Source organism: Mesoplodon bidens, assembly GCF_964165515.1.
Source record: "Mesoplodon bidens genome assembly, chromosome: 3".
Lineage (NCBI taxonomy): Eukaryota > Metazoa > Chordata > Mammalia > Artiodactyla > Ziphiidae > Mesoplodon > Mesoplodon bidens.
The window spans coordinates 92,295,510-92,400,924 of record NC_138178.1 but is presented as its reverse complement, the minus strand read 5'-3'; the positions used below and the strand labels follow the sequence as shown (position 1 = coordinate 92,400,924).

General features: G+C 42.1%; 3 protein-coding genes across 9 annotated transcripts; 2 read left to right on the top strand and 1 right to left on the bottom strand.

Moving 5' to 3' along the window:
* The first annotated feature begins 20,334 nt into the window (after positions 1–20,334).
* TMEM62 (transmembrane protein 62) lies at positions 20,335–70,550 on the top strand. Of its 7 annotated transcripts, XM_081226844.1 has the most exons (15): positions 36,553–36,744; positions 37,014–37,125; positions 38,290–38,427; positions 40,665–40,710; positions 44,428–44,569; positions 47,279–47,403; positions 47,551–47,673; positions 50,848–51,003; positions 53,243–53,281; positions 54,290–54,449; positions 58,993–59,106; positions 61,777–61,861; positions 64,852–64,956; positions 67,002–67,120; positions 69,476–70,550. In XM_081226844.1, the coding sequence occupies exons 1-15, from the start codon at positions 36,565–36,567 to the stop codon at positions 69,800–69,802; spliced, it is 1,971 nt and encodes a 656-aa protein (XP_081082970.1). In that variant the 5' UTR covers positions 36,553–36,564; the 3' UTR covers positions 69,803–70,550. The 7 variants fall into 7 exon arrangements, with proteins under 7 accessions (XP_081082972.1, XP_081082973.1, XP_081082976.1 ...); XM_081226850.1 differs by lacking the exon at positions 37,014–37,125 and having other exon boundaries at positions 36,468–36,744; XM_081226845.1 differs by lacking the exon at positions 53,243–53,281.
* A 139-nt stretch (positions 70,551–70,689) lies between these two features.
* On the top strand, positions 70,690–80,862 carry CCNDBP1 (cyclin D1 binding protein 1). Its single transcript, XM_081229913.1, has 11 exons — positions 70,690–70,881; positions 71,050–71,109; positions 71,407–71,486; positions 74,147–74,228; positions 75,685–75,781; positions 75,958–76,025; positions 76,608–76,684; positions 77,029–77,309; positions 78,450–78,510; positions 80,079–80,125; positions 80,381–80,862. The coding sequence occupies exons 1-11, from the start codon at positions 70,773–70,775 to the stop codon at positions 80,493–80,495; spliced, it is 1,077 nt and encodes a 358-aa protein (XP_081086039.1). The 5' UTR covers positions 70,690–70,772; the 3' UTR covers positions 80,496–80,862.
* Positions 80,863–83,060: 2,198 nt separating this feature from the next.
* EPB42 (erythrocyte membrane protein band 4.2) lies at positions 83,061–100,698 on the bottom strand (the record flags this gene model as incomplete). Its single annotated transcript, XM_081227868.1, has 13 exons — positions 100,569–100,698; positions 99,093–99,278; positions 97,677–97,907; positions 94,708–94,826; positions 93,678–93,782; positions 92,611–92,788; positions 91,901–92,039; positions 91,511–91,614; positions 90,494–90,736; positions 89,168–89,467; positions 86,273–86,427; positions 85,008–85,141; positions 83,061–83,223 (listed from the first exon to the last, which is right to left on the bottom strand). The coding sequence occupies exons 1-13, from the start codon at positions 100,576–100,578 to the stop codon at positions 83,061–83,063; spliced, it is 2,067 nt and encodes a 688-aa protein (XP_081083994.1). The 5' UTR covers positions 100,579–100,698.
* Between the last annotated feature and the right edge of the window lie 4,717 nt (positions 100,699–105,415).

Below are 105,415 nucleotides of genomic sequence, written 5' to 3'. Positions count from 1 at the left end.
AGAAGGCTTTTTAAAGCATGACAGAAAAGGCAGAAAATATAAAATATAGAAAATATTAAATGTCAGAAATATAGACAGATAATATAAAAAGACTGATAGGTAATTTCATCAAAATTAAAAACTTACATATAAAAATAAGTTACACAAAGTTAAAAAGTAAACAAAAGCTGGGTAGAAATTTCTGCAACACTCACTCATGACAGACCAAAGGATAAAATCCCAAAGAAGACTCTTCCAATTTTAAAAATGGACAAAATACATAAATACTCATCAATTTGGGGGACTTCCCTGGTGGCACAGTGGCTAAGAATCCTCCTGCCAATGCAGGGACACGGGTTTGAGCCCTGGTCCAGGATGATCCCACATGCCGTGGAGCAACTAAGCCCGTGAGCCACAACTACTGAGCCCGCGAGCCATAACTACTGAAGCCTGCGTGCCTAGAGCCCATGCTCCGCAACAAGAGAAGCCACCACAATGAGAAGCCTGCACATCGCAACAAGCAGGAGCCCCCCACTAACCGCAACTAGAGAAAGCCCACGCTCAGTAACAAAGACCCAACACAGCCAAAAATAAAAAATAAATAAATTTATTAAAAAACAACACTCATCAATTTTTATAAATATATGAAAAAAACCTAAATAGTAAGCAAATAAATGCAAATTAAAGAAAAATGGATTCCATTTATTGCCTGTAAATTTGGTGAGGTTTTTTTTGTTTTCTTAAGTATAATCACCATTGTTGATAAGCTGGAAGGATACTCATATATTGTTACGTAAAATGCAAGTGTAAATTGGTAAACCTGCAGGAAAGCAATGTGGCAACCTTCCGGATTCTTTTTGTTTTTGTTGTTGTTGTACGCGGGCCTCTCACTGTTGTGGCCAACCCGTTGCGGAACACAGGCTCCGGACGCGCAGGCTCAGCGGCCATGGCTCACGGGCCCAGCCGCTCCACGGCATGTGGGATCCTCCCGGACCGGGGCACGAACCCGTGTCCTCTGCATTGGCAGGCGGACTCTCAACCACTGTGCCACCAGGGAAGCCCCCCCCTTTTTTTTTAATGCATACTCTTTGGCCTAGCAATTCCATTTTTAAGACTGTATCCTAGAGAAATAATTCAGGGTGCAAGTGAAGTTTTAACTACATCATTACTGGCAATGGAGAAAAATTAGAAACAACTCAAATGCCCTCAATAAAGGACACTGGCTAAATAAACTGTGGTCACACATACAATGTAGTACTCTGTAGCCTTTAAAAATATTTTAGAACATTGGTTCTTAAAGTGTGGTCCACAGACCCCATGAGAGTTCCCAAGATTCCGAAAGTTTGTGAGGTACAAACTTTTTATGGTAATGGCAAAGAAGTTATGTGTCTTTTTTAAACAACCATGTTGGTATTTGTAATTACTGTTGCAGAGGCAACGGTGGATGAAACTGCTGGCTGCAGCACAAAATAAAGGCAGTGGCACCAAAAACAACTAGGCACCAGAGTCACTAGTACTTTCTTCACCACCATTCCCTTGCACTTGAAAAAGGCAGGGGGCCGGGGCGGGGGGCCTGTTTCTCTTAACAATGTTCTTGATGAAACAGTAAAAATTATTAATTTTATTAAATCTCAACCTGTGAGTCTTTTAAATATTCTGTATGATGAAATGGGAAGCACACATAAAGCTTTTCTGCTGTATCCAAAGTATGATGGTTGACTTGAAGAGAAACATTTCTGTGATGGAGTTGCTAGCTGAACCAGCCACCATTTTCATGGAACACCATATTTACTTAAAACAACTGACAGATATTCTAGGGTTATGAGATTCTGGAGCAAGTAAAAGATAGAATGAGAAGGCAGGCATTTTCCCAAATATGAACAAATAAGCCATTCTCATCAAGGAAAACAACAGTTTTTGTCTGCAGTAAAATTCAAGCTTTCAAGTGAATGTTTTGTGGAGAACTTGTATCTGCCACTGTGAGTTTGACAAAGTCCCAGTGAATTTGGTGGGATATGAAAACATGTGCTTTGGGGGGGTATTATGTAATGAAAAGTATTGACATTTGGAAGATCTGTATAAGTCAATGAACCAATATTTTCCAAATGACAAATGCAGGATGTTATGAAATCCAGCATGGGTGAAAGATCTGTTCACATTGCTAAATAGACCAGTAGAGTTTAATGTTATGGAGTACAAAAATTTCAGATTCCATACTGAATTGATCTTTAAGATTTTACTATTGGCCTAGTTCTGATGTGGATTCAAAGAATAATATCCACAATTATCTGAAAACACTATTAAAATACTCCTCCCTTTTCCAACTATGTATCTGTGTGAGGCCAGAGTTTCTTTATATACTTGAACCAAAACAACATATCACAGTAGATGGAATGAAGAGACATGAGAACCCAGCTGTATTAAAGAGATTTGCAAAAATGTAAAACATTGCCACACTTTTTGTTTTGGATAATCTATTTTTCATTTACAATTTTATTATTTTAACATGTATTGGGTTGGTAATTGTTATTTTAGACAAATTGATACTTTAAAATTTTTCCTGTTTTAGTTTCTAATACAATAAATATCAATAGATATAACCCACATAAACAGAAGAACTTGGAGTTCCCTAATTTTCTTCTTCTTTTTAAAAATTTATTTATTTGGGTGTGTCGAGCCTTAGTTGCAGCATGCGGGATCTTTTGTTGTGGTGCACAGGCTCTTCGTTGTGGCGTGCACACTCCAGAACACTGGCTCAGTAGTTGCTGCACGCAGGCTCCAGAGAGCGTGGGCTCAGTAGTTGTGGCACACGGACTTAGCTGCCCCTGTGGCATGTGGGATCTTAGATCCCCCCACGACGTGTGGGATCTTAGTTCCCCGACTAGGGATCAAACCCACGTCCCCTGCATTGGAAGGCAGATTCTTAACCACTGGATCACCAGGGAAGTCCCAAGAAAAATGGCTTTAATCTTTGCCTGGCAAAGGGGAAAACACAGCAGGCTAGCACCTCAAGAATCAAGTTCCCTAATTTTTAAGAGTGTAAAAGGACCTTGGACTTCCCTGGCGGTCCAGTGGTTCAGACTCTGCGCTTCCACTGCAGGGGGCGTGGGTTCAATCCCTTGTTGGGGAACTAAGATCTGGCGTGCTACGTGACTCAGCCCCCCAAAAAAAAAGGTATAAAAGGATCTCGAGACGACAATTTGAGAGCTACTGTCGTAGAGGCATTCTTATTGACTTGGGAAGATTTTTTTTTCCGGTATTTATTTATTTATTTACTTGGCCATGCCAGGTCTCAGTTGCGGTAGGCAGGCTCCTTAGTTGTGGCATGTGAACTCTTAGTTGTGGCATGCATGTGGGATCTAGTTCTCTGACCAGGGATCGAACCCGGGCCCCCTGCATTGGGAGCGCATCTTAACCACTGCACCACGAGGGAAGTCCCAGAAATTTTTATTTTCTACTTTGTGTATTTTCTAGTTTTTCTTACAATTAATATTTCTTACTTGTTAAAAAATTTTTTAATCTACCTCTTTTTTAAGATAGAAAAAAACCGGAATACCCAGCTAGATAGATAGTAGATAGATACCCAATCTATCCAGATCAAAAAGCTTCCTTGATAATGTCTTCCCTGATCTAGCCAGTTGTGGTGGGATCTTTCCCTCCCCTTGGAGGAACTAGTAGATATACAGCTCTAATATGTTAGTTCCTTAAGTGCAGGAACCAAGACATATACATAGAAATGTCAACTACTGTGTGAAAGGTTTTAGATGCATGTTAAAGTACGTTAAAATAACTCTCAAAACAATCCCACGATGTTGTTCTCATTATCACCATTGTACAGACAAGGAAATTAAAGCTTGAACAAGTGAGGTTGCTTGTTCAAACCTGCAATTACTAAGTAATAAAACCTGGATTCAAAACCTAGTTCTGACTAGGCTCAAAATTTGTGCCTTTAGCCTCTGCACTCTCCTACCTCCTATTTTTTTTTAAAAAAAGAAATTTAAGTCTCTTTTACCATTTTATATAATATAAATGTCTTCATCAGGTATCTGGCACACATTTAACATCCTAGCACATTTATATTAGACATTTTACAGGGCATGAACCAGATAAAATAGATACAAACTTATGATTTATCATTGCTCTTTTCTTATCTAGACCAAGGTGTGGTTTGGCCTAGTTTAGAATAAGATTATGAATTTCTTTGATTCTTATGCAAAGACACACTTTTTTCAATTAACATCAGTTCACAGTAACTTTTGTGAGTAAATAAGCTACAAGGCCATTTTTCAGGTGCCATTTTACTGTTTGATGCATTAACAGCTGACACTTTCTGGATGCCCCAGGATGACACAGTCAGCTGGGACAGCCATGGTCAGAACTGTTTTCCTTAGAATCCTCATATATGGGTTATGCTGTAGGCTTTCAACCCTGGTTACACATTAGGATCACCTGGGATCTTTTTAAAACTTCCAATGCCAGGCCTCATTCTAGTGATTCTGATTTAATTAGAAAGGGGTGGAACCCGAATTTTCAGTTTTTTAAACCTCCCCCACGTGATCCTAATGAGCAATCAGAGTTAAGAACCCCTGGGTGATTCCATTTTAACTGATCTCATTCTCTGGGATTATTTTCTTATATAGGATGATAGTAGGGCCTACATAATTCCTCCTGCCTGGTACAAACCCTTGATATTCCTCATCGAGATTAGGGAAGAGCATCCTTCCTAGTTGGTCTCCTTATTTCCTCTCTCTTGCTCATATCATCCTCTGTCCTCCTGCCAGAATTATTCTTAAGGATAAATCTGGTCATGTGACTCTTACCTAAATGTATTAGACAACTGCTCTAGGATAAAACTTAACCCTTAAGCATGGCATTCAAAGCCCTTCTCAACCTAGCTTGAAATGATTTTTGCTAGTCTTATCTCCCTTGCCACCCCTCTTCTTAAACTATCCACACTGTGTTTTCCACACACCATGCCGTCTCATAGTTCTGTGCTTTCACATAGGTTAGTCCCTTGGCCTAGAGTGCCCACCTCCTTCACCACAACTCTTTCTATAAAGAGATTTTGACTGATTCTTTAGGGATCAACTTATATATGACTCCCTCTGAGTTTTCTGATTCTCTCATTCTCCAACAGGTGGAATTTTTTTGTGTTTTCATGGCACTTTACATGCCTCTGGCCCAGCACTTATCATGTGATGGAGTTATTTAGATGCCTGTTAACCCTGCTAGGCAGTGAGCTTCTTGAGAGCAGGAAGTCTGTCTCAGCTTTGTATATGTAGCACACAGTGGCTGCCTGCCACATCATGGACGCTTAAAATTTATGGAAAAAACTCAGAAAAGACTAAAATACTACACGATACAAATTATTGTAGTTGAAATTTATAAATGGTTCTTAAAACACAATCTTAAAAAATCAACTCACAAAATATTCATTTGTCCCACAATAATTTACAAATCCAGGTTAGAAACTAGCACTTATATTTGTTTCATCATCAGAGGCTTCTTTCTAGGGATCTTAGAGTTTTAAGCCTGAGGCCTTCTTAAAATGCAAGTTATATTTGAGGAGGATAACTTCCTATCAGATTACCTTGTAGTAGGGATTAGTTTAACAGATGCCTGAAATCCAAGTTCTATGAATTGTACATGGTGTTAGAGGTTGGCTTTCAAAAGAAACTGACTGAAGCAGAGTTTAGCATACAGGTTTATTAGGGAGATTTCTTGGGATCAATACCTGTAGGAAGGGGAAAGAATGGGAAAGAAACATCACTAGGCTGAGGGAGAAGCTGAGCTGCAATGCAATCTGAATGAAGGACTCAGCCAACTCCCTGGGGATTTCTGAAGCTGGACTCGCTCTTCAGAATTGGGACCAGGGTGGGTAGGCCTTTATATCCTCACATTGATCAGTCATTAGATGTGGCAGCCATGGCAAGTGGGGTCACCTTGAGCAAGGCAGGCCTCTTCAGCAGAGGCAATTATTCCCTTCCAGCTGAGGCAATGCAACCAGCAGCACTGCCAGCAGCTAGGGAAGTGAGTCCTTCATTCCTGAAGGGGGATTTGGGCTGCACATCATGGTTTCCAACACAGATAGGAATGGTGAGAAACAAAGGGCTGGAAAAAGGCAGCTAAAAAAGCCCAAAGACAAATCTTATCTTCTTCAGTTTAGCCTATGCTCTTGGGAGGCTGTGTGACATGTGGAGACTATGGAACTCCAAATGCCAGCAATTTGAATCCTGATTTCACCACTTCCTACCTGCAAAGAATTAGGTAAGTCTCATAGAGTCTCTCCGCCTCAATTTTCTCATCTATAACTGTGATGAAAAAATTTCCCTGCTTATGTAGTTGCAGGAATTAAACAAGAAAATATATGTGAAACTACTTTGTCGATTATCAAGTGCCACACAAATACATGGTGTTGTTACAAATATTTGATTTATTGATTAAGTTAACTAGTTCAAAAACTAAGTATCTGTTTAAGTTCTCTGTTCAAAAACTAGCAGGTAACAGAGAGGGAGTACAACTCTTTTGTATTGTTTCCTCTTTAGCTCTTGTGGTATGCTCCATTGATCCAAGAGGCTGCCAAGATGCCTACCTTAAAATTTCTTTTACTCTTTAAAAAAATATTTATTTATTTATTTATTTATTTATGGCTGCATTGGGTCTTCCTTGCTGTGTGCAGGCTTTCTCTAGTTGCGACTAGCAGGAGCTAGTCTTAGTTGCGGTGCGCGGGCTTCTCATTGTGCTGGCTTCTCTTGTTGCAGAGCATGGGCTCTAGGTGCACGGGCTTCAGTATTTGTTTCACATGGGCTCAGTAGTTGTGGCTCACGGGCTCTAGTACGCAGGCTCAGTAGTTGTGGCACAGGGGCTTAGTTGCTCCGCAGCATGTGGGACCTTCCTGGACCAGGGCTTGAACCCGTGTCCCCTGCATTGGTAGGCGGATTCTTAACCACTGCGCCACCAGGGAAGCCCTACTATTTTTTTTAACTTTTTAAAAACTATATTTCAATGGAATAAATTCCTTACTTAACAATGCATGTGGATTTGGTAGTATTGTCTTGGGCCAGAGAAATTGTAATGTAATTGAATTATATGTGAACTATTTCTATATTAACATGTTCCAAGGATATAATTTATGGCCTTTATACATGAGGCTCTAAAGGTGGGGACTGATGATCTCAGAACAGAAGGCAGCTCAGGAACTCAGGAGGAGAATGGCAGAGGATAGAGATACAGAGGAGCTTAAGCTTTTGAGAGATGTGGGGAATGACAAAGCTGAGCTGCTGATGGTTGAAGGGGCTTAGGCAGTGAGCCCATGAGAAAATCCATTAACCCCAAATGTATTATCTCACTTACTCCTTAAAACAGTTTTGTGAAGCAAAGACTGCTATAGTCCTCATTTTAGAGGTAAGATAACAGTGGGTCAAAGAGGTTACAAGATTTGCCTAGTCACACAGCTAAAAAGTGACAGAGCTGGCTTCAACACAGATATGTCTGAGGTTCTTAGCCGCAACAGTATATTGCCTGAAAAGTGTGGTTTCATCCTGAAACCAACGGGTACTCCTGGAGAAGAGATAATGACAAAGGGAGGGTAGTAGAAGTGGGAAAATAACTCTGTGAATAAAGTAATAAAAGAAAGAACAGTGACCTAAAAGACCTGGCTAGGTGGGGATAATCATGTGGATAAAAAACCAGGGAGACCCAAAAAAGGCTGCGTGGGATTAAATGGATGTGCTATCTTTACCTAAAATTTCCAAAACTGCCTTATTGTTTCATTAAGGCCACAACTGAAGGTAGAGAGTGAAAAAGAGGAGAACACAATAATTGTTACTTTGGGGGAAGAAAAAAGAAGAAAGGGAGAATTGAGTGAAAGAAATGGAGACAAGGCATGAAGAAAGCAAGGACTTGTGACCTCTGTGGAAGGGCAAGTGGAGCTGGGTTATAGAAGAGTCTAATGACCTTCCAGGCACGAGATGAAATAAGAAGAAGGGGAAATGAGCAGACAAGAGTGAAAGGAAGAAGGGGATGAAGGAAAATTAGTGGAAATAGAGAACATAAGCTCTTAACATGATGAGGAAGAAAAAAGGAATATTACATTAATTTATTTTCAGAGTGATAAAAGGGTGACAGAATTGAGTAAATTTACTGAAAGGCCCTGTTCTTGTCATAAATACACACATGCATACACTTTTTGTCACACTAATAAAAAGGCAGCAAAACTAAAACAAATTAAGTGACATAGTTTAACAATCCCAGGAACTACTTTAACCAGAACCTATAGTAATCATAAAGGCAAGGATATTGTAATAATTTATCTTACACCATGTCACTTAAGTTATACAAGCTTTTCCTAGGCATCCAATTTCCCAAGAAAACAACATATATGAAAATCTTTCTTTGAGGGTACAAAGATGCTTTAAAATTAAAGATAATTTGTCTTGAATGTAATGCTCTCATTCCATATCTTATTAACATATATCAGGGTTGTTTTGTGGGATTTTTTGTTGTTATTGTATTTGTATTAGTTGGCTATGTCAAAATTTTCAGTAACTATTAAGGGTAAACTGTTAAGTTTGTGTGTGTGTGTGTGTTGTTGTGCTGTTTTTTTTTTTCTATTTTCACTGTATGTTTTTCCTGAATGGATCTAGTAGTGTTTGAATAATTAGGTCCCAAAATATTGCATTTCAGATATGGGCTTTATGTTTTGAAGTTCAAAATAATTTATCTTTGAATATAACCACCTCCATGTAATGAACGATACTTTTTTGTTCATAGAGATTCACAGTAATTTGATGAGATAAAGGGATCTAAGGCAATAATCTGCTAATAGCTTTTACTAGTAGTCAGCAAACTATGGTTGTCCCAGTGCTTGTTTGTATCACTCTGACCTAAGAATGGTTTTTACATTTTTAAGTGGTCATAAAAATCAAGAATAATAATATTTTGTGACATGTGAAAGTTATTTGAAATTAATATTTCAGTGTCCATAAAGTTTTATTGGAACGTTGCCACTTGTCTCTGGCTGCTTTCATGTTGCCACAGCAGAGCTGAGTACTTGCTACAGAGACCAGATGGCCCACAAAACCTGAAACATATATTATCTGGTCCTTTACAGAAAGTGTGTCTACCCCTGTCCTAGAAAATGATACAGCTCTGCTCTGAGTAGAAATTACATAGTTACACTGAGGTCAACCCTGAATACTGACTTAACCAAAATTGTGATACAACTCTTTTGGGAGGAGGGGTCTGGGTATGAATTAAGGTAGTCCTTGTGGTGGCTGTGAAAGAGGGTTTGTTCCTAGGTGGGAGTCAGTAGGATATCACTTAATCCTGAGAGCCCAAAACTATCATGATTGGCATGTCAAGAGAGATATGGAGGTTGATTAAAAAAGAGTGAGCTCCAGAATTCAAAGTCTCCTCTGGAATTGTGAATGGGGAACACTTGGGACCCAACATTTTCTTGGTAGTAAATGCCATTTTCTTAGTCACAAATTTGTTGAAATATTGCTTCCTTAAACTGAGAGCATGTATAATTTTGAGTAAAATAAAAATTATATTAGAAAATAGTGCCATGAAGGGAATCAGGATATAACACCCCAAAATATGCCATTTTAGCATAAGGATTATTTTGAGCTAAAGGCAATTCATAATCAACAGATATAGGAAGGGTTCTCTGCCTTTATCTCTCCAAAATCACAGCATATATTTCCTTTTGTGAAGGTGACATACATTTCCTCCCTCCCTCTCCTGGACCAGGACGAGGAGAGTGACCTTATCACCAGAGACAGAGCCAGCACCAAGATGAGCCTGCATAAACAAATATTACTAAAAAAAAAATAGCCCCTTATCTTCTGTTAGTTCCCCCATATATTTCCTAGTTACTTCCCCACAAATGATCTCCCTTGAAGCCCAAGCCCTTTCTTTGTTAAGAAAGGTATATAAACTCCCAAGCCTAATGGCTTCTGTGAGTTACCTCTTTTCTGTGAACTCCTATGCATGCAAAAAATATTAATAAACTTGTATTCCTTTTCTCCTGTCAATCTGCCTTTTTTCAGTTGAATTCACAGGCTCCCAAATATCAAACTTAAGATGGTAGATGAAGTTTTCCTCCCAGTCCCTCCACACCAGGTGGCTTAGTCCCATTAACAGTATTCCTGACAGGAGAGCTCAGGTGTTTCTTCACATACCTCCAAAGCCTCGGTTGGGCAGGAAGGGCTATTATTATTTTTTAAATTTATTTTATTTATTTATTTATTTTTGGCTGTGTTGGGTCTTCGTTGCTGCACGCGGGCCCTCTGTAGTTGCAGTGAGTGGGGGCCACTCTTCGTTGCAGCGCACGGGCTTCTCACCGTGGTGACCTCTCTCGTTGTGGAGCACCGGCTCCAGGCACACGGGTCTCGGCAGTTGCGGCACGCAGGCTCACGGGCTCTAGAGCACAGGCTCAGCACTTGTGGTGCACGAGCCTAGTTGCTCCACGCATGTGGGATCTTCCCAGACCAGGGCTCGAACCCGTGTCTCCTGCATGGTCAGGCGGATTCTTAACCAGTGCGCCACCAGGGAAGCCCAGGAAGGGCTATTATTTTTATCCAGAGCTCCCAAAGTACCTAAATAGAGAAACTATGAAGAAGTTTGGCCTCTACTGCGTCCCCCCAGGTCCTTGGTCTTCCCCTAGTCCTGACCCTGTCCCGTCTGCCCTACTCAACTCCCAACTCTTTCCCTAAGTATTAGTGTTTAACCCCCAACAGTCCTTGGCGCCCGGGGAATTTGGCTTGAGATCCTTTAATTTAGAACTCCACCTCTCTTTGGGCAGGCCACCCAGGACCACTCCCACCCCAGACACCGACTTCGGACCCCATTGCTCGAACTCCGGCTCACCAGCACTGGCTCCTCACACTCTGGTTTCCAATGCTCAGGGGATATCATCATATCATGGGTATGAGACGGGTAACTGAAGTGACAGGGGAGAAAACTTGGCGCTGTTTACCGTCCCCACGGAAACCGCAGCCTCCCACCACCGACTGGGCGGGGCTCTTAAGGGGCGTGGCCAGCGGCAGAGGGGCGGGTTCCACTCGGAACGCCCCGCTCCGCCCCCATAACGTCACTGAAGGGCTGGAGCTTTTGCCAGGAAGCGCTCCCCTAGGAGGCAGAGCAAATTGGTTAATACTGCCTAGTGTCCCTCTTGTGGCTCAAACTCCTGATCAACGTGGGCAGGTCGTGTTGAATGAGGGCTATCCCCTGGCTCCACATTCAGGGCTTGACTACACTGTCAAGATTTGAACGTACCTAAAGGAGAATCATGGCCAGGTTCCAAATTCTTGGGTAATAAGATGAATTGTCCTAGATTATGGGAAAAATATATTTTGTGTTTTAAGAAAAGACTACTTCTGGGACTTCCCTGGTGGTCTAGTGGTTAGGACTGTGCGCTTCCACTGCAGGGGGCATGGGTTCGATCCGGATCCCTGGTTCCGGAACAAAGACCCTGCATGCCACGCGGCGGGGTGCGGTGGGGGGAACCTGGGGGGATTCAGTAGAGGCCAAACTTCATATTTTCTCTTTTCAGGTACGTTGGGAGCTCTGGATAAAAATAATAGCCCTCCCTTCCCAGCCGAGGCTTTGGAGGTATGTGAAGAGACACCTGAGCTCTCCTGTCAGGAATACTGTTAATGGAACTAAGCCACCTGGTGTGGAGGGAGTGTGTGTGTGGTGGGGGGGAGCAACTTCAGAAAGTTGGGAAAACAAAAAAATCATGTGCAGGCAGAACTTGAATAAATATAAAGGATATAAAGCTAATATACATGTTTATGTATGTACAAATTAAGCATCTACATTGAATTGAATGTTTCCATTTGTAAAAGTTGTCAAATTATTTTTACTATTCTAGTAAGATTATCCCAGCTTCCTGTTAGTCTGTAATTTACATGAGTGGTTATTCTTAGCCTTTTATTTGTCTTGTTCATTGACTAGAGTTCCTGGATTGTCTCAGTTGGGTCAGCATGTTCCTTGTCAAGAAATATTTCCTTACTTTTTAACATTAGGGACTGTTTTTCTTTTTCTTTTTTTTCTTTTTGGCTGCACCTCGCGGCATGTGGGATCTTAGTTTCCAGACAAGGGATCAAACCCCTGTCCCCTGCAGTGGAAGCAAAGAGTCTTAACTACTGGACCACCAGGGAAATCTGGGACCAGGCATGATTTATTAACTGCCAGCAATTTGAATGTTGCAGGGTTGGAACACAGGTGTAAAAATGAAACGTGTAGGGAAGCAAATCCAGCATAACCTCTGCAAATTTGAAAAGGCATTTATTTACCTATGGTGAATGCTTAGTGGTTTGAATGATGATTGTTTGCTCTGGGGTGGAAAAGTTAGCCTGTCTTCAGAGAGGGGGACTCCTCTTATCTCATGATTGGTTTAGAAAACAAAACAATATAAACCTAAGCTGAGTCTTGTGCTTACTAAAGGAAATATAAATTTTAAAGAAAAAGCAAAGAAAGAAAGAAAATTATAGAATGGTACCACTGTCCTCATTTTCTGATTCAGTTTCTTCACAGCTTCTACTCCTGCTACTTGTCCCAAGAGTGCTGATTTCTGAGCTGAGAAAAGTGGGGTGGGGGAGGGGGGATGGCTATCTGTCCTCTCAGGGAGCCTGTGGACCATAGCAAACCGATTTGGGGGCAGATTCACTTGAAGAAAGAGGTTCACATATTAAGCTAAGAAGCAGGGGTCATTGAGGTCAATAGGGTCAAAGGATGTGGAGAGGGTAGTCCACTTTAGTCTTTAGTCTTGGACTAAGATCATTCCCACAGCTGGGATCAACCCTCTGTTAGAACCAGGAAAGTCCTGAGAATGTGGTGAAGTAATCAGGGTTGGAGACATCAGCACCAATTTTGGAAGAAACAGTCCTCAGATCAGAAATTTCATTTCTGAGTTTGGCTTGGTTTGTCGGGGTTAGCTTCATTTTAGAGATAAGGATTTACACACTCAGGGAATCATTTCTGGAGTGAAACTCAGATTGCTGGTTTAAACTGAGTCAGACATAGGTTAGGGGGCATAAATAGACCTGGATCTTGGTTTTACTCTCAGCCCTGGATCTAAGCCCTGGATCATTTAGGGCACTGCTGGTCAGAGGATCCTGGCCCTGCAGGTGATGAAACACAAGAGCATTTCAGCCATAGTGGAGGGGAAAGGGTGTGGAAAAAGAGGATCAGACAAATAAAGAATTTGCCAAAGGTAACACAACTAGGAAGAAATAGAGTCAGGATGTGAATCAAGATCCATAAGACTCGAGGGAATATGCTCTTCACAGAGGCTCCTGGGCATGGGGATGTGGAAGTGATTGGGAAGGAATGAGACTAAATGCTCAATGGAAAGAACTTTGGTAAGGCATGCAGGAAATAGCTCAGTCTACCAGGAGAATAAAGTCTAGTTTGGAGGACTTCCCTGGTGGCGCAGTGGTTAAGAATCTGCCTGCCAAGTCAGGGGACATGTGTCCAAGCCCGGGTCCAGGAAGATCCCACATGCCTTGGAGCAACGAAGCCCGTGAGCCACAACTACTGAGCCTGCACTCTAGAGCCCACAAACCACAACTACTGAGCCCTCATGCCACAACTACTGAAGCCCGTGTACCTGAAGCCCGTGCTACGCAACAAGAGAAGCCACCGCGATGAGAAGCCCTCACGCTGCAGCTAGAGAAAGCCCGCGCATAGCAATGAAGACCCAACACAGCCAAAAATAAAATATAAATTTTTTTAAAAATCTAGTTTTTTGAAAGGAGTTATATGCCCTAGTTTGCAGACGACTACTTCAATCCTGGGGTTCAAGTGGTTTGGTGAACACATTAAATAGACATGAGCAAATTTCTTTGTCCAGGATCTGAGTAAATTCTAGGAAGAGGACCCACATGGGACCCATGATGGACCCAAGATGGTTTGAGAACCTGTCGATGCAGCTTGCCAACCAACTATATATTCTATACAGGCATCTTTTCCCTTAAAATGTGGCAGTGTTCCAATAAAACTTTATGTGTGGTAGGACTTCCCGGGTGGTCCAGTGGTAAAGAATCCACCTTCCAATTCAGGGGATGCGGGTTCAATCGCTAGTCAGGGAAGTAAGATCCCACGTGCCATGGGGCAACTAAGTTCGTGTCAAAGCTACTGAGCCCGCACGCCTCAACTAGAGAGCCCGCATACAGCAAACTGCAGAGCCCATGTGCCCTGGAGCCTGCACGCCACAACTAGAGAGAAGCCCGCGCGCCCCATTGAAGATCCTGTGCACAGCAACGAAAGATCCTGCCTGCCGCAACTAAGACATGATGCAGCCAAAAAATAATTAATTAATTAATTTAATTTAATTTAAAAAACTTTCTATGTGGACACTGAATCTTGAAAAAATGGAAGTGAGCTGAGTATAAGCAATACATGGAAACTGTATGACTAACAGAGATAAAAGGCAAAAGAAATCCCTAGGCACAGAGTGAAAGCAGATACCCAGACAACAGCTGTGCACCAGACATGGTGAACAAACAGGCCAGGTTAGAAGTTAGAAAGCTCTGGGAAGACGCTGCTTCTGAAAAATCAGAATGACACAATACTTGAAGTGTTTAAAAATGCCAAGTAGAAGTTCAGACAATTAGTGATAAGAACTTGAAAAGCAAAACATATAGAAAAACCAAGATAATTCATCACTGTAGGAAAAGGAGTTGTGCAAGATAAGAATAGTTGTCCTAGAGCAGGGGTTAGCAAAATGTGGCCCCCAATCCACCTGCTGCCTGTTTTTGTACAGCCTTCAGGCTAACAATAGTTTTTACATTTCAGATGGTTGAAAAATAAATCAAAAGAAGAATATTTCGGGGCCTCCCTGGTGGCGCAGTGGTTGAGAGTCCGCCTGCCGATGCAGGGGATACGGGTTCGTGCCCCGGTCTGGGGGGATCCCATGTGCCGCGGAGCGGCTGGGCCCGTGAGCCGTGGCCGCTGGGCCTGCGCATCCGGAGCCTGTGCTCCGCGGCGGGAGAGGCCACAGCAGTGAGAGGCCCGCGTACCGCAAAAAAAAAAAAAAAAAAAAAAAAAGAAGAATATTTCATAATACATGAAAAATACATGAACTTCAAGTTTCAGTGACCATATGTAAAGTTTTATTGGAACGCTGCCACTTCATTCATTTATGTATTGACTCTGGCTTCTTTTGGGTAGAGTTGAATAATTGCAAAAGAGACAATCTGGTCCATTAAACCTGAAACATTTACTATCAGGTCCTTTATGGAAAAAATTTGCTAACCCAAAACAAAATAAAATTTTTTTTCTCTTTACATGGTCATTGTTAACAACTCAGAAAATATGTATAAGCAAAGAGAAGAAAATAGAAATAACCTATAATTTCATAAAATCTCACTATCCCAATATAAGCATTATTGACAGTTTGCTTTACATGTTCCAGGCTTTTTTCTGTGTATGTGTGTGTGTGTGTGTGTGTGTATGTGTGTAAAATGACATTATACTATACAGCTTTATAAAATACTCATTATCATGTTATTAACATATTTTCATAACATTAATATTTTTCTTCAAAATTGTTTTAAGATTATTGCATGTAATTCCCTTATATGGCTGTGACATTTTATTTTTAAGACTCTTATTGTGGAACTTTTACTGTAGTTTATTTCTAGTTTTCTCCTATTATAAATTTTGCTTTATTTAAAAATTTTTAATATTAGTTATTTATTTATTTTTTTGGCCACGCAACTTCCAGGGATCTTAGTTCCCTGACCAGGGGTTGAACACTGCTCCCAGCAGTGAGAGTGCCAAGTTCTAACCACTGGACCACCAGGGAATTCCCAAATTTTGCTTTAATAAACATACTTACTGGGAAATTTCTATAAACATCCATATTTTTCCTTAGGATAAGTTGTAAGTAGAAATACTTAGGTTAAGTTGTAAGTTGAATGTACATTTTAATATTTTTATACTTTGATGGATAAAGTATGAATTTATTATATTTTTATTAAATATATCTCATAAGAATTTTGTGTTAAATATTTTATACTACTAAAGATTACATGTAACATGTGTACAAGTTAAAGAATAACAGTAGAGGGCTTCCCTGGTGGCGCAGTGGTTGAGAGTCCTCCTGCCAATGCAGGGGACACGGGTTCATGCCCTGGTCCGGGAAGATCCCACATGCCGTGGAGTGGCTGGGCCTGTGAGCCACGGCCACTGAGCCTGCGCGTCCGGAGCCTGTGCTCCGCAACGGGAGAGGCCTCAACAGTGAAAGGTCCATGTACCACAAAAAAAAAAAAAAAAGAAAAAAAAGAATAACGGTAGAATGAATACCAGTGTATCCACCACCAGCTTAAGAAATAAAGGCTAATTTTAAAAAATATTTATTTATTTACTTATTTATTTGGCAGCACTGGGTCTCAGTTGCAGCACATGGCATCTTCATTGTGGCATGCGGGCTCTTTAGTTGCAGCATGTGGGATCTTTCACTGCAGCATGTGAATTCTTAGTTGCGGCATGTAGGAGCTAGTTCCCTGACCAGGGATTGAGCCCGGGCCCCCTGCATTGGGAGCTCGGAGTGTTAGCCACTGGACCACCAGGGAAGTCCCAAAGGCTAATTTTTAAATATTAAAAATAAATAATAATAATGTGACCAAAATATTTTTCTGGTAGTTTTTAGTTTTAATGACTGATTTTGGTGCTTTTTCTGACTTTTGATGAAGCCATTAGTCCTCTGCATTTATTTTTTTAATTTAAAGCTTGTGGATTCATGCTTCATTGCAGGGATGGCACAGTGGCATTTGTATCACAGGAAAGTGAAAGCTGACAATCTTATGATTGTTTGTAAAACTGTTTCATACATTTAAATAGATGTAAAGAATGGATTTGAAGTTAACCAAACTTGCCTTGATTGACTCATTCCAAAGTGGCTATCTGGTCATTGTCTCTTTTACTCAACCTTAAAATGACTTATGAATGGTGATCATTTTAATAGTGACCTAGGTTCAAGCCTCCCACCTTTATTTTTTTTTAGTTTACTACTTATTCTTATTTTAGAAATTGTGGGGGCTTCCCTGGTGGCGCAGTGGTTGAGAGTCCGCCTGCCGATGCAGGGGACACGGGTTCGTGCCCCGGTCTGGGAGGATCCCACATGCCGCAGAGCGGCTGGGCCCGTGAGCCATGGCTGTTGAGCCTGCGCGTCCGGAGCCTGTGCTCCGCAACGGGAGAGGCCACAACAGTGAGAGGCCCTCATACCGCAAAAAAAATAAAAATAAAAATAAAAAATACAAATTGTGGTAATATATACATAACACAAAATTTACTATTTTAATTTTTAAAGTGTACGTTGTGTACATTTTTGTTGTCGACCCCAAGTCTGTGCACCTGACAAATGGTGATACCAAACAAACAGAAATGTCAGAGTTCTGAGGAGAGAAAGGTTTATCGCAAGGGCCAAGCAAGAAGTAAAGGTGGCTCATACTCAAGAGACCTGAACTCCCTGATGGTCTTCAGAGAAGGGTTTTTAAAGGCAAATTTTGGGGGGAGGGCTGCAGGATGCATGAATTTCTTCTGATTGGTTGGTGGTGAGGTAACAGGGTGGTGTTTCAGGAATCACAATCCTCAGTCTTTTGGTTTCAGCCAGTCTGGGCTCTATGTGCTTGTGCTTGGCATGTAGTCACCATCCTCCACCTAGGTGGGGGCCTTAGTTCATGTAGAAGAGCTCAAAGATATGTATCAGATTGTTATCTATATCCCTTCAGGAGAAATGAGGACTGCTTTATCACCTCACTATTGTTTCTTGACTGCTTTTCCTTTGTTTCTTCATCCTCTCACTTCCTTAATTAGTAACTGTTTGAATATGCCCTTTGGAGCTCAGGGAAGGTCTAGGAAGGCCTGCAGGGACCTACTTAGTTTTAATACCCCCTTTTCTTTGATACTCCTCAATCTTTTTTTCTTTTTTTTCCTGTTACTTTATTTTTATTTCTTTTAACATTTTTATTAGAGTATAATTGCTTTACAATGTTTTGTTAGGTTCTGCTGTATAACAAAGTGAATCAGCTATACATATATATATACCCACATATCTCCCCCCTCTTGCATCTCCCTCCCAACTTCCATATCCCACTCCTCTAGGTGGTCACAAAGCACGGAGCTGATCTCCCTGTTCTATGGAGCTGCTTCCTACTAGCTATCTATTTCACATTTGGTAGTGTATATATGTTCCTGCCACTCACTCACTTTGTCCCAGCTAACCCTTCCCCCTCCCTGTGTCCTCAGTCCATTCTCTACGTCTGGGTCTTTATTCCTGTCCTGCCCCTAGGTTCTTCAGAACCATTTTTATTTTTTTAGATTCCATATATATGTGTTAGCGTATGGTACTTGTCTATTTCTGACTTACTTCACTCTGTATGACAGTCTCTAGGTCCATCCACCTCACTACAAATAACTCAATTTCATTTCTTTTTATGGGTGAGTAATATTCCATTGTATGTATGTGCCACATCTTTATCCATTCATCTGTCGATGGACACTTAGGTTGCTTCCATGTCCTGGCTATTGTAAATAGACCTACAATGAACATTGTGGTACATGACTCTTTGAATTATGGTTTTTCTCAGGGTATATGCCCAGTAGTGGGTTTGCTGGGTTGTATGGTAGTTCTATTTTTAGTTTTTTAATGAACCTCCATACTGTTCTCCATAGTGGCTGTATCAATTTACATTCCCACCAACAGTGCAAGAGGGTTCCCTTTTCTCCACATCCTCTCCAGCATTTATTGTTTGTAGATTTTCTGATAATGGCCATTCTGACCGGTGTGAGGTGATACTTCATTGTAGTTTTGATTTGAATTTCTCTGATAATTAGTGCTGTTGAGCATCTTTTCATGTCCCTATTGGCCATCTGTATGTCTTCTTTGCTGAAATGTTTATTTAGATCTTCTGCCCATTTTTTGATTGGGTTGTTTGTTTTTTTGATATTGAGCTGCATGAGCTGTTTGTATATTTTGGAGATTAATCCATTGTCTGTTGCTTCATTTGCAAATATTTTCTCCCATTCTGAGAGTTACCTTTTATCTTGTTTATGGTTTCCCTTGCTCTGTAAAAGCTCTTAAGTTTCACTGGGTCCCATTTGTTTATTTTTGTTTTTATTTCCATTTCTCTAGGAAGTGGGTCAAAAAGGATCTTGCTGTGATTTATGTCATAGTGTGTTCTGCCTACGTTTTCTTCTAAGCATTTTATATTGTCTGGCCTTACATCTAGGTCTTTAATCCATTTTGAGTTAGTTTAGTGTATGGTGTTAGGGAGTGTTCTAATTTCATTCTTTTACATGTAACTGTTCAGTTTTCCCAGCACCACTTATTGAAGAGACTGTCTTTTCTCCACTGTATATTCTTGCCTCCTTTATCAAAGATAAGGTGACCATATGTGCGTGGGTTTATCTCTGGGCTTTCTATCCTGTTCCATTGATCTATCTTTCTGTTTTTGTGCCAGTACCATATTGTCTTGATTACTGTAGCTTTGTAGTATAGCCTGAAGTCAGGGAGCCTGATGCCTCCAGCTCCGTTTTTCTTTCTAAAGATTGCTTTGACTATTCGGGGTCTTTTGTGTTTCCACACAAATTGTGAAATTCTTTGTTCTAGTTCTGTGAAAAATGCCACTGGTATCTATGCCAATAGATTGCTTTGGGTAGTATAGTAATTTTCACAATGTTGATTCTTCCAATCGAAGTACATGGTATATCTCTCCATCTGTTAGTATCATCTTTAATTTTTTTCATCAGTGTCTTATAGTTTTCTGCATACAAATTTTTCGTCTCCTTAGGTAGGTTTATTCCTAGGTACTGTATCTTTTTGTTGCAATGGTAAATGGGAGTGTTTCCTTAATTTCTCTTTCAGATTTTCATCATTAGTATAAAGGAATACAAGAGATTTCTGGGGCTTCCCTGGTGGCACAGTGGTTGAGAGTCCACCTGCCGAAGCAGGGGACATGGGTTCGTTGCCTGGTCTGGGAAGATCCCACATGCTGTGGAGTGGCTGGGCCCGTGAGCCATGGCCACTGAGCCTGCGCATCTGGAGCCTGTGCTCCGCAACAGGAGAGGCCACAACAGTGAGAGGCCCGTGTACCACAAAAAAAAAAAAAAAAAAAAAATTTGTATCCTGCAACTTTACCAAATTCATTGATTAGCTCTAGTAGTTCTCTGGTAGCATCTTTAGGATTCTCTATCTATGGTATCATGTCATCTGCAAACAGTGACAATTTTACTTCTTCTTTTCCAATTTGTATCCTTTTATTTCTTTTTCTTCTTAGATTGCTGTGGCTACGACTTCCAAAACTATGTTGAATAATGGTGGCGAGAGTGGACATCCTCGTCTTGTTCTTGATCTTAGAGGAAATGCTTTCAGTTTTTCACCATTGAGAATGATGTTTGCTGTGGGTTTCTCATATATGGCCTTTATTATGTTGAGGTAAGTATCCTCTATGCCTACTTTCTGGTGGGTTTTTATCATAAATCGGTGTTGAATTTTGTCAAAAGCTTTTTCTGCATCTATTGAGATAATCATATGGTTTTTATTCTTCAGTTTGTTAATATGGTATATCACATTGATTGATTTGCGTATATTGAAGAATACTTGCATTCCTGGGTTAAACCCCAGTTGATAATGGTCTATGGTCCTTTTAATGCACTGTTGGATTCTGTTTGCTAGTATTTTGTTGAGGATTTTTGCATCTATGTTCATCAGTGATATTGGCCTGTAGTTTTCTTTCTTTGTGACATCTTTGTCTGGTTTTGGTATCAGGGTGATGGTTGCCTTATAGAATGAGTTTGGGAGTGTTCCTCCTTCTGCTATATTTTGGAAGAGTTTGAGAAGAATAGGTGTTAGCTCTTCTCTAAATGTTTGATAGAATTCACCTGTGAAGCCATCAGTTCCTGGGTTTTTGTTTATTGGAAGATTTTTAATCACAGTCTCAATTTCAGTGCTTGTGAATGGTCTGTTTATATTTTCTATTTCTTCCTCGTTCAGTCTCGGAATGTTGTGCTTTTCTAAGAATTTGTCCATTTCTTCCAGGTTGTCCATTTTATTGGTATATAGTTGCTTGTAGTAATCTCTCATGATCCTTTGTATTTCTGCAGTGTCAGTTGTTACTTCTCCTTTTTCATTTCTAATTCTATTGATCTGAGTCTTCACCCTTTTTTTCTTGATGAGTCTGGCTAATGGTTTATCAATTTTGTTTATCTTCTCAAAGAACCAGGTTTTAGTTTTATTGTTCTTTGCTATCGTTTCCTTCTTTTTCATTTCTTTCTAATCTGATCTTCATGATTTCTTTCCTTCTGCTAACTTTGGGGGTTTTTTGTTCTTCTTTCAATTGCTTTAAGTGTAATGTTAGGTTGTCTGAGATATTTCTTGTTTCTTGAGGTAGGATTGTATTGCTATAAAGTTCCCTCTTAGAACTGCTTTTGCTGCATCCCATAGGTTTTGGATTGTCGTGTTTTCATTGTCATTTGTCTCTAGGTATTTTTTGATTTCCTCTTTGATTTCTTCAGTGATCTCTTGGTTATTTGGCAGTGTTGTTTAACCTCCATGTGTTTGTATTTTTTACAGATTTTTTTCCCTGTAATTGCCATCTAGTCTCATGGCATTGTAGTCAGAAAAGATACTCGATACAATTTCAATTTTCTTAAATTTACCAAGGCTTGATTTGTGACCAAGATATGTTCTAGCCTGGAGAATGTTCCATGAGCACTTGAGAAGAAAGTGTATTCTGCTGTTTTGGGATGGAATGTCCTATAAATATCAATTAAGTCTATCTTGTTTAATGTATCATTTAAAGGTTGTATTTCCTTAATTTTCATTTTGGGTGATCTGTCCACTGGTGAAAGTGGGGTGTTAAAGTCCCCTACTATGATTGTGTTACTCTCGATTTCCCCTCTTATGGCTGTTAGCATTTGCCTTATGTATGCAGGTGCTCCTATGTTGGGTGCATAAATATTTACAATTGTTATATCTTCTTCTTGGATTGATCCCTTGATCATTATGTAGTGTCCTTCTTTGTCTCTTATAATAGTCTTTATTTTAAAGTCTATTTTGTCTGATATGAGAATTGCTACTCCAGCTTTCTTTTGATTTCCGTTTGCATGGAATATCTTTTCCCATCCCCTCACTTTCGGTCTGTATGTGTCCCTAGGTCTGAAGTGGGTCTCTTGTAGACAGCATATATATGGGTCTTGTTTTTTTAATCCATTAGGCTAGTCTATGTCTTTTGGTTGGAGCATTTAATCCATTTACATTTAAGGTAGTTATCAATATGTATGTTCCTATTAGCATTTTCTTAATTGTTTTGTGTTTGTTATTGTAGATCTTTTCCTTCTCTTGTGTTTCCTGCCTAAAGAATTTCCTTTAGCATTTGTTATAAAGCTGGTTTGGTGGTGCTGAATTCTCTTAGCTTTTGCTTGTCTGTAAAGTTTTTAATTTCTCCATTGAATCTGAATGAGATCCTTGCTGCATAGAGTAATCTTGGTGGTAGGTTTTTCCCTTTCATCACTTTAAATATGTCCTGTCACTCCCTTCAGGCTTGCAGAATTTCTGCTGAAAGATCAGCTGTTAACCTTATGGGGGGATTCCCTTGTATGTTATTTGTTGGTTTTCCCTTGCTGCTTTTAATAATTTTTCTTTCTATTTAATTTTTGATAGTTTGATTAATATGTGTCTTGTTGTGTTTCTCCTTGGATTTATCCTGTATGGGACTCTCTGCTCTTCCTGGATTTGATTGACTCTTTCCTCTCCCATATTCGGGAAGTCTTCAACTATAATCTTTTCCCAATATTTTCTCAGTCGCTTCTTTTTCTCTTCTTCTTCTGGGACCCCTATAATTCGAATGTTTGTGCATTTAATGTTATCCCAGAGGTCTCTGAGACTGTCCTCAATTGTTTTCATTCTTTTTTCTTTATTCTTCTCTGCAGTAGTTATTTCCACTATTTTATCTTCCAGGTCACTTATCCATTCTTCTGCCTCAGTTATTCTGCTATTGATTCCTTCTAGAGAATTTTTAATTTCACTTATTGTGTTGTTCATCATTGTTTGTTTGCTGTTTAGTTCTTTTAGGTCCTTGTTAAACGTTTCTTGTATTTTCTCCATTCTCTTTCCAAGATTTTGGATCATCTTTACTATCATTACTCTGAATTCTTTTTCAGGTAGACTGCCTATTTCCTCTTTATTTGTCTGGTCTGGTTGGTTTTTACCTTGCTCCTTCATCTGCTGTGTATTTCTCTGTCTTCTCATTTTGCTTAAGTTACTGTGTTTGGGGTCTCTTTTTCACAGGCTGCAGGTTTATAGTTCCCGTTGTTTTTGGTGTCTTCTCCCAGTGGCTAAGGTTGGTTAAGTGGGTTGTGTAGGCTTCCTGGTGGAGGGGACTGGTGCCTGTGTTCTGGTGGATGAGGCTGGATCTTGTCTTTCTGGTGGGTAGGACCACGTCTGGTGGTGTGTTTTGGCGTGTCTGTGAACTTATTATGATTTTAGGCTGCCTCTCTGTTAATGGGTGGGGTTGTGTTCCTGTCTTGCTAATTGTTTGACATAGGGTGTCCAGTCCTATAGATTGCTGGTCGTTGGGTGGAACTGGGTCTTAGCATTGAGATGGAGATCTCTGGGAGAGCTTTTGTCATTTGATATTACGTGGAGCCAGGAGGTCTCTCGTGGACCCATGTCCTGAACTCAGCCCTCCCACCTCGGAGGCTCAGGCCTGACACCCAGCTAGAGCACCAAGACTGTGTCAGCCACATGGCTCAGAATAAAAGGGAGAAAAAAGAAAGAAAGAGAAATAAAATAAATTTATTAAAATAAAAAAATTATTTAAAATAAAAAATTAAAAGGTAATAAAAAAGAAAGAAAGAGAGCAACCAAACCAACAAACAAATCCACTAGTGATAACAAGTGCTAAAAACTATACTAAAAAAAAAAGCAAAAAACGGACAGACAGAATCCTAGGACAAATGGCAAAAGGAAAGCTGTACAGACAAAATCACACAAAGAAGCATACACATACACACACACAAAAACAGAAAAGGGAAAAATATATATATATATGTATAAGAAAAGGAAGAGAGCCACCAAATCAATAAACAAAACTACCAATGATAATAAGCTGTAAATACTAAACTAAGATAAACATAAAACCAGAAACAAATTAGATGCAGAAAGCAAACCCCAGGTCTACAGTTGCTCCCAAAGTCCACCACCTCAATTTTGGGATGATTCATTGTCTGTTCAGGTATTCCACAGATGCAGGGTACATGAAGTTGACTGTGGAGATTTAATCCGCTGCTCCTGATGCTGCACAGAGAGATTTTACTTTCTCTTCTTTGTTCGTGCAGCTCCTGGGGTTCAGCTTTGGATTTGGCCCCGCCTCTACATGTAGGTTGCCCTCTGGCATCTGTTCTTCGCCCAGACAGGAGGGGGTTAAAGGAGCGGCTGATTAGGGGGCTCTGGCTCACTCAGGCTGGGGGAAGGGAGGGGTACAGAATGCGGGGCGAACCTGCGGTGGCAGCGGCCGACGTGACGTTGCACCAGCCTGAGGTGTGCCGTGTGATCTCCCGGGGAAGTTGTCCCTGGATCACGGGACCCTGGCAGTGGCGGGCTGCACAGGCTTCCAAGAGAGGAGTTGTGGATAGTGACCTGTGCTTGCACACAGGCTTCTTGGTGGCTGCAGCAGCAGCCTTAGCATTTCCTGCCCGTGCCACGGTTCACGCCCATCTCTGGAGCTCATTTAGGTGGTGCTGTGAATCCCCTCTCCTCATGCACCCCGAAACAATGGTCTCTTGCTTCTTAGGCAGTTCCAGACTTTTCCCCGGACTCCCTCCCGGCTAGCTGTGGCGCACCAGACCCCTTCACGCTGTGTTTGTGCAGCCAACCCCAGTCCTCTCCCTGGGATCTGACCTCCAAAGCCCGAGCCTCAGCTCCCAACCCCCACCCTCCCTGTCGGGTGAGCAGACAAGCCTCTCAGGCTGGTGAGTGCTGGTTGGACGTGATCCTGTGTGCGGGCATGTCTCCACTTTGCCCTCTGCACCCCGTTGCTGTGCTCTCCTCTGTGGCTCTGAAGCTTCCCCCACTGCCACTCCCCGTCTCCTCCAGTGAAGGGGCTTCCTAGTGTGTGGAAACTTTTTCTCCTTCACAGCTCCCTCCCAGAGGTGCAGGTCCCGTCCCTATATCTTGTCTCTGTTTTTTATTTTTTCTTTTGCTCTACCCATGTACACGGGGAGTTTTTTGCCTTTTGGGAAGTCTGAGGTCTTCTACCAGCGTTCAGTAGGTGTTCTGTAGGAGTTGTTCCACATGTAGATATAGTTTTGATGCATTTGTGGGGAGGAAGGTGATCTCCACATCTCACTCCTCCGCCATCTTGAAGGCGCCTCTCCTGATACTCCTCAATTTTGAGGGAGAACAAGTGTGGGACAAGACAGGGCATAAAGTTTTGGATAGAGAGGTTAATTATAAACTCTGCAGAAGAACTTAGCTTTAGGGGCACTCAGTTTGATTTTTTTTTTTTAGTTTGATTTTTAAGTGTACATTGTGGGCATGCACATTTTAAGTGTACAATGGCATTAAGTACATTCACATTGTTTTGCAACCATCACTATACTATGCATCTCAAAGACAAAATTTTTCATCTTGCAAAACTGAAAATCTGTACCTCTTAAACATTTCTTCCTCATTTCCCCCTCTCCCCAGCCCCTGGCAACCACCATTCTACTTTCTGTCTCTGTGAATTTTAGTAGTCTTGGTGCCTCACATAATTGAATTGCAACCTGGACCTGTAGGGCCCTCCTGGGCACAAAAGTCTTTCTGTGTCCCTATTTCTTTCTTTTTTTGGTTTTTAATTGAATTTTAAATACACCCACTTCAATCTGCTCATTTAACACTTACATTTTTAAAAATTAATTAATTAGTTAATTTATTTTTGGCTCTGTTGGGTTTTCATTGCTGTGCGTAGACTTACTCTAGCTGCCGCAAGCAGGGGCTGCTCTTTGTTGTGGTGCATGGGCTTCTCATTGCAGTGGCTTCTCTTGTTGCGGAGCACAGGCTCTAGGTTCACGGGTTTCAGTAGTTGTGGCTCCCGGGCTCTAGAGCGCAGGCTCAGTAGTTGTGGTGCACAGGCTTAGTTGCTCCACGGCATGTGGGATGTTCCCGGACCAGGGCTTGAACCCGTGTCCCCTGCATTGGCAGGCAGATTCTTAACCACTGCACCACCGGGAAGTCCCTTCCCTGTTTCTTGCTTGTAGGAAATAGGCTTCATTTAGCCTCCTTGACCTTCCCTGAATTCCAAAGGGCAGATTCAAACAGTTGCTAATCAGGGAATAGAGGGGATGCAGAAACAAGGGAGGAGCAGTCAGGAAACAATAGTTCAGTCTTGGGGCAGGGTCCTGGTTCCTCCTGAGGAAGTATACATAACAATATCTTTGAGTTCTCCTGCAGGAACTAAGGCCCCCCCCCCCCACCAAGGTGGAGGATGGTAACTTCAGGCAGAGCACCAGATTTCTGGAGCACCACCGTGTTATGTCACCACTAACCAATCAGGAGAAGTCACATACTCTGCAGCCCTTACCCCAAATTCTTCCTATAAAAACTTCTCCCCTAAAACCACTGGGGAGTTTGGGCTTTTGGGGCATGAGCCACCTATTCTCCTTGCTTGGCCCTGCAATAAACCTTTCTCTACTACAAATTCCAATGTTTCGGTTTGTTTGGCTTCACTGTGAGTCAGGGACACGAACTTGTGTTTGGTAACAGAATCATTCAGTATTTGTCTTTTGTGACCGGCTTAATTTACTGGCATAATGTCCTCAAGGTTCATCCATGTTGTAGTATGCATCAGAATTTCTTTGCTCTCTGACTTATTACTTTTGCAGGTGTTTCAGGTTCCTTATATAGAGCCTTAACTACCTACATAAAATTCCTCTCAAATTTCTGTTTCCTAAGGAGTTAAAGGAGTGCTCCTTGTGCATCTGTCAATCCCAATTTATTCTCCCCACCATGCACACTATCATATATAAAATAGATAAGCAACAAGGACTTACTGTACAGCACAGGGAATTAAATTTAATATCTTGTAATAAACTTGTGAAATAAAATTCATATTTTATGGCAAGATAAGAAAAATTTAAACATAAAAAATTTTCTATGTCCTTTGGCCTCCTCTTTCCCTGCACTATGCATTGTTTAACTGCATTATGCATCGACCAAACCTCCCCCATCAGAAATACTTGCTCGATCATCAAGAGCAACATTCTCCTACCATCAATAAGATGACTCCTTAAAGATAATATTCCTTCTTGATAAGGGGTCCCATGGCACTTAGATCTGGATTGTGTAAACTGTCAAAAATATGTAATTTAATGTACAGCCCTCTTTCTCAAAAAACTTACATAACTGTGCCTTAACTTCTAATGGGCGGAACAGTTCTCAGAGCTTTTGGAGATGCTTTCCCAGGTTATTATCCTCAAATTTGGCTTGAATAAAAATTTCTGTTTCTTTCTTAGATGAACTGATTAATTTTTTGTCAACAGTATAATGGAAAAGAATTAGAAATAGAATATATATGTTCATATGTGTGTGTGTGTAACCGAATCACTTTGCTGTACACCTGAAACTAATACAATATTGTAAATCGACTAGACTTCAATTTTTTTAAAAAAGGAGTGTTCCTTAAAAAGCTTTAAAAATATCCAGTACAGAACTTCCCTGGTGGCGCAGTGGTTAAGAATCTGCCTGCCAATGCAGGAGACACGGGTTCAAGCCCTGGGCTGGGAAGATCCCACATGCCGCGGAGCAGCTAAGCCCGTGCGCCACAACTACTGAGCCTGTGTGCTGCAACTACTGAAGACTGTGCACCTAGAACCCGTGCTCCGCAACAAGAGAAGCCACTGCAATGAGAAGCCCGCGCACCGCAAAAAAGAGTAGCCTCCAGTCGCCCCAACTAGAGAAAGCCCGCGCGGAGCAATGAAGACCCAAAGCAGCCAAAAATAAATAAATAAATAAATTTATATTTAAAAAAAAATCCAGTACATAATGATGTTTAGCAGCATTATTCACAATAGCCCAAAGGTGGAAAGAATCCACATGTCCGTTGACAGATGGATAATTAAAGAAAATGTGCTATATTCACATAATGAAATATTATTCATCCTTAAAAAGAAAGGAAATTCTGACATATGCCACAACATGGATGAACCTTGAAAACATTATGTTAAATGAAATAAGCCAGACACAAAATGACAAATATTGTATGATTCCACTAATATGAGGTACCTAAAATAATCAAATTCATAAAGACATAAAGTAGAATAGTGGTTACTAGTGGCTCAGGGGTAGGGAGGGAAGAATGGGGAATTAAGGTTTAATGGTTACACATTTCAGTTTGGAATGCTGAAGAGTTCTGGAGATGGAAAGAGATGATGGTTGCACAACAAAGTGACTGTATTTAATGCCACTGAATTGTACACTTAAACATTGTTAAGATGTGTAAAACAAGGAATGTTGCCATCCATTCCAGTTCTTCAAGGATTAAGATGCAACCCACTGCAGTCACCCACCCTGCAGGAAATTCAGGATGGAACAAGAAACATTCTGTGCTTTGGATATAAGGGCACCTAGATAGTTAAGATGCATATCTAAGGAAAAATTTCTATGACCCCAGATTCTTGCATCTTCCCATATAGAGAAAAGTGCTAAAATCATTCACTTGAAATATCTGTTCTTTGTGATTAGCAGTAATCTTTTTATGCCCGACTACATGTTTTTCCCAGCAAAACATTCACATATATCCTGGCTCCTTCCCTGCCTCTTCACAGCAGTTCCTTATAGCTATCTGAGAGGCTATCTCCTGGGCTATAGTTCTCAGTAAGGTCTGTGAATAAAACTGAAACATACTGCTCTTAGGTTGTGCAGGTTTTTCAGTTAATAGATATATAACATGTTATATGTATTTTATCATGATTTTGAAAACTAATTTTTAAAAACATTTATATACACGAAAAACTCTTTTGATTATACTACTTTAGCTCTCTATGGAAATTGAAGCCATGCTCCATAGCGTTAACAGAAGCTGGTAACTAATGAAAATTCTTGAGCTTGTCTTACAGAACAACAGGTGTGGGAACAGCTTGTTAAAACCCCTCTGCCTGTAAATGGCCTTCATTGATTAAGGTTTTCTTCCTTCCTTCCTTCCCTTCCTTCCTTCCTTCCTTCCTTCCTTTCTTTCTTTCTTTCTTTCTCTTTCTCTCTCTCTCTTTCTTTCTTTCTCTCTCTCTCTCTCTCTCTCTCTCTCTTTCTCTTTCTCTTTCTCTCTCTCTCTCTCTCTCTCTCTCTCTCTCTCTCTCTCTCTTTCTCTTTCCACACCTTCCCAGCTTCACACAGCCCAGTTGTTTCACAGAAACTTGCAGTTAGCTCTTGCCCAGTGCAACCTGGCTGGGGCTGGTTGGGGCCACTGACCTTTAAAACTGGGCCAGGGCAGGTGTCTGATGAATAGCCTCTTGATGTGAGACAGCCGGAAAACTCCACCCTCTAATCATGCTAAGCAGTTCCATTTTCAATATGCAGAAACATGTAACCCACATGCACCTGCACAGAACACCGATTACCTCAGCTTTTCCCCTACCTCCAATCACCTTTCCCCATGCCTAAGACCACCCTGTTTATCCCATAAATATCCCACCCCCCCCTCGCTTTTGGGGAGGCAGATCTGAGACTTGTTCTCTCATTTCCTCGTCTGGCTACCTTGTGAATAAGCTCTTTCTCAGCCATAATCCTCAGAGTCTCAGCGTTTGGCTTACTGTGTGTCAAGCAAATGGACCTCACGGGGTAACAAAATGACTTCACAGAACAATGATTTAATAATACAGTTTCAGATTTTAAAATAACGTTAGTATAGAAATAGGATCTGATGGCAATTGCTATCATAAAGATAGCAAGCAGCAGTTCACCATGAAAGCAAACTTTCCAAGAATTAAAGTCAAGGGAGGGGCTTCCCTGGTGATGCAGTAGTTAGGAATCTGGCTGCCAATGCAGGGGATACGGGTTCAAGCCCTGGTCCGGGAAGATCCCACATGCCGCAGAGCAACTAAGCCTGTGTGCCACAACTACTGAGCCCACATGTCATAACTGCTGAAGCCTGCGTGCCTAAAGCCCATGCTCTGCCACAAGAGAAGCCTCCGCAATGAGAAGCCCACGCGCTGCAATGAAGAGTAGCCCCAACTCGCCGCAACTAGAGAAAGTCCGTGTGCAGCAACAAAGACTCAACACAGCCAAAAATAAAAAAATAAAATAAAATAAATTAATTTAAAAAAGTGAAGGGAGAATCTATCACTTGGACATTTCACAATACAATGTACATTGTCATCAGTACTCATGTTTATGAGTCATATAGTTCAATTTATGAGTATTGACGACAATGTACATTGTATTGTGAAATGTCCAAGTGATAAATTCTCCCTTCACTTTAATCCTAGGAAAGTTTGCTTTCATGGTGAATTGCTGCTTGCTATCTTTATGAGATTACAAGAAATCTACCTTTCTCCTTTGACTGTCAGGAACTGAGAACCAGCTTTTCTACTAATTTGTAGCCATTAGCTGGTCAAACCAGTATTTCTTTGGAGAATCATTAACCATCATGACATAAATAAATTCCTGTTTCTACTCACTTTTGTTACTGAACAAAGTTCGTGTGCCCAATGCACAGTGAGGCCAAGTAAATCAAAATGTTGAAGCTTGGAGCAGAGAAAGGTTTACTGCAGGGCCAAGCAAGGAGAACAGGTGGCTCATGCTCAAAAACTCTGGACTCCCTGATGGTTTTGGGGGAAAAGTTTTTACAGGCAAAATTTGGGATGAGGGCTGTGTGGTGTGTGGCTTTCTTTTGATTGGTCGGTGGTGAGGTAACAGGATGGTGTTCCAGGAATCTTGTGCTCAGTCTGAAGTTACCATTCTCCACCTGGGTGGGGGCCTTAGTTTCTGCAGAACTCAAAGGTATTGTCATGTATATATTCCTTCGTGAGGAACCAGGACCCTGCCCCAAGGCTGCACTATTGTTTCTTGGTGGCTCCTCCCTTGTCTCTGTATCCCTTCTCTTACCTGATTAGCAACTGTTTGAACCTGCCCTTTGGAACTCAGGGAAGGTTAAGGAGGCTGAATGAAGCCCATCTCCTACAAACAAGAGAGGGGGACACAGAAAGGAGGGTGGCCCCATAGGGTTCTGCTCTGTTTCACTTTGAGCACCTTGGGTGAAGCAGCCTGGTTACAATTCAGTGTCTGAAATTCAAACTGCTGGCCTTTGTGACTTTAAACCATGTTTCTCTGTCCAAGATGTCTTTACAGCAAGTCTGTTCCTATCATCTATCACATGGCTTCTTGTTGTATTCCATTTCTGGAAAATGATTTTCATATCTTTGGGGTAGATTCCTCCAAAACCTCTTCAAATGCATTTTTTTATATGATACATTGCCTGTGGGTTTTTTTTGTTTGTTTGTTTGTTTTTTGCGGTACGCGGGCCTCTCACTGTTGTGGCCTCTCCCGTTGCGGAGCACAGGCTCCGGACGCGCAGGCTCAGCGGCCATGGCTCACAGGCCCAGCTGCTCCACGGCATGTGGGATCTTCCCAGACCGGGGCACTGCATTGGCAGGCGGACTCTCAACCACTGCGCCACCAGGGAAGCCCCCATTGCCTGTGTTTTAAATCAGATTATCTCAACCATATCTTCCAAATTTGCTTTAAAGATATTCATCCAGATGTTTTCTAGTGGCGCAGTATTAGTCAAAACCAAAAACTTTATTCATATGGACAATGGTCTCTAGACATACACTATAACCCTAGTTTTTTTCATCACTAGAGTTCCAAATTTTATACTAACTTTCAGCTATCTTTTGTTCTTCCTTCAAATATCCAACCAGCTTTCAAATTCTGTAGTATCTGTCTTTACAATCCTTTCTAATCTCAATGTCACACTCTTCCACCTTCCTACTTCAGGCCTTTGTAATTACCCACCACCTGGATATCTTAGTCCATTCAGGCTGCTATAACAGAATATCACAGACTGGGTGGTTTGTAAATAACAGAAATTTATTTCTCACTGTTCTGTAGGCTGGAAGTGTAAGATCAGGGTGCCAGTGTGGTCAGGTTCTGGTGAAGACACTCTTCCAGGTTGCAGACTGCTGACTTCTTGCTGTGTCCTTGATCTTGGGTGGCCTTGGCCTGTAGTGGCTTGAAGCAGGATTTTGGTTCCTCATCCAGAGACTGAAGTCAGGCTGTGTCAGTTAGAGTGCTGAATCCTAGCCACTAGACCACCAGGGACAGTGTCCAGTTGTTGCTGAAATGTCGGCTTCCCTGTGTACCAATGCTGAACAGAAATATGGAGACAGGGATTTTGGAGAAAGAGAGAGATGGCTTTATTTTTCTGCCAGGCAGAAGGGAAGACACAGCAGGCTAGTGTCTCAAGAACTGTGTCCCCCAACTCCTTGGAAATCAGGTAAAATTTTATATGTGGGGCTCACTGTCCTGGGTATAAGATAAGGATCAAAGTAGTGAAAGTCTTGCATTCTTCCTTTCCTTTGCATTATTTCAAAACAGTCGTAGCTGGCATCAGGCCGGGTAATTGAGGTCCTGCAGGCTGGTAAATGTGTCCCTTTGCCTCTGGTTTATTGGCCGGTGACCTTGTTTCTGAAATGCAAAAACTACAGGGGGTGATTTGTTGCCAGGGGCATATAGAATGTAAGTGCTTGGAGGTAATAAGGTTAGGGGGTGACAGGCATCCTGTGTGAGGTTGTAACTCACACAGAGTTAGGGGTGATAGGTGCCCAATGTAAATTACATAGTGTCAGATTAGCTTTGTAAAGTACAAATCTAGTTACTACAACTTAGTGACAGTTAAAGTAAAACAAGGAGTGATTAACTCTTTCAGGGCAGGTTATGTTTCTTCTCTAGCCTGTTTGCTGTTCCCTTTGTTTTCCTTGCTCTCAGGAGAAGAAGAAAGAAAACTCTCACTGCTATTTACATTGCAACATAGTGACAAGGCCTTGGCCCTTGGCTTTGTAGAAATGAATTTCCCCAGGAGACAGAAAGTAATGAAACAAGTAAAGTGTTTATTAGGAGGAAAAAGAGTACCTGTGAATAGACACACATGGGCCGTCGCAGAGAGTTGTGCCCTCGTGGTAGTTTGAATCACTTATATGGGGCATTTGTTATGGGTTTCCTCTGGCCAATCATCTTGCTTTGCCTGGTTCTGAGTCCGTATTTGGTTTATCTCAGGGTCCTCCCATGTGTGCACGCATGCACATCTCTTAGCCAAGATGGATTCTAGCGAAGAGGCCTATGGGTAGGTTGACGTCACTCCCTTTTTGACCTCCAAGGAGGTGTGTAGTTGGGAAGGTCTCCTTGACTTCGAGAATGAGAAATATGTGGTCTCTTTATCTTTTATCTGGGCAGGGCTCAGATCCTCTCTGCTACTGTCTCCCCACAGGGGACAAACTCCAGCTGCTCAGGCTGGGGTACACCTATCTCCTGCCTCATCCTCAGATGGTGGAAGGGGCCAGGGATCTTTCTAGGGTCTCTTTTATAAAGGCACTAATCCCATTCAGGAGGTTGGAGCCCAAAGCCCCCACCTCCAAATACTATCAACATATGAATTTTGTGGGGACATATTCAGATCGTAACACAGAATTAGTGCAATATTCTTTTTTTTTTTTTTTTTTTTTTTTTTTTTGCAATATTCTTTTAACAGGACTCTCTGCCACATCTCTCTGTTTAATTGGTTCCCTATGCCATTGCCAGATTTATCTTCACTCTTGGCATTTATAGAGGCTTTCTGTTGCAGGAAAAAAAAAGGGGGGGGCACAAGAGGAGGGTCATGTCCCAGGTCTTGAGTGAGTCTGTGGGACTGGCTGCCAAGTGAGGGTCCTTGGCCTTGCACAGGAAAGAATTCAAGAGTGAGCTGTAGAAAAGTGAAAGCAGGTTTATTTAGAGAGATACACGTTCCATAGACAGAATGTGGTCTGTCCCAGAAAGTGGCCCTGAAATATGGGGTGGTTAGTTTTTATGGGCTGGGTAATTTCATAGGCTAATAAGTGGGATGATTATTCCAACTATTTGGGGGAAGGAGTAGAGATTTCCAGGAATTGGGCCAGCACCCACTTTTTGGCTTTTTATGGTCAGCCCTGGAACTGTCATGGCGCCTGTGGGTGTGTCATTTAGCATGCTAATTTATTATAATGAGCATATAATGAGGCTCAAGGTCTACTGGAAGTCAAATCTTCCACCATCTTGGACTTAGTTGGTTTATGTCGTGTCCTCAATGGCTATGCCATTCTTTTAAAGGTTGTGCCCTGCCCCCTTCCTGTCTCACTTCCTCAATGTGGGTCAAACAAAGGGTCTGGTCTAATTCCTCTAGGTATAACCCAGCCCCAACGAAACTAAAGTACATTGTCCCTTGGTATGTGCAGGGTATTTGTTCTGAAACTGCACAACACAGATGGGATTTGAACCCAGCAAAAACTCAGGTTGGGACTTGAACCCATGGGCTAGAACTCGAACCCACTGTCTTTATTTGAGATCACATACCTGGTCTCAGAACTTAATGAAACTCAGGTTCTTCATGTCTCAGCACACAATTCCTCAGAAGGAATTCAGCAAGAGGCAAAGTGATAGGTAAGAAGTGGATTTATTTAGAGAGATACACATTCCATAGACAGAATGTAGTCCATATCAGAAGGTGAGAGTGGCCATGGGAGAAACACACTCCAAAGACAGAATGTAGACCCTCTCAGAAAGTGGGAGTGGACCCGAAATACGGCATGGTTAGTTTTTTATGGGCTGGGTAATTTCATAGGCTAATGAGTGGGAGGATTATTTCAACTATTTTGGGGGAAAGGCAGGGATTTCCAGGAATTGGGCCTCTGCCCACTATTTGGCCTTTTATGGTCAGCTTCGGAACTGTCATGGCGCCTGTGGGTGTGGTGTGTCATTTAGCATGCTAATGCATTACAATGAGCATATAATGAGGCTCAAGGTCTACTGGAAGTTATATCTCCCGCCATCTTGGACCTAGGCGGTTCTAACCAGTTTTTGCTGTATCCTCAACATCTATGTCATTCTTTTAAAGGTTGTGCCCTGCCCCCTTCCCTCCTGTTTCAGTTCCAGGAGTCTGTCCCCACCTTCCACCCCCCACCACCCAAGTGCCAAAACCACTGGGTGCCCAAGTCCCAAATTTGGCTCTCTGTATCTGCAGCTTCCACACCCCCATGGGTTGGTTGAATCCACAGATGCCCAACCCCTGGATAAGGAAGACTCTCATTGTCTCTTCAACATCACCTGCGTTTTCTCACCTTAATGTTCTGGTTCATGTTGTTAGGTTCTGGTGGAAAGTGCTTCTCCCCACCCTGCCCCCAATCCCTGCCACTCAGAAATACTATCCATCCTTTATATGCCACCTCCTTAATTAAACTTTTCCAGAGTCTCTCCAAAGAAGTGATCTCTCCAGGTTTTAACCTTCCTCTAGCCTTTTATATCTCAATGTCACTTGTAGCAAAATGGCATGTTCTTCTCAACCTCATTTGTGTATTTCTCTCTGCTACATAAACTTCTAAGATAGTGAACTTTTTAGCTACCTACCATTATGTTTCTTTATGTTTTCTGCTTAGATCAATGTCTTGAATTCCAAAGGTACTAAAAAAAATTTAATGAATTGAAATAGGCATAACTTAAATACTGGCAACACAGCCCAATAAAATAACTCAAAAAGGGGGCTGTATTCATATAAAACTGTTTATTGAGAACAGAAATATGTTTACCCAGAATGTTTTTCGTACCGCAAAAAAAAAAAAAAAAAAAGTTTATTCAGAACATAATAAACAATCCAAAAGTTCAACAATAAGGGAATGGTTAGATAAATTAAGGGCAGGACCCTAATGTAATTCTTCTCTTGTACCTAGCCCATAGGAAGTATTTTAAAATGTATTAAATGAATGGCACACCACCGTATTAGACTATCATGTAACCAAGTGCACATGAAATCAGTTTTAGGAAAAAACAACTTTCACAAAACATACGGATTAAATCTATAGAAAACCTACAAAGCGACTTTGTTAATAATCAGGAGCCAGAGAAAGCCACCTGCCACATGTGTGCAGCAATTTTTAAAAGGCGTCCTCATACATATTTTGATTCTCACAACCACCCTGTGAAGTACGCTCGGTAGGTATTAACTCTGGTTTGCAAGGAAACCGATCACCGAGGTCCGCAATGATTGACTAAGGCGGAGTCAGGACGCTAGCCTCCGCCTCCCAGACCGGGGCTCCTTCCCTGCCACCCCACGGCTACTGCGAGTGGCGCTGGGGGTCAAGGTTTTTTTTTTCTTACCCCGCATTGCATTAGCAAACCGAGCCCAGAGCCGCGGGCGGCCTGCAGGTACACAGCCAGGCGCAGGTGCCAGCGCCGGCGGACCAGACCCGCGCCGTAGGCCCCGCGGCCATAGAGTCCGGAAGTGCGGCCAGAGCAGCTCCCGGGGGGCACCGCTCGGTCCCGGTGCCGGTCCCTGACCCGTCCCCGCACACGAGTGCCGCGCCCCGGCGGGCGGAATGGCCGCAGCGCTGGCCGTCAGGGTGGTCGCCGGGCTGGCGGCCGCGGCGTTGGCGGCAGTGCTCTTGGAGCACTACGGCCTGGCAGGGCCGCCCTCGCCACTGCCCCAGCCCCGCACCCCCCGGAGCCCGCACCCTGCGCCGGGCCCCGGAGCCAGCAACATCTTCTGGGGTTTGCAGGTGACGCAGCGGGAGCTCAGGCGGGGGCTGGGTGGGTGCAGAGCTGGCGCCGCGCGGTGAGACGCCGGCAGCGGGGTCGCGACCCGCTCCTGTTTGGGCCCACACTCTGGGCTGGGGGAGAGGGGGTTGGTGCTCCGTCCTTTTCCGGGGGTTTCGTTGATGCACTGCGTCTTTGCTTTTTCCTTCCGCCGGAGAGAGCCACTCGGTCGTCTCTGTTCGTGCTGCCTCTTCCTGACTCAGATATCTCTGTTTAATACTGCTTTCGGCAGATATCCGACATTCACCTGAGCAGGTTTCGCGATCCAGGCAGAGCTGTAGACTTAGAGAAGTTCTGTTCTGAAACTATTGACATCATTCAACCAGCTCTCGTCCTAGCAACAGGTAGGGAGGATTGCCGTGCTGTCATGTTGTTCTGTGGTCCGGATGGTAGAATGCAGACAGGGCTGCAGGCTTTTAATTTGGGGACGTTAGGAGAACTTTAGCCACAGCCTTAGGTGAGTCCTCCTCCTGTAGAGGAGATAGGATATTATAATTTCCTTTGCCTATGGGTAACTGAGTCAAGATCCGGGCTAAATGACTTGCCATAGCAAGGTTTCGTCCAAGCTGTGGAAGCAAGGCTCATGATTCTCGTGTTAGTGTTCCGTCTGCCGTATCTGTTATCTGTTTTTTTGTTGTTTTTGCAGCTCTGGATTTGAGAGAGACTTAGAGAAAGCCCTTTAACCAGAAATGAAAAGTTTTGTTTCTCCTCCTCCTCCTTCTCTTCTTCTTCTTTTTTTTTTTCTTAACTTTTCCATTTTCTTTACAGTATTAATCTTATATTGTCAGTTGTTTGAGGCTTCAAGTAACTCAGGACACTTTTTTTTTTTTTTTCCATCCTTTGGTACTTCTGTGACTTGGTTCCCTAGAGTGTTCAAACCCCCAAACCCTTTGCTCCCAACTGTGTTGGAGAAGAAGCTAAAGGAGCATCTATCCTGGCTCTTGGGGGATTCATCTTTTACCCACCTTACTGAAACACCTCTGCTGATATGATGGAGTCCTCATTTTATGGACAATCTCAATTTCAAATGTCTGTCTAGTTTCCCAGAAATTTTGGTATTTCATTTTCCAAACTACACTTTCCAGATTGTTTCTTGCTGTAAAAATAATACTTGGTCAGATCACATATCCTGATTTGGGGTTTGGAAAATAAGGTTACCATAGATATTTACACCTTCCCAAAGTGTTGGAATTTCTTATTAAAGAGTTTTCATTTCATCAGAGTCTCAAGATGCATTTTGTACTGCTCCCTTTAAAGATACATTTTTCATAACCCATTTCTAATATCACAGGAAGTTAAGTAGGCACTTGCTAAGAAACAAATAAAGCCCGTGCTGAGAATCTTATTTTCGATGGCTTGCTTTGGACAGAGATAGATTTATAAGTGGTTATGCTAATACATGTTGAGTACTTTAAATATCTTTGTTCTTCAGTGTGCATTAAAAAAAAAATTGAACCCCAGCCCAGCTTTATTTTGCATTGTTATTCAATTCTTACGTAAACCTACAGGAGACCTGACAGACGCCAAAACAAAGGAAAATTTGGGATCCAGGCAGCAAGAGGCAGAATGGCAAACTTACCAGGGTATTCTGAAGAAGACAAGGGTCATGGAAAAAACCAAGTGGCTCGATATCAAAGGAAATCATGGTAAGAGTCAAGTCCCAGTTATAATTAAGACTAGATTTTTTTTCCTTCAGAAGCCTAGATTCTCCAATTTAAATTGTAAAATTACAAAATGGGACATTGTAACATAAGCTTAGATATACTAAAGGCCACAACTATGAAATTCAACTATAATATGTGATTTTAAAACATCAGATGTCACTGTTAGACCTTGAGGGGGAAACTGGTATGGTTTCTTTCTTCTTTACATGGAAGAAAAGCATATAGCAAAATCCATGCAGATGGATGTTTAAAAAGATATAATTTTGCTAAGTGAAAGAAGCCAAACCCATAAGTCTACATTACTGTGTAATTCCATTTATATGACATTCAAGAAAAGGCAAAACTATAGACAGAGAACAAACTGTGGTTGCAAAGGGTTGAAGATGGAGGGAGAGGCTGACTAAAAAGAGGCATCATGAGATAATTTTGCGGGGTAATAGAACTGTTCTGTATGTTGATTGTGGTGGTAGATACATGACTATGCGTTTGTCAAAATCCATAGAACTGTACATCACAAAGATTGAATTTTGCTGTATATATATTTAAAAATTAAAATTACAAATATATCCCAATATGCATGGAGAGAGAAATGGATAACCCCTTCCCATTTTTTAGATTATAATTGTTGTGTTAATAAGGAATTGAACTGTTTTCCAGGAGTCCTGATGGTAGATCTGTTTGTTTCATAAAGGTTGACTTTCTTATTGGTTACTTAAGTATTTCATTTGTCTGCTTCACTTCATTATTCATTGCTGATGAGTACCTATTTATATATATTTTTAAAAGCTATCTTTTTAAATTCTATCTGGTGAAATAGACAGCTATTGGATAGATCGGAAAATCCCTCTTTATAAAAACAGTTGACCCTTGAAGAATGTGGGGGTTAGGGGCACTGACCCCCAAGCAGTCAAAAATTCGGATATAACTTTACAGTCGGCCCTATGCACCTGCAGATTCAACCAACCAAGGATCTGTGTAGTACTATAGTATGTATGTATTGAAAAAAATCTGCATATAAGTGGATTGACATAGTTCAAACCTGTGTTGTTCAAGGGTCAACTATAGTTCTTACAAAGCAGCTAGAAATTATAAATTAAAAATAGGATTCTGGCTTACAACTTTCTCTGGTATGTTTACATTCCCTTTTTTCCCTGATCTTAATTAAGGGTACAAGTCAAATTCTTTTGCAATAAAAGCAAATCTGTGTATATTTAAAAAGTTATCCAAGCCAAACTACTGATATATTTAAAGTAACAAATATCAAATGGAGTTTTGTGATTAAATAATTTGGATAGTCCTTTGGAGTTCATAATCATTTAATTTGACTTGTATAGGCATAAATGCTTATGGTATATATGTGTGTGTGCGCGTGTGTGTATATATATATATAAATCTTTATTAAGATTTAACTATAATAGGCAGTTCTTTGGTGGTCTAAATGTTAGTATTCGGTACTTCACTGCCGTGGCCTGGATTCAATCCCTGGTTCAGAAACTGAGATCCCACAAGCCATGCAGTGTTGCCAAAAAAAAAAAAAGAAGATTTAACTCTAACAGAATTGTTCTCTTAGCAAGAGGATTATATACACAATAATATTTCTTTTGGCCTAAATTGAGCTTGCAGCTTACTTTCTAAGGTTATTAGAAATGTAGTGGATTCTTGGAAGTCAAAGCTGATAAACAATTTTAGCTATTGCACCCAAGCAATCAAGCTCTATGAAATTATTATATTTCCAGATAAATATTCTATGATGTCCTTAACCTTTTCCCTTACCATTATATAACTTCTTTGTTACTGAATCTTTTTTACGATTTAAAAAGAGGGGCTTTGGCCCTGTTATCAAAGTCATCTGCTGTTTAGAAGCCCATGACATGGATCCATATATCAGGCATGAATCCAGTCCTTCCTGGCTTCCAGAATCACACAATTAAAACAGCATCAACAGTGGTCCAGTCTTATAACTTCAAATTGATTTATTCTGAGTAGTACATAATTCAAAATATTTATTGTTCTTCAGTATACTAGGTGCTTTAGATAAGTTTCCAGATAACCTGAATTCTATTATCAAGTTTTAAAAATTAAAATTAAATGCCAATCTAATTAATTGGCATCTATCATCTAAAGTGTTATTGAAAGAATTGTCATTTTTCTTTAGTCATTAACATGTTTGCATTTTTCTTTTTAATATAGATGATGTTTGCTCTTTTCTTTTTAATTAGATGCATTCAACATTCCAAGTCTGGAGAGTGTTGAGAATTATTACAGGTACTGTAATGAACAGACGACAGACCACAATGTAGAGTCTGTTACAAGGAGGGTGCAATCAATTCACTGAATGGGTGAAAACATTTTTTAACAGAGGAAAGAACCTCTGGTAATTTAGAAAAGGAGGCTTTTAGTTTATTATTATTTGGTGATTCATTTTTTGTTTGTTTGCTTGGACCTCTTCTTTCCTTTTATTCTTTTTTTAAAAAATTATTTATTTTTGGCTGCATTGGGTCTTCGTTACTGCATGAGGGCTCTCTCTAGTTGCAGTGAGCAGGGGCTGCTCATCATTGCGATGCATGGGCTTCTCATTTCAGTGGCCTCTCTTGTTGTGGAGCACGAGCTCTAGACACACGGGCTTCAGTAGTTGTGGCATGCAGGCTCAGCAGTTGTGGCTCGTGGGCTCTAGAGTGCAGGCTCAGTAGCTGTGGTGCACGGGCTTAGTTGCTCCACAGCATGTGGGATCTTCCTGGACCAGGGATCGAACCCATGTCCCCTGCATTGGCAGGTGTATTCGTAACCACTGCGCCACCATGGAAGTCCCTTTTATTCTTTTTATTTCATATACTTTAATGCTTTTTGTCGACTAATGGTACTTTTAATATTCTATACAGACTTTTTTTTTTTTTTTTGCCATTGATGCACAGCAAAAATCGTTTAGATCAGAGCTTATTAACCAGAGTACTGTGGATTTTAATAATGCTGAGATACTGATTCTGTTAGCCTCTGGGGTGGCTGAAGAGCCCAGTTGTTCACCCCTTGCTGCTTTGTCCAGTATGTCATACAAATATTTAAAAAAATTTTATGTGCATGAATATGAAAAAGGCCATGAATATGAAAGGATCTTTGAGTTAGAAAGCCCATTCTCTAGTTTCACTGTATTGGAATTCTTCTTTTGGCTGTAATTTCACTTTCTGTTCCATGGTATTCAGTAGCTTTGTTTTACACTGTCAGTCAGTCAAGTAGCAAGTCTTAAGAGCCTATAATTAGTTGGATAGTGTGAGAGATACAAGAGCTAATATTAAAAAATATGGCCTCTACCTTCAAGTAAGTCTAGCTAAGGGAGATAAAAATTGTTCAGGAAACAATTAGAAAAGAACATGAAAAAAAAAAGAACATGAAGGAATGGCTGTGAAATGCTAGATTATTTATTACACTTAATTATCACTATAAGAAATCAGAAAAGGCAGAGGTTAGCATGGGGTGGACATAGAGCAGACTTTATTTTTTATTGAGATATAATTGACATATAACATTGTGTAAGTTTAAGGTATACAGTGTGTTCATGTGATACATTTACATATTGCAATATGACTGTCACCATAGGGTTAGCTAATAACCCTGTCACAAGTGACACACTTACTGTTTCTTTTTTTGTGGTAAGAACAATTAAGGTCTGGTCTGTTAGCAACTTTGAAGTTTATAATACAGTATTGTTGACTATAAGTACTATACTGTGCTTTAGATCTCTAGAACTTACTTATCTACTAGCTGCAAGTTAGAGAAAACTTTGTAGAAGAAGTGAAAATTGTGTCCAGTCTTAAAAGACGGGTAACGTTTGGAGAAGTAAGAAATTCTGAGGGGTATATTTTGAAAGGATCAGTATAAACAGAGCTTTAGTTGCATGCCAAAACTAAAAGATCCTGCATGTCGCAACTGAAAGATCCCATATGCTGCAACGAAGATCCTGTGTGCCACAACGAAGACCCGATGCAGCCAAATAAATAAATTTAAAAAATTTAAAAATACATTAAGAAAGCTGGAATGAGCTTTTGGGGGGCAGTAAGGAAGCTGCTGTCACCAGAATAAAGGTTCATATTGAGGATTGGTGTGACACTGGGTAGATAGTGTAGAGCCAATTTATGGAGGTGTCAAGTGACAAGCACAGAAATTTAGATGTGATGGGTAATAGTTTATAATCCAGTATAGGTTCCTAAGGAGATAAGTAACAATGAAAATAGTATTTTATAAAGGGCAGACACACGATAAAATAGGGATAGGGATAAAAAGAAAGAGGGAGAGATTAGAGTTGTGTAGACCAAATAGAAGAATCCTGCAGCAGTCTAACCATCATAAGGAAAAGGCCTGAAATGAATATAAGACATACCTGTCTGAAAAAGGGTCATGGATATGGGGATGGTGAATTTGAGGATGGTAGGTCAAAAAGCATTGGTTAACATATAATTAGAGTCACCTTCACTTGGAAGAGGAGGTTGTCCTCTTTTGTTAATGTGAGGAAGGAAAAGGACAGAGATGAAAATCTTTCACTTCCTTTTAACTATTTGTATCTTTGATGGCGACTGTGGGAATGGGCTTAAGAGACATTTTCAAAGAATCAATAGGACTTAGAGTCTGATTAGTTATTGGGAAGGTAAAATTATTAGTCACTTTAAAGTTTCTTACCTTTATATTTTTGTTTCTAACCACCTAAACTTTATCCGGATTTAATACGTGACATTTTGCTAGAGATATAGACATTACAGAAATATCAACTGGAAGGAAAAAAATCTTAAGGTTAAATCTTGATCTCTGCAATGCCTCAGAGATGCCAAAATCCAGAATTCAAAAACTATTGTATATTTTAACCTCTGCTTTCAAGTAGTTGGATTTTATTTTAGATAGTTGGATTTCAATATGTCAAAAATGTAGGAAGGAAAACAACATATGTAAGATATAATAAGATCCTGAAGAATAACTCTGAAAACAAACTAAGCAGGAAAACTATAAATACAAATTTTAATGAGGAAAAAACCCTGAAATAGAAATTCAAAAAATACCAAGAGGAGCTAATTGACTATTAATTGTAATATCTATGATAATATATTTATTTATGATATATTTGTTGGCTGTTGCTTAAAAATAGCTCCCTGATAGCACATTAAATTTCAGAAGTTTATTTGTATTTTTCTCATATGTGCTCTTAGGTAAAACATCATATAAGACACTTAGATATTTTCTTATAATGTTCTGACATTTGAATAATAAAGGTATCCTCCAAATATAATCTATACTTTCTTTCACATTTACTCAACAAATACTTAATGAGTGCCGACGCTGTGTACTCTGTTACCCATCCTTTCTCCCTGCTCTTCACTCTCCAACTTTCTGGACACTTGAATACTGTTGATACTTAAGGTGGTGAGGACTTTCATTACTGGATGTGGGCCCTGTGTATGTTTTCAATATATTTTTAGGAACCAGTAAAAGATTTACTGGCCCAGACCTAACATTTTTCTCCTGGCTTGATGACTTCATCTTTGCAAGGCTTTATTGTGACTTAAGCCTCTGCAGTCCTGTTTCAAGAAGTAAACAGTTGTATCTCACTACACCAAGAATTCTGCTAGGTACTTAGAAGGCCCTCACTAAAATTTTAAATGATTGATAAATACCATTTCCCTGGATTCTGACTAATCTCCTTTAAAATGTTTAGTGGACCACCTAAATTAGTCGCCTCCTTCTCTGCTTTGCTTGGTGACCTTGTGCTTGGTTACTGATGACTATGTTTGCCTGAATCTTTGGAGACAATGGGAGAAAATCTTTAAAATTTCTTTTAATCCATGTGTCCATTGTGGATCTAGTTTTGTGTATTTCTCTGTCAGATCATGGAAATTTCCTTTTCAAAGGGAGGCAAAATATAGTGTGATATTAGGGCAGGAATTTAAACTCATTCTGTCATTTTATGATTGCACTAAAACTTTCCTGTCTTGTATTTTTTAGGAAATATTCTGCTGTACGTAGGGATGGCTCTTTCCATTACGTCCACAGTACTCCCTTTGGCAACTATTCTTTCATCTCTTTGGATGCCACCCTAAATCCAGGGCCTAAGAGACCTTTTAATTTCTTTGGAATTTTAGATCAGGTACAGTAAAAAAATCTCACTTCCCTTTGCAGCTAACCTATTTTATCTTTTCCCAGATACATGCGGCTCACTTAAAGTTATACTAGGTATACAAGTTCTTATCTAGAAATGCTTGAGGAAAATTCTGCTGTGGTTACAGGTATGGCTAGAAGAAATTATTGACTACTTGAACCCTATTATTGTTATCCCTGTCCTTGTTCCAAAATCTGGGAAAGCAGTACCTCACATTTTACATTAATTCAGTAAACATTTGTTAAATATGTACTGGGACTTCCCTGGTGGTCCAGTGGTTAAGACTCCTTACTCCCAATGCTGGGGACCAAGGTTTGATTCCTGGTCAGGGAACTAGATCCCACATGCCACAACTAAGAGCCCGCATACCACAACTAAAAGAGCCCGCATACTGCAACGAAGATCCTGCATGCTGCAACTAACCCAGCGCAGCCAAATAAATAAATAAATATTTTAAAAAAATCAAATAAATACGTACTAAGTGCAGCATGCACTTTGCAAGGTGCAGGGCATACAGCTTTGTATACTATATGGTATATTCCTAAATCCCCACAGTTGCCATTTCTAACTAATGGTCTATACTTTTTTGGTAAGAGAAGGGCAACCATTGAAGTAAATAAGTTTTCTTTTCTTTTTTTTTTTCATTTATTTTTTGTCTGCATTGGGTCTTCATTGCTGCATGCGGGCTTTCTATAGTTGTGATGAGCGGGGGCTATTCTTCTTACGGTGCGCTTGCTACTCTTCCTTGCGGTGCGCGGGCTTCTCATTGCAGTGGCTTCTCTTTTTGTGGGCATGGGCTCTAGGTGCGCGGGCTTCAGTAGTTGTGGTGTGTGGGCTCTATAGTTGTGGCTTGTGGGCTCTAGAGTGCAGGCTCAGAAGTTGTGGCGCACGGGCTTAGTTGCTCCGCGGCATGTGGCATTTTCCCAGATCAGGGATCGAACCTGTGTGCCCTGCATTGGCAGGCAGATTCTTAACCACTGTGCCGCCAAGGAAGTCCTAAATAAGTTTCTTCTAAAGTTTTTTTTTTTTTTTTGTGGTATGCGGGCCTCTCACTGTTGTGGCCTCTCCCATTGCGGAGCACAGGCTCCGGACGCACAGGCTCAGTGGCCATGATTCACGGGCCTAGCCGCTCCGCGGCATGTGGGATCTTCCCAGACCGGGGCATGAACCCGTGTCCCCTGCATCGGCAGGCGGACTCTCAACCACTTGTGCCACCAGGGAAGCCCTAAAGTATTTTTCGTTAAGCTCGGTGAAAATTGTTGCTGGATTAAAACTGTACGGAAAGTCACATCTGAGAACCTCTAATTATTTCTTGGTACAGCAAATGTCAACTCATTATTGAGCACGTGCCCAAATGCAAGACATGCGTGCCCATATATAAGAATACAAGCATGATAAGATCAAGTGCTTGGCCTCTTAGAATATTTAATGTACTGGTGGGGCTTAAGACCTATACAGAAATAACTATAATAAAAGGCAGAATTTGCTAAGTGCTGAAAGATTCAAAGTGATATGAGGGTTCAAAGAAACTTGAACAGAATATTATTAAATGCTTTGGGTTTATTAGGCATTTTATTTAAGGAAGGTATATTTTGTTTCCTGTCTACTGAGTGTCTTTAGACAGAGTTGATCAGCTTATTATTTTAAAGCCTACCCCTTAGAATAATGTTTTTTAAGGTATGATTTGATAATCTGCATGAAAAGCAGCTGTTTTGTAAAATGCAGATTCCTAAGCTTTGTCTGAGACTTAACAAATTAGAAACTCTGAAAGTAGGGCCCAGGAATTCATTGCTATAAGCACTTTGGAGATAATATTAATGTATATTTTTATATATACAAGTTATTTTAGAAATCATCTTTATGAGGGATGGTTTACAGACAATAAAATGCACTCATTTTGAGTATTTGAAGAGCTTTGACAAATGTATATACTGGTGTAACTCACCACAATCAAGAGAGAACATTTCCATTACCCCAGAAAGTTCTCTTGTGTTGTTAGTCTTCACCTGCAGTCCCAGGGAACCACTGACGGGTTTTCTGTCAGTATAGATTAGTGCTGTTTGTTCTAGAATTTTACATAGATGAAATCATACAGTATGTACTCTTGTGTCTGGCTTCTTTTGCTTAGTATGTTTTTGAGATTCATCTGTATTACTGTGTGTATCCTTTTTATTGCTGAGTAGTATTCCATTGTATGAGTATGGATATACTGCAATTTTTTGGTGGTTTCTAGTTTTTGTCTGTTATGAGTAGAATGTTGTAAATATTCAGGTACAAGGCTTTCTGTGGACATAGGTACATCTTGTTTTAGAAGTTTAGTTTCAATATCCTCTTTATTAATTGCACTGTGGTATACAGGCCTGAAAAGATGAGTGGTTCTTCTTCATTGCTGCAAAGAAATTTATAAATAAATAAAAAAATTTATGTAATTTAAAGATTGTTTATTTCTGTTTCTTTATCTATCAAATGGGAATAATCCCTGTCCTAGTTAGTGCAGAGTTATTTTTAGGATCAAATGAATTGTATGTTTAAACAGTTTGAAACTTACAGAGGTCCGTACAGGTCACTGATTAGTAGGGTTTAAGCTTTAGAGGTAATATACTTATTATAAAACCTCAAGGGAGTTGTGTAACCTGTTGACATTAGATTTCAGCCTGAGCCCTAATTAAAGCTCCTTCTGTTTTTCTCTGATTTCAGAAACAGATGGAGGATCTTTTATTACTGGCCAAGGAAAGTAGTCGGAGCAACCACAGTATTTGGTTTGGACACTTCACAACATCCACTATCCTTTCTCCATCACCAGGAATTCGGTCCATAATGAGGTGAGGCAAGCTTCCAAAATCAAAATTAATTGCTTTTAATTCTTTTATGTTGTTCTAGCTATCTTGCTTTTCTGAAGAGATATTTTTATTAGTTTGGCATCACAAGTTATCTTTGTTCATTTATTTCATTTATTTTTCATTGGTTAGTTCGGCTACAGCTTATTTGTGTGGGCACCTCCACACACTTGGTGGACTGATGCCTGTTTTGCACACTCGTCACTTCCAGGGCACTTTGGAACTTGAGGTGGGAGACTGGAAGGATAACAGAAGGTAAGGGAACTACCCCCATAGAATACAACTTATACGTAAGTTTTGCTAAAGCAATGATAGTTTTCTGATCACTATCATGAGTGATCCCAGTTAAGGAAAAACATGTGATATCTCTATGTTTTTGAAGGAATATATGTATCTGGCAGTCTTTATCCTTATGCAGAAACCTTGTTGCAGCAATTATGTTTGCCATCACTATGTTATGTTGGCTTTTCAAACGCATCCTCTAGGAAATAGTTCTCAAAATCTAGTATACACAAGATCTATGGAGGAGCTTATGAAAAATAAAAATTACCAGGCCCTGTCTCTGGAGATTTTGGCTGTGTTGGTCTGGGTTAGGACACAAGAAACTGCTTTTTTTAAAAAAGTCCACCAGATGCTCAATGGACCATACTTTGAGAAACACTAGGGCTAGAAATATGTCATCTTTTTCCCTGAATTTTATATCTGCCTTTCTAGCTATTGCTACAACATGTTAGTGATTTAAGTTCTTCAAACAGATTATAGTTGGTTTTATTAAGGTTAAAGTCTTTTAAAAATTATTATTATTAAACACTTCTTTAATTGAAGTATAGTTGTACAATATTATATAAGTTACAGTTGTACAGTATAGTGATTCACAATTTTTAAAGGTTATACTCCATTTATAGATATTATAAAATATTGGGTATATTCCCTGTGCTGTACAGTATATCCCTGTAGCTTATTTTGTACCAAAATAGTTTATTTTGTAAACTATATGTAATAGTTTGTACCTCTTAACCCCTACCTCTATCTTGCCCCTCCTCCCTTCCCTCTCCCCACTGGTAACCAGTAGTTTGTTCTCTATATCTGTAAGTCTGTTTCTTTTTTGTTATATTCCCTAGTTTGTTGTATTTCTTAGATTCCACATGTAAGTGGTATCGTACAGTATTTGTCTTTCTCTGTCTGACTTATTCACTTAGCATGATACCCTCCAAGTCCATCACTGTTGCAACTGGCAAAATTTCATTCTTTTTTATGTCTGAGTAGTATTTCATTGTATATGTACCACATCTTGTTTATCCATTCTTCTGTTGATGGACACTTAGGTTGCTTCCATCTTGACAATTGTAAATAATTCTGCTATGAACATTGGGGTGCATGTATCTTTTCAAATTGGATATATACCCAGGAGTGGAAATGCTGGGTTATATGGTAGATCTAAGGTTAAAGTCTTCTGAAGAGAAAACATAACTTATTTATCAAAAGGATACAGTATAGTTAAATATATATTTATTGAGAAGAACAAAATATATATATTTGAGAATAACTTAAGTGCAAGTTTAAGTATAAATAAGTATCACCTCATTGTTTTTTATCAATTGCTCTTTAACTTAGTCAAACCCAATATCTATGAAGATATTAGGTACTTAGTGAATATTTGTTGAGCTGAATATGTTATCTTTCTAATAACTACAGTTGATCTTTGAGCAACACAGTTTGAACTGTGCAGGTCAACATATACTCAGATGTTTTTCACAAAATACTACAGTACCACACAATCTGTGGTTAGTTGAATCTGTGGATATGGAACTGAAGATACAGAGGGCTGATTGGGAAATTATACTCGGATTTTCTACTGCTTGGGGGTCGGTACCCCAACACCCACATTGTTCAAGGGTCAACTGTACTTCCATTCATTAAAAAGCAGCTTTATATCTTGGAAGGTACTTATTCATTTCAGTTGGCTTTTCTAGAAATTGTATAAGAGCTATGCTTGAAGCCTGTGATTAGTTGGCAACTGTAATTACTTTGAACTAAGACCTGTCTGTTCATGACTGTGAGGCTGTGGGCTGGGCTGGAATTGCCTTTTACCAGGTAGCCTTCCTAACCCTTGATCAGCTTCTTTATTTCTTATAAATGCTACAGTTAGAAGTTAAGTGATGTTAATTATGGAACCATTTCCTTTCTTTCTCTTCCCACCTGCTCTCCTGTATTCCAACCCTGGGGTTTTATTTGGAGTTTGTTTTACTGAAAGGACCTAACCTTTACCTGCCCTTATAAACGTTTAAATTATATTAGTACAATAGAAGAGTTTTTTTTTTTTTTGGGCTGTGCCTTGTGGCTTGTGGAATCCTAGCTCCCCAACTGGGGACTGAACCCTGGCCCTCAGCAGTGAGAGCATGGAGTCCTAACCATTGGACTGCCAGGGAATTCCCTAGGAGAGTTTTTAAAAACAGTTAGTATATTAGTAATGTTAGACTAGGCTTTGTTGTGGATGCAAATAAATCTAGAAATATCAATGGCTTAACACAACAGATGTTTATTTTTTCATTTATGTAAATCGGTATGAGTCAGGGAAATTCTCCTCCATGGGGTAACTCAGGGATTCAGACTTCCTCCATCTTATAATGTGACTATTTCAACACCTCAATTCCAGGGCAGGCAAGAGAGCACAGAGAACTCATACCCATTCTTAAGTACTTTGGACCAGAAGTGTGATACGTGTCACTTCTGTTCACAGCCCATTGGCCAGAACTAGTCACATGGCCCCAACCTAATACCAGGGAGACTGGGAAATGCAGGGGAGCATGTGGAGTATTTGGTGAGCACTATTGTTTCTGCCATAGCTAATCATTTCTCTCCTTAGTTCTAAAAGTTAGAAAATACAAAACTTTGGTTACTTTTTAGTGAATAGTTTTACCTTGCATTGTGCATTTAGAAAATCAAAACCACTTAACTTTTGCTGTTTTCTCTGAAATTATAGAAATAAAAGTTTAAAGGTTTCTAAGTGTTTTTATTTTAATATTTTATGTAGCATTGTTGATGGGATGAAGAATGTCAGATATTATTAGACTTATGATGAATGTTTTAGGTTCAAAATAGTCTTAAAGTATAGAAATCAAATGACTTAATTCAACAAACATTTATTTAAAAATTAAAGAGTACATGCTATGTACCAGGCATTGTTCTAGGACACAGTGAAAATTCATTGCTTCAGTCAGATCCCAGTTGTGACACATGTCACATGTGCCAAAATGTATAAAGTGATAAGGGCAAGGGAAGAAAGAGGAACAATATTATTTACTCTGCATTCAAATTCATGATCTCAGAAAGTATAGTTTTATATTTTTACATTTGTTCTGTGTATATCTTTCAGGCCCTCTTATAATATAAAGTAACTAAATTACCTTATTGTCCTCTGGTGTCTAGGTACCGGATCTTTGCTTTTGATCATGACCTCTTTAGCTTTGCAGATTTGATCTTTGGCGAGTGGCCTGTGGTTCTTATCACTAATCCTAAATCACTCCTCTATAGTTCTGCTAAACATGAACCACTAGAAAGACTCCTTCACTCAACACACATCAGGTATGTAGCAGTTTTTCAGAATTTACTTTCAGTTTGATATTGATGAAGAATAAGTCATTGTGATTGCATTCTTATGTGAAAGCTATGAGATGCTCTACTTTAGTTTTCTCAGCAATCTAAACATTATATAAATTGCCTACTGTTTCATTCCTATTCAGTTAAAAAGTATATAATTTTTAAGTTGCTGAAATAAAAAAAAATCTAGAAACCCATAATCCTACCATTATTATTTTTGTCTTTTATTCTCGCTTTTTTTTTTTTTTTTTTTTCTGATACGCGGGCCTCTCACTGTTGTGGCCTCTCCCGTTGCGGAGCACAGGCTCTGGACGCACAGGCTCAGCGGCCATGGCTCACGGGCCCAGCCGCTCCATGGCATGGGGGATCCTCCCGGACCGGGGCACGAACCCGTGTCCCCTGCATCGGCAGGCGAACTCTCAACCACCGCGCCACCAGGGAGGCCCTCTCGCTTTTTTTATATGCATGGTTTTACATTGCTGTAATCATAATGTACCTATTCATTTGTATCCTACTTTAAAAAATTTACATCATATATCAGAAGTATATATTTTTTTGTTTTGCTACATAGCCTTTCAAAAAAGCAAAAGCTATGTAAACCTTCTGGAATTGAAAATTCATTTGGCATATGAATTTGACAGTGTATATAAATAGAATCTTTTTTAAATTTATTTTTTATTGAAGTATTGTTGAATTACAATGTGTTAATTACTGCTGAGAGCAAAGTGACTCAGTAATACATGTATACATTCTTTTTCATATTCTTTTCCATTATGGTTTATCACAGAATATTGAATATAGTTCCCTGTGTTGTACTGTAGGACCTTGCTGTTTACCCATCCTGTATATAATAGTTTGCATCTGCTAATCCCAAACTCCCAGTCTTTCCCTCCCCCACCCCCTCCCCCTTGGCAACCACCAGTCTATTTTCTATGTCCCTGATTCTGTTGCTGTTTCATGGATAGGTTAATTTGTGTCATATTTTAGATTCCATATATAAGTGATACTATATGGTATTTGTCTTTCTAACTTCACTTAGTATGGTAATCTCTAGCTGAATCCATGTTACCGCAGATGGCATTATTTCATTCTTTTTTATGGCTGAGTAGTATTAAATAGAATCTTAATGAGACATTAACATTCCTTTTGCAAGAGACATAACCTTTTGCAAACATAAGGGCACTTGTTTTAATATACTCTTTTAAATTTTATTTTGAAAAGTAGTACAACATAACTTTTGGAAAATAGAGTAATGGGATTATATATGTATCCCTGTCCCACCCCCCCATCCCCCAATAGAAGTATTATTAACATGAGTTTTCCTTCTCAGGCGTTCTCTTTCAGGCCTGTATTTACACAGTCGTAATCACAGGGCACAGTGTATTCTAATTGCTACTTTTTTTCTGTCAACAGAGAGAATGGACCACAGTTTAACCATTTTCCTATCTTATAGGTGAACTTTTAGATTTTTTTCTAATTTGAGGATGAACATCTGATGCATATAGATTCTTCCTTCATTTGAATAATTGCTTTAGATAGAGTTCTGGAAATAGGATTCTAGGTGAAATAGTTTGAATTCCTTTGTGACTGTTGATAAAGATTGCCTGATTACTTTTTTTTTCAACTAAAATCATTATTCTTTTTCAGAAAATTGTGGTAAAATATACATAACAAAATTTACCATGTTAAGCATTTTTAGTGGCAATAAGTACCTTTATATTGTTGTGCAACCATCACAACCATTTTTTTCAGCTTCCAAAACTGCAACTCTGCACCCATTCAACACTAACTCCCTATTCCCCCTCCCCCCAGCCCCTGGCAACCACCAATTCTACTTTCCGTCTCTATGAATTTGACAACTCTGGGTACCTCATAGGGGAATCATACAGTATTTGTCCTTTTGTGACTGGCTTTCTTTCATTTAGCATAATGTCCTCATCCATTTTGAAGCATGTTTCAGAATTTCCTTGCTTTTTAAGGCTGAGTATTCACTGTTTCATTGCATGTATACACTACATTTTGATAATCCATTCACCTGTTGATAGACATTTTTGCTTCTGCCTTTTCACTACTGTAAATAATGCTGCTATGAACATGGGTGTACAAATATGTTTTCCAGTCCCTGCTTTCAGTTCTTTGGGTATATATTCAGAAGTGGGATTGCTGGATCATGTGGTAATTCTGTGTTTAATTTTCTGAGGAACCTCCACATTGTTTTCCACAGTGGCTGCACCATTTCACATTCCCACCAGCAGTGCACAAGGTACCTGATTACTTTTTTTTTTTTTCTTTGCGGTACGCGAGCCTCTCACTGTTGTGGCCTCTCCCGTTGCGGAGCGCAGGCTCTGGACGCGCAGGCTCAGCGGCCATGGCTCACGGGCCTAGCCGCTCTGCGGCATGTGGGATCTTCCCGGACCGGGGCACGAACCCATGTCTCCTGCATCGGCAGGCGGACTCTCAACCACTTCGCCACCAGGGAAGCCCCAAATTACTTTTTAAAACATACTAATTTATAATGTTACCAAGCAATACGAGTGCCAATTTCACAGCACTCTTATCATTATTGGATATTGTACTTTTACAAAAATTTACTAATTATTCTGGAAAAAAGGGTACCAATATGTTTTAATTTATTTCCTTTGATCACTAGGTAAGTGGAACATACATCTCTCGGTCAGGTTTCTTGATAGGAGCTGGATATCAGATTTAGATTTAGAATAGTTTCTAATTTCCCACCAATTCAGGTCGGCTGAATTATACAACTCCAGAAGCCACCATTTAGAAAGAAACCAGATCATATGAAGAGTGTCATATGAACAATTGTACAATGTAATGGTCTGCCTTACCGTTGTCCCTCGGTATCTCTGGGGGATTTGTTCCAGGACCCCCTGGGAATACCAAAGTGTACAGATGCTCAAGTCCTTTATATAAACTGGTGTAGTATTTGCATATAACCTATGCACATCCTCCATATACTTTAAATCATATCTAGATTACTTATAATACCTAACACAATGTAACTGCCATGTAAATAGTTGCTGGCGAGAGGCAAATTAAAGGTTTGCTTTTTGGAACTTTCTTGAAATTTTTCTTTTCTGAATATTTTTGATCCATGGTTGGTAGAAACCACAGGTTCCACATCCCAGTAACTCGCAGATCAACCAATGGAAGGCCAACTGTACTTACATCTTTTCAGGTTATAATAGGGTTATTATTCTTTATAAAAACAATGCCAAATACCTAAAACCATGCATTTATGCTCTCATTTTAGAGTCTTGGTGTTTTCCTTATCTTCCATTACTTCAGTCGCAGTTAAGATTGATGGAGTTCATTTAGGGCAAGCTAGTCATTTGTCTGGTCCTATTTTCATACTAAAGTGGAATCCAAGAAACTACAGTAATAAGACACATAACGTAGAAGTAATCGTCCAGGTAAGTTAGTAATTTTCAACTTGCTATGTGAATGATTAGGCTGTAACCACATTGAACTCCGATTTGTTTTTTGTTTTGTTTTTGTCAATTGATAAGATGAAACTAAGTTAATAAAAAATTTGAATACACTGGATTTAGTATGTTCTGAAAATGGACACTCAGGAATAATTCTACTTTTGGACTAAAAACTGGGCAGAGGACATGAGTGTGCAACTACTGGCTATAGTCCCCTTTTTTTTTTTTTTTTTTTAATTTTATTTATTTATTTATTTATTTATTTATTTATTTATGGCTGTGTTGGCTCTTCATTTCTGTGCGAGGGCTTTCTCTAGCTGCGGCAAGTGGGGGCCACTCCTCATCACGGTGCGCGGGCCTCTCACTATCGCGGCCTCTCTTGTTGCGGAGCACAGGCTCCAGACGCGCAGGCTCAGTAGTTGTGGCTCACGGGCCTAGTTGCTCCGCAGCATGTGGGATCTTCCCAGACCAGGGCTCAAACCTGTGTCCCCTGCATTGGCAGGCAGACTCTCAACCATTGCGCCACCAGGGAAGCGCTATAGTCCCCTTTTTTTATCCCCAGGGAATCATTCTTCTGTTTTCTTCCAGCTTTGGCCAGAATCTTTTAATAATGGGAGCACGTTCCCCAATATTCCTGAAGATAATAGAATAAGTCGGAAAACATATAATATTTATGTATCCACGCCTTTGTTTGCTGTCTCCAAGTATAGGAAATTGTGTCACTATTTTTGAAAGCTCTAGGGTAAATAATTTTTAAGGCATCCATCAAAGGGATTTTTTGTTTGGGGAGTGGGCATTGATAGCACATGCAGTAACTGTCTGCCTGTCCCTTTTCTGATTCAGCTTGGGGAGCATTTAATTCACTAGACCTGCCAGAGTAGAAAGTGATCATCATCACCAAAATAAAGCAGTTTCATCAACAATCTGAAACACTTTAGGGGATAGACTGTGCTAAAAAATTAGCTTCTGGAAAAAAAAATCTGTCAATTTCTACAACTTTATGATTTGATGAAGTTTTAAACTTTATCTTTTAATGTTAAGTCTTAGTTTGAAGATTATGAAGTAGTCCTTCAGAAAACACATGTGATTATTTTCATTGTCTTTTTTGTATGTGTCACAGAGAAGGATTTAGAGCAGGAAGGAGCTATTTACTGAGCTTCTTCTAAGGAGATGCCAGACACTTAGAATTTTTTACGAAATCTGTATAACAATCTTATGTGGTGGGTGGTTTTATCCCCAATTCATAGATGAGGAAATGAGAGAAGGCACTTTGCAGTGCCACCCATCTTTTTTTTTTTTCTTGTGGTACGTGGGCCTCTCACTGTTGTGGCCTCTCCCATTGCAGAGCACAGGCTCTGGACGTGCAGGCCCTGCGGCCATGGCTCACGGGCCCAGCCGCTCCACGGCATGTGGGATCTTCCCAGACCGGGGCATGAACCCGTGTTCCTTGCATCGGCAGGCGGACTCTCAACCACTGCGCCACCAGGGAAGCCCAGTACCACCCATCTTTGAAGTGTTCTGCTTAGGAGGAGGAAGACACTCATGGGTAGGAAGTGGAAGGAGGGACTCCTGGGGATGAACTCCTTAAGGTCTTTCATATTAGAAGTTGGCTCATTTTAAAAAGACTTGAAGATACAAGTGCACATAGAATAAATTGTTCCCTATCTTTACAGTCATGGGGAAGAAGTAGGAGCAACCGTAGGAGACCTGCTCACTGTTGGAATGGGGAACTTCCAAATCTTTGGATTGCTTCCGAACCCCAGCTTCTGTAGTTTTACGAGGAAGAAACCATAGCTCACATTTCTTGAACATATCTGCCTGCTTAGTTGAATCCTTAGTAAAAATGTGAAATCACATGTACTTTTTATATGTTTAACATTTCTTACGTTATTGAGGTAGAATTTATATTAAACAACTCCATATATTTAAAGAGTACAATTTTGTGTGTTTTGACTTTCTTATACATCCTTAAAACCATTTCTACAATCAATATGATCTATCACCCTCAAAAGTTTTCTAATGTCCCTTTACAACTGCCTTCCCTCCACCCTCATTCCCAGGCAACCACTGATCTGTTTTATGTCTATGAGTATAACTTTAAAAAATTAGTCTACTGAATATTAAACAGGGAACCTGTCCCCTCATTCATCAGTGAGAAAGTTCTGTCCTTTTAAATACAGTATACCATAGATAAGTCTGAAAGGAAAATTCATGGGAGAAGACATCGATTTATTATCTTATATTTTATCTATTCACTGTATTTATTGAATATCTGTAAAGTTCTGGGCAGCCTAGTACCAACTAGACCTTTAGATCAGTTCTCAGTGTGGTTCCTGAAATAGTAGCATCAACATCACCTAGGAACTTGTTAGAAATCCCATCCCACACCTATGTATCAGAAACTCTGGAGATGGAACCCAGCCATCTGTTTTGACAGTCCCTTCAGGTGATTCTGATGTGCATTAAAGTTTGAGAACCAGAATTTAAGATTATTGTGCCTCCTTTGCCAATTTAAAGAGCAAACTCTAGAAATCTCTATATCTCAAAATTAAAGAAAATCTCTGCCTTAAAACAAGAACTTAAAAAAAACCCTAAGAACTTGTCATTCAGAGTAAGAACATTTGAGCAATAAAAGTTTGATAAACACCAGTACAAGTTCTTTTTGCTATTTTAAAACTTTTTATGATGAGGAATTTTTAAAATATATGAAAGAGATAATACTGTAATAAATCTCCATGTATCCTTCACCCAACTTCAAAGATTATCAACTTTTGACCAGTCTTGTTTCATCTGTACTCCATCCACTTCTCCCTGTACCACGATGTCATTTCATCTGCGTAAATATGACAGTATATATCTCTAAAAGAGCTATTTTTAAAAAATGTAACCATAGTACCATGTCACACCTGAAAAATAACAGTAATTCCTTAATATCAAACTATCCGGCTAGTGTTCAGTTTTCTTATTTTGTCACATATAATTGCGCTTGGTTGGTTCAAATAAGAATCCAAACAAGGCTCAAATATTGCATTTAGGTGATTGTCTCTTCACTGTCTTTTAACCTATAAGTTCCCTCTCCACCCTCCTTTTTTTTTCCCCTCTCAATTTGTTTGCTTTGGAAACTGGATCTTTTATCCTGTACTGTTTCTGTGTTCTGGATTTTTGCTGTTTATATCCATGTGTTATCATATAGCATGTTCCTCTACCCCATCTAGTTTCTATTACTGTAGTTAGATTTCGAGGTTAGATCAGATCTGAGTCTGTTTTTTGGCAGGAATACTTCATTTGGTGTTTTATGCTTTTATCAGAAGCCTATAGTATCTGGTCGTCTCTCTTTTAATAATGTTAAGATTGATCAATGTATGCAGATATTGTTGACCCTACCCAGTGGTATGCTGGTAAATATTTAACAATCAGCTTGGGGCAGGTTTGAAGGGAGGACCCTGATTTGTAGTGTCTCCCTGATTTATACCAATTTCCATAGTATAAGTATTCCTTCTGTAGCTGATTTTAAGCTACTGACACATCAGCTGGTCTGCAAAATTCCTGAATATGTAGCAGTTGGCCCTTGTGGGTCAGTCAAGCCAGTGCCAGCACACTGCAGGCTTATCCTCCATTCAGCTTTTCAGTACCCAATCAGCTTTTCACTGAGGGATTAGCACTTACTGGTAATCTCAGCCTAGATCCATTATTTCATCAGAGTTATAAAATGGTGATATTCAAATTGCCACTCCTAATTATAGGAGTATTAATTAGAATAGTCCCACAAAGAAAAAATTTGCCTCATCTATTTGGTACCCAGATATAGAGTTCATACAGGAAAGGCAGGATAAGTCTTCATTCCTCCTCCACCTTTCCTGTTCTAAACCAGTTTTCAAAGTAATGAGTTACTTCTCTAGCTTCTGCCAAAGGTAACTAAATGAGTCTTCTAGTATCATTATTAATTCATATTTTAAAAAATATATATTTAGTATGTTTCAATCGATTGCATTTATTCTTTTTGATGCTCAGTTGTTTGTCTGACTAGTGGGAGCCTCTCCAAGTTGGCCACTAAGTCCTTTGATACAATCCCTGTAGTCCTTGTTAGTTTTCTTGCTTTCTGGTAGAAGATGTTTCAAGTTCTTTTGCATTTCTTACTCAAGAACTGGAATCACCTGTTTCTCTAAAGAGCACTGGTTTCTTGTAGTGAGAAGTTTTATTTTGAGACCAAAATCTGGGCACTAGCCCAGCTAGCTCATTGTTGTTGAGTTCATTATTATTTTTAGGCCTTTTCAGTAAACAGAGGGAAATACAGATTTCTTTTTTTTTAAACAGAATACATTGTAATACATGCTGATATTTCCAGTTCAAATCTAGAATTACAGGGTTTAAAAGAAGTTTTATTTAAAGTGCTTATAGGAAGAATCAAAAGTAAATGAAAAAAATATTGCTTATTCTGAGTAACTGACAAAAGTTATTGGAAACTTAATCTTGGAACCTTGTACGTATTTGTACATGAGGGTTGCTTCTCTGCTGTGCTTATAACTAGGACTCTGCTGGAAGAAGTAAGAGTGTTCACCACATATTTTCTGCTCGAGAGGACATTCACCTCAGGTTTGATCCTCTGGCATCATTTATTCTCCTTACTGACCATTGTACTGTGGTGAGTAAATTCAACTACGTGTTATGTGTGTTTTTAATTTGGTAGGTCCAAAGTCATAAATAATATAATCATGTGATGAGAAAGTGGAACCTTATAAAATTAAAAGTTTAGTTGCTTGTCTAGAAGAATACAGTGATTTTAAATGGATTTGAATGAAAAGAAGTGGAGGCATGGACATATAATACCTGTTTTGGGACCTAGTTCTACCTAGTACCATAAAACAAGGATAACTAAGGGAATTATAGGGACTGTGCTAAATTGGATTGGGATCTTTCAAAAATAATATTTCTTCCTACATAAATAATACATGCTTAATATAGAAAACTTGGAAAATTTAGAAATAAAGTACAATCAGCCCCACATCATTCTTTTATCACACTAGCCATTATAGCCATTGTATTTCTCATTATGATACTCTCTATTTATTTTTCTCTTATTTACATTAAGATATGAGTTTTTAATATAAAATGGTAATATACTTTTCATTCTCTTTTTTCTGTCTGATTTTTTCCACTGAGGAATTTGACTGTTTTCTCACATCACATTTATTTTATAAATGATGCTTATTGGCTGCATTATATTGTCATAGATACATCTTAATTTATTTTACTATTTCCCTTTTGTTGGACATTTGTTTCCAATTTTTCCCTCTACTATAAAAATACTGCTTATAACTAAGTTTTTGCACATAATAGTTTTTTTCTTAAACTTTTTATTTTATATTGGAGTATAGTTGACAATGTTGTGATAGTTTCAGGTATACAGCAAAGTGATTCAGTTATACATATGCATGTATCTATCCTTTTTTAAATTCTTTTCCCATTTAGGTTGTTACATAATATTGAGCAGAGTTCCCTGTGCTATATATTAGAGGTCCTTGTTGGTTATCCATTTTATTTTATTTCTTTTAATATTTATTTATTTATTTATTTTATTTGGTTGCACTGGGTCTTAGTTGCAGCAGGTGGCCTCCTTAGTTGTGGCTCATTGGCTCCTTAATTGTGGCATGCGAACTCTTAGTTGCAGCATTGCATGTGGGATCTAGTTCCCTGACCAGGGATTGAACCCTGGCCCCCTGCATTGGGAGCGTGGAGTCTTAACCACTGCACCACCAGGGAAGTCCCTGGTTATCCATTTTAAATATAGCAGTGTGGGGCTTCCCTGGTGGCACAGTGGTTGGGAGTCCGCCTGCTGATGCAGGGGACACGGGTTCGTGCCCCGGTTGGGAAGATCCCACATGCCGTGGAGCGGCTGGGCCCGTGAGCCATGGCCGCTGAGCCTGCGCGTCCAGAGCCTGTGCTCCGCAACGGGAGAGGCCACAACGGTGAGAGGCCCACGTACTACAACAAAAAGAAAAAAATATATATATATATATAGCAGTGTGTACACGTCAATTGCAAACTCCCTAACTATCCCTTCCCCCCACCCTTCGCCCCTGGTTTGTTTTCTAAGTCTGTGAGTCGTACATATTAGTTTTTTTGGAAATTTCTGGAAATGAATTGTTGGATCAAAGAGTGGACACATTATTCTATATACTTCATTTATTTATTACATAATTACACAAAATTTTAAATTATTTATTATATTCATGGTTTTTGGTCTGTCCGCCCTCATTAAAATATAAACCCTGTGAGGGCAGAGATCTTTGTCTTTTTGATATGCCTAACACAAGTAGGCCCTCAAATAAATATTTCTTGAATGAATAAATGGGTTTTTTTTTTTTAATATACACTGTCAAACTGTCTTTCAGAGAAGCTCTGGCAATTTACGCTTTATTTTCCTCAGATCTCCCTATCCTGGGTATTGATATAAAATACACTACAATGTTCAGAAGAAAATTTAAACCCCCTTTAATTTCATCTCCCAGAGATACCTTAATATATATCCTCACATATTTAAAATGTGAATTCCTTATTATTTTAATTTACTTTTATTACTTGTGTGATTGAACTTTTAAAAAATACGACTAATGGGCATTTGCCTCATTTTTACAAATCTTTTTGTGTCATTTATTTTTCTTTTGGGAATTTTTAACGGTCACCTAGATTAGGCTTTGGAAACTTTGGTGTACTTATGAATCACCTGGGAATGTTAATAAGAGGCAGATTCTGATTAGTAGGGCTGAGATGGGGCCTGAGATTCTGCATTCCTAACAGGCTGAAGGTGATTCCAATGATGATCTGGGACCCATACTTTGAGAAACAAGAGCCTAGATAAAATGTCTCTTTACTGTGAATTAATCTCCAAGTGAGTGACTTCTTGATGGAGAAAGCATAAGGAAATGCAGTCTCTGTTCACTCAGCCTGCAGTGTACTGTGTACTGTTGTGTTTTTTTTCACTCCTATACAACTTTAAATAAAACAGTACAAATTATACTTATCCTAGTACAGTGAAAGTGGACTATTTTAATTTGATCACTTTATATAACTGTATGAAATCACTTAGTTTCAACATTGGTCCAGGTATCATATCCAAATCTTGAAAGAATAATGCTGAGGCAACTTACAGTTATCTTTTTTGGTGGGTCAGATGTTCAATTCTCTTTGACTGTATATTTTTCTCATATAGTCATTTCTGCTAATGATGTCATTTCCATTTTTGTTAATTAGGCCATTTAAAAAAACTGAAGCTATATCCATGTATCTATGTCACGTGAATATTTCTCTGCAGGCCCGGGTCCTTTTTGTGATGATTGTGCTGATCCAGCTCATCATTCTCATTACTTTTCGGTATCGAGCATATCCAGAGCATAAAGGTTAGTCACCATGGTTCCTTAATCTTAGAAGACTTTACTTTAGTGTATCCCATAATGTCCTCACTATTACCAAGTGATAAATATCAATGCAAATTATCTTTGCCTGAGCTCTGTGAGGTGCATCCTTCAAACTACCGTGCTCACCTGAAACCCTCTCTTCCATACCATTTTCTCCAGCCATTCTAGGTCATAATGAGCGCTTGCTTCTCTGAATCCCAACAGTCCTTCCTGAGGATTAATTCTGTATTTAACTAGCCAATGACCTTGTTTTACATTACCACTTCAAATGTATATACATTTTCTCTTCAATCAGACTGTAAGTTCCTCAATATAGGAGCTCTTCTTTTCTACTTCTTTTCTCTTTTCCACGGCACCCAGTTTGTGCATTACAGACAATAAATACTTGTTGAATTAAATGTTCATTATCCCTTCTTGGCTTGGATGAAGTCCCTGGGATCAGGAACTGATTGTGGGGGAGGTGAGTACTGTAGTAAAGGTTAAACAGTAAAATGATTAACTGAATAGGTAGTATACATATACAAACTGAATGTTTGTCTGCTTTTATATATATATATATATATATATATATATATATATATATATTTAAATTCTATGAAAAAGTTCAAGAAGCACTATTGCACACATATATTTTCTTGCCAGTATACAGTATAAATAAATAAATATTTGAGGGAGGCCCCAGCCTCATGTGGGAATACCAGTATTTTTGTATAGTTGTTTAAAATTTACAACATATTTTTACCTACATTATCTCACTTAATCCTTACAACAATACTGTGAGGTAGGTATTATTGTCCCCATTTTAAAGATTAGAAGACTAAGGACTGCAGAGGTTATGTAGGTTGTCCAATGTCTCATAGCTAATAAGAGACTGACCCCAGGTTAGTTTTTTCCTTTAAACAACACTTCTCAACTTTGACTACACCTTGGAATCTTTTTAACATCTCAGTGTCTACACAGCACCCTCAGTGTTTACACAGGATCTCTGGGGGTAGGACCTAAGCATCAGTATTTTTTAAAGCACCCCAGATGATTCCAATGTGCAGTCAGGGCTGAGAAGCACGGCTCTATCTAAAGCAGTATTTTCAGTCCTGCTGCCTAGAATCACCTGGGTTGCTGTCCCAGCTCCCCTCTTCCCCAGGCCAATTAAATCAGAATCTCTGGAGGCTGAGACCTGGGCATGAGTATTTACTAAAAGTTCCCTCAGGTTATTCTAATGTGTAGCCAAAGTAGAGAATCATTGCTTAAAGTTTAAGGCATAGCTGCCTCTAAGGCTAAAGAATGATGTATTTACAATATATAATTACTATAGGTAGATATGTAGATTAATACTTTGAGAAGTACCAGACTAGAACAAGAGAGAAGCTGAGAGATGAGTGAGTAGCAAGTATGAAACACACAAAGTGAGAAAGGCCATGCATTATCAGGCTTTGTCTGAAATTAACTGTCAGGCTGAACAGTGTTATGAGTATAAAATGAATATGCTGGCCTATTAGGGAAGACGTGCTATTTAACTTACATCAGGCTGTCTTTCACTGGAGCCAGTCCTTTAAACCTTTAAATAGTTCACCTCTAGCATTGCTCACTGTGTACTGAGCTTGCCATCATAGTCTTCTGCTAACCAGTGTATGATCGGCTGCAGATGAGTGAAATGGCTTGCTGGGGTTGAGGAACTGTGATGATTTAGTCTGTGGCTGCAGAATGAAGCCCTTACACTTGGGCTTTCTGGCACTGTATTGTGTGTGTGTGTTTGCTGCACCACACAGCTTGTGGGATCTTAGTCTTCTGACCAGGGAATGAACCTGGGCCCTCGTCAGTGAGAGTGCAGAGTACTAACCACTGGGAAACCAGGGAATTCCCTTTAAGAGATGCTAATTTGGAGACTTTTGCGGATCCCTTTCAGTTGGAGTAAGAGGATAGCTGTGAGTTAAGAGCTGTATCACATATGGGAAAGGAATATTTGGACAGACACTCATAGTTAAGATTAAATTTTGATATTTGTTTGATATGCCTTTGATATATATATAGTATATATAGTACTATATATATAGTTTCTAGAAAATTTTATTGGAGATAGTTGATTTACAATGTTGTGTTAGTTTCAGGTGTACAGCAAAGTGATTCAGTTATACATATATGTATATTCATTCTTTCTCAGATTCTTTTCTCATATAGGTTATTACAGAATATTGAGTAGAGTTCCCTGTGCTATACAGTAGGTCCTTGTTGGTTATCTATCTTATATATAGTAGTGTGTGTATGTTAATCCCAAGCTCCTGATTTATCCCTCACCCCCACGTTTCCCCTTTGGTAACCATAAATTTGTTTTCAATATCTGTAAGTCTGTTTCTGTTTTGTAAATAAGTTCATTTGTATCATTTTTAAAAAATTAGATTGCACATATGAGTGATATCATATATTTGTCTTTTTCTGTCTGAATTACTTCACTTAGTATGATAATTTCTAGGTCCATCCATGTTGCTGCAAACGGTATTATTTCATTCCTTTTTTTATGGCTGAGTAATATTCCATTATATATGTACCACATCTTTATCCATTCCTCTGTCAGTGGACGTTTAGGTTGCTTCTATGTCTTGGCTATTGTGAATGGTGCTGCAATGAACATTGGGGTGGCCTTTGATATATTTTGATGCAACTTTTGGAAGTTTGTACATTTGGATACTAAATCTCATGGAAAACAGGGCTTTGACCATCCTTTGAGCACAGAATATATGTGTTTGTGTGTGTGTGTGTGACAATTACACCATTGCTTTACCTTCCTACCCTCTGTAATTCTAAGTGAGTTGGTTTATCAGAATTCCTGCCAACTTCTGAATTTAAAGTGGTATCATCCATATAACAAATGATTTGCTGAAAATGTAGTAGATGCCCATGGAAGTCTTCTAGAAAATATTATAAAAAACTTGAACTTTGCATGTGTTCACTGGATTTTTCAAATTTATTCTGTTTAGGACCTCCAGGATTTGTAAATTTGACCTCATTTTCCCTTCATGTCTTGAGCAAAATAAGCATCTTCTACTATTCTGTGTTGTTGCTGACACTCTATACAGTGCTGGGTAAGTCAATTGGGAAACCTGAGATTGTGGAGAATTCTGCCAAAGAATATACTGAGAATTTTAACAGTAGTCATTTAGGTTCTTGAGAGCATAATGACCGGCACACTGCTCCTTCATAAGTCATTTCCTGTGACGTGATCTTGGGAAATAAAGTTCCTTCCTAACTTAAAGGACATTTAGTCAACACCAAGTTAACTTAAGGGTGCTGAGAGGACCATGACAATTAGTATTTGTGTAGAAACCTAATAGAGGATAGAAGTTCAGCTTAAATGCCATCTCCTCAAAGCAGCCTTCTTTGACCACCTTAAAGCTTTATCCTCTATTTCACCATACTTTTTATTTCCTTCATTACTTTATCAGAATTTATGATTATCTTCTGTATATATCATCTCTCCCCTCATTAGAATATCCATTGATGTCCTGTCTATCTTGTTCCCCTCTATGCCCAGCATTAAGCACAATGCCTAGTATGTAGTTGAGTGACTGTTTACTACCGTGTGACTCCTAAAAACTCAGCTCAAAAAAGAGAGAAACTGAGATAAGCAGTGAGTTCAGGCATTTGAGCTCTTCTCTTACATTAATTATTATACCCAATACTGACAAAATCACTTAGTCACTTATGGAAGCAGAAAGCACTGTGAGTCTCTTTTTAAAGCTTTTTACTAATGTTCCTTACTAAGAGTCATTTAGGAGTAGATTAGACTATTTGTTGCTTAGTCTATGTTTTCTACTTTCAGTCCATCTTTGGACTTTTCTTTCCTCATTAGAAACTCCCACCTGAGAACGGAAAGTAGTTAAAGAAATAATATGACCCTTTACAATTCTGCATAACAAGCTATGCCAGATTCCCCTTTTGAGGTAGAAGATAGGTTGAAGCTGTTTTAGACACTTGTCTTCCACTAGGAGGCAAAGCAGGTGATTTGGTTCCTGGCTGTAAAGGAAAACATTCGAAGGGGAGTTGTTTCATTTTTAAAGGTTGAAACTTAAAAGGGGAAACACTTTGTAAAACTAATATGTATCTAATGGAGTATATATAATATATATCTGAGAAAATTACCTATGACTTTTTAAAGTTGAACTCTACTCTTATTTTTTTTAATATTTATTCATTTGTTTATTTGGCTGCACCGGGTCTTAGTTGCAGCATGTGGGATCTTCGTTGTGGCATGTGAGATCATCTAGTTGTGGCATGCAGGCTCTTAGTTGCAGCATGCAGGATCTAGTTCCCTGACCAGGGATTGAACCCGGGCCCCCTGCATTGGGAGCGCAGAGTCTTAACCACTGGACCACCAGGGAAGTCCCAGTTGAACTCTACCCTTACCAGCAAATGATGGTATTACATTTTGAGAAGGGAAATCTGACTGTCCCTTAATCACTCTTGACAATATAGTAGTTCTAGAAGCCTGAACATTGAGAAGGGGCAGTAAATAATAATACGGGGCAGAGAAAAGTCATTCTGGCATTGCAGATGAAAAATTAAAATAAAGAAGTGAGTTAAACTTTGTACATGTTAACCCTGAGTATGTAGTTGATGTACAAAGTAATGACTGGGGGTCAGCCAGAAAAGGTTAAAATACATTCATTAACATTTATAAGAAAGAAGTGTGTTTTAGAATGATTAAAGTGGTTGAAGTCTTGTTGCGTAAAGGAGTAAATCTCAGTTATCTGGAAAATTAACTGTGGTATCTATGGAGTACCTTTTTGCTTCTTAAAGGAAATGTTAATGCATTATACTGAGGTTACTACTGTAATAGAATCTTCTAAAATTTGTGAATGTACTCCTATCTGTTTCTGGAATCTATTCCAGGTATAGCACGTACTCAGGCAATTTCATAATCTAGAGAAATATGGAGCAAAGGAGCAAATAATTGGTTAGCTAGGATATTGAGTGCAACACAGAGATTAGCAAAGAAGAAAAGCTGTACAAATAAATGCTTATAGATGACTAGTCTCATATTTCTTCATTATTTCTATAAATGCATCTCATGATGTATGTAATCAGTCATAGTTATTTAACTTCCTTTCTTGTTCATTGCCTCTTTCAGGACCATGGTTTGTTGGTGAAATCACTAAAGGCAAATTGGGTTGCTGCTTTTCCTTTGGGATCTTTGTTGATGGACATTTCCTACAAGGCAGTGTAACGTTTATAGTTGGAATTCTCCAGGTAAGAAGTCAGAAACACAATTTAAGAACATCTTGGCCTTGTTGGGCTAATTGCATAATAATTATGAATTAAATCCCAAATCCCAAATTTAACACCATAGATCATGTTTTCTAATTTACTGGCAGGGTAGTCTTTAGTATCTGGTGTTTTGTTTGCTTTTAGAGTGCTTCCTAAGCTCTTTCTTCCACCACTCTTGTAAACATCTAAAATACATTTTTGGCAGGAAGTTTTATAAGAGGTGAAAGAGCTTTTTGTTTTTGTTGTTTGTTTCACTGTGCTTTTTCATCCATAAACAGTGAAAGAAGAGACTTATGGTAGAATAAATGAGACTTCTGGGTAAAACAAAATTGGTTATGATAATGAAGAAGGAAATTGTTTCAGAGGGAGGAAAAGAAAAATAGACACACAAGAAAAGTGGGTCAGTTACCCAGTGGAAGCTTTCTAGTGATGTCCTAGCAATACACTTGTTTATGAAACACTGATATGTTAGGTTTACATTTGGATTGAGATTCCTTTAGAACAAACACAAATAAAAAACCCAGACCTATAGCAAATTTCTATAAATGGGTTTGAAAACTATTTACCTAACAATTTTTCTCTTGTACTCATCTGATGGGGCTAATGGATCAAAATCTGAGGTGATGATCTGGAGTTGTATAGAGATCCAAAAACATTGTTTGAAATGAGTTCACAGCCTCATAAGAGGGCAGTAAAACATGATCAGCAGGATTAGAGACAGACAAGTAGGGAAGATCTTTGCCTAGTGAACACTGACCACAGACCAGAATATTATCTGTTTAGCAGCATTTTATATGTGACTAGATCCGGGTCTAGTTCAATTTTCTATTATGTAGATGGAGGCTGTCTCTCAGGAGCACTCTTATTCCAAGTAAAACCTGACCCTTACCAAAAGGTGGGCTTATAGTCATATTTTAATAAATAGTACACTAAGAATGGATTTTATGTATCATCTAGGCCCATGGCCCCTAAATCTATTATATCTCTGACCTAGACCTCTTCTCTGCGCCTCAGGTGCCTATATATCCAACTGCCATTTTGCATCTTCCTTAGATATCTAAAAGGAATCTCAACTTAATATACCTCTAACAGGACCTTTAATTTCTATCCCTGAACCTGTTCCTCCCACAGTTCTTTCCAATTTCAATAAGTTATCCAGGATGTATCTCCTCCAGGGTGTATCTTCAATTTTTCTCCTTCCCTCATACTTTATATCTAGTTCATCAGCAAGTAGTACTGTATTTGATCTACCTCCAATACATGTGCTGAATCCACCACTATTACTGTTGCCACCACCCTTGTCTAAATCATAATTATTTCTTGCCTGGGCTACTGAAGTAACCCCCTAACTGGTTTCCCACTGCTGCTCTTGCCTCCCTATTGTCAGTTTGCCACAGAGCATGCACTGTGGTCCTTTTAAAATCTTAATCAGCTCACTCACTTCTCAGCTTAAAACCCTTTAAGCAAATCAGTGACGTGATCTGGGTCATGCTGACTGCCCCAGTTTCCACCTGGCTTATCATGTTCCAGCTAACCTCTCCCACCTCTGGGCTTTTTATTTGTTTCTTCTGCCTGGAATGCACTTCCTTCCACTGACTCATTTCTGTCCTTCAGGCCTCAGAGGGCCCATCTCCCAGTTACCCTCCTGTGACCCAGTTATTTTCTTCATTGAATTCATCACAATCTGTAACTATCTTCCCCCTCCTTTTTTTTTTTTTTTCTTTTTGGTTTCTCTTCTCTCTACTAGAATGTAAGCTCTATGATGCATCTTTTCCAACTTGGTCACGCATGTGTGTATCCCTTGCCTAGAGCCTTGCACAGTACCTGCCACATAATGGGTGTTCAATAATTATTTGGTGAATGAGTGACTCATATAGTAGTTAAACTTGGATTATAACTTAAATCTTCTGATTTGTATTCCAGTATTCATTATGCCACTTCAAATAAAAATGCAGGGAGAAGAAAAAATACTGATACCCAAGTCCCCCCTCACTCTGCCAAAAATAAAAAACAAAAAAACAGAGTACTGTATATATGTGTGTGTGTCTGTACACCCACATATTCAGTTCATTTCCACCTTAAACATTATTTGAGGGCTTCAACATAAATGAAATGACACTTGCCTTTAAGATGAACAAAAGGATACAGCAAAGTAAACAACTAACTACAAGTCAACTATTGTGAGTGTTATAAGCAAGTGTGATTGAAGCATAAAGAATCAGTTAACCCCCAAGAGGGAAAGCAACATATTTTTAAGAGCCACCAATAATATGTTAGTGAGACCTGACCCTTCCAGGGCTTGCTAATCAGCTAATGGTCCTGTTCTGCTCTCTCCAGCTGGTGTTTTTTAACATCCCCTTGATGGTTTACCTGTGTTGGAGCTTGCTACAGCGGTGCTTTGGTCACAGCTTCAGGTCTCATCTCCATCAAGGAAAATACTTGAAAATTATACCTGTTCACCTACTTATGTTACTGCTGTACATCTGGCAGATTTATTCCTGCTACTTTCTTCATATGACATATGGTACTCTAGCTTTATTATTCTCTCCTTTGCGGACCTGGTTGACACTGGTGACGCCTGTTCTCATTCGTTGTGTGTGGACACTGAACTCTGCCGAGCTTGGAACCTTCATAGTGCAGTTAAAAAGCCACCTGAGCTCCTGAAGGCCATGTCTCATCACCCACCTGTGTCGCCCAGGCCTCTGCCCCAGCAGCAGGCGGAAGGCCAATATTGGTGGGCAAGCCTTGGACGTTCCTTGGACGCCTGGGAGTTGAGATTACCCACTACTGATTCCTGCAGAATGGACTGCAGAAAATTCTCTAAATAATGCCATGATTCCTTCCTTCCCCAAGAAGGCAAAGGGTTGATTTACTTTTGTGAAGAGAAAGCCCTAATCTAGGAGATCCACAGGCCAGGGGCTGGTGGGTACGGGAGTATCTGCGGCCCACCCAGTGTGTGTGTGTGTGTTTTTTTTTTTTTTTTGCAGTACGCGGGCCTCTCACTGTTGTGGCCTCTCCCGTTGCGGAGCACAAGCTCCGGACACGAAGGCTCAGCGGCCATGGCTCACGGGCCCAGCCGCTCCGCGGCATGTGGGATCCTCCCGGACCGGGGCACGAACCTGTGTCCCCTGCATCGGCAGGCGGACTCTCAACCACTGCACCACCAGGGAAGCCCCCAGTGTGTTTTTTACGTTACCTCATGTAAAGTACCTAGCACAGTGTCTGGAACTCAGCAGCCTATAAGGGCGCCACTTTAGGGGCAGGGAACCAGTGCAAACTTGGGCCTGACCCTGACTACCCTTGATTAGTTCCGAGTCCTCTTTTCCAGCAGGGTTATGGGCCGTCTGCTTCCTCAGTCGGGGGTGTTTTCGAGTAATCAAATATCAATAAATGAATGATCAATAAGAAATAACTCGGTCTGCGACTTGCCTGTGTCGCCGGGGCGGGGCAGGGTGGGGCGGGAGGAGGTGTAGCCACGCTTTGGAGCGTGGAAGGAGGAGCGGCTGGGCCTCTGGGCAGGGGCGGAGCGGGGCGGGTTGTTGCCGGAAGCGAACCCGCGGCCCGGAAGTTGGGCAGTCACGGCAGTGCGGCTCCCGCAGCGGCTTAGTCCGCGGACTGCTCGTGTCCTGCTGAGATGGCGAGCGCAGTTGCACCAGTAGCCGCAGACTCCACCCTGCCTCCGCCTTTGGAGCAGCTCCGGCACCTAGCAGGGGAGCTGCGGTTCCTCCTTCCTGGAGTGCGGGGTGAGCTGACGTAGTGGGGACGGGCGACGGCCGGGGCGGGCTTGGGTGGGAAGGGGCGAGGCCGTGGCGGCGGCGGGGTCCGGGCGGAGGAGGTGGGGTCTGTAGGTGGCTCCGCTTACCTGTGCTCTTTCTTTTGCGGCCGCCCGGCACGCACGCCGCGCCCACTAGTCGGCGAAGCCCGGGAGACCACCAAGGAGTTTGATCGGGAAACCTTTTGGAGGAGACTCCGTGAGTGCTTCTCCTGTTGCAAGCTGCCATCTCTCATCTCTTGCAGCGTCCCTACCCCTTTCCTTCCTGCTTTCCCCCGCCCCATCCTGTCTGTGGGAATACCTCGCCTTACCCATCCTCGGCACCTCTGAGATTGAGATAGAAAATACTGATTTGGGGTTGTTTTTTTGAGACGTCTCAGCCGGCAAGGGTGGAGAGGGAACGAACGCATTATCTTCAAAGTCCATGCAGCCGCTGGAGCCTTATCCTTTCGGCACTAACATATTGGCTCCCGCCTCCTCGTCTATCACCCCCCAGGTGAGGCAGCTATGGCAGTGTCAAGGGCAGCCACGACTCTGACCGAAGTCTTCTCTCGACTTCCACTGCCGTCACCACAGGTGGGCTTCACTTTCCTACAGTTCTTGTGATGCCTCGTTATTCCTTAGGAATCCTCTCATTTTCTTTCCACGTTTTACACTCAAAGCTGGGGATTTAATTTCCTCATCTGTCAAGTAAGATGGTGGTTCTCACATTACAGGATTGTTCTGAAGATCAAATTGCCAAATGGAGTAGCTGTCATGGGGTGGGCAGCTCTTCTAAATATTGGTTCATTCTGAAGTTCATCCTGGTTATTTCCCTTCTGATAATTTTTTTTAAAAAACACTTGCTATTTGCTAGGTGTTTCCACATACATGATCCCCATCTGACAGATGAGTAAGCAGGCTCAGATGCTCAGGTTAAGGTGGATAAGTAGTGGAGCTAGGATTTAAATTAGGTTCTATCTAATGTCTAAGCTACACCTTTTTTGTTATACTACATAATACTCTTTTATATTGAATTTTTTACATTAATAATGTAGACAGTATAAAATTCAAAAGATATCAAAGTTAAATGTGCTAAAAAGTTTATATCTCCTGTCCCTTGTTCCTTTTGTATTATTCCATATACATGCTATGCATATACACACTTATGTATATATACCTGCTTTTTACACAAATGATAGGATACCATAAACACTTTTCTGGACCTTTTTTAAAAAAACTAACAACGTAGCTTGCAAATTGATTTTGGGGAGCATATATAAAGTTGCTCAGTTTTTTGTAATGGCAGCATGGTATTCAACAGAATGGATATAACCATAATTTATTTAACCAGTACTATGTGGACATTTAAGTTGTTTCCAGTTTGTAACTATTATAAACAGTGCTGTGGTAGATTGCCTAATACAGTCTTTGTGTATATCTATATATAGGTAAAAATTCCCAGAAGTGGAATTGCTAGAACAAAGAATTTGTGCTTTATTATAAAACTTTATTATAAAATACTTGAAAGTAAATATTGTTGGCTGTGGCCAGGTATGCTCTATGCTCAGTTTTTCTAGAGCTAGGTATACTTAATTTGGGAGTAAGTTTGTTTTAAAATGGCATATTCATTGCCTTATTTTATTTTCATAGTCAATACTTTCATTCTCTTTCTCAATTATATATCTAGATGTTTTGAAATGAAAAAATCTTCTCTTGTTGCACCTACAGTAGTAAACTCTCTCCACTTACATACCTCAGAGATTTGAGATGAGGAAACGAGAGAATTGTATGAAAGTACTTTAAAAGTTTGTTGAAGAAAGTCAATCTTTATTTCAAAGGGAGTAGTAATGTTACCTTATTTTTCTTATGTGCTGACCCCTTTCTTCCAAATACACTTAGGACTTGTGGCTAAAATTCACAGCTAGTAAGATACCATGAGGAGCAAGAATAGAACTATTTTTCTGTACATGCTCAGGACAGTGGTTTTTTACTCATTGATGAAAAATTAGAATATGGTTTTATTTGAATTATATATATTTGAATCACAATTGCTTTCTTAGGATCTCAGCACATTAGTTCTATTAAAGAATGTTTGGGGGGTTTTTTGTTTTAATTCCAGTTCTTATGGCTTGGTATTTTTATGAAATTATATGTTTGAATGTTGAAACAATGTCAAATTGGCATAGAAGTTTCTAAGTGCTCTCAATCATTGTATTTATCCATCCCAGACTGGTAACAGACCATTTATGGACTGGGACCAATCTGTGGACCACATTTTGCATAATGCTGGCTTAGAATTGAGCAGAGAAGTGGGGACAAAGAAGGTAAGAGAAAGCCAGTGACTGCTTCGAGGAAAATAGTCAACATTGAGCATTGTAGAGTCCATGCTAATTACCTTTAGATATATTGAGATTCTGTTAGAAAGAGACAGAGACACACACAGAGGCAGAGAGACAGACAACTGGTTAATGGTCTAAGATAGAGTTGGCAAACTTTTTCTGTAAAGGGCCAGATAGTAAACATTTTAGGCTTTGCAGACCAACTACTCAACTCTGCCCCTGTAGTGTGAACACAACTGTAGACAATATGTAAACCAAGACTGTTGGGACTTCCCTGGTGGTGCAGTGGTTAAGAATCTGCCTGCCAATGCAGGGGACACGGGTTCGAGCCCTGGTCCGGGAAGATTCCACATGCCACGGAGCAACTAAGCCCATGTGCCACAACTACTGAGCCTGCACACCTAGAGCCCGTGCTCCGCAGCAAGAGAAGCCACTGCAATGAGAAGCCCACTCACCACAATGAAGAGTAGCCCCCGCTCGCCGCAACTAGAGAAAACCCGCGCTCAGCAACGGAGACCCAACATAGCCAGGGGGGCTGTGTCCCAGTAACACTTTATTTACAAAACCTGGCATTGGGCCTGATTGGGCCCTTGGGCCCTAGTTTGCCAACTACTGGTCTAAGATATGGTGAATACCTCAAAACAGATCACAAATATCTTGGGATATAGAGTATCAGGAATAAGTTTTTCCTGCTGTTTCTTCATGTCTTAATCAGTTGTCTGCTCAGTATTGGTATCCAGCTAACTCCTCTCTGGTATGTTATGAGAATAGCACAGGGCCTAGCTCATAGTAGGACTTCAGAAAATGTTTGATGATGCGGTACAGATGTCTGATCTCTTCCACAGTAGATGGGTTGACCACATTGATCTAATCCATTTCCTTTTTTCTTTCTGAAATTGGCTTATCACCTCATAGGAAACCCAGAAGTTCTCTGAAGAAGTCCATGCTGCCATCAAGGCAATTATTGCAGTATACTATTCGCTTCCTAAGGATCAGGGTAAGCCACTCCATACACGTAAGCGTTCAGTTTATGGGATAGATCTTTGCTACTATGAAAGCTTCTATCCTGAAACTTTTACCTTTTCCTCATTTTGAGCATGTAATGTAACTTTCTCCCATAAAGTGCAGTCAAAGGTAGTTATGTAATATATGTGACCTCCATAAGTAAGCCTTTGTGCTAAGGTTCAGATGCTGTGTTCCCATCTCCCCTGCCTTGCCTGACTCTTTTTTTCTTTTTAATAAATTTATTTTATTTATTTATTTTTGGCTGCATTGGGTCTTCGTTGCTGAGTGCGGGCTTTCTCTACCTGCATCGAGTGGGGGCCACTCTTCGTTACAGTGCATGGGCTTCTCGTTGCGGTGGCTTCTCTTTTTGTGAATCACAGGCTCTAGGCATGTGGGCTTCAGTAGTTGTGGCTCACGGGCTCTAGAGCGTAGGTTCAGTAGTTGTGGCACATGGGCTTAGTTGCTCTGCGGCATGTGGGATCTTCAGCCCAGTTCGAACCTGTGTCCCCTGCACTGGCAGGCGGATTCTTAACCACTGCGCCACCAGGGAAGCCCTTGCCTGACTCTTAACGTTTTTAGTTCTCCCTGGCTCCTCCCTCTCTCAAACATTATAACTGCCACAGATGCTGGTTGGATATCAGTCCCATCCCCAGGCCCAGGCAGTCCCCAGGCTCCTCCACCCATATTACATCACATGCTGTTCCTGAGCTCCCTTATAGGTTAAGTGGCCTCCAGCCACTTGATTATAATCATGCTATAATTATAAATGAGTACATGTCTCATGGATCTTCAGGGCTACTCATGTGGTTTAAACTTGAAATGTTTTATCCACAGTTGTCAAGAAGCCACTGGTTTTTCTTTTTGTTTTTTTAAAATTTATTTTTGGCTGAATTGGGTCTTCGTTGCTACACACCGGCTTTCTCTAGTTGCAGTGCACGTGCTTCCCATTGCGGTGGCCTCTCTCATTGCGGAGCATGGGCTCTAGGTGCATGGGCTTCAGTAGTTGTGGCATGCGGGCTCTGTAGTTGTGGCTCGCGGGTTCTAGAGCACAGGCTTAGCAGCTGTGGCATACGGGCTTAGCTGCTTCACAGCATGTGGGATCTTCCCAGACCAGGGATCGAACCTGTGTCCCCTGCATTGGCAGGCGGATTCTTAACCACTGCGCCACCAGGGAAGTCCCAAGAAGCCACTGTTTTTAATGAATGAATACATGCTGTCATGGAAAGATTTTGTTCCAGATCTCTTTTGGAAAATATCACTAAGGAATGGTGGCAGGAGCAAGAAAATGACATGGGGATATAAATAAGACCTGAGCTTTGTGTTGGCACTCCAGTTAAAGCATGTGGGTGCACATTACCTCAAATTCTAAAGGGCTTAGACTCTCAGGAAAGCAGATGGTGACTTCTGGAAAGACGACCAGGCTGCTTAGTCTTTGGGTTTGGCTACAGGAATCACCCTGCGAAAGCTGGTACGGAGTGCCACTCTGGACATCGTGGATGGCATGGCTCAGCTTGTGGAAGTGCTTTACGTCACTCCAACTCAGAGGTAGTGATGCCACAGTTGGGGTTATTGGTTAATGGGGTTCATTGCTTCTGGGAGGGGGGAAAAACTCATTTTAACAGCAAAGTTACTGATAACTGAGAATAATGACCAGCAGGAAGGACCTTTTAGGAAACAGGAACCTCGGTTATTGATACATCCTTATTGATTCCTTTCTGCAGCCCTGAGAACCTTATTTCCTACAACAGCGTCTGGGAGGCGTGCCAGCAGGTGCCTCGGATCCCAAAAGGTGGGTGAGAGTGCAAAGTGGACATTGACTTTGCTGGCCAAAGCAGATAGACCTCTCATATCTAGCTGCCAGTTCTGTAGTATATATGTATTTTTACTTATATAAAGAGCTTAGTGAAATAGATCTGGTTTATCACCAACATGAAAAGATAGGTATTAATACTTTTTGCCAGTCTTTTAAGTTCTCATAACTTCTAAATTCAAACACTCTCTGGCTGTGGCTCTGTCTCTTGTTGAAAGACATGGTTTCCTCTTCTGGTCCTGCCCCAGGGGCAGTATTTTGAGGACACTGAAGCAGTTATGAGGTAGAGCCTGCTAGGCCAAAAGCAGTGGTCATCCAAGAGGACCATGATGAGAAACATCATATGACCATTTTATTTCTTCCTGTGGTGAATGACAAAAAGCTTTTCAGCCCGTCTGAGTACCCAGAGGATGTATGTAAGAAGAATTTTACATTAAACTGCTGCCCTTGTTGACTGTCCTTGGCACTCCTTTCAAATGGGAACATTGTTGCTTTTTGCAGACTTAAGAGAATTGCTGGGTTTCTTCTCTAATTGTAGTACTTCCAATTCTTCACTCATAGATAACAAAGCTGCAGCCCTTTCAGTGCTGACAAAGAGTGTGGATCTTGTGAAGGACGCCCATGAGGAAATGGAGCAGGTGAGGGGACCTTTGTCTTTGATGGTCATCAGAAGGCAACTCTGTGTCTAGATGAGGATCGGTTATAAAGAGAGAAGATGTGCTGAGCGTTGACCAAATAGGTCCCATCCTCATTCCTGTCCTCCATCTCCTATCTCCCACCCCATGCTGGTGTGTGATTTAGTACCATTCCCCTCTGTTCCATTGCTGCACTAGGAGAGTCAGAAGAGGGTTTATGAAGTGATTCAACTCTGTAGCCATTAGGGAAGTAGCTGGCTAAAGTTTGGGGACAACTCGGACATGATGCTGAAAGTACAACACCTTTTTATTTTTTTGGCATTCACATGTATCATGGTGTCCCTTAGGCTGTGGAAGAATGTGACCCTTACTGTGGCCTCTTGAGTGACATTGAGGAGGACAACTCTGACAACCACGGTGATGAGGAGGATATATTGGGATATCCAAGCAATCGGGACTCATATTGGTCAGAGGAAGATCAGGAGCTCATAATCCCGTGCCTTGCACTGGTGAGAGCATCCAAAGCCTGCCTGAAGAAAATCCGGCTCTCAGTGGCAGAGAATGGGAAGAAGGATCAGGTGGCCCAGCTGGATGACATTGTGGACATTTCTGATGAGATCAGCCCTAGGTAAGCGTGATCTCCACTCAAAACATCTGAGCAGCAGCATTCTGATGTCAACTTGTGCCGTCAACTCAAGGTTTTTCCCCACCTTTTTATTTTGAAAAATGTCAAACCTACAGGAAGGTTGAAAAAGTATTGCAGTGAGTACCTATACCTCCATCTAGATTCACCTATTGTTCACAATTTTTTCTGTATTGGTTTATTTCTCTATAATTAGAGGTAGCTTTTTAAAAATTGAAGTAGATGTGCCATGTTTATCCCTGAACCATTTGAGAGTAAGTTGCAGACATTAATGACATTTCACCCCTAAATATTTCAGCGTGTATCTCCTAAGAACAAACATTCTTACTCTTAGTATTATATTTAAGAAATTTACATCGACTATAATAATGTTATCTAATATTCAGATTTCCCCAGTTGTCTCTACAATGTCTTTTATAGCTTTTTTTTTAAATTCAGGGTTCCGTCAAGGTGTCATACCACATTTGGTTGTCTTCTCTTTGGTGTCTTGGCAACTAAACAGTCCCTGTCCTTTTTAGCTTCTTTTGACATTGACTATTTTTTTTAATGTATTTTTTTGACATTGACATTTTTAAAGAGTCCAGGTCAGTTGCCATGTAGAATATCCAACAATCTGGATTTATGTGATTGTTTTCTCATAATTATATTCAGGTTAAACACTTTTTGGCAAGAATATCACATAGTTGAGTGTTTTGTGCTTTTCATCGCATCATATCATATCGGGGAGGCACATGGTGTTAGTTTGTCCCATTATTGGTGGTATAGTAATAACTTGATTGCTTGGTTAAAGTGGTGCCCACTTTAGTGGCATTCAGGGATGAACCCTGCCTGTGTTAGTTATTAAATTTATGGTTTCAGATCCTCACATTTTTAACTAAATTAATCATGTCCCATCCTACTGGTCAAGGGAGGTTTTCCTCCCAGCTTCCTAGTGAAACAGGGTATGTATGTATTCCGTAAATACCAGTTGAATTGGTTATTTATTGGTTGCCCAATTTAAGGAACTGATAAGCATTTCTGGGAGTCATTTTTTCAGTAGTCACATCCTTAGTTTTGTACTGGAGACCACCTAGCTGAGCTTTGTTCCTTCTTTGTTAATGGTTATTTTTGCTTTCTCCCCTTAAGTGTGGATGATTTGGCTCTGAGCATATACCCACCCGTGTGCCATCTGAGTGTGCGAATCAATGTAAGTACCGGCTTTGAGGGAATAGCTACAGACCTAATTGGTAGAATTTCAGTAATCACTAGTATTTCCTTTAAGCTATAGGGAATATGTTTATTTGTTACACTTGGATGCAAGTACAACAGTAATGTCATGATGTGTTTGTGCTTGATCTTTATCAAGCTGAATTTGAATTCTAATAGCCACGAGCTCTGGTAGTACTCTCTTCCATAACCACTTGGGTAATAATTTAGAAAAAACCTAAAGACCTTGGAAAATCCTGCTTTGAAAAAAAGTCTTAATTACTATAGTGCTTTAGGATTCTTTCAACCTGAAGTCACAAGTTTCTAATTTCCTATATAGGCCAAAATAGGTGTTTCAGAAACATACTCTGTTTTAATATCAACACATTGTGTAATTTAACCACAAGGGTTAAGCTCTTTATAAAAATCTGATTTTATTGTATTCTTTCAAGTCCTGGGTCCTATGCTAGAGTTCTATTCTCTTATTTTTATAAAATTCAAGTTCTTATGTCTCATTTTATTGGAAAGAGAAGCAAAACTGCCAGTGGCTTATATTTTACCATCAGATGTATCAATCCTAATAATATTTGGTAAATTAGTGGAAATTAGAGTGATCAAATGTATCTTCACAATGTGCAAACACCTTGGAGTACAATAGGGTCCTTTTGGGCATTAACTTTTTTTTATTCCACATACACTTTTTTAAAAGTTGACTTCGTAAGAAATAAACATCTTTAGCAATATGCCTTGTCAGTTACCCCAAATAAAATTTTAAGGAATGCACAGTGTATTGGTAGCATACATATACCCTCATGTTATCTGGTTATTGGTATTCCTAAAATTCTGTAAGTAAATTAAAAAAAAAAAAATCCAGAGGCTTCCCTGGTGGTGAAGTGGTTAAGAATCCACCTGCCAATGCAGGGGACATGGGTTCAAGCCCTGGGCCGGGAAGATCCCATATGCCGCAGAGCAACTAAGCCCGTGCGCCACAACTACTGAACCTGTGCTCTAGAGCCCATGAGCCACAACTACTGAAGCCCACGCACCTAGAGCCCATGCTCCGCAACAAGAGAAGCCACCGCAGTGAGAAGCCTGCGCACCACAATGAAGAGTAGCCCCCGCTCACTGCAACTAAAGAAAGCCCACACAGCAAGGAAGACCCAATGCAGCCAAAAAAAAAAAAAAAAATCCAGTTGTTTCTGCTATGTATATCCTTAGCTAGCAGCAGTTGGGACAAATTCAGGTTATATTCTTCCTTTTTCTGTTTTCTTTAATTAAAAAATATTTTAAATATAGAAAAACTTATAAAGATGTTATAGCAACAGTATTAATAAGATTTTGTGATCCCACCACCCTAATCTAATCAACATTTTTGTTTTTCACTGTTTTCTCCAATGGATTTTTTATTACTTGAGTATTAAGTAATAATACTTAATGACTTTTTAATGACTTTTTATTACTTGAGTATTAAAATATTTTAGCTCTCCTTCCCCTCCACCCCCTATTTTTTCCCTCCTTTCCTTTTTATGGTAGGGCTCAGGGTGAGTAACTTATCTTGTTTTTTTCTAGTGTGCAAAACTTGTATCCGTTTTAAAGAAGGCACTTGAAATTACAAAGTGAGTATGAAGACTTATCCCCAAATAGCTTTTTGAGAATAAACCTATATAGCCATTCTCAACTCCCAAACCCCCATTTCGAGGAGTAGAAGGTGAGTGTAGTGTTTTCTTTCAACTTTACCTGTGGAGCAGCTGTATTTCTGCAGAGAAACTTGCATTTTCTTACTGTAATTTTCCCTGTGCTCCCTTTTGAGGATAGGTTTTTCCTTGACAGTATAATAAATTTAACTTCTAGCTTTCCCATTCCATTTGCAGAGCAAGTCATGTGACCCCACAGCCAGAAGATAGTTGGATCCCTTTACTTATTAATGCTGTTGATCATTGCATGAACAGAATCAAGGAGCTCACTCAGCATGAAGTTGAATTATGAATTTTCAGGCTCATTTGTACTCTCCTCTCTCCCTTTCTTACTGTCGCAGCCAAGCTCTGATGTCTGCTTTTAGAATGGGGCTAGGATACTTTCTGGACCGAAAGGGAGGTCCTATCTATACCTATCAAGAGACATTATTACCAAAGTTTGTTGATTAGGCCAAACTGGCAATTATTTATAAACCATATGAATATGATATGTTTTTCTGTGCCAGATATAAAAGATAACTGTATGAGTTTTTATTCTTGAGTTGCCTCTCAGAGATTCCTGGGGAAGCTGCCTTATTCCCTATTTGCAATAACATGTGTCGTTTCATTGTGAAAGATGTTGATAGTCTCAATAAAATGCTAACCTGCTAGTGGTTAAATGAGTACCTTTCCAAAGTGTCTTTTCTACCAGAAATATGTGGGTTGAGACTAACAACATTGCTTTTGTTTAGGTTTATAGGTCTGAAGATCTGATTCTGATCAGAAATATATTTAGAAGAAAAAGACTTGACTTTTTTTAGAGCAGATGTCTCCAGAACCCCTCTTAGTACTTCAGCATGTTATAAAATATAATTATTCTTACCAGAAGTTCTTCTGAATATTATTCCAGTTTACTTCATGCCTCTATTGGTATCGAGCTTGTGAAAATTAATAAAGGGAAACCTTTAAAATGGAGTTGAGAGGCCAGAAGGGGCTGGGGTGGCTCTCATGCAGTACCACTCTAGGTCAGTAACAGGAGGGACTGTCAGTTTTGGACAGGAATGATGTACATTGCCTCTCCTAGGGGAAACTGACTACCCCAGCTACTAAGCCAGTGAGAACCCCTCATCACCCTGAATTCTTGCTTTCCTCCGTGGAATTTTGTTCAAAACAACTCCCAGCTTCCTCCTTTTTCCTCCTTCATTTGTGGGACTTGCCTGTGGCTTTTCCTATAGCCTGTTTGACCCGAATTGCAGTTCTTTTTTATTCCTGAATAAATCCATCTTGCTGGTAAAATAACGCTGTTTTATTTTTTAGGTTAACAAGCTCAGTTGTTAGGTTTGTTCACCTTATTGAACAGGGTTGTTTTCCTTACACATACTTGTATTGTTGTTCTCTATTTTGTATTACATATCCCCAAATGTAAGTACAAAATTTTTATAAATCAAAAAATTTTAAATGTATAAGAGAGTTTATATAATATTAAGGGCCTCTTCAGTTAATCCTTTTGCAAAACCATCGCCAGTTAATTATATTTTTGCATCAGTCTGGAAAATCACATCTTGGAAAGCAAGGTAAACCTGGAAGGTCATATCTTAGAAAGCAAGGTATACAGTTCTGTATATTCTGGTGACCTGACTTAGGCCTTATGTATGTACTACAGGTCTCCACACTTCTATTGCTGGTCCTTTGTCTTGTATAGATGTACTTCATCACATCTGCCCTTCTGATGTCCCCATGGCCTCTTTAGATATAATCAGCAACAGCAGCTGTCCTTTTTTTTAATTCCCACCACCCTTCCTTGTTATCTTCACTAGTTTGTTGTATTTTTTAGATTCCACATATAAGTGATATCATACAGTATTTATAGTTCTCTGTCTGACTTATTTCACTTAGCATAGTACCCTCCAAGTCCAGCAGCCATTCTTTTGAGAGACTAGTGTGTACTTGGGGTCGAAATTCCTTGAGTCAAGGGTTTTATTTTATTTTATTTTTTTAAGAGTTTTAATTTACTTTTATAAAGTGCCATTCTGTACTTTTAAAAAGTGTTATAAGGAAAAGGAACTAAAATCAAACAGTATCAAAGCAACAAAATGTAAGCAAACAAAAAAACTTGTAACTGTACAAAAAGAGTCCAGTTCTTTTATCTTTCTTTATAGGTCCTATTTTCTTCTTTTTTTTTTTTAGTAAGTCCTATTTTCTTTATACTTAATAATTGTGTATTTCTCTACTGGACCAAATTTATGTTATTAACATCAGACTTAATTGTGGGATATTTAATAGTTAATAATATTTAACTCTAATAAGGACTTATCTGTAGCTGAGTCTAGATCATTCTGTGCTCAGGTCTCATGCTGTGTGTTTTATAACTTTCTTCAGTCATCTTTGGATCTTTAAGGATAATGGTCAGGAATGGCACTGGTCAATGTAATCTTAGGATTACCTAAAAATAATATTTTTAGCTAATATTGTCCCATTTCATCAGAAATACAAGAATGATTTAAATGTTAGGTTCTTTTCCTTTATAAATTAATGTATGTATTAGTGAACAGTAAATGGTTATGAAGAACCCTGGACTCAAAAAATCTGAATTTACTTATCTGAGTGCCTTTACAAAGGCTTCTTTTTATTCCTCAAGCCCAGTAGTTTGCGTTCTAAGACAACTAGTCTTCATGAGCGCCTTGAGCTGGGGTGACAGAAATGAATGAATGTCTTTTCTATTGATTTCTGGGAATCTAGTTTTGTTCTTGGTCACTCTTCTGCTCAACCTGAACAGAGATCCACTTGTCTGATAAGCAGAGTTTCTCTTTCCAGCACATTCGGTTTTAGATTGTAGATTCAAGGGGTGGTTGGGGAGAGTGATGCTGGAGCTGGAAGTTTAAGCTGGAGTTTCAGGGGCTACCACAGTGACACTTCTGAAGTTGGTTAGGTTCTGGAACATGTTGCAGTCCATTTCCACAGTGAGCCTCTGGATCCCCACCTGCATTGGTGTGAACTCGAGTTGGGTGCGCAAGGTGTTTCCAGGCTGCACCGAACTTAATCTGAAATAAAGGAAAAGGCAAGTGCTAGTTCTTTCCCAGGGTCATTGCTTTGCTGGTCCCAGTGGCTCTGATCCTTACCTGCTTAAAGAAGTGGACTCTGAAGAAATAAACATCCAAGTACCTTGCTGTTAAAACAGAGGAGGTTTGAAGGGGATGGAAGGCAGGAGCCTCCTATGGTGAGCAGTTGTATGTTTGATCCTATTCTAAGGGCTTCCAAGTTGCACCTATTGTTTCACCTGTGACTTCAGTCTGGTCCCGTTCTTAGTATGTTTGGGAAGGCTGTTTTGGAACCCTCGTTGCTAACTGCAGTGGATCCAGTGGGCATATTGAGATGTCAGTATGTCAACAGGTGGTGTTTTGCAGCCCTGTCAGCAACCTTCTAGTCTGCCTGTGGACCCTCTTATGTTGACTGAGGGAATGGTGCAGATTTTTTTGAGGAGCTTTGCCCCACAATTGAGCTGGGAGAACACAAGTCTGGTTAAATGTTGGTAGTGCCTCCTCTCAACTTATGGGCAAGACTGACCCACTGAGTTTCTTGAGGCTGAGGCAGTGGCTTAACAACCAGACAACCTGTGAGGGACCTCAGAGGGTGGTAGGAGTAGGCATCATGAACTCTAAACTGTATGTATGTATTCAGCAGAGGATGCCGTGGACATCATGAGAGAAGGAGCAATAATGAATGAAGATACAACATCTAAAACCAACAAGGCACTAATCTAGACTATACAGGGTTTGTGTATACACACACACACACACACACACACACAAATCAACAAGGAATAAAGGAACACCAAAAGAAATGTGGGCAAAGTTAAAAGCAAAATATACAGAGGAGGAAATAGAAAAGGCTAATAAACATATGAAGAGTTACAAATTAAAACAATGAGATATTACCTTATCCTGTTAGACTGGAAAAAAAGACAAAGCTGGGTATTGCCAAGAGTGGAGGAATGGTAGGAAGATAGAAACTGTCAAGTACTGCTGGAGAGAGTTGTAGACTCTTGCAGCCATTATGCAAGCCAATCTGATAGCACGTGGTCAAACCAGGTCATATCCTATGTCTCAGCAACTCTGTTCCTGCGCGTATTTCCCCCCACCTCCCACAGATTTTCAGGCGAGTATGTAAGGGGACGTATATTTGTAGTGTCCGAGAGTTGGAGGCGCTGTGGAGTGGCGTGGTAGGAAATCGGGGGTGTACACGATGGAGTAATATGCAGCAGAAGCAATGGACTTGACGTGGGTGAATCGTAAAAACGAGAAAAAGAAATTAGACGTAACACCATTTACGTAAGTTAAGAATACAGTACTCATGAAGCAACAGTACTCATTTTATACATACTAAAAAAGGGATATGAAGGGTGGTAGTGGGAATGGGGCTAGGGAATAGGAGTAAAAGAGAATGTGTAAATAAAATCTGTATTGTGTTGTCGCTAGTAGAACGCAGCTCTCTGGCTTCACTGAGAGGCAGCCTACCCTCCCTGTGGCGTTCCCTCCCACCCAGCCCTAACCCCCTCACCTGCATTCATCAGCAATACCAGGCTTTCCCTGTGTGACCAGGGCCGCGGCCAGCATCAGGTGCCCGAGAGGCACAGAGCCTCCGCCGTCACTCCTGCACCCACCTTGGTGGCCCCAGGATGAGAGAGGCCCTAATCCTTTAGTTCAACTCTGGCAGGTATTTGCTCTGTCTCCACAGACAAAGCAAAGAGACAGTCATCGATCTTGGGTTCCTGCCTTTCTGACCAGTTGAGATGTTTTTGTGGGTTGAGAAGCTTGCGGTCTCTTACCTGTAGCTCTTCTCTCTGTGAATGAGTCCCCTTCCGAAGATGGAGATCACACAGCCCTTCATGGGAGCATCTAAGGAGTTATGGATGCTGACTGAGGCCGTAAGGGGCTGATGTTGCTCTGCTGTCTCTGGCATCTGTGGGAGATGCCAAGAGCACAGAGCTGCAGTCACTCCTTCCCCTCCTGGCCACCCTCCCTGAAGCCTCCTCAGTTACTCTCCTAGCTCTGCCATCCTCACCCAAACTCCAAAGCTGACTTCTCTACCCCTCTACCTGCTCTTCCTGCATTTACTCTCACCCTTGACCCATCACTGACAACCTCTGATGGTGCCTTTCCCTCACTTAGAAACTTTGGAGGGTTTCCCATTTTCCTCAGAATCCAGCTTCGGTTGGCATTCAGAGCCCTTCCTGATCTGCCCCCAATCTACCCGCTGGCTCATCTGTGCCTCCCCTGACTGCAAGACACCCCAGCCTCTTCGGACACTTTCAGAGCCTCAGTGCACCCCTCAGGCTCCCCTCCTTTGGGCCTCTTTACTCAGCCTTCTGTCTGCAACAGCCTTCCCCCACCCCTGCACTGAAAGCTTACCCATTTTTCAAGGCCCAACACAAATGCCACATCCTCCATGAAGTCTTCCCCAAACCCACCAGCTGGAATCAATCCCCTTTACTTCACTTGTCCCAGAGTGACTTTGTACCTCTCCTAAAGCTCTGACGTAAAAAACCACACGTTGTGTCTCCCTTGCCCAACTGTAATAACCTCTTCCAGAGCAGAGACCAGGTCACGTTCGTTTCGGTCTGGGTAGACATGTGGAAAGAGTAATGGACCAAGAGCCCTAAGCCTCTAAAATGTCCTATTTTTATGATTGTGGGCATGACGCTCTCTGGGACTGTTTCCTCCTCTGAACAATGGGAACAATTCCACCTCCCAGGGCTTTTGTATTAAAAGAAGTAAATGAGGTGAAAATACATTGGCACATGCACAAAGTGCTAAATAAACATAGGCTGTTATTATCTCTGTAAGTATGGAGGCAGCAACTGGGAAGACCCCAATTTTAGAAAACTTAATCTGAACTGAAGTTGGAAGATTTAAACGTTAATAGCATGTATAAGAAACCATCTCTTTCAAGAGAAGGAGCTCTCAACCCAGCATTTCCTGGTAGTTCTTCAGCACGGTCACCTGCTCTGAAGCTCGAGGGGCTCGGTGCCTTCTGAAACGGGGACCTGAGTAGCGGCAAATGCCAGTGATATGGGGAAGGACTGGTGCCTACCTCGATGGCAAGGTGTGGTCTGCAAATGGCGATGTCTTGCTGAGCAAAGCAGGTAAGGCTGGAGTGTGTTGCCATAGCGGTGAGTTTGAGGAAACTATTCTCTGGCGGGTTTTGTTTAAAATTGGAGAAGGACAAGAAGGTGGAGATTTTCTCAGCTGAAACATATGACAGGTGGAGTCAGCGCCCAGGGGTGAGTGCACGCGCCCTGGAAACAAGCAGTAGTTTCACACACAACGCAAAGGAGTCGGGAGCTCACTGAAGCCAGAAAGATGCCTCATTCCTCACAGCAATTTCAGAATTGAACTCAGTCAAGAACCCACCCATGACCGCCATCACCGCCACCACTAACACTCTTGATGGACCACCTCCACAGGGCTGGGGAAAGGGCCCCTGTGAACTAGGTCAAGTGAAGCTCTTGGAGCCTGTTTCCTTGTCTAATAATAACGCCTACCTGGAGGGATGGCTTGTGGTTCATGAGACAGTCATTAAGTGCTGGTCTCAGACCTGCCGCCCAGCCGTGGCTGAATATATGTATGCTTAGTCCCTGCTTCTGCTCTTTCCCTTTTGCGGAGAAAATGAAGCCATCTTTTGTCCTTGAGGAAGCCTCTCGAGCTCATGTTCTCATTCGCAACCTACAGACGTAGACATCTACCCCTGCTGTTAATGGCCCCCCCCGGAGGGTGAGGCATCCCCCCTGTCCAAGTCCAGTCCTTTGCTTTTTAAATCAGTGCCCCACCCTGACCCCACCACTGCTTAGCTGTGTAACTTTGGGCAAATTATTTAACTCTGTGTCTCGGTCTCCTCATCTGTAAAGTGGGATAATAATGATTCCTGCCTCATAAGGTCGTTATGAGGATAAATGAGATGATGCATATAGAACACTTAACACCATGTTTGCCAAAAATAAGTGCTTGATAAATGTGAGCTATAATTATTCTAGTTGCCTCTCATTTCCCCAAGGGTTGCACCATCAATTATAACCCATCTCTCCTGAGGTTTCTGTCTTTTTCTCTCTGCTGATTCTTCCTCAGCATATAAGTGGATTCAGCTGTCTCTCATCTTAAAAGAAAACAAAGAACACCCTCCTCCCCAGTGTCCCTGGCTGACTACCACCAGATCTCCCTTCTTTTTCCATCCATTCTTCCAGGAAGGACTGCACACCTTGTCTCACTTCCTCAACTCTCAATCTGTTTAAGCCCCAGGAACCTGGTCTTTGCCATTGCTTCTCTGTCAGACCACTCTGTCAGTGGACGCTTTTCAGCCCTGACCTCTCATGGCCTCTCTGCTGACCTTGCTTCGTGCCCCCATCCTCTCTTTCACTTCTCAGTCTCTCACTCTGCTCTTTCCCTGACTGCCCCCTGCACCCCAACATGCTGGTGCTGCCTGGGTTTCCTCCTCACCCTCTCACAGTCCTCTCCCACTCCCCCCACCCCCATCCAGGCCTTTATCTTGCATACCAGGTTTAGGTTTCCAGCTGCCTACTGGCCATCACAGCTTGGATGTCTTATGGGCTTTCAAATCCAACATGCCACAAACAGAACTCAACGTCTTTCTCCCCAAACCTGCTCTTCCCCATTTGCTGTATTCTGGAGGCTCACCCAAACTGGAAGCACCCTCTCCCCACATACACGAGTTCAATCTAGCCCACCTCTTCAATATGACTTCATTTGAAAGGTGCTGCTAGTTTAGTTTGTCCTTCATTTCTTGGCTTGATTATTACAAAACCTTCCAACCTCCAATCCAGTGGTTGTCGACATTGGATGTACGTTAGAATCATATGGGAAGCTTTATAAAACAATCCCAGTGCCAGGCCACACCCCAAATCAATTATAACAGACTCTGACGGTGAGGCCCAAGCATCAGTATTTTTAAAATTCCCCAGGTGATTCAACGTGCATCCAAGGTTGAGAATCACGACTCTAATACGACCCCTTCCATTCCATTCTGCCCATGAATTTCTGATCACATTGACTCCCCTGGTTAAAACCTCCCACCAGCTCCCCACTGCCCGGAGAACAAAACCCAAACTACTCAGGAGGACCTACAAGCCCCTTCATGATCTGGCCTTGTCCAGCTCTCACACCACTCCCCCACTCCATCCCTCCCTCCCTTGGAAAGGGAACAGGGTGGAGGGACTGGAGGCAGCGGGGACCAGTCAGGAGGCTGCTGCAATCACATAGACAAGCACTATTCCACTGATTCTCTTGCCTGCACATTGGAATCACCCAAGGACTTCAAATTTTTTTTGATGTTTGGGCCAAACCGTAGAGTTTCTGACTTAATTGGCCTGGGGTGCACGCTGAGCATCAAACTTCCCCCAGGTGGTTCTGATATGCAGCAAAGTTGGAGAACAACTGCTCTAGTCCAGGGAATTTCGACCCTAGAATAACCCAGGGAGCTCTGAAAAAATACCAGTGCCTGGATCCCATCCCAAATCAATTAAATAAGAATCTGAAGGAGGAGGAAGAACCTGAGCATATGTCCCTTCTTCCTGGAATGCCCTTGACCCACTTTTCTGTCTGACACTGTCCTACTCAATCTTCAAGACCGAGGGCATCCCGATTTACCTGGGGGCAGCCTGCTCCAGCCTGGGTAAGACGCTAACCCGCCATTGTACTCTGTTTACCTTATCAAGCACTTCTTACACTGCTTCTCACACTGTCTGTTTGCTTATATAACTGCAATCAGAATTGTAGGGTTTTTTCCCTGTGTGAAGCTCAATAAATATGTGTTGAATGAGAAAGAGAGAAAAAGAGAGAGAGAGAGAGAGAGAGGGCACACCAGGGGCTAGATGCTATCTCTTCAGATCTGCAGGGGGTGCTGTATGGCTGCTGCCTGCCCAGGGCAGGAGCTGGGTGTGTGGAGTGTCTGGGGAGGGGGGCCGTAGAGAGTTACCTGAGTTGGCACTAAGTATAAGGACAAGCTTCTTCGTCCAGAGCTTGGCAGCAAGGACACCATTGTAGTACACTGCCTGCAGCCCAACGGCCAGCTGCACTTCTTTATCATGGTCACTAGGGTTTAACAAGTTCACAGAGAACCGGGCGTCCCCTCCCAGGGCTAGGGAGCTGGGTGCTTCCAAGAAGAAATGTAGAGGATCATCAGTCTCGAGACTGGGAGGATGGATGCCATCGTCTTTCCCATGTTTCATTCTGTTTTCCTGGACCTTCTCCAGCACCTCTTTTTTTTGAAGAGATCCTGAAGAATGGAATAAACAAAGCAGGCCTCTTACCCAGCAGGTGTAGACTCTTTTAATAGCAGCCCAGGATTAAGGTTCATTTCCCCGCTGCTGCTCAAATGCCAAAGCCACATGAGCTTTGCAAACCTCTAGGTCCGTATGTAGCTGACTCACCACAGATACAGTGTATCTCTTCCAAGCCACTCACGGATCAAGTTCTTCAAGTTCTATGAATTTGCCCCTTGAACAGTGAGAGAGCTAGTTTTTGTACAAGTTGCAGGGACTTGAACCTTCCTAAGTGAAGAAGTTTGGACTTATTCCAAGGGCAATGGAGGCCATGGAATATTGTGGAACAGGAATATTCTGTAACATAATTATATTTGTGTCTTGGGAAGCTCATTCTGGAAACTGTAAGTTGAAAATGGAGTAATGATGGGGAGGCTGGAGGCAGGGGTCTAGTTAGGAGGTTGCTGTAATACTTTAGATGAGAGATGATGAGGCCCTGGATGACCTACAGGCAATGGGGAAGGAGATGAGGAGATGGGTGTGAGAGTACAGTGGGGTGGTGATGGGGGAGACTCAAGGACAGTGCAGGCCTTCTTGTTTGGACAAATGGGTGGACAGTGCAGTGGTGGGCTCCAAATCAGCCTGGAGGGGTGCTGAAGGAGAGCAAAAGAGAGAGAACGTCTCTTGGCAGCTGGGCTTGGTATTAACTGTGCCGTTGTATAGCAGTGGTTCTTAACTGGGGGCAGTTGTGCTCCCAGGGGACATCTGGAAATGTTGGGAGACATTTCTGGTTGTCACAACTGGTGGCAGTGGTTGAGGGGGAGCTGGCATCTAGTGGATAGAGGCCAGGAAGGCTGCTGAATGTCCTATGGTGCACAGCCCTCCACAACGAAGTCAGCCAGTCCAAAATGTGAATAATGTCAAACAGGGCTGAGAAATCCTGTTTTCTATGATGGGGAAAGGACCTCTCTTTGGCCTGCGTGTGTCTGGCCCATTCTTTTCCTCCTGTTGCTGTTTCAGGGCCCTCCTCTGCCCAGTACCTTCAGGATACTTGTAGTTCTGCGTGATGTCCTCACAGCGGTCACAGTCCACACCCTTGGTGCTGATGTTGTTGCCCACATACTTAGTGTTGGAGTCGGTCAGCTCCAGTGTCCCATCCTCATGGCACTTCCAGACCACACATGAGGCGTTTATTGAGGCAAAAATGTCTGATACTGCAGGGGTCAGCCCCAGCGTCCCCTCCTTGACTGCTTTGACTGGGACCAGATCACAGGCCTCCAGGACTGAGGGGGAGAAAAGTCGGTGAGTGAGAGGAACCATGCCCAGACCTCAGCTTGGGTCAGAGCTGCACAACAGCAGTCCCCATCCTATGCCCTATTGTCCCTCCCCTGGGATCAAGGTCAGAGGTGGGCACTAGGCAAGGTTTCTGAGAGGGCACTGCTGAGGTGAAACTCACTATTTAGCGACAACACTTTGGTCATGGCCTAGAGCAGGAGCCCTCTCAGAAACTGGACAGGTAATAACCTCAGAGGTACAGAGTACACGGGAGTTCCTAAGCCAGCTTGACTACAGACATGATAGGAATAGGTTGCCTTTGCTGAACACTTCCTATGTGCCAGGCTCTGTGACAGTTCTGTTCCTGGGAAACGAAGAGCCATCCTTTTATAACTCCTGAATTCCTTCAGGAATTCAGATGAGCTTGAGCCTATCCTGATATCCTCTTCATCCACATCCAGAACCCCAGAAGTCCCACTCTACAAGCTGTCTTAAGACCCTCTGCCCTTCCATGAGACTCAGCTCCCTCACCTGTTGCTCTGAAGGGGGCTAGTCTCCCTGAGACCTTGGGGCCAAGATGGCTAATGCATTTGTTCCCTTGAGCCTGCGGGCATCAGGTCAGCATTCTGCTGGTCACTATCATTCCTGGCGCTTCTCCTGTTTTAGGGGATGCAGACCCCCTTTGGACCACCTGCTGCCCCTCTTTCCTCTCCGAAGGACTGCTTGTCCTCATGCAGCTCTGTGCAGCCCAGGGAAGTCCTGGGCCCATGCCCAGGCTTTACCTCCACCTCCATTAGGGGCACTTGGGTGCAGAATCTGCCATCCATCATAACCCTGGGGAAGAGCAGGCCGAGCCATCCAGCACTCCGTGGAAGTCTGGAAGATCCTGAAGGTAGCAAAGGAAGCAATTCAAGTGGGGAAAAAAAGAGTCCCGAAGCGGTCCTAGAAATGACAGAGCTGTTACTAGGGGGACAGGAGGATGCCGCATAAAAGTGGTTGCAACACTCCTGGCAAGGGGCATGCACTCCACAACTCACCCTGACCGTCAGCATCCTGCCTTCAAGAGTCTTGAAGGCCTACTCTCAGCAGGGCCACTTGGGGTTCCCATGGTGACACCCCACAGGCTTGGAGCCCTTCCAGGTCTGGGACCTCATCCCCTTCGGGCTTCTCACCAGATTCTGCCTCTGTGGTCTTCTCCATTCTGAAGCCCCTCCTCACTGTAGTACTCATCTACGAGCAGGCCCCCGCCAGTGCCCTGGGCTGAGGTGAACGTGGTAACGACGCGGGCAGGGATTCCCAGACCTCGCAGCACTGCATGGAAGGGGGCAGGGGGTCAGGGCACCAGAGAGGCCTGGGATGGGGGGGCAGGGTACATGGCTAGCATTTTCAGGGTCTCTCTGGACACCGGGCACTTTCACTATCTTAAATGCCAAGTGACACTGTGAAAAGAGAAGGGGCACAGGCACCAGAAAGTTAGAATTGACACCAGCCAGACCCAGGCCAAATGAGGGCCCAGAAATGAGGAACAAAGCAGTTAGACAGCAGGCAGAGTACACAGTGGAGCGAGGCTTACAGTATACACAGCAGGGCTTGCTTTCCTGGGGCAGGGCCAAGGGACGCTTCGGGGAGAAGTGAGTTTGGGAGCAGAGCTCGCCAGATGGGCCCCACTTTGCCGAAGGGGCAGAAGGAGCAGCAGCTGGTTGGGAGGAGCTGCTCAGGATAAGTAGCTGGTTTCTTGGCCAGACGGTGCACCGGAAGCAGTTATGGGTGTGATGGAGGCGGGGAAGTGCTGCGGGTGGAGGAGCGGCAACCCACGAAGCAGGGCAGACACTGGCCGTCGCCAAGGGGACGTTTGGGTGCGGCAGGCAAGCCTGCTCCGTACCTGTGCAAGCAACGGCGGCCAACACCCAGGCCTGACCATCATACACGGGCCTCCCTTGGCCCTTGACCCACTGCCGCAGGATGGGCGTGCTGCCCCGGCGCTTGTTCAGCAAGGCCCTTTCCTCGGTGGTCTGGGTCTGCGGGGTGGGCAGGACACACTTCTCCTTGAGGGCGTGCAGCTGTTTGGGGGAAATGTGGGTGGGCAAGGAGGGCTCATCACAGTTCTCCAAGCGTGGTGAACAGACCACCTGCATGGCAATCACCTGGAACTTGTTACACCTGCGTGTCCCTGGGCAGTGAAAGCACTGAGTCCTAACCACTGGACCGCCAGGGAATTCCTGGGAATCCTCCTTTTTAACAAGTCCTCCAGAAGCAGGGGTTCATGGACCGTAGTGAAAAGCAAAACTCAGGACACAAGAGCGGCAGGAGGGCTGCCCCTCGCGGGAGCGCTTTCGCTGCTCCTTGGCCTGCCTGGCTCCCATTCCTTGTAAGTGTTTGCACCTGGGGCCTCGAGGCCCACGCATCCCAAGCTTCCTCCCCCCTCGCAGGCTGGCCCTGTCCCTCACCAGCTCTTCAGAGGCGTGGACGGAGCCACATGAGGAAATGCGGAACATGTTATTCCTGTGAGAGAACTTTCAAGGACAACAGGAAAGCACCAAGCTACCTTCATGGGAATAATTTAGAAATGAGAACAAATTCCTTTGACCACCTTAGCAGCAAACACTGGGTAAGATGGACCTGACCCCCTTCCTCCCAGGGACCTAAGCCCCCAGGTTGGGCTGGGGGTGGGGAGGAAGGGAGGGGGGAGCACTCCAAGGAAATCCAGGCCAGTTATAGTCCTTGCTGGCTTGTGTCCTGAGGGGTGACACCTCCCTGTGCTTTTCTCTCCCCTGTGGGTGCTACTGTCCTTCCCTCCTCACTCAGAACCTTCTTCAAGGACTGTCCCCCACACCCTGGGAGGAGGGGACCACTTGTGATTTGAAGATTGCCAGGGACGTAGAGGTGGGGCAGCTCTGTCAGAGGGTTGCCGTCTCGTGGCCTCCCCCTCCCGACCCTGTCCTCACTCACCAATGCGCCCAAGACACGCGCCACATGCACGGGGTTGCCCCACTTCTCCACCCGCTTGTCCACGCTCAGTAAGTCCAGGCTGAGGTCGATGACATCCTCCTCGAGCTATAAGAACCACACAGGGCCATGATGGTGGGTGTGCAGGTTAGGCATTCCTCCCACAAGTCAACCCCGTCCCCTCGTCCTTCTCCAGACTCAGGCTCCACTCCTTCCTGCCTTGCCCCCTCGGGAGTTCTGGCTTTTTCCTCTGCCCCCAGGGCTGCCTGGTCCCTGTGCCTGGCACTCCAGCCCTTTGCCTCTTCTGTTGTCTGCCTCCTGATAGCGTGAGCTCTTGAGCGCCAGGGCTGTGTCGAGTCCTTTCATTTCTATCGTTTTCCATGTCATTTGCTCCCACTGCCCCTGACAGGGCAGTCCTGTGTGGGGGCAGATAAGACAGCAGCTCCTGCTCTTGAGGAGCCCGGGGTTAGGAGTGAGGGGGACATGTGGCCGCTTAGGCTACAGATCTCAGCAACGTGGCCAGGACTCTAGGAGAGATGCCCACCCAGGGAGCACAGTGGAGAGAGTCACTCTGCCTCTGGGGGCTGGGGAAGGCTTTCAGAGGGCCTTAAAAGATGGGTAGGAGTTTTCCAGGGGATAAGGGAGGGAAGGTATTCCTGGCAGAGGGAACATTCAGCCTGTACATTCAAGGGATGACCAGGGGCTGGAGCATGGAGTGGCTCTTGGGGAAAGGAAAGCAGTGGCCCGGCTGTGAAGAGCCTTGTGTGTCAAGCCCGGGGATTTGTTTTTTATCCTGTAGATGGTGGGGATTTAACAGAGGTTTGATTTGCATCGTCTTTAGGAAGATAACTCTGGAAGCTGTGGAGGATGGTCTAGTGTGGCTCTGAGGGAAGAGAGGTACCACGGGGCTGAAACTGCATAAAGAAATGGCCTCATGACCAGGGGAGTTTGGACCTGGCCACTCTGTTGGACCTGAGTACTGAAGGTTATGGGACACTCACTGTCCCCCAGGCTTCCCTGGAGGCCCCTGTACCTGGCCAAAGTCCCAGGGCTCAGCCTGGATGCAGTCAGCCGTGCCCAGGAAGATGAGGCCGTTCTGGTTCAGCAAGTACTCCCTGCGTTGAGCTTCATTCGCCAGGAACACAGCATCCTCTGGAGAGAAGCAGGCAGGAATGAGGCTCTGTGGGATACTGGGCTTGCCCTCCACCTCCAGGCCTCTGCCCTCCATGCTCAGGTGGGATCCAGCTGCAGGCCTTCTCTTCAGCTCCAGGCCTGATGGGGACTGAGGAGGAACCCCCTCTTTTCACCCCACACTGGGATCCAGGCTCCTCTCTGGTAAGAGTGGGGAAGGGGGTCAGAGTCCCTGGGTCAGCCATGGTGGCCTTCATGGTCAGCCAGCCAACAGGAACAATCCAACCTTAAAAGGCCTACTGGTTCCCGAAGATACTTGCAGCCAGAGTGCTACTGAACCAAGAGAATTTGGCAACAGCCCAGGGAGCATCCCAGGGGGCCTGTTATGTCTCTCTCTCTCTCTCTCTCTCTCTCTCTCTCTCTCACAAGTTCAACCAAAAAAAAAAAAAAAAGTGATTCCGAAAAACCAGTCAAACATGTTGACAGGCATGAGCAGAAGGGAATTTGAGCAGGTATGTGTGGAGCGGTAGCCAGAGCATTAGTTTCCACCCAGGGTGTCCAAGTGGGTCTGGGACTCCTATGGTCTCTCCCCATTGCCCCTCCTGCTGTCTTCATCCAAGGGTTGGGCTGGGGATCATGAGGAGGGTGGGGGCTTTAAGGAGGCCATCACCCACTCTAGGAAGCTGGGAGCAGCAGAAGGACCTGCTCTGCTTGCCAAGTGTCTCCCTCTGCCTGGTGCTAGGGGTGAAGTGGGGGGTGGTAGACTAGTTCCTGGAGACTAGAAAGAGAAGAGGATTTCCAAACCATCCCCCAGGATCCAACTGGGATGAGGGTACTCAAAGTAAAAGAAGGATGGCATATTAGAAATCAGGAATCCCTGAAAAACCTGGGACAGAGATCACAGAACCATGGGCCCAAGGAGACCTGGGCCCCTGCCCCTCCATCCTTAGTACTGTCTGTGAAGTCAGCTGGACATCACTTCTTTGGAAATCACTTTAAACCGAGGTGTTTGGCCCCAGGCCCTGCAGGCTCTGGGAAGTACATTTTCAGAGCATAGCTAGCAGCCCCTCCTCTTCTCTGCTTGGGTGTAGCCCCTCCCCCCTTTATAAAGTCCCTGCTTATGAATAGGACTCTTTCATTACAGGATGCAAAATTTCCTTTTGAATCCAGGAGAGCCCCATCTCCAAGTATGCTGAGACTGAATCCCAGATAACCTCTGAAAATCTCTTACCTCCCAGGTGAGCAGTGCCAACAACTCACTCCTGGCCAGACAGACACTGCCCCCCTCCACGCCTCCCTCACCCCCATAGAGAGGCCTTCCCTACACAGGTCCCTAGAAGCCAGGCATGGAGGCAAGAATCCTGGCACTGAGTCAAAACTGTGAGCTCCCTCTGAACCAAGCACTGTCCCAGAACTGTCTTTGCTGTGTCTTTGCTCTGGCCATCAGGGTCTAGCTCTGGATGTGGGCTCAGAGTCAGCGAGGCAGGTACACTAAAGCCTCAGTTTTGGAGGGAAATGGCTTGAGGGTCTTTCAGTGTACGGAGAGCCATGGGGCCTCCCCCAGCGGAAGGGGCCCTGAATCCACACTCACCCACATGGGGCAAGGGCACCTCAATGGACACTAGTTCCCATCCATTGTTCAACCTGCCAAACCCCTTGGAGCAGAAGCAAAGGGCCTGAACTGAGGAGAGACAGGGCCACCTGAAAGCAGGGGTACTGCAGAACCCCAGCCTGGGCAAAAGAAGTGGAGATAGGGAGCTCACTGGGATTCAGGTGCCATATAGAAAGGGCCTCAGGTACTGGGGTGCAGGAACCTGGTAAGAGTTCTTCTACTTCCCCTTGTTCACAGCCCTGCCTCACAATGGGGCTGTGAAAGGAAAAGGCTTGTCTGGCGTAGCAGGGGCAGGCAAGCAGGAGGAAACTTTTCCCGTCCCCCAAACAACTGTTCAGGGAACACAAAGGTTTAAGGTGGGGGGTGGCAGATTCTAAAGGGAAGACAGATTCAGTCTTCAGAATGAGCAGGAAGAGGAAATGTTCTCTTAGCTCCCGTTTGGAGCACGTCAGCCGTGTCTGATGACTTTTCTAGATGAAATAGTCCCGACAGCTAGAGCTGAGCTTTGCCAGAGGTGGCCACTGGAGGCCACCTGACCCCAGGAAGTCCACCCAGAGGCTGTTGAGCTAGGGAGGCTGGCTGTTTGATTTGTTGCTCCAGGCAGATATTTGGATAGGTCAGTGTGGAGAGAGCCCAGCAGTCTGTAGTAAGGACAGAACTAACAAGTGGAGAAAAGCAGAGAGCGCAGAAAGGAAGATTTACTGTGAGGTTGAAGCTGAAGCTTTGGGCCCCCCACAAGTACAGACCCCTATAAGCCCAGGGAGGAGCCTTAGCAATTCAAAATTCTGTGTTCTTTTTCTGAAAGAGGGTCCCCCAAATTATATAAACTTCAGGTCCCACAAAACCTGGATTCACCCTGGAGACAGACTATGAGAGTGCAGGGAGGGAACAGAGAAGCCCGTCCCTCAGGTTGCCTCTTTTCCTGAAGCGCTTTCCGGCTCTTGGCCCCTGTCCTGTTATAAAAGAGGGTAGTTCTCCTAGGGTCATCTCAGTGAGTCTCAGCTCCTGTGACCAAATAGCCTGAGCCAGCACCAGACAAGCGTCTGCTCTCAGTGGGGAGCCCTGGGCTGCTTCTTCCAAGGTGACCCCAAGAGAGGACCCTGGGTCTGAGAGGCCATTCAGCCAGAGGGCAGACACCACAGGAGCTGAGTGCTGGTGCTTCCCTAGAGGGAGCTGGGCCCTGAGGCCTGGAGCAGTTGCGCCCCAGCTCCGGGGCCTTGAGTCCTTTGCAGCCCAGGCTGGCCAAGGTCCAAACTCACCTCGACTCCAGGGGTTAAAGAGCAGCATGAACTGGCCCAGGCATTGCTTCTTGCCCGAAACCTGCAGCAGGAGTGAGTAGTGGCCAATGACAGCGTCTGCGGGTGTGGTCACAGAGATAGTCCAGGACTGGTCATCTCTCTCCTCCACCATTGCACTCCACCACTTCCGGTCCCCAAGACTGGAAATTGAGAACGTGGCTTGGGTCCGGTTGGCCTTGGAAGGCTGCTCTCCTGCAGTCACACAGAGAAGAATTGGTCATTTGGACCTCATTGCCACAACTCAGAGTAACAAAGTGAAGTATCACAAAGATGGAGCAAGTGAAAATTAGATTAGGAGGAGAATGAAAGCAGCCCATCCAGGAACGGGAGGCGGTAAAGGGTGATGGGAGAGCACAGGTCCTCAGTGCTCATGGACCTATATCTAGAAAAGGTTCATAGTGTATAACATGGGTGTAGTAATTATACCTCTTTCATAGGGCCGAAGTGAGGTGGGTTTTTTTTTTAATACACTTATTTATTTTATTTCTGTATTTTTGGCTGCATTGGGTCTTTGTTGCAGTGCGCCGGCTTCTCATTGCGGTGGCTTCTCTTGTTGTAGAGCATGGGCTCTAAGCACGCAGGCTTCAGTAGTTGTGGCACATGGGCTCAGTAGTTGTGGCTCGCAGGCTCAGTAGTTGTGGCCCGCAGGCTGTAGAGTGCAGGCTCAGTAGTTGTGGCACACAGGCTTAGTTGCTCCGCGGCATGTGGGATCTTTCTGGACCAGGGCTCGAACCCGTGTCCCCTTCATTGGCAGGAGGATTCTTAACCACTGCACCACCAAGGAAGCCCCCAGTGTGAGGTTTTAATGAGATATTGCATGTAAAGCCCTTGGCTCAATATCTGACATGTAGGGCTTCCCTGGTGGCGCAGTGTTTGGGAGTCCGCCTGCCGATGCAGGGGACACGGGTTCGTGCCCCGGTCTGGGAGGATCCCACATGCCGCGGAGTGGCTGGGCCCGTGAGCCATGGCTGCTGAGCCTGTGCATCCGGAGCCTGCGCTCCGCAACGGGAGAGGCCACAACAGTGAGAGGCCCGCAAACCGCTAAAAAAAATATATATATATCTGACATGTAGTACGGATTCAGCAAGTAGTAGCAATTAAATGTTATATTTAGCCTAGGTTAAATCCCATTCAGACTTTTCTACAAAACTGATATTATATACGCAACAAAGGAACCCCTTAGTGATAATGTGGCTGAGCAACTTCTGAATCATAATAAATGCTACTTATTATGCATATTATCTCATCCTCACAGGCCCTGCCGGTGGGCAGGACTTCTGGAGGCCCAGGTGCAGTGTGAACCATGTGCCCCTTGGTGGGCAAGAGAAAGAACCCCCCAGTCCTGCTGCCAAAGAGGTCGAGGCCTGCCCCACTCACCAGTTTGTGCAATGAGGACTACCTTCTTCAGGGTACGCAAAAATGTGCGGATTGGAGCCCAGAAGTTCAGGCTGATGGTGAAGGGCTGCCCCCTCCTCACAATGAGGCGCTGGGAGCTGATGTCACTGGTGTGGTGCTCTGCATTGTTTCTTGCTGCCTGGAAGTCGCAGCTCTTGATCCCCAGGCCTATTGTGAAAAAAAAGAAATCATGGAGACTAGGCAAATATGACAACGTCAGTAAATGCAGAGACGCTGGTGTCAGAGACCAGGGTTTAAATCTTTGGCTCAACTCACTAGCTGTGCCATCTCAGGCAAGTAACTTATCTACTCTGAGCCTCAGTTTCCTCTTCCTTAGAACAATCATCCCTCCTTGCAGGGTTGTGGAAAGCAAATGAGGTAATGTATATAATACGCTTGGCACCATGTCAGACAGATAGTAAGTCCCGTTAAGTAGGACTGTTACTGTTATTAATAAGAGCGAAGCTTGTTCTCATTGTCAACCCCCCTTTCGGGTCCCAATCCAGAAACAGTGAATAAAATCCAGAATTCCACTCACCCCTACTCATTTTTTTTCTGAGAACACAATCAGACAATTTTTAGAGCTGGTTTTGAAATCACTGAGTCCAATTGTTTTGTTTTATAGGTGAGAAGAGTGAGGCCCAGAGAGTAGAAGCAACTTACTCGAGATTGCACGTGGCTCTTTCACCTAAAGGCTCATTAAAACTGTGGTACCATGCAGCCCAGAAAAACGCTACAACGAGGGGGCCTGTGAGTATCATGACATCCTCTCAGGCAGTTCTCACTTTACATCGAGAACTTGTAAATGTAAATGTGCTAACAGAGACCCCTGAGATTTCTGCATTCTCTGCTATTGCCTGTTTCCTGGCTTGGTGTCTGCCTCTGCCCCCTTTAGTTGGATTCCCTGGCTCCTACCTTCCTTCTCTCCCATTTAGCTTTGATGTACCACAACCCGGTGAGAAGAGCCATGTTAGGATGATCCTGGGATAAAGAATATAAATCCGTTTAACCACCATCACCATCTTACCACCATCATCATGACGATGACCAATTTTACCACCAACAACCTACCCTATTGCCACTCCATAGCCATGCTCCCAGTACCATCGCTACCACAGCACCCACCACCACTTCCCACCGTAACCCACCTCCATCATCTCCACTGCTGCCAGCACCGACTACTACCCTCCCCACCAGAGCCACACAACCATTACCTCCAGTACCACCGGTACCCACTGCCAGCCCCCACACCTCAGCCCCTCCACCAGCAGCAGCACCCATTTACTATCCCCCCACTACAGCCCTACCACCATCACCTCCACCACCATTAGCACCCACTACCACCTCGCCGTCACGGTCACATCATCGTCACCATCCTGCTTCTTTTAATGAAAACATGTAATGATGGAGGAGCTACTGAGAGCCCAGTAAGCCCTGTGGAGAGCAGGATTGGCTCACCTTGTCCCATGGCTGCAGGCTGCTCTTATCCACTTGGCTATAGGAAATGCCTGTCTTGAACTGTTGCTCTGAGCTTCCTCTCTGAATCTGTCTTCCAGACAGAAAATGGTGAAGGCACTTTTGTTGGCTTAAGAATCTATAAATACTGGAGTTTCCTTCTGCTTCCCCACATGTTGGTCTCTCCTGCTCCTTCCCGTCTGGTATCTCTTGGACCAGCTGCTAGGAGTTCCCCTTTCTCGTTTTATCTCTTGTGCCAGGAGGCCCAGACAAGGCTACGTCTGGCAGGCTGGAGGGGGGGGTGGAGGGGGGGAAGATCTGACAGTTGGAGAAGCCCAGGTAAGCTTCTAAGCCTCTTGCTTCAGTGGCCTCAAGAGACCCTCAGAGATGTTACCTGGATGACACTGAAAGACTCTGGAAGGAGGCCCATGTCCAACTCCAAATTCAGGCCCTAAACATATCATGAGCTGCAAGTTGTTAGATGTTCATGGGCCATTTTGATAGTATAAAGAGAGAACATGTGTGTCTGGGATTCATCTGTGTGAAAGAGATTAGCGGGTGGAAGTTGTTGGTGAAAAATAAATGTCCTAAAAGCAGAAGCAAGAGCTCTGCCCCTTCCAAGCCTGATGGGTTTGGGACACTCTACCAGAAGGTTTGGAACTCTGTTGGGACTTAGGGCTTATGTCTTTCCTATTTCTACTTGTTTAGTCAACAAGGACACGACACAGAGGAGGATCTCCTATTTGGCCCTCTTTGGCCTCCTGGGTTTTATCTGGGCTTCTGAGACTGTGTCACCACCAGAAGCTCTCTCAGGCGCAGCTGGACTGGCCTGCATATATATGGCATATCTATAGAAGGATATAAAAGAAACTACAAAGACCATTGGTTGCCTGTGGGGAGCGGAGCTAGGGAATGGGGTAAGAATGTGATTTTTCTGCTGTTTACTGTTTTGTTTTGTTTTTAAACATCTTTATTGGAGTATAGTTGCTTTACAATGGTGGGTTAGTTTCTGCTGTATAACAAAGTGAATCAGCTATACATATACATATATCCCCATATCTCTTCCCTCTTGCATCTCCCTCCCACCCTCCCTATCCCACCCCTCTAGGTGGTCACAAAGCACTGAGCTGATCTCCCTGTGCTATGTGGCTGCTTCCCACTAGCTATCGATTTTACATTTGGTAGTGTATATATGTCCATGCCACTCTCTCACTTTGTCCCAGCTTACCCTTCCCCCTCCCTGTGTCCTCAAGTCCATTCTCTACTAGGTCTGCATCTTTATTCCCGTCCTGCCACTAGGTTCTTCAGAACCATTTTTTTTTTTTAGATTCCATATATATGTGTTAGCATACGGTATTTGTTTTTCTCTTTCTGACTTACTTCACTCTGTATGACAGACTCTAGGTCCATCCACCTCACCTCAAATAACTCAATTTCGTTTCTTTTTATGGCTGAGCAATATTCCATTGTATGTATGTGCCACGTCTTCTTTATCCATTCATCTGTCAATGGACACCTTGGTTGCTTCCATGTCCTGGCTATTGTAAGTAGAGCTTCAATGAACACTGTGGTATATGTCTCTTTCTGAATTATGGTTTTCTCAGGGTATATGCCCAGTAGTGGGATTGCTGGGTCGTATGGTAGTTCTAGTTTTAGTTTTTTAAGGAAACTCCATGCTGTTCTCCATAGTGGCTGTATCAATTTACATTCCCACCAACAGTGCAAGAGGGTTCCCTTTTCTCCACATCCTCTCCAGCATTTATCGTTTGTAGATTTTTTGATGATGGCCATTCTGACTGGTGTGAGGTGATACCTCATTGTAATTTTGATTTGCATTTCTCTAATGATTAGTGATGTTGAGCATCCTTTCATGTGTTTGTTGGCAACCTGTATATTTCTTTGGAGAAATGTCTATTTAGGTCTTCTGCCCATTTTTGGATTGGGTTGTTTGGTTTTTTGATATTGAGCTGCATGAGCTGTCCAAGCTATTCTGTTAAATGAAATAAGCAAGGTATAGAACAGTATGAACAGTATGCTACCTTTGTATAAAGGTGTGTGTGTGGGAGAATATATATATAAATTTGCTTGTGTTTACATAGAATGTTTCTGGAAAGTTACTGCTTCTATATAGGAAAATTCAGTGCTTGGGAGTAAGGCTTTTTTCTTTATGTCCTTTAGTGTCTTTGTACCACAGGAATATATTATGTGTTAATATTAAAAAAAAAAAAAAACCCAAACTTGTAGGGGTAAGAAAAGGCTGACCAGAAGACTGTTTTCACCACTGTGAGCCCCCTACCTGGGAGGGCAATGGGGGAGTTGTGGGTTGGCTCCCCTTTTGGGGTTCCACTTCTGGCACTAGCAAAGAGAATCTTCTCTTTCCTGATACAATTTCCATAGAGCTTCACAAATATCCACTCTCTGGAAGTATTTCCATTGGGCCACTTTTAGAGAAGCCTGTGATGAGACGGATACTACTGTGCTTTGGGGGAGCTGGGGAAAGGCCAGTGGGAGATGTGAGGAGGATGTAGGGAGGAGTGACCAGAAAGGTCTGTCCTGCTTCCTCTTGCACCCACACCTTTCAACGCCCCAGCCTCTGACAGAACAACAAACTTTCAGCTGGTGTGCACCCAAGAAGGATTCATTTATTCATGTGTGACACAAATATTTATTGCACACTGTTGTGATTCTGGAACTGTATTAGGCACTGACTGGTAATATAGTAATAAATTAGCTGGGTGGGTACTTGCCACCAAGGAGCTTATATTCCAGCAGGGGCAAACAGACAGTATTAAGTGCTTACACCATTAATTATTACTTGCTGTTGTGACAAGTGCTATAAAAGATAAGTTCTGAGTTCTAGGACCTAGATGTGGAGGTCAAGGAAAGCTTCCCTGAGAAAGTCATATTTAAGCTGAGAAACTGGAAGGGTAAAACAGTGAGCTAGGCAATGGTACAAGGGATGGGGTAGGAGGAGAGAGAACAGCCTGTGCAAAGGCCCTAAGGCAGTAAGCAATTGAAGGAATGCCATGGGACTGGAGCACAGATTATAATGGGGAGAAGTAAGGGAAGGACTCCTCTTGCAGAGTTGAGTTAAGGATTTTTTTTTTTTTTTTTTTTTTTTTTTTTTTTGGTACGCAGGCCTCTCACTGTTGTGGCCTCTTCCGTTGCGGAGCACGGGCTCCGGACACGCAGGCTCAGCGGCCATGGCTCACGGGCCTAGCCGCTCTGTGGCATGTGGGATTTTCCCGGACCGTGGCACGAACCCGTGTCCCCTGCATCGGCAGGCGGACTCTCAACCACTGTGCCACCAGGGAAACCCCTAGTTAAGGATTTTTAATTTTATCCTTAGATCACTGGGGAGCTATTGAATGGTATTTTAAGCAACGATGTCACACAAGCAGATTTGCATTTTAAAAATACCACACTGGCTAGAATAGGGATAATAAGTTATTTAAAGGGGGCAAAAGTGGAAGAGAGAGGACCAGTAAGGAACAACTGTAATGGTTCAAGTGAGAGATGACAGTGGCATGGTCAGAGGAGTGTTGGTGAAGATAGAGGTGGACAGATTTTTTTTTTAATGTTTATTCACTTATTTGGCTGCACCAGGTCTTAGTTGCGGCACACGGAATCTTTAGTTGCTGGCACACGGGCTCTTAGTGTGGCATGCGGGATCTAGTTCCCTGATCAGGGATCAAATCCGGGCTCCCTGTGTTGGGAACACAAAGTCTTAACCACTAGACCACCAGGGAAGTCCCAGAGGTGGACAGATTTGACAGAAATGTAGGAGGTTAAATTGGCAAGACATGCTAATGGCCAGGATATGGAGGGCAAAGAAGAAAAGATTCAACGTGACTCCCAGGTTCAAATAAATTAATCATGCCGGTACATTGCTTTACAAAGCACTTTCACATACATTATCTCATATCATCTGACCTCAATCTTGTAAACGCAGTAAGGGATCAATATTCCAATTTTATTGGTGAGAAAATAGGTTCAGGGAGTAAACATGTTTATTTTAATGAATGAATTAATGGATAAATCGATTACCATACTGCCTTGTTCCAGAAAGAATTTAAGATGACTAACAATGAAACATGATGTGTCAGAACATCATATATTAAAACAATGCAAAAGATGAAAGATGAATAGAGATGGAGACAAAACAGAGCAAAGGTGAGGCTAAAAATGCACATCAAACCTACCTGTGCACATGCTGTCCACACACTAGAAATTCATCTCTAAGCTTCCCAGTATTTGAGGCTTTCCCAAGATCTCACAGTGTATGATAAAGACCGGACTCCACTAGGGTTTTCCAGCTCAGATCCCATACATCTAAGTTCATATTAGTCTGTAATCCAAACCACCACTGAGAAGGTCTCTGTAGTCAATCTTTAAAAAAAAAAACAAAACTCAAGCATTTCAACTTCTAAATATAGCAGAATGGCTTGATACCATTGCCCCTGTTGAAAATTACTAGAAATCTGACTAAAATATCTCAAATTCCTGTCTGAAGGAATCACAGGCAGCAGAGATTTGAAAGATCGTAGGGAGAAGAGAAGCACAGAGAGGTAAGCCTGACAGAGTGCCACTTTTTCCTTTGGGACACTTGCTGATTCACAGTTGGCAGATGACAGCCTGAGGATCTGAGCAGATCTCTGGCAGTCTTACAAGGCTGAAGGATAAAAATTGGAGTTTCAGTGCCATTAAGGTTGGATAACCCCAATAAACACCCCAGGTTTTCAGTAGGGAGCCCTTAAGGGCTGTACCCCAGGAGTAAATGTAAATAGGAAATAGATGAACACTTACAAAGACTGAAGCCTGATTCTGATTGTTTTTAGGCTCTCATTCAA

Excerpts from the sequence above, each read along its gene's own strand:
- TMEM62 (XM_081226844.1), top strand. The coding sequence starts at position 36,565 with ATGGCCGCAGCGCTGGCCGTCAGGGTGGTCGCCGGGCTGGCGGCCGCG. Across the intron at positions 47,674-50,847 it reads GACTGGAAGGATAACAGAAG|GTACCGGATCTTTGCTTTTG; the intron begins GTAAGGGAACTA and ends TCTGGTGTCTAG. Across the intron at positions 61,862-64,851 it reads AGCATATCCAGAGCATAAAG|GACCTCCAGGATTTGTAAAT; the intron begins GTTAGTCACCAT and ends TATTCTGTTTAG.
- CCNDBP1 (XM_081229913.1), top strand. The coding sequence starts at position 70,773 with ATGGCGAGCGCAGTTGCACCAGTAGCCGCAGACTCCACCCTGCCTCCG. Across the intron at positions 70,882-71,049 it reads CCTCCTTCCTGGAGTGCGGG|TCGGCGAAGCCCGGGAGACC; the intron begins GTGAGCTGACGT and ends CGCGCCCACTAG. Across the intron at positions 71,110-71,406 it reads AACCTTTTGGAGGAGACTCC|GTGAGGCAGCTATGGCAGTG; the intron begins GTGAGTGCTTCT and ends ATCACCCCCCAG.